The sequence below is a fragment of the Mustelus asterias genome, chromosome 11 (genome assembly GCF_964213995.1).
Source record: "Mustelus asterias chromosome 11, sMusAst1.hap1.1, whole genome shotgun sequence".
NCBI classification, from domain to species: Eukaryota; Metazoa; Chordata; class Chondrichthyes; order Carcharhiniformes; family Triakidae; genus Mustelus; species Mustelus asterias.
In genome coordinates this window covers 29523737-29665805 of record NC_135811.1, presented here as the reverse complement: position 1 = coordinate 29665805, position 142069 = coordinate 29523737, and the positions used below count along the sequence as shown (strand labels likewise).

At 44.0% G+C, this 142069-nt stretch overlaps 1 protein-coding gene across 5 annotated transcripts; it reads right to left on the bottom strand.

Moving 5' to 3' along the window:
• Positions 1-30498: 30498 nt before the first annotated feature.
• Positions 30499-99946, bottom strand: btbd16 (BTB (POZ) domain containing 16). 5 transcript variants are annotated; one of them, XM_078224365.1, is made up of 8 exons: positions 99800-99946; positions 97050-97169; positions 90680-90771; positions 77957-78039; positions 71226-71303; positions 48649-48750; positions 32208-32396; positions 30499-30720 (listed from the first exon to the last, which is right to left on the bottom strand). In XM_078224365.1, the coding sequence occupies exons 1-8, from the start codon at positions 99844-99846 to the stop codon at positions 30652-30654; spliced, it is 780 nt and encodes a 259-aa protein (XP_078080491.1). In that variant the 5' UTR covers positions 99847-99946; the 3' UTR covers positions 30499-30651. The 5 variants fall into 5 exon arrangements, with proteins under 5 accessions (XP_078080491.1, XP_078080492.1, XP_078080493.1 ...); XM_078224366.1 differs by having other exon boundaries at positions 30508-30720; positions 99806-99946; XM_078224367.1 differs by lacking the exon at positions 71226-71303 and having other exon boundaries at positions 30508-30720; positions 99806-99946.
• Between the last annotated feature and the right edge of the window lie 42123 nt (positions 99947-142069).

The following is a 142069-nucleotide window of genomic DNA, read 5'->3' as shown; positions in this document are numbered from 1 at the left end:
ATATATGGGGGTAGGGCCTGGGTGGGATTATGGTCGGTGCAGACTCGATGGGCCAAATGGCCTCTTTCTGTACTGTAGGGTTTCTATGATTTCTATGAATCATTCCACCTCGACCCTGACTCCGTAACCCCACGTATTTACCCCTGACACTAAGGGGCAATTTAGCATGGCCAATCCACCTAACCTGCAAATTTTTGGAATGTGAGAGAAAAACAGGGCATCCGGAGGAAGCCCATGCAGACATAAGGAGAATGTGCAGACTTCACAGACAGTCACCCAAGACCAAAATTGAACCAAATTCCTGGCGCTATGAGACAGCAGTGCTAACCACTGTGCCACCGTGCCCCCCCCCCCCCCCCACACTTTTAGGAAAGGAAATCTGCCCTACCCAATCTGGCCTACATTTTTAAAGTTTATTTATTAGTCACAAGTAAGACTTACATTACACTGCAATGAAGTTTCTGTGAAAATCCCCTAGTCGCCACACTCCGGCGCCTGTTCGGGTCAATGCACCTAACCATGTGACTCCAGACCACCATAGCAATGTGGATTACGCTCAAATGCTTTGAAATGGAGGGCAGTTAGGGATGGGCAATAAGCGCTGATCCAACCACCAATGCCCACATCCCGTGAATGAATAATAAAAAAAAACAAAGGGGCACTGAAAGCACTCAGGAGAAAGATCACCCCAGCAAAGTGCTTCTCAGGCAAAGAAGTAGTTTTAAAGTATTGGAATTTTTAAAAAATTGAAAATTCCATTCTTGGCATGAGTTAAATGTGTGTGTCTGTGTTCCAGTTCACTCAAGGAACCCACATCACGATAGCAACATGCACTTTTACATGCACATTGTAGTCTGGAACTATAGATAGTGATGGTAGATGATCCAATGTTCTTTCCATCACATATGTTGACCAGGAATTTCTCCCTCTTATCCTCTACCAATGGTGTGTGTTATTTGCAAGGATTTTCAAGTTGATACTCAACCTGTTTGACCCTGTTATGAACACCTCTTCTAGTCTTCAAATCCTGGGATTGGACTTGAACCTGGAGCTTCCGGCTCAGAGGTTGGGATGGATTGAACATACCCTAATGGAACAGGTCCAAAGCAATGCTCCCCTGAAGGTTTTGGGATCCAATCACACAGTCGACCTGGAAAACTAGGAAATGATGACTGCTCAAAAACAATACAGTAAAACAAAGGCAAAATACTAAAGATGTTGGAAATCTGAAATAAAAACAATGCTTTACACAACAGGTCAGGCAGCAATGGAAGAGAACAAAGGTAACATTCCAGGTTGACCTTTCAGCCTGTTCTTTTTTAACTCAAAAATAGCCCTGAATATCGTTGTATGACCTAAAAGCTGCTCTAAAATACAGTCAAGTTTGGCTTGTCACAACTTATGCTCCAGCTGGACCAAGCATTCCTTCACAGGTATTGTTGATCATGACAAAAATTGTGGGGCTTGTCCCTCATTTCTGAGGGAGAATATGGACTCCTGTGCATATGTATTGATATAGGGAATGTTAATGGGAGAACTGGGAAAATAGTGCCAACTTGAGATAAGGGTCAACAGGGAGAAGAGTTGTAAAGTGAACAAGTGCTGGGGGGGGGGGGGGGGGGTGGTGGGGGGGGGGGGGAGGAGGAGTCATAACTTTCATATTCTATACCCATCCAGTTAATAGAGGCAGTATCCCTTCTCAAAATGTTACTTTGGCTAGATTAATGGGATATTGAATCTGAGATTGTTGGTTCAAGCTCACTCAAGGATTTGATCACCTAATGTAGGATGATACATCAATGCAGTGTGCTGTGCTGCATTATTGCCAACTCTCTGATCAAATATTAAGCCATGGTGCCATCTGCTTGTTACAATAATTTAGGTGAGCATTCAAGATCCCATTGTACCAGTTAAAGAGGAGCAGCCAAATCTTCCAATATCCTTGTCAAAGTCCTGCCTCAAATCAGCGAAGCAAGACTAACTAGTTCTTCATTTCAAAGCTGTTGTCAGACTTGGCACTTTATGTCTACAGGACAGTGGCTGTACTTCAGACTAGTTCACTGATACACTTCCAAGAGGCATAGTAAGATGCATTCTAAACAACAACTTCCCAAAGTACATCACAGAGGCAATATAAAACAAAATGACACTGAGTAGGTCAGATGGTCAAAAGCCTGATGGCCAAAGAGGTGAGTTTTAAGGAGTATCCCGAATGATAAAAGAAAGATAGAGAGGCAAAAATATGTAGGGAAGACTTTCCGGAACTGAGGGCTTAGATAACTGAAGGTGTGAATACCAATGGTGCAGAGATTAAAATTGGGATGTTCAAGAGGCCAGAATAAAAGAAGTGCAGCTATGGATATGGGTCTGGCAGAGATGTTGGAGATAGGGAGGGGTGAGACCATGGAGAGTTTTGAAAACAGGGATGAAACATAGTTACTTCTAATCTGTCTGGATTCTATATATACCCAGAATAGGGGCGGCACGGTGGCACAGGGGCAGCAGAGTGGTTAGCACTGATGTCTCATAGCACCAGGGACCCGAGTTTGATCCCCAGCTTGGGTCTCTGTTTATGTGGATGAAACTGTTAAAAACAAGACCAGCAGCCAAATGTAGGCCAGCGAGGAGCACAGGGATGTAGGTAAATGGGACTAAATGCAAGTTAAAACATGGGCAGCAGAGTTTTGGACAACCTCAAATTTACTGTGGGTAGGATGCAGGAGAGCAACCAGGAATATACTGGAATAGTCAACAAAGTTATTTCTTTCAATCAGTTTCATACAGGTGTTCTTCATGTTCTTCATCTCTCCTACCCTGTTCGCACTGTCAATTCTTCTTGTCTTTCTTCCAACCTCTTCTTCACGCTAGTACTCCTCCAATTACCATTTAATACAAGATGCCACTTTTCTTCTGTGCCCACCCCCCCCCAACCACAGCCCATCTTCCACAATTGCATGTCAGCATTCTCTGTCCCTGCCCCATCACCTCAGTTCATGTGAGCACTCGTCCAACACCTCTTCTACCTCACATTGCCCCTCTTCCTTCCTCCTGTAGCAAAACCTCCAACTTACTGCGTGCATTGGATGGTAAAATCCCATGGAAATCAAAGTTGGGGTGTACAGTGCTGAAGGAGTTTGCGATGTTGATTTTCACCAAGTGAACAAGCATGAAAATTAAAGGTTAGAGTTTATTGTCACAAGTAGGCTTACATTCACACTGCAATGGAGTTACTCTGAAAATCCCTCAGTTGCCACACTCTGGCACCTGTGCGGGTACACTGAGGGAGAATTTAGCATGGCCATTGTACCGAATCTTTCAGACTGTGGGAGGAAACTGGAGCACTCGGAGGAAACCCACGCAGACATGGGGAAAACATGCAGACTCCGCACAAACAGTGACCCAAGCTGGGGATCGAACCCAGGTCCCTGATGCTATGAGGCATCAGTGCTAACCACTGTGCTGCCCCTGTGCCACCGTGCTGCCCCTATTCTGGGTATATATGGAATCCAGACAGATTAGAAGTAACTATGTTTCCCTGCTACAACTCTGTACTCGATGCTAACATTTGAGAGCCAATTTTACAAAGACAGTTCTGGCATGGAGCCTCATACACCAGTGGAGCATATTGGGAAATTGGACACAAGTTTGCTTGATTTTCAATAATGGAAAATTACTCACCATTTAGTACAAAAAGAAAGGATTTCCCACCAATGTTGTCTTTCACTGTGATCATGAAAATGTTTATGGTTTGAGAAATGTGTAAGATAATTTTAGAACTAAAGTAAGAAGTGCCAAATGGAAACGCTTATTGTTTATTAGTAAAAGACGATTGTTCACATGATATGTAAAGTTGAGGAAGTTCATTTGCTAAAGTCAGCTCCTCCATCCAGAAAGAAAAATCTGCAGTCGCTCTATCACAGCATCCATTTATGTCTTGCATGCTTATAAGATTCTTCACGATTCCCTGGAAAATCAATCCAAAATATTGAAACTATTTGCAATGAAGAAATTCTTCTTGACATTTCTAAATTCTCCTTTTATTATTTTGGACCTGTTACGGTTATGATTTATTTTGATGTACTCCCATGTATTTACTTTTTCTAGGTACATTTTAACATCTAATATATTTCTATGTGTTGACCTCTTCAATGGTGAACAGCCTAATTTTCTAGTTTTCACCGACACTCAGTCTTCTGATGTTGGGGATCAATTGATGACTTTTCTCTACACCAGCACCAAGTTTCCCTTTTGTCTTGGTGATAGAACATAGAACATAGAAAGCCACAGCACAAACAGGCCCTTCGGCCCACAAGTTGCGCCGATCACATCCCCACCTCTAGGCCTATCTATAGCCCTCAATCCCATTAAATCCCATGTACTCATCCAGAAGTCTCTTAAAAGACCCCAACGAGTTTGCCTCCACCACCACCGACGTCAGCCGATTCCACTCACCCACCACCCTCTGAGTGAAAAACTTACCCCTGACATCTCCTCTGTACCTACCCCCCAGCACCTTAAACCTGTGTCCTCTCGTAGCAACCATTTCAGCCCTTGGAAATAGCCTCTGAGAGTCTACCCTATCCAGACCTCTCAACATCTTGTAAACCTCTATCAGGTCACCTCTCATCCTTCGTCTCTCCAGGGAGAAGAGACCAAGCTCCCTCAACCTATCCTCATAAGGCATGCCCCCCAATCCAGGCAACATCCTTGTAAATCTCCTCTGCACCCTTTCAATGGCTTCAACATCTTTCCTGTAATGAGGTGACCAGAACTGCGCGCAGTACTCCAAGTGGGGTCTAACCAGGGTCCTATAAAGCTGCAGCATTATCTCCCGACTCCTAAACTCAATCCCTTGATTAATGAAGGCCAGTACGCCGTACGCCTTCTTGACCGCATCCTCCACCTGCGAGGCCGATTTAAGAGTCCTATGGACCCGGACCCCAAGGTCCTTCTGATCCGCTACACTGCTAAGAATGGTACCCTTCATATTATACTGCTGCTTCATCCCATTGGATCTGCCAAAATGGATCACCACACACTTATCCGGGTTGAAGTCCATCTGCCACTTCTCCGCCCAGTCTTGCATTCTATCTATGTCTCGCTGCAACTTCTGACATCCCTCCAAACTATCCACAACACCACCTACCTTGGTGTCGTCAGCAAACTTACCAACCCATCCCTCCACTTCCTCATCCAGGTCATTTATGAAAATGACAAACAGCAAGGGTCCCAGAACAGATCCCTGGGGCACTCCACTGGTCACTGACCTCCATGCAGAGAAAGACCCCTCCACAGCCACTCTCTGCCTTCTGCAGGCAAGCCAGTTCTGGATCCACAAGGCAACAGCCCCTTGGATCCCATGCCCTCTCACTTTCTCAAGAAGTCTTGCATGGGGGACCTTATCGAACGCCTTGCTGAAGTCCATATAGACCACATCCACCGCTCTTCCTTCGTCAATGTGTTTGGTCACATTTTCAAAGAACTCAACCAGGCTCGTAAGGCACGACCTGCCCTTGACAAAGCCGTGCTGACTACTTTTGATCATACTAAACTTCTCTAGATGATCATAAATCCTGTCTCTCAGGATCCTCTCCATCAACTTACCAACCACTGAGGTTAGACTCACCGGTCGGTAATTTCCCGGGCTGTCCCTGTTCCCTTTCTTGAATATAGGGACCACATCTGCAATCCTCCAATCCTCCGGAACCTCTCCCGTCTCCATCGACGATGCAAAGATCATCGCCAAAGGCTCCGCAATCTCCTCCCTCGCCTCCCACAGTAACCTGGGGTACATCCCATCCGGTCCCGGCGACTTACCAACCTTGATGCCATTCAATAGTTCCAACACATCCTCTTTCTTTATGTCCACATGCTCGATCCTTTCTGTCCACCGCAAACCAGCAGTACAACCACCCAGATCCCTTTCCACCGTGAATACCGAGGTAAAGGATTCATTAAGCAGCTCCGCCATTTCTAACGGTTCCGCACAAACTTTTCCCCCTTCACCTTTTAAGGGTCCTATGCCTTCACATCTCATCCTTTTACACTTGACATATTTGTAGAAAGCCCTGGGATTCTCCTTAATCTTACCCGCCAAGGCCTTCTCATGACCCCTTCTCGCTCTCCTAATTTCCTTCTTAAGCTCCTTCCTACATCCCGTATACTCCTCTAAATCCTTAACACCTCCTAGCTCTCTGAACCTTCTGTACGCCTCTCTTTTCTTATTCACCAGGTTCATCACAACCTTCGTGCACCATGGTTCCCGTACCCTACCAACACCCCCCTGTCTCATCGGAACGTTGTCATGCAGAGCTCCAGACAAACATTCCTTGAAAATCCTCCACTTTCCTTCGGTACTTTTCCCCAAGAATGCCTCCTTCCAATGTACCCATCTAATTTCCTCCCTGATGACACTGTATTTCCCTTTACTCCAGAGAAACACTTTCCTAGCATGCCTGATCCTATCTCTTTCCAATGCTATCGTGAAGGAGATAGAATTATGATCGCTATCCCCAAGATGCTCACCCACCGAGAGATCCTCCACCTGTCCAGGTTCATTAGCCAGCACCAGATCAAGTACAGCCTCTCCTCTAGTAGGCTTATCCACATACTGTGTCAGGAAACTCTCCTCGACACACCTAACAAACTCCTCTCCATCCAAACCCCTAGCCCTAGGGATATTCCAATCTATGTTTGGGAAATTAAAATCTCCCATCACGACAACTCTGTTATTCCTACATCTCTCCAGGATCTGTTTCCCCATCTGCTCCTCAACATCTCTGTTACTATTGGGCGGCCTATAGAAAACACCCAGCAACGTTACCGACCCCTTCCTGTCCCTGATGAAGGGAAGGCGGTGGATGTTGTCTACCTGGATTTCAGCAAGGCCTTTGACAAGGTCCCTCATGGGAGGTTAGTTAGGAAGGTTCAGTCGCTGGGTATACATGGGGAGGTAGTAAATTGGATAAGACACTGGCTCAATGGAAGAAGCCAGAGAGTGGTTGTGGAGGATTGCTTCTCTGAGTGGAGGCCTGTGACTAGTGGTGTGCCGCAGGGATCGGTGTTGGGTCCATTGTTGTTTGTCATCTATATCAATGATCTGGATGATAATGTGGTAAATTGGATCGGCAAGTTTGCTGATGATACAAAGATTGGAGGTGTAGTGGACAGTGAGGAAGGTTTTCAAAGCTTGCAGAGGGATTTGGACCAACTCGAAAAATGGGCTGAAAAATGGCAAATGGAATTTAACGCAGACAAGTGTGAGATATTGCACTTTGGAAGGACAAACCAAAGAAGAACGTACAGGGTAAATGGTAGGACTCTGAAGAGTGCAGTTGAACAGAGGGATCTGGGAATACAGGTACAGAATTCCCTAAAAGTGACGTCACAGGTGGATAGGGTCGTAAAGAGTGCCTTTGGTACATTGGCCTTTATAAATCGGAGTATCGAGTATAAAAGTTGGAGTGTTATGGTAAGGTTATATAAGGCATTGGTGAGACCGAATTTGGAGTATTGTGTACAGTTTTGGTCACCTAGTTACAGGAAGGATGTAAATAAGTTTGAAAGAGTGCAGAGAAGGTTCACAAGGATGTTGCCGGGACTTGAGAAGCTGAGTTACAGAGAGAGATTGAATAGGTTGGGACTTTATTCCCTGGAGCGTAGAAGATTGAGGGGAGATTTGATAGAGGTGTATAAGATTTTGATGGGTATAGATAGAGTGAATGCAAGCAGGCTTTTTCCGCTGAGGCTAGGGGAGAAAAAAACCAGAGGGCATGGGTTAAGGGTGAAAGGAGAAAAGTTTAAAGGGAATATTAGGTGGGGCTTCTTCATGCAGAGAGTGGTGGGAGTGTGGAATGAGCTGCCGGATAAAGTGGTAAATGCGGGGTCACTTTTAACATTTAAGAAAAACTTGGACGGGTTCATGGATGAGAGGGGTGTGGAGTGATGGTCCAAGTGCAGGTCAGTGGGACTAGGCATAAAATGGTTCGGCACAGACAAGAAGGGCCAAAAGGCCTGTTTCTGAGCTGTAATTTTCTATGGTTCTATGGTTCTAATACTTATGCAGTTTCAGCAGAACATCTTCTGACAGTCAGCGTTTTGTTTGCTTTATTCATTTCTGCTCTACATTGTATTAACGTGTTGAGACCCCCAAGTCCACCAGTAGCTCAAGTTGTCTGTTAACATCGCCTTCAGCTAGTTCTGCAATGTCCATACGATTTGTATTCCATCAATCATTCAATGTTCAGTTTTGACATATCTTTATTAAATTTCCACTACAATTGTTTTACCCAGTTACTGATTTTGTAACTTAATTGTAGGACTTCTTTACACTCAACTTCTTTCCCTTCTTCTTAGCTACTGATACAGTACCTGAGGCGAAGATGAGCTATAGGTCAGAATTCAGCATGGAGCAGAACTCAGTCATGCTCTTCTCTGTAAAGTCTCTGCTCCTTGGCACTGCTCCTGTTTACTCCTATGCCTGAAAATTCTCATGTTGAGCGATCATTGTGGGGGGTGGGGGAAGATATGTGCCTTTGGTGCTGTCTCCCCAGCCTGCTATCTCCCCATTATTTTCAAACAGCAAAGATGCAGAGGAATTTCCAAAGGGAAATCCAATGTGAACTGATGGGAGAAGCCTGACAACATCATAGTAAATGAAAAAAGGGCTACAGAAAAGAACTTTTAAAACCCACACCACCAATTATTTGTCAATGGCATGCTATGAAAGCTATTATAAGTTTTTTTTTCAATGCCTTTGTATCTTCTTCATAGCAATTGGCAACAAAGGGTTATGAGAGTGAGTAAAAATTAGTTAAAATGAAGCAAAGATTATGGCAAATGGGGCAGATAATCACAAAATGTAATTTGACTTATTGTGCTATGTTTCATTGTCAATTCTTCACTAGACACACCCACAGGAGGTTCAATGCTTTGTTTTTAATCTGTCTGCAGTTTTCCCTGTTTGCAGTTTTAAGGATATCTCACCTCTTTCTTGCTCCTCTTGGAAGACGCTTTTGCTATCGTGTTCAGCCTTTGTGGCTATTTTGTTTCCATGTTTCTATTCCTCACTGTTGTCATGACTACCATTTTAACATGTTCCTGAAGGATTCCATCCTCTTCTCATTGAATCTTTTCACTTTTCTCCTGCTAGCCTTTGTAAAGCTTATTATTCTCTCTTATTTTGAGGTTTGGGGGAATTTCTGTGGCATCTGAGTCATTGTCAGCCACATACCTCGGTTTTCAATGTGGGTAAGGTATTGGTGTCCACAATGTCCGCAGCTCTCACTTATGCCTCCAAGCAGCGGGTGATGCACACCACCAATCATAGCCCTGGTACCTTGCTTTGCTTATGAGCTGAACTAAGTGACATTAACGTGTTTATCTTAAATGGGTTAATTCCACCCCTCCCCCAAAACAATCATACAATTCGATAGTCCTTAAATCCAGGCCTGAGCATTGTTCACATTGACTGCAATCCAGGCAGCACATAAACTTCTTGAATGCCTCTTGTGTAGCGTAAAGGGTTAACTCTGATAAGAGCATATCGAGTCTCTACAAAAGAAGTTATGTTACAGTGAGAGCACTCACTGAGGGAGGATGTTTGAGCAGCATCTCAGCAAGCAGCTCTGGGATATGTTAGTCTTATTTAACATCAAAGACTATTTCCTCGGGTGGATGGAGCTATTACAAGGGGGCATAACTATAGGGTTCGTGGTGGGAGATACAGGAAGGATATCAGAGGTAGGTTCTTTACGCAGAGAGTGGTTGGGGTGTGGAATGGACTGCCTGCAGTGATAGTGGAGTCAGACACTTTAGGAACATTTAAGCGGTTATTGGATAGGCACATGGAGCACACCAGGATGATAGGGAGTGGGATAGCTTGATCTTGGTTTCAGATAAAGCTCGGCACAACATCGTGGGCCGAAGGGCCTGTTCTGTGCTGTACTGTTCTATGTTCTATGTTCTATGATCTTTATCTGCTCTAGATAGGGGATGTCATCCCTCTCTAGGTGCATGAAGTCTCGCACAATGGAAGAGTCAGTTATCCTACCAAAAGGGCAATGGTTCCGACGGCAGATGCCGTGAAGATGTATGACACATCCAGGACAGTCGCCAGACAAAGTGGACTTGTGGCCCTCAGAAAAGATTGGGACCCTACTGAGTATCATTCCATTGTTTTCGGTGAAATCTAGTCACACAAATGCTGTCGCTTACAGTAGAGAATGACTGATGCAACATTACATCCAACCCTTGGCAAGTGGAAAGAATCTGAACAAGACGAGGAATTTTACTTCAAATGGACTTATTTAGGCGATGCCTATTTAGCCTCTATTTACCAGTCTCAGATATATATTTGCCCTGGAAATTCTTCAAAATGTTTTTGAAGATATTATTTTGCCCTCAGCTGTCTTGTTAATAAACCATTTCCTCAAGTTAATATGTAATTCCTTCCTCATACTCTTGAAGTTTGGCTTGTGCAGTGAATCACGCTACAGTTTTCTTTCCATTATCGGATACTGACTGCAGATTCAGGTTGCATTTACATACAACAATTGCAGTGTCAGAGGGAAGCAAAAACCTCCGCACAGCTTTACAGCGAGTTATAAAGCGAATGCAACCTAAAACTGCACGATGAGTTGGTTGTTGGCCCTCAATAATGATGAATTTCAGTTCATATTAAACTTAATCATATTGTGGTCACGATCGCCCACACTGTGCAAAAACCACCATTCTCCGAATGATATCACGCTTGCCAATATCAAACTGAGAGTTGCTTCTTGGAGTTTCACTTCTGAATTGAGTTATTAAACAATCATGCATAAGATTTGCTAACTCAGACTCTTTGAGCATTGCAATTTATATTTGATTAGTTGCAATTCTCCATTAATCTAACTTTCATGTTTTTACATAAGTCCTTAATTTCCCCAAAGTATACAACACCCACCTTGTCCTGACTTGGTGATCTGAAACAATTCCAAATATAATTTATGCTCTCTTTGCAATATAATAGCTCTGCCTCATTTTCCATATGATTTACTTGATAACCTTTCATTTGACCCTGACACAAAGAAATTAAAATTGCTTTTAGATCCAATGACTTAATTCAACCCTGATTCGCTGATGTGGATCAGGATTCTCAGGATGGGACTGCTTACTCCAAGAAATGAACGCTGGCATTATGACCAGATAAATGCTCAATGCATTCATATGTCATTCCTGTTTGCCATTTTGATGTGACATTAACATGTTTATCTTAAATGGGTTAATTCCACCCCTCCCCCAAAACAATCATACAATTCGATAGTCCTTAAATCCAGGCCTGCGCATTGTTCACATTGACTGCAATCCAGGCAGCACATAAACTTCTTGAATGCCTCTTGTGTAGCGTAAAGGGTTAACTCTGATAACAGCATATCGAGTCTGTACAAAAGAAGTTATGTGACAGTGATAGCACTCACTGAGGGAGGATGTCTGAGCAGCATCTCAGCAAGCAGCTCTGGGATATGTTAGTCTTATTTAACATTTGTAAATAGTTAGCATGTAAATAAATGTTTTTGACCAAAGACCATTGACTCCAGTGAGATCTCTTTTAGAGTAAGAAACTAACGAATCCCAAGACAAACCCATCATAATAACCTATCAAATGCCATATCCGATCAATCACGCCACTCATCTCAGACACTCCTCAATTCGCCACACCCCAATCTCTCACCAACCAACAATCTCTATCATCAGGATTCATACTTCACATTCGTATGCCACACAGCACCATCAGCACAGCGTGGTTGCAACGAACACACCCATATTTCACAGCTTACACACACTGTGAACTATTCAACCATGACAACCACATCAGCCAAACAGATTGCACAACACTCACTAACACAGTTCTCTCTTTATTGTAGGACAAGGTGACATGTAACCAGTGACAGTAGGAGTTCACTGGTTAGAAATTCCATGTTAAATTGAATAATAGAAACTCAGCATAGAACGAGCAGCTCAAAATAGGCCATCCATGAAGCACTGCAAGCCAACAGCAGAGGTTGAATTGTACTTTACCACAATCTGTAACCTCAAGGCTTAGCATATTCTTCATTACCATTAAACCTGGTGACTGACTCTAGTTCAATCAACAGTGTAGAAGAACATGCCAGAAACAGCATCAGACATACCTAAAGCTGCTAAAGCTACAGAACATGACTGCATGCTGGTTAAACAGCGAAAGAAACATACTATAGACGGAGCTAAACATTGTTACCACACAAGTTTCAGGCAATGACAACCTCCAAAAAGAGAGAGCCTAATCACTTCCTGCTTTGTAAACTGTTTGTATCCCTCTTGAAACTTGCCTTTCCAACTATTTTTGTGTCGTCTGCAGTGCATTTGCTTTCTTCCTCCAAGTCATAAGGCCCAACGTTTACTGAATACACAATGCCATTTGAAGGCATTACCATCATCAGATTCCTCACCATCAACATCCTTGGAGTCACATTAACCAGACAAACAATTGGACAAGCAAATAAATATTGTGGCTACAAGAGCAGGTCAGAATCTTGATATCCTGTGATGTGTGATTCAGCTTCCTTCCACCATCAAGACAGAAGTTAGAAGTGTAATGGAATGCTTTTCACATACCTGGATGAATGCGGCTCCAACAACATTCAACAACACTGTAGTAACTCATCAATACTTCATCAAGAGCACCTCCCAAATTGGCTGCAAATTGCTACCATTTTTTTTACTCATTCTTGGGATGTGGGCTTCTCTGACTAGGCCAGCATTTATCGTCCATCCCAAATTGCCCTTGAGAAGGTACTGGTGGGTTACTTTCTAGTGCATGCAGTGTAGGGACACAAACAGTGCTGTTAGGAAGGGAGTTTCAGGATTTTGATCCAGGAGCAGTGAAGGAATGGCAATGTAGTTCTAGGTCAGGATGGTGAGGGCTTGGAGGGGAACTTCCAAATTGTCGTGCTCCCATGTGTCTTCTGCCCTTGTCTTTCTAGATGATAGTGTTCGTGGGTTTGGAAGGTGCTGCCTAAGGAGCCTTGGTGAGTTTCTGCAGTGCATCTTGCAGCTGGTACACACTGCTACTACTTTGTTTTGGTGGTGAAGGGATTGAATATTTGTGGAAAGGGTAACTAATCACGTGGTCTGTTCTATCCTGGATGGCATTGAGCTTCTTGAGTGTTGTTGGAGCTGCACTCATCCAGGGAAGTGGAGAGTACTTCACGCACTCCTGATTTGTGCCTTGTAGATTGTGGACAAGCTTTAGGGAGTCAGGAGGTGAGTTACTCATCGCAGGATTCCTAGCCTCTGACCTGCTCTTGTCGCCACAGTATTTGTATGCTTAGTTCAGTTCAGTTTCTGGTCAATGGTAACCCCCCAGGATATTGATAATGGGGGATTCTGTGATGATAATGCAATGAAATGTCAAGGGGAGGTGGTTAGATTCTCTCTTGAGATGGCCATTACCTGACACTTGTGTGGTGCGAATGATACTTGCCACTTGTCAGTCAAGCCTAGATATTGTCCAGTTCTTGCTGCATTTAGACTTGGGCTGCTTCAGCATCTGAGGAGTCATGAATGGTGCTAAACATTGTGCATTTAGTAAGCTTCTGACCTTATGACTTGGAGGAAGTGAATGTACTGTGGCCAAATTTGCAGATAACACAAAAGTAGGTGGAAAGGCAAGCTGCAAGAGGGATACAAACAGTTTACAAAGAGATATTGATAGATGAAGTAAGTGGGCAAAAAATTTGGTAAATAGAGTAATGTGGGAAAATGTGAAGTTGTTCATTTTGGAAGGGAGAGCAAAAGAACAAAGTATTATTTAAATTGAGAAAAACTACAGAGAATTGTAACACAAAGAGACTTGGAGGTACTTGTGCAGGTAATCAGAAAGACTAATGAATGTTGGCTCTTATTTTAAGGGGGTTGGAGTATTCAAGTATAGAAGTCTTGCTGCAACTATACGTCTGGAGTACTGTGAACAGTTTTGGCCCCCTTATTTAATGAAATATATTACTTCATTGGAGGTAGTTCAGAGAAGGTTCACTTGGATGATCCCGGTATGGAGGGATTGTCTATGAGAAAAAGTTAAACAGGTGGGACTCAGTGGAATTTAGAAGAATGAAAGATGATCTCATTGAAATATATAGGATTTTTAAGAAGCTTGATAGGGTAAATGCTGAGAGGATGTTTCCGCTCATGGGAGAGTCTAGGAGCAGAGGGCGTTGTCTCATAATACAGGGGCACCAATTTAAGGCTGAGATGAGGAGGAATTTCTCCTCTCAGAGGATTGTGAGTCTTTGAAACCTTGCCACAGAGAGCAGTGGGGGCAGAGTCCTTGTGTATATTCAAGGCTGAGATAGGCTTTGGAGCAGTATGGGAATCAAGGGTTACAGGGAAAAGGCAGGAAAGTGGACATAAGGAATGCTGGGTCAGCCATAATCCTATTGAATTGTGGAGCAGGCATAAGACCTACTCTTGTTCTTATTTCTTACAGTCTTATGGTCTTATGATGGAAGGGAGCTCATTGATGAAGCAGCTGAAGATAATTGGGCCTAGGGGCACTACCCTGAAGATCACCTGCAGTGATGTCCTGGAACAGTGATGATTGACCTCCAACAACCACAATTTGTGCCAGGTATCATTCCAACCCAGCGGAGAATGTTACCCCTGATTCCAATTGGCACAGTTTTGCTGCAGCTCGTTGATGCCTCATTTGATCAAATGCTGCCTTGTCAAGGGCAGTCACTCTCACCTCACCCCTGGGTTCAATCCTTTGTCCACATTTGAGCCAAGGCTGTAATGAGATCAGGAGCTGAGTGACCTTAGCAAACCCCAAACTGAGCATCCCTAAGCAGGCTACTGTTGAGTAAGTGCTGCTTGATAGACCCTTGATAACTGTTGATGACAACATCATTGTGGATGATCAAGAGTAGACTGACAAGGCAATAACTGACTGTGTTGGATTAGTCCTACTTTTCAAGCAAAAGACATGCGTGGGTAATTTTCCACTTTTCCTGGTAGATAACAATGTTGCAGCTGTACTGGAATAACTTGGCCAGGGACACAGTAAATTCTGGAGCATGTCTTCAGTACTATTGGCAGAATATTGTCAGGGCCCATAGCCTTTGCAGTATCCAGTGCCTTCAGCTGTTTCTTGCTGTCAAATGGAGTGAGTTAAATTGGCTGAGGACCTCCAGAGGAGGTCTCGATGGATCATCCATGTGGCACTTCTGGCTCAAGATTGTTGTTAATGCTTATGCCTTACCTTTTGCACTGATGCAATGGGTCCCCAATCATTGAGAATGGAGATTTTTGTGGAACCTCCTCCTCCTGTTAGTTGTTTAATTGTCCACCACCATTCACAACTGGAAGTGGCAGGACCGCAGATCTTAGATTTGGTCTGTCGGCTGTGGGAATGCTTAGCTCTGGCTTTTACTTGCTGCTTATGCTGTTTGGCACGTAATCCTGGAATGTAACTTCATCAGGTTAAGTATGCCTGGAACTGTTCCTGACAAGCCTTCCTGCACTCTTCATTGAACCAGGGTTGATCCCCTCGCTTAGTGGTAATGATAGAGTGGAGTAAATACCAGGTTCTGAGGTTACAGATTGTGGTTGGGCTGCTGCTGATGGCCCATAGTGCCTTATGGTTGTCCAATCTTGGGTTGCTAGATTTGTTCAAAATCTATCTATTTAGCACAGTGGTAGTGCCACACAACATGATGGGGGGTATCCTCAAGTGAGGATAGGACTTTGTCTCTACAAGGACCATGCGATGGTTACTCCTACTGATACTATCAGGGACAGATGCATCCACGGCAGGCAGATTGGTGAGAATGAAGTCAAACATTTTATTTCCTCTTGTTGGTTCCTTCATCATCCATCACGGAACCAGTAAAGCAGATATGTCCTTTAGGACTAGGCCAGCTTGGTCATTGGTCAGCCACTAGGTAATGGACATTGAAGTCCCCAGAGAGTAAATTCTGCACTCAGTGCTCGCTCCAAGTGTGTTCAACATGGAGGAGTGCTGATTCATCAGCTGAAGTCGGGGTGCGGGGAATGATGGGCTCAGCAGGGTAAATCAGAGGGAGGTTTTCTTGCCCATATTTGACCTGATGCTATGAGACTTCATGAAGTCCATATTTGATGTTGAGGATTCCTGGGGCAATTCCCTCCTGGCTGTATACCACTGTGCTGCCACTTCTACTGGACTTACCAGGGATGGTGATGGTGGCATCTGGGACATTATCTGTATGGTTCCTTGAGTATGACTATGTAAGGCTGTTGCTTGATTAGTCTGTGGGACAGCTCTCCCAATTCTGGTACAATCCCCCCAGATGTTAGTATGGAGGACTTTGCAGGGTCGACAAGGCTGAGTTTGCTGTTGTCATTTCCAGTGCCGAGGTTGATGCCGGGTAGCCCACTTGGTTTAATTCCTGAATGACTTTCTACAATTTGTTACAACTGAGTGGCTTTTCGGCCATTTTAGAGGGCATTTTATGAGTCAACCACATTGCTGTGGGTCTGGATTCCATGAAGGTCAGACCAGGTAGGGACGGCAGGTTTCCTTCCCTCAAGGATATTAGTGAGCCAGATGGGTTTTTACAACAATTGACAATGGTTTCATAGTCATAATTCGACTTTTAATTACAGTTTGCTATTGATTGAATTCAGATTTGAACCCAGGTCCCTAAAGCATTACCTTAGTTCTCTGGATTACTAGTCCAGTGACAATACCACTATGCCACCGCCTCCCCATTGGTAGGACAATGGGGTAGACACATGGGAACGCCACTACCTACATATCTTGGAAATATATCATCATTCCATCAGGTCAAATCCTGGAGCTCCTTCCTCAACAACATTCTGGGAGTACCTTCATTACTAGGACTGCAGTGGTTCAATGTGGCAGCTCATTACAGCCTTTCCAATGGTTAATTGAGGTCAGACAATAGATTTTAACCTTGAGAGCAACACCCACATCCGACGAACGGAAAAAAAGATAAAGGGACCAATTAGATTTGTGATGAAGGGCCTAATGCATCTATAGCAAGTAAGGAACACTGTCTCAACCAGAATATTAAGTTTTTAATCTTAAGGTTAGTTCATTACAGCCAATTTAGCTGAAAAATATGCCTAAAGTACCTCAGAACCCATTGTGAAACTTTGGAAATGGAAGCCTACTTTTAAGATTTTTGACCGAGAGGAATTTTTCAATGAGTGCAACAGTAAAAATCTACAAGAGCAAACAACAGTTGCTGGGAGAAAAGCATTCAACTTCTGTTCTTTGCAATAAAGCCTTCAGTTTCATTGCACAGACTGGTAATGGGGTAGGGGTAGAATTTTGTGTTGGGTATACAGCTCAAAACAAACATTCTCAAATTGGCAGCCCATCTCACCGCCAGTTTGATTTTCTTTACCCTTCAACCTTGATTCCAATATCCCATCTTCAACTCTCTTCTATCTATTCATTATACTTTAGAGTTTACTAATGGTGCTGCAATCCTTTCATTGTTGTAGACGTTTTTCTTTTCAAATGTTCATACCATTTATTTCCCTAACAAAGACTTTCTGTACGTCTTAGTAATGAGGGAAACAACACAATGGGCGGGATTTTCCCCTTCCTCTCGCAGCCAGTTTCAAAGCGGCAGAGGTGGTCCACCATTGGCTGACAGCAGGATCTTCTGGTCCCACTGCTGTCGACAGGTTTTCCCATTGTTCACACCCTCTGCCGTCAGTTGCTGCCTGCGAGACCAGTCGGAATTTTTCGGCCAAGTCCATCGTACAAGGAACTCCCAGCTCTGTCACGACACTACAGACTTCTTACAGAAACTCAGCACCCATGGATCAGTTGAACCAGGAACACTCCTTATCACAATGGGTGTCTCGGCACTCTACGCCAGCATCCCCCACGACAGCGGCATTGTTGCAACAGCCTCAATACTCAACACTGACAACTGCCAATCTCCAGACGCAATTTTACAATTTATCCGCTTCATCCTGGACCACAACAACTTCACCTTCGACAGCCAGTTCTTCATCCAGACACACGGAACAGCCATGGGGGCCAAATTCGCACCTCAATATGCCAACATCTTCATGCACAAGTTCGAGCAAGACCTTTTCACTGCACAGGACCTTCAACCAATGCTATACACCAGATACATCGAAAACATTTTCTTCCTTTGGACTCCCGGCAAAGAATCACTGAAAAGACGACATGATGACATCAACAAGTTCCATCCCACCATCAGACTCACCATGGACTACTCTCCAGAATCAGTTGCATTCTTGGCTACACGCATCTCCATCAAGGATAGTCACCTCAGCACTTCACTGGACCGCAAGCCCACGGATAACCTCACGATGCTCCACTTCTCCAGCTTCCACCCTAAACATGTTAAAGAAGCTATCCCTTACAGACATGCCCTCCATATACACAGGATCTGCTCAGATGAGGAGGAATGCAACAGACACCTACAGACGCTGAAAGATGCTTGACTCATCGATCGACAGTTCCAATGCGCCACAGCAAAAAAAGCACCAACCTCCTCAGAAGACAAACACAGGACATAACCGACAGAGTACCCTTTGTCGTCCAGTACTTCCCCGAAGCAGAGAAACTATGGCAGCTTCTTTGGAGCCTTCAACACGTCATGGATGAAAACGAACATCTCGCCAAGGCCATCCCCACACCCCCACTACTTGCCTCATTGTTCTCAGCAAATCACCCAGCCTTCAGGACAACAACGACCACGACACCACACAACCCTGCCACCGCAACCTCTGCAAGATGTGCCAGATCATCGACATGGATACCACCATCACACGTGAGAACACCACCCACCAGGTACATGTTCCATACTCATGCGACTCAGCCAACATTATCTACCTCATACGCTGCAGGAAAGGATGTCCCGAAATGTGGTACATTGGCGAGACCATGCAGATGCTACGACAATGGATGAACGTACACCGCGCAACAATCACTAGGCAGGAGTGTTTCCTTCCAGTCGGGGATCACTTCAGCAGTCAAGGGTATTCAGCCTCCAATCTTCAGGTAAGCGTTTTCCAAGGCGGCTTTCAAGACATGACAACACGGAATCACCAAACAGAAACTGATAGCCAAGTTCCGCACTCATGAGGACAGCCTCAACTGGGTTCATGTCACATTACTTGTAATCCCCACCATACTGCTTGGATTTGCAAAATCCTACTAACTGTCCTGGCTTGAGACAATTCACACCTAGAACAAAGAACAAAGAAAATTACAGCAGAGGGACAGGCCCTTCAGTCCTCCAAGCCTGCACCGACCATGCTACATGACTTAACTAAAACCCCATCCTTCTGGGGACCATATCCCTCTATTCCCATCCTATTCATGTATTTGTCCAGACGCCCCTTAAAACTCAGTATTGTATCTGCTTCCACTACCTCCCCCGGCAACAAGTTTCAGGCACCCACCACCCTCTGTGTAAAAAATCTGCCTTTTTAACCTGTGATTACCCCTCTCTCCAAGCACACTGTTTGTACCTGTAAAGACTTGGTTACCTGTAAAGACTCGCATTCCAATCATTCTTCACATTCCAATCTGTAATTATGTTGCAATTGTGTCTTTGTCTATATATGCCCTGTTTGTGAACCTACCTCCACTCACATAATGAAGGAGCAGTCCTCCAAAAGCTTGTGATTCCAAATAAACCTGTTGGACTTTAACATGGTGTTGTGAGACTTCTATCTGATAGATGGACCTTTTCTCTCCAAACCATCTCTCCTTATCACATAATTTCTTATCTTTCTTTATTTTATTGACATGACTATGACCTCTGAACATTCCTTGCTCAGCTGCAAAATATGTTGTCCTTCATGTTCTTCATCCTGCCTTTATCCTCACTCTGTTGAAATCTAGGTTCATTGTGCAATCTGTTACTCTAACTCATTCATTAGCAGTACTTAACTATAAAGCTCCCTACTCCCCTCGGTTTTTATTTCCCCCTTGCAAGACTCAAGCTTTTAAATCCCAACCTGGGCATCATATCTTCACAGTTTCTTGATATATCTTGCAGTATGAAGCTTGGTCTTTCATCTTGGTTTCCTACAGAAAAATGCAGCACCCATCCAATTCATTCAGGTCACTGAATTCAGCGTTTGATAAGGTCCCCCATGGTCGGCTTATGATGAAAGTGAGGAGGTGTGGGATAGAGGGAAAGTTGGCCGATTGGATAGGTAACTGGTTGTCTGATCGAAGTAAGAAGTCTCACAACACCAGGTTAAAGTCCAACAGGTTTATTTGGTAGCAAATACCATGAGCTTTCGGAGCAATGCTCCTTTGTCAGATGCAGTGGTCTCTGTTCTCAAACAGGGCACAGACACAGAAATCAAATTACAGAATACTAATTAGATACTAATCAGTATTCTGTAATTTGATTTCTGTGTCTGTGCCCTGTTTGAGAACAGAGACCACTCCATCTGACGAAGGAGCATTGCTCCGAAAGGTTATGGTATTTGCTACCAAATAAACCTGTTGGACTTTAACCTGGTGTTGTGAGACTTCTTACTGTGCTTACCCCAGTCCAACGCCGACATCTCCACATCATGTCTGATCGAAGACAGAGGGTGGTGGTGGATGGAAAATTTTCGGATTGGAGGCAGGTTGCTAGCGGAGTGCCACAGGGATCAGTGCTTGGTCCTCTGCTCTTTGTGATTTTTATTAATGACTTAGAGGAGGAGGCTGAAGGGTGGATCAGTAAATTTGCTGATGACACCAAGATTGATGGAGTAGTGGATGGGGTGGAGGGCTGTTGTAGGCTGCAAAGAGACATAGATAGGATGCAAAGCTGGGCTGAAAAATGGCAAATGGAGTTTAACCCTGATAAATGTGAGGTGATTCATTTTGGTAGGACTAATTTAAATGTGGATTACAGGGTCAAAGGTAGGGTTCTGAAGACTGTGGAGGAACAGAGAGATCTTGGGGTCCATATCCACAGATCTCTAAAGGTTGCCACTCAGAGCTGTGAAGAAGGCCTATAGTGTGTTAACTTTTATTAACAGGGGGTTGGAGTTTAAGAGCCGTGGGGTTATGCTGCAACTGTACAGGACCTTGGTGAGACCACATTTGGAATATTGTGTGCAGTTCTGGTCACCTCATTATAAGAAGGATGTGGAAGCGCTGGAAAGAGTGCAAAGGAGATTTACCAGGATGTTGCCTGGTTTGGAGGGTAGGTCATATGAGGAAAGGTTGAGGGAGCTAGGGCTGTTCTCTCTGGAGCGGAGGAGGCTGAGGGGAGACTTAATAGAGGTTTATAAAATGATGAAGGGGATAGATAGAGTGAACGTTCAAAGGCTATTTCCTCGGGTGGATGGAGCTATTACAAGGGGGCATAACTATAGGGTTCATGGTGGGAGATATAGGAAGGATATCAGAGGTAGTTTCTTTACGCAGAGAGTGGTTGGGGTGTGGAATGGACTGCCTGCAGTGATAGTGGAGTCAGACACTTTAGGAACATTTAAGCGGTTATTGGATAGGCACATGGAGCACACCAGGATGATAGAGAGTGGGATAGCTTGATCTTGGTTTCAGATAAAGCTCGGCACAACATCGTGGGCTGAAGGGCCTGTTCTGTGTTGTACTGTTCTATGTTCTATGTTCACTGTCTGATATCATTTGAGAGATCATACAGCAACTGGACATCTTCTTTACCTGGGGGTTCCTATCAGTTTCAGACAGAATCTGCCTTAAAAGGTGCATTGGAAATATTAATGTATGTGTATTCCAGAACAGAATACTTCAACAAAATTTAGGAATTATCATCTTCTCACAATCGAGATATGAACACATTTGTAAAGGTGCAATAATTTGGCATAAATTAGCAGTTTTGTTGCCAAAGAGCCATACAGCCAACAATGGTTGACACGTTAAATATATTGGAATTTAGTGGCACTGATTTCAAGCCAAGAGCAACAATAAAACAGTTTCAACAGCTTTTCAGTTCACTGACATGTCTTTCAAGTTTGAGTAACAAATTTGAGTTGCGTAACAGCTATTGAGTGCAGGGATACTTTTAAAGTACGTGTAGATAAGTGTGGTTCCTTTCCATTTATACAAAAGTTGGACTAAAACATTTACTGGGTTTGCCAAAAATCAATGGGTAATACAAAAAAGACAATCAAAATACTAAGCTCAATTGGTTATTAATTCTGCTATTTAAGTGCTGATTTTGGACGTATCAAAGATTCGCAATCAGTATTGTATTATTCAGGAAAAAAATTTAATATACACACACATCACACTTTGGTACCAAAAAACATACTAAAAGTTCGCTTCTGAGAAGCTGCACTGAATTTTCCGGCTCTCACTGCCAGCAGAATCTCACGGTGCCACCGATGGTAACCGTCACGGTGGATTTTCCGGCAGCAGGAAGTGCGAGCCATGCAAAATGGCGTGGACAATGGCAGGACCAGAAGCTCCTGCCAGTGACCAATGGTGAGCTCAGCCATTGGGAAACATGCCTGGGGGGGGGGGGGGGCGGGGCGGCAGGTGAGAATCCCATTCGTAATTTCCTTACCTTTAAGAATTGTTCACAACTGATCCAGGACCTGCCTTTGTATTGTTATTTTTTTCAAAATGTATATTATACACCATGCACTCTGTTTTGGATTTCTGTATCCATCACTTTTTTTCCTTTGTTGGTCTGTTTCTTAATTTGTTTCTTTTTTTAATCCTATCCCTTCCACCACTGATCCACCTCCCCCCCCCCCGCCCCCCCCCCCCCCCAACACCCCACTCCGTAATATATTCTATCTCTGCCACTGCAGTCATGATCTTTGTGCATGTGTGTTTCTCTTTGTAGCAGTTGGCATTTTTGCAAGAATTAGTTGAATCACGAGTAGTTAAAACTAATATCAACTTTTCAAGTGAAGCGAGATTAGAGATGTGGCCAATAATGGAATCAATGTGGGGGAAAGGAGACAGCTAAGAGGAAAGGGAAGAGAAGAGGAGAGAGGTGATAAGAAGATTGGAGGAGAGTGGATGATGGAGATGCGGAGGGAAAAGGGAGCTGGGGAAGGAGAGGGTACAGGAATGATGCAAGAAGACAGCGGAGGAAGAGAGTAAGGGCTGAGGAACTCCACTTGGGACCAGGGAGCGGCGCGGGGTTGGAGGGCCGAAGGGCCTGTTCCTGTGCTGTATTGTTCTTTGTTCTTTGAAGGGAACGGAGAAGTGTTTCAGCAGAGGGAAACAGAAGGAAGAGGTGGAGGGAGGAATGATTTGCTGAGGAAAGAAAATTGAGATTTGGGAGGAGGGTTTGTGGTATCCAATAGCTTTGAGCAGGAAAAATGCATCCATTGCAGGAAGGGGTGTTGTGTGAATGGGAAACACAATTGAAGGGTTCATGATCATTGCAGAAAGGATAGGGGTAGCCGATGAGAATTAACTGTAGCGGTGGATTGTCGGACAGGCGGGTTGGGGGGGGTGTGATTGGCAACCAGGGAATATCAAGATCGGGGATGGGATTGAAATCTAGTTCATCGTGGGGGCTTTGGCAAACATTACATGAGAATTTCTCATAAAGACTCTCTCTTTCAACCTTACTGGACCCTGACGGTGCATAGGTCAGACCGCCTTATCTGCACGTCGTTGGACTGTGGGAGGAAACCGGAGCACCTGGCAAAAATCCGCACAGACACGGGGAGAAGATGCTGACTCCACACAGACAGTGACCTAGGACCGGAATCAAACTCAGGTCCCTGGTGCTGAGGCAGCAGTGTTGACCACTGTGTCACCGTATTGCACTCCATTAAGACTAGCCAACTGAAAAGCAAACAGTCCTTAAAAAGCAATGATGCATATAAATGGGCTGAAAAATGTTCTACCTTATTATTAAATTATTCTCAGTGTTAATTATTAATATTTTCCCAGGAGCTTGAGGCTTATAAATAGTTCACTTTTCGAAAACTGAATAAAGAAACAAAATTTACTCTGACAGATCTTTTCTTTTAGTAATGTAATTTTACTACTGTAGAGGGCTGACTAGAAATATATTTTTCATTTCATCATTGTAGAGATGAAAGACTTAGGGCAGAATTTTACGAGATTGATTCCAAGTGTCCACCTAGCGTGAAACCGGGAGAGTTCCTGACCTGTTTCTTGGGTGATTTTTCACCACAATCTATGACTCATAAAACAGGATTGGCCTGGATGTCCACACAACTGGAAATTCATATGATTGTCATTGGTTCATGGGGAACTTCTGAAACTGCGCCACTTCTGGCTTTCCTTTGGTCACATCAGATGTTACAAGTTTGGTGTGAATGGTCTTTGAAACTTGCTGAACCTAATTTCAATGCTTGGCTGCATATGGGTCAGTCAGCTGCAATGTTTTCCCAAAACAGGTGATCTGGAATGCAGTTCAAATGCAGTATTAATGACTTTAAAGCTGTCAGTAATCTCTTTTAGGGGGCGGCACGGTGGCACAGTGGTTAGTAGTGCTGTCTCACAGCGCCAGGGACCCAGGTTTGATTTCTGGCTTGGGTCACTGTCTGTGTGGAGTTTGCACGTTCTCCCCGTGTCTGCATGGGTTTCCTCTGGGTGCTCCAGTTTCCTCCCGCAGTCTGAAAGATGTGCTGGTTAGATGCATTGACCCAAACAAGCACCGGAGTGTGGCGACTAGGAGAATTTCATAGTAACTTCAGTGTGCTATTAATGTAAGCCTTACTTGTGACTAATAAATAAATTTTAATTTTAACTTTAGTAGTTCTCCAAATCTGAGTGCAACTTCTAAAGTTTGCACTTGCCCAGTTAAACGTGGAACTCAATAAATTGCTTTCAGTGATGCTATGCTTCTCCAAAAAGTGCAATGTATAACAGGATAGGAATATTCCAGAATGGAAACTTGGTTCAAAAGATCATAACTTTTATTTTTTTAGAAAACGTGGAGGAACAGAGTGTCAGAAATGCCAATTAGCTTTTCACACCAAAAAAATAATTTATTAAACCTGATAAGTTTTATTATAATACAGTACTCCTTCATCCCTCCTTATCTTCACAAATATACACAGATTTCAATGATAACATCCACTCTAAAACTAAATGGCAGATGCCACACAATCAATCTTCAATGAATTTCTCCTCAAATTCACCCCAGATGATTGCCACACAAGTGTTTCCAAGCTCCACTCGCAAAAAGACATGCTTTAAAATCTTAGAATATAGAATCCCTACAGTGTAGAAGGAGGCCATTCGGCCCATCGAGTCTGCACCGACCACAATCCCACCCAGGCCCTACCCCCCTATCCCTACATATTTTACCCGCTAATCCCTCTAACCTACACATCTCAGGACACTAAGGGGCAATTTTAGCCGCACATCTATGGACTTTGGGAGGAAACCAGAGCACCCGGAGGACACCCACGCAGACACGAGGAGAATGTGCAAACTCCACACAGACAGTGACCCAAGCCGGGAATCGAACCCAGGTCCCTGGAGCTGTGAAGCAACAGTGCTAACCACTGTGCTACCGTGCCGCCCTTCTTTCAGACTTCCATCAACTGTTTTCGTCAAGAATCCACCTCCACGTTTTCCCATTCTCTTTTCAGTATTTGTTTTGAATGCTCCGAATTGTCTTGAAACTCCAAAATCTAGCCATCAATTGTTCCACAAACTGTAGTAAGGTGTCATAAACCTTAGATCCACTTCAGATAATCTTTCTGGCTTCTCACTGCTCTGTCTTCACTGAATGGGGCTCTGTTCTCATTCCAGATCCTCTTTGTTCCTTTAACTTCAGACTTCTTGAAAACTCCTCTGCATTTCTCTAGTTTCCTTGCTGTTTCAATTTCTGGTAGTTGCTTCCTTACCCCTTACTCGACTGTCTGGCTTTTCTTTTATCAGCTCTGAGAGATGTTCCTCTTTCCCTCTGAAGCTCCTACTCCTCTGGCTTCTAGTTTAAAACTAAACTCAAAAAGATATTTTCCCTAAACGTGCCCCTGGTTACTAAGCAACATCTCTTTCCTTCTCCAAGCTTTAATTTACCTTTCATATCATAAACATCGTGAAGCACAATAGACACAAACCTAAACCACCCATCCATACAATTTAACATGAATCTTTCTAGAGTTTTGCCCTTACCTGCACAAAACCAGTACATTAGACCACTTAAATGTACCCTTATTTCTAATATTTAACAATACAAATATTGCTAATCTATTCCTGACAGCATCATTAAAGTTCCCCAGTCTGCAATCAAATGGAAATCACTGAAAAGATGAGAACCTGCCTGGTTGTTCTATTAGGCTTGCTGTACAAATCCTTGACAAAGTTACATCTTGATGAATGAATTGTAACTGAATGTTTACTGGAGAACAAAGTTCATAATTACTGCTGAACAGCACCATTGGCCCTAACAAAATTAGTTTTATATTTGTGCAATGTCAAGTTTGTGATAAAACATGATTCAAAAATCACATTTTTAATAACTTATTTAAAAAGGTTGTTTGTCATGTTTCTGCCTTAATCCCATGTATTTATCTCAGTTATTTGTTGCGCTGTCTGTGAAGTTTAATTGAAAGTGCGATCATCAGTGCATTTTCCTTCCTGGCTGCTGTCTGTGAGAATACTTGTAGGTGATTGGCTGCTTAACCCATTTGATGACATCAGTGTTGCCAGACGCCTGACAATCCCCTCTGCTTGCAACTGGATTCAAACTAATATCAGATCAGGAAAACCCATGCTACAGAGAGTGTGAGTGAGAGTTTTGTGGATCATTGACTACGCTATCTGAGCCTTTGGCCAAAATCTTCTTGTCCCACCCACCACGGGAATCATCACAGATGGGACAGTAAATATGACAGACAAACCAAAGGTCCTGGACTTGCGGATAACGAAGAGCATTGTCGGGCAATACAGCAGGATATAGATAGGCTGGAAAATTGGGCGGAGAGGTGGCAGATGGAGTTTAATCCGGATAAATACGAAGTGATGCATTTTGGAAGAAATAATGTAGGGAGGAGTTATACAATAAATGGCAGAGTCATCAGGAGTATAGAAACACAGAGGGACCTAGGTGTGCAAGTCCACAAATCCTTGAAGGTGGCAACACAGGTGGAGAAGGTGGTGAAGAAGGCATATGGTATGCTTGCCTTTATAGGACGGGGTATAGAGTATAAAAGCTGGAGTCTGATGATGCAGCTGTATAGAACGCTGGTTAGGCCACATTTGGAGTACTGCGTCCAGTTCTGGTCGCCGCACTACCAGAAGGACGTGGAGGCGTTAGAGAGAGTGCAGAGAAGGTTTACCAGGATGTTGCCTGGTATGGAGGGTCTTAGCTATGAGGAGAGATTGGGTAAACTGGGGTTGTTCTCCCTGGAAAGACGGAGAATGAGGGGAGATCTAATAGAGGTGTACAAGATTATGAAGGGGATAGATAGGGTGAACGGTGGGAAGTTTTTTCCCAGATCAGAAGTGACGTTCACGAGGGGTCACGGGCTCAAGGTGAGAGGGGTGAAGTATAACTCAGATATTAGAGGGATGTTTTTTACACAGAGGGTGGTGGGGGCCTGGAATGCGCTGCCAAGTAGGGTGGTGGAGGCAGGCACGCTGACATCGTTTAAGACTTACCTGGATAGTCACATGAGCAGCCTGGGAATGGAGGGATACAAACGATTGGTCTAGTTGGACCAAGGAGCGGCACAGGCTTGGAGGGCCGAAGGGCCTGTTTCCTGTGCTGTACTGTTCTTTGTTCTTTGTCCATTTACCCGAGGTGGGAATATCTGGGTCCGGGGACAGGCTGGACCGGAAAATTCAATGTTTTTGTTGACACGTTTGAGATCCTTGATGTTTACCCTAAGGCCTGAATAGTGCTTGTCAAGTGAAACCACCACTTGAGGATAATCTTCAGAATTTATTGTCCAAACATTTGTAAGGTAGAACAAAAAATGGAATCCTCATGAATGCTGTGAATGCCTTGAAGCTATATAAAGGTGATGACTATTACTCACGGGATCCTGTTATTCAAAACAACGCAACTTGGAACTCATGGAGAGTGTTGACTCAAGACAGTGACTAGCACCATTTTGAAAAACTATTTAACACTGCTTTGCAAAGATTTAGCAAAATGCACCTTTAAAAGTGAAAAATTACTTTTCATCTTTATAAAAGCATGTTGTCGGGGAAAAGCCCTTGTGCAGGAAATTAGCACATTCAAAAGGAGGAAGCTAGATGTCAATGGAACTCACAGAGACCGACATCGATGTGTTTTGACATTGATTTAGTTTACCAGCGAAGGGGTGTATAAATGGAACCTTACAAGTAAATTTTTCTTATAGATTGCTGCTTTTCCAGTTTGTTAATTATTTCAAAAGGTCAGTTAAAAAATCTTCTGGAAAATACTCTGTATGAATCCATTTTCTTTCTTTACCAATTTGGGCAATTTGTCGTGAAAATACTGAAAGGCCGCTGATTTAAAAGAAAAATAAGCTTTTGTCAAGCTTTTGTTCCACAATCCAAGTCGAAGACCTTTAAACCACCCCCACATATTTCATTAGCAAGAACCATTGTGTTCTCAAACTTATAAACCAAGATAGAAGCTTCATTGTAAAGCTGGATCAGTTCACTTATTAAGAACTCAAAACTTCTTTTTGATATGAATACCAGAATAGTCTGCATTCAGAATAGTTCCAGTTGCTTTTATTACACAGAAGTCTAAAAGGATGCCTTGTTCGCTTCCTTATTCATATGAAAAATAGATGTGAAATTCTTCAGCTTTGAGCCTGATTAAGGACAATTTTCTAAAAACAATAAACAGCCTTGAAATATAATGTTAAGTAGAGTTCAGATTTGAAACTTAGGCTTCGGTTTGCTAATATGGATTCCTGGGTTTCTGATGCTTTGTACTTTGTTATTCAAACATCAAACCAACTGAGAAAAATAAGATTCAGATTTATATTTGACTGTGGACCATCTGATTTGCGCCCAAAGACATGGGGAAAAATCCCTGTGGACTATTCCCAATCAACCCCTATGTAGGCAGCTTTTGATATGACGATGCATGGAATTTTAGAAATGAAAGTGTTAGGCTGGTTACGAGATGTATTCCTGCCTCCTTGTTCCTGACGGCAGTAGCACATGTAGTAACATGCCTGACAGGAAATGTGGTAAGGCTGCTCTCTTCCATCTCCACTACCTTGCCGTTGAGTGTGGAAATCATGGAGAGACAAGTCTCTGATTGTCAACCTCCATAATGTTTCAGCTACCCCCTTGATGTTGATGGTGGCTCCAATGCGTTCCCTCCAGCCCTACTGCTTGGCCTCAGTAGCATTCACTGTGGTCACACGGTGTGGGCTGCCAGTCTCCTTCACAGTGAGCCATACTGTCCTGAGCTCCCATCTCGGGAATCCACCCAACATTCCTAATAAGACAGTGAATGTGGAAATGGAATAGTAACTGGCTACTGTCACATTAGATCAGAAGGCACACTACTGAAACACAAGGCTTGAGACTCAACATTAGCCCCGACTTCAGGTTACTGATGCCTGCAAGCAAATGCCTGGATCTCCCATTTTTTCAGTCACTTGCTTCTGGGTAGTTTAAAAGTCACTCTTACCAATTTAACATTATTTTACAATATAAATACAGGAAAGTTTAAGTTTTCTTCTCAGAAGTCCAAAGATGTGCGGGCTAGGTGGATTGGCCATGCTAAATTGCCCCTTAGTATCAAGGGGACTAGCTAGGGTAAATGCACGGGGTTATGGGATTCTGGTCGGTGCAGACTCAATGGGCCGAATAGCCTCCTTCTGCACTATAGATTCTATGATTCTAAGTTACCAAATATTTATCAGGACTGTCTCTGTTGGTTAATTCGCTGCCACTCAAATTCTCGACCTTTTGTAATCATACCAATCAACAAAATACACTCCATGAATGTGTGAGCTCCACACATGATCCTATTTATTTGTTCCACACACAACTGAGGAACAGTGGACTTTTCTGTTTAACCAAGGGGGAAGTGAGCATTTTCTGCTTTTCATTTTTGACAAAACTAAAATCCTGAACTGCTAAATGCAAGGCTCCATTTTCAAATACTCTTAAAGTTTAATGTCTATTTATTAGTGTCACAAGTAGGCTTAGATTAACACTGCAATGAAGTTATACCACAGTAATTGCTGGGGGGGGAGGGGGGGAGGGGGGGGACACAATGCAAAGGTCTGTTGTCCTCGGGTGGGATTTTCCGATCTCAGGGCAAACACAGTCGGAATTTTTTTAAAAAATCCCGCCCTTTATGTATCTTTCTGATAAAGCATCCACAACTGAAATAATGATTACTCTGCCCTCTTCACGGATGTCACCTGGCATGCTTTCTAGCATTTTCTATTTTTGTTGTTTAAGCTTTCCCATGTCCTCTAGCTGGCACTTTAGATCACGGTCTTCTGCAATGAAAAGGTTTCGCCATTCAAGTTTGGAGTCTTGGCAAAATAGAAAAGAGAGTTCACTACAGTTTTGCAGGTACACTTTTACTAACAGAAAACCCACAAAGGTAAAGTGTAAATGTCATCCTCTCTGGACTGAAATTTTCAAATCAAGTATTTATTAATTAATGGTGTTCCATTCGCTCACTACTCAACACACCGAGGTACTTTGCTTTCTGTTACTTTTCAAGATACAGGAAAAAGAAGAGCGAAGGTCACATAAACAGGCATTGTTAGTCCAGCCACCAACAGGACCTGAGGAAAACATAAGGAGCATTAATTTTCTTTGCCACAAACAAAATGATAAAAATAAGTCAATTTTAAGAGAACACGAAAAGCTGTTTTTATGTTGTGGCCTTTGTCTTGCAATCAGGCAGCAGTCTTGCTGCAGAGCATGCTGCATGTATGCACTGGCTGCCCTGACATTTTGACCAGTACAAATCATGATATTGTCGACTTTGTCCATCAGAACACACAGCAACATGTCACCAACTAATGCTGCAGCGGAGCACTTATTAGGCCATTAAGATGAGCAGAAAGATCCAGCGAGAGATAGATCCTCCTCGCCAATGGTTAAGAAATTGTCAGGTATGTGTCTGTTACAATGGTCCTTGCCACAGGTGTGAATGGTCAAGGAGAAACATAAAAAAAGCCTATGAATCTCCGCAAACCGTGCATTGAGCAATACGCCATACTTAGTAAATTAATAGGAAATTATTGTTACTATGCATGGGCCAGAATTTTATATCCCCGCCGCAATGTGCTTCCCCACTGCTGTCTGTTCCTCTCCCCCACCGGATGTGGAGGGTCATTTAAATCTCTGTCCAGTTTGGCGGGACTGTAATATCCCACCTGGCGGGAGGGGCTGTAAAATCATCACCTTGGTTTCACCATCATTTCCCCAATGCCCCTAATGGTATTTTTTTTATTCATTCATGGGATATGGGAGTTGCTGACTTGGCCAACATTTATTGTCCATCCCTAATTGCCCTTCAACTGAGTGGCTTTCTAGGCCATTTCAGAGGGCATTTAAGAGTCAACCACATTGTCATGGATCTGGAGTTACTTGCGGCATGGTGGCACAGTGGTTAGCAATGCTGCCTCACAGTGCCAGGGACCCAGGTTTGATTCCTGGCTTGGGTCACTATCTGTGTGGAGTTTACATGTTCTCCCCGTGTCTGCGTGGGTTTCCTCCGGCTGTTTCGGTTTCCTCCCACAGTCTGAAAGACGGGCTGGTTAGGTGCATTTACCTCAACAGGTGTCGGAGTGTGGCGACTAGGGGAATTTCACAGTAACTTCATTGCAGTGTTAATGTAAGCCTTACTTGTGACTAATAAACTTTTACTTTACTTTACTTTGTAGTCCAGACGAGGTAAAAATGGCAGATTTCCTCCCCTAAAGGACAGTCGTGAACCAGATAGGTTTATAATGACAATTGACAATGGTTTCATGGCCGTCATTAGACTTTTAATGCCATGTCTTTTTGGAATTCATATTGTACCATCAGCTGTGGTGGGATTCAAAACAGGACCTCCAGAGTATCACCCTGGGTCTTTAGATTACTAATCTAGTGAAAATACCACTGCACCACTGCCTTCCCCCATTGGCAATGACCGCATCCATTGTATCACAAAATGAAATATCACTTTGTTAATTCTCAACGGTTAGGTTACATGACTACAATTGTAATTTTAAAAAACCAATGGAAAATTATCAATTAAGACATGGAAATAGTAACTTACCTCACTGTGGCTGGATTTTTTGGTAACACCAAATTTCTGGCATATGTAACCAGTGCTAAAGACTTGCCATTTTTCATCTATCATTGCCTGCACTTGGATCTCATACTTCACTGTCCGTTCATGCCGTAAGCTGAAAGCATTGTGTTCAGTAATTCTAAAAGGTATACTTGAGTCTGCAGGATTTATTCTCTGGAATGAATGAATTTATTCATTTAATATAACAGATTAATTTCAAGACTCGTGGATTGTTTGAACACTGTTTTCAGTACTAAAAGTGAGGGAGCACGTGAGCAGAGGTTGTGGTATAGGGAGAAATCTGGGAATGCGGTGGTTTTGGCAGATTCAATGGCTGATCTTTATCATCATTTTTCAAAATTCCATTTTCTGCCGAGCAGCCAGCAATATTGGCAGACTGGGGGAATGACAAGAATCAGCAGGAACTATGAGGGATCGCACACAGCAATTGAAGAAAAACAGGATATGGATGGGGCTCTTGAGCATGATAATTGTGAGGAAAAGGGAGATTGTGGGCAGAAGGATAGGTGGGGACCAGTAAACAGAAGATAGGATTGCAAGCAAAAGGGGAAACTTAGAGCACTCTTGGGGCGGCACAGTGGCACAGTGGTTAGCACTGCTGCCTCACAGTGCCACAAACCTGGGTTCAATTCCAGCCTCAGGTGACTGTCTGTGTGGAGTTTGCACACTCTCCCCGTGTCTGCATGGGTTTCCTCCAGGTGCTTCAGTTTCCTCCCACAGTCCAAAGATGTTTAGGTTAGGTGGATTGGCTATGCTAAATTGTCCCTTAGTGTCCAACGGTGTATAGGTTATGGGATTAGTGGGGTGAATATGTGGGGATGACTGGGATCGGGCAGGGGGGTGGGCCTGGGTAAGATGTTCTGTCGGAGAATCGGTGCAGAGTCGATGGGCTGAATGGCCTCCTTCTGCACTGTAAGGATTCTGTGATTCTAATGGGAGAGGGGAATGTATTGGAGGTTGAAGGTTCAAGCTCAGCTCATTGCAGCAGTGAGGAAAGGTTACAATCAGCTGAAGGTTTGACTTGAGAGGTCAGGGAAAGAACTCCTGCTCCTTCAACGTCACATGCATTACTACAAAAGGTATTTATCTGCTCAATCTATCTTCTCTCATCAGCATTTAGCTGCCAGGTTTCTCAAGCCTCAGGAAAACAGGCCAGACAACATTAACTTTAAATCAGGTTCTCAGCCGGTTTCAATATTCTAATGAGGTATCGCGCCTCAAACATAGGACTTATACATGCCATGCAACCCACCTCCAAAACAATGGTAGTAGGTGAATATGTGACAGATTGAGGTCATATTACCTGATTCAAACTTTGCAATCCACTGTGCAGATTATGAGGGGAATAATGTTGGCACATTATTTCTGTAAAAAACAATATTCTCCTATTCTTCATGCAAAGATAAATAACATTTATATATGTATATATATATATATACGGTGAACTTCTACCACCCGTTCATGCCACGTTCCTGCTACAATGAAGTTGGAGACTTTGGCAATAAACCAAATCTCCGTTCGCTGCAGCGGGATAGGAAAATTCCACTGGCGTGAACGGTTGGAAAATTCCAGTCGAAGATATTGAATGAAATGAAACCAGAATATTATTCACAAATTTGTATAATGAATGTAAATATTGGGCATACCCAAAAATCCACACAAATCCATTAAAGGTCCCAGTTATAAATCTATTTGCTTCGATCTTTTCTCAATGTAATTCAACCAAGGTGCTCCAATTACATACAATGCTGGCCACTAACATTTTTCCCTCCCACTATATTGTCTTGTTTTTGCAAAAATCAAGAGCCTGCCCTTGACTTTTCAGATTTCGCTCTTCTTTAACTGCAAGCACTTGTGCCAAAATGAATGTTCAGTAGGGAAGGCAAAATACCTTTTGCATTGAGAACAAGTTGATATTACTCCCAGGCAAGCACAGTCCAACATCTCTGCACTCAGGAGGGTGTATAGTTGTCAGTCAAGGACATAATCTGTTGCTGTTTTCTCTGCTACGAAGGTTGAGACACAAGTTTCTCTACTCCATTTCAAAGGAGAAATTATTTATGAAAACATAGCTACATTGAACTGAAGTGTAATGTTACCAATTAGAGCTGTATGGATTCAGCCACATCAGCATGACATAGCAACAGTACAGACAAAGGCCTGGACCCATAGAAATGGAGGATCTGGCCTTGACGAATTCCACTGGGGATATCACATGTGAGTTACTTTGTTGATCTGTCTTTCTTTCTTGCACAGTGAATATGGTCTGGATTTTACAACCTCCCCCCCTACCCCCCGCCGACCCTGCCACTGGGTGTGTTTCCAGCAGGTGAAGGGGGGAGCCACTTAAGATATGATGGGAGGCCACCTCACTGCCATCCCATCCACTCTCAAACTGGTGCCCATAATACGATAGGCAGACAAGTGCCTGCCTGGCAGCCTGCCTGCCACTTTGAAAAAAAGAATGAACGGGCAATTGAACAAACCAATTGACCCGAATATGATGCTGCCCATGGCAAAATGCAATTGGTGTAGGCAGGTGTGCACCTCTTTGTGCCCCCCTGCCTGGCCTCCCAAACCCATTCTTCCCCCGTCCCCTCATGAAGGGTTCACCATCTCTCCCCTCCTCCCCCCACAGGGTGCCTGATTCCTTCCAGCCCAAACTCCCAAGACTTATCTTAGTTCAGGATTCATTCTGTGGTGTGCTTATAGTCCCTGCAGTACCCACTACTGAGTTCTGGCACTGCTGGGACTGTCTGAGCTGCCAGCAGTCTGTTATATCTGTGGGGCAGCCTTTTTTAAAGTTGGTCGGTTTGCCACCAAATTTACTAAAGGGGCTGGGGGGGGGGGGGTGAGTAATCCACCACTACCCTCCCCATAAAATTTACCCTGTATGTTTAAAGTAAATCCATTTTACTAAGTTTTTTTACACTTGTGGTAAATGTATTTAACTGCTGTGTCAGCCTTTTGTGCATGCCTCTGTGTTTCTTGTTGATGCGTACTATGCCAAGATTCGGTTAGCCGACAGAACAACACTGGTGTGTGGCTGCCTGCCATCTGTTGAGCTGCAGGGGGTTACAGATGTTCTTGTTCCATGTAACAGTAATGGATCCATATAATTCTGATGGATCTGCATTAGTGCTGGGGGTTTCCTTCTCACTGTGTGTCTCATAGTCCCAGCAATGCCAGAACTCAGTAGTGGGTGCTGTTGGAATTCCAAGCAGGCCCCAGGATGAAGAATAATGAATCTGAGATAAGACCTGGGCATTTGGCTTGTCAGGGATCAGGTACCCTGGGGCGGGGGAGCCTGTTGGGGGTGGGGGTTGTTGGTGGTGGTGGCGGACTTCATGGTCATTTGTACAGGGGTCTGTGATAACACGGAATCCGTGCCTGCACGATTGCCAGCTGGCTGCTTATGTGCTACACAATGCTATATGCACAACTGCACACTGCAGTAAAAACAACTATATGTCCATCCTAATCATAACATCTCCAGTGGTTACATTTATGGAGACAAGTCACACTTCAGGTACTGCATCCCCTCCATTGAAAAACAAAACCAGTGAAATTTCATTGAAATCCGGCATGGGTGCTGAGCATGATGGATCTTTCCCTGCCCCAGCTCAATGCATGTCAACCTATGGCAGTCCCTTATGAACTTGTAGCATACTCCCTACTTACCGCTGCACAATTATTCACCCTGCGATTTCTCCTCAACTTGACCATGTTTTTCACTTGTAATGCACATATCTGTGCTGTTACAAGTTGAAGTGATGAAGGTGATTGATGTTTAGCTTAGCAGTGCTTTTCAGGTGTATCTTAGGGACCACTGAGTTCACCTTGCTCTCTGTAGAAAGCAGATGGTACGCTGAATATGTAAGCATTTGTGCAATGTCACTGTATACCTTAATGTGCAGTTCTGCAGTGTGTATGAATAAATGGATTTAACATATCTTCTAAATCAAATTGATGATTCCATGCTAGAACTTCCGTGCACTGTTCAAATCTTCATAATCCAAACATCTTCTTGATTCTCCAATGATTCATCTGTTCTCATATATATTGAATTGTATGATCCACTATTCGTTCCGGGCAATACACTTGATGATGAGCCAGCTTTGCCTTGAAACTTAAGAGTTGTGGGGAATGAAACAGAGTGCAAATTGGACCATTGAAATTCCTTCATGTAGCACATTATCTTCCCCATCATAGCACATACAATTTCCTCTCCAACAACCTTACTTACCATTTCCTTATCCATATTGCTCAATTAGTTGTGGGTTTTTAAATATTCACCTTTAATCCTACTCTCTTTCTTCATGTGTGTATGTGGCCTGTGCTCATACCTTGTGATTTATGTGTGCCCACATTTTTCAAGCTTTCCCAGACCTCGAAACAAGTTCTCCAAGCTGACAGCAAATTCTGTCTTTCAGCGTTAACTGCCGTGCTAAACTGCCTGATTTGCATATTTTGAATGAGGGCTGCCAACACCCAAACCTGCTGATGTTACAGTGGTTAGGAACATAGGAACATAGGAGCAGAAATAGACAAATTCAGCCTTTCGAGCCCACTCCGCCATTCAATCAGATCATGGCTGAACTCTCCTTAGTTGCAAATTCACCTCCCCAACTATTCCCCATATCCCACCTTCCCTTTTTTTTAATCAGAAATATATCTATCTCCCTCTTGAAACCATTCAACAATTCAGACTTCACTGCGTTATGGGGCAGCAAGTTTCACAAATTCACCACCCTCTGCGAATAGTTCCTCCTCATCTCAGTTTTAAATCTACCACCTTGGAACCTACACCTTTGACCTCTGGTTCGAGATTGCCCCATAAGAGGAAACATTTGGTCTACATTTACTTCATCAATCCCTTTTAAAATTTTATACACCTCGATCATATCCCCTCGCATTCTTCTAAACACCAGTGAGTACAAGGCCAAACTGTTTAATCTCTCCTCAGGTGTCAACCCTTTCATTCCCAGAATCAATTTGGTGAACCTCTTCTGAACTGTTCCAATGCCATCACATTCTTCCTCAAATAAAGAGATAAAAAATAGACACAATACTCCAGATGTGGTCTCACCACACCCTATAAAATTGCAAAACACTTCTCTACCTTTATACTCCAATCCTTTTGCAATTAATGCTAACATTCTATTTGCCTTTAACACTATGTGCTGCACCTGCATACCGACTTTCTGTGATTCATGAACAAAGACACCCAGATCCCTCTGCCTGGACGCATTTTGAATCTGCTTTCCATTTAGGTAATAATTTGCCTTTCTATTTTTTCTGCCAAAATGGATAACCTCACACTAATCCACATTAAACTCCATCTGCCAAATTTTGGCCTATTCTCCTAGTCTATCTATATCTGTCTGTAGAATCTTTATATCCACTTCACTGCCTGCTTTCCCGCCTATTTTAGTATCATCCACAAGTTCTGCTATGTTGCATTCTGTCCCTGCTTGCAGTTCATTTATATAGATTGTAAACAAATTATATAGATTGTTTCAAAAACATCCTGTGCTTTCCCAAAACCTGAAAATTGACAAACTTTGCGACATATTTGATCTGTTGACTGCTTGAAAAACATTAAAAATCATAGAATCATAGAATGCTTACAGCACAGAAGGCAGCGATTTGGCCTGCTGTGTCCATGCCAGTTTTCTGCAAGAGGAACTCAGCTAGTCCTGCACGCTGTGCTTTAGCCCACTGCTCTGCAATCCTTTTCTCTTCAGCGATTAATCCAGTTCTGTTATGAAAACCACGATGGAATCCGCCTGCACCACATGCTCAGGCAGTGCATTCCAGCCCTTGTAACCACTCACTTCACAAAGAAGTTTTTCCTTATGTCACCTTTGATTGTTTGTCATTCCTGCTAACTCGGTGCCTCCTGGCTCTCGACCCATTTGCCAATGGGAACATTTCTCCTTATCTATCCTGTCCAATCATGATTTTAACACCTCAAACAAATCTCCTCTCAATCTTCTCTTCTATAAGGAGAACAGCTCCAGCTTCTCCAGTCTACAATTGTAACTGAAGGCCCTCATCCCTGGAACCTACCTTGTATATTTTACACTCTAATGGCTTCACACCCTTCCTAAAGTGTGGTTCCAATTCAGACCAAACTTGTGTTTTATAAAGGTCATCATAACTTCCTCTTTTTGTACTCTTTACCTCTATTTATAAATCCAAGAATCTAGTCTGCCTTATCTACCGCTTTCTCTTGTAGCCTGGTCCTCTTCAATGATTTGTGCACATATACACACAGATCTGTCTGCTCCTGCAACCCCTTTAGAATTGTACTCTATTTTACTTTGCCTCTCCTCACTTTTTCTACCAAAATGAATCCCTTCACACTTGAGTTACAGAGAGGCAAACTGAACTTCATTATTTTCCTTGCCATCTATTTGTAAGCAGGGATATTTTAATTTTTTAATAGGTTGTGGTGTTTTTCCCTAAACCCTATATTTGTGAAATCAATTTTAAAATGTCTTTCAGCAAACTCTCTTTCGGGTCAGATCAGAAATATTGTTTATTCATGCATTCAAACCTGGGGGATGGTTGTCGCAACTACTCGTATATGTACAAGCATACAAGGAGATAGGAAAGAAAATAATTTTACAACTAGGAATAACAAAACAAAAAAACTCATAGAAATGGATATTAATTCACATGAACTGTGGCAGCAAAAGAGACTCGAGGATGGTATGTTGCCTACCGGATGCCAGGGACCGTGTTTTCCGGATTCTTAAGGGGGAGGGGGAACAGTCATAAGTCGTGGTACACATTGGTACCAACGACATAGGTAAGAGAAGGGATGGGAATTTAAAACAGGAATTTCGGGAGCTGGGCTGGAAGCTGAGAGCCAAGACAAAACACGTGGTCATCTCTGGTACGTTACCGGTGCCACGTGATAGCGAGTTGAGGAACAGGGAGAGAGTGCAGTTAAACATGTGGTTGCAGGGATGGTGTAGGAGGGAGGGTTTCAGCTCTGTGGATAATTGGAACACATTCTGGGGAAGGTGGGACCTGTACAAACAGGACGGGGTGCACCTGAACCAGAGGGGCACCAATATCCTGGGAGGGAAATTTGATACGGCTCTTCAGCGGGGTTTAAACTAATTTGTCAGGGGAGTGGGAAAAGGAGTTGTAGTCCAGAAGTCAGTGTTGAGGGTGGTGAGGTATTGGGGAAGGTATCAAGGTCAAGGGTGGGTACCGGTACACAGGAAGGTGGGTTGAAGTGTGTCTACTTCAATGCAAGGAGCATCCGGAACAAGGTAGATGAACTTGGGGCGTGGATTGGTACTTGGGACTATGATGTTGTGGCCATTATAGAGACGTGCGTAGAACAAGGACAGGAATGGTTGTTGGATGTTCTGGGGTATAGATGTTTCAGTAAGTGTAGGGAAGCTGGTAAAAGAGGTGGAGGAGTGGCATTGTTAATCAAGGATAGTTTAACGGCTGCGGAAAGGCACTTCGAGGGGGATCTGCACACTGAGGTAATATGGGCTGAGGTTAGAAATAGGAAAGGAGCAGTCACATTGTTAGGAATTTACTATAGGCCCCCAAATAGTAATAGAGATGTGGAGGAAGAAATTGCTAAGCAGATTATGGGAATGTGTGGGGGGTCACAGGGTAGTTGTCATGGAGGACTTTAACTTTCCAAATATTGATTGGAACCGTTGTAGGTCAAATAGTTCGGATGGGGCAGTTTTTGTGCAGTGTGTGCAGGAGGGTTTCCTGACACAATATATGGATAGGCCGACAAGAGGTGAGGCCACATTGGATTTGGTACTGGGAAATGAACCGGGCCAAGTGTTAGATTTGGTGGTGGGAGAGCACTTTGGAGATAGTGACCACAATTCGGTGTCTTTTGTTATTGCAATGGAGAGGGATAGGGCCGTATGGTAGGGCAAGGTTTACAATTGGGGGAGAGGTAAGTATGATGTGATTAGGCAAGAATTAGGAGGCATAAGATGGGAACAGACACTGTCAGGGAAAGGCACTAATGAAAAGTGGAACTTTTTCAAGGAACAAATACTGGGTGTCCTTGATAGGTATGTCCCTGTCAGGCAGGGAGGAAATGGCCGAGTGAGGGAACCGTGGTTCACGAAAGAGGTGGAATGTCTTGTGAAAAGGAAGAGGGAAGCTTATGTAGGGATGAGGAAACAAGGTTCAGATAGCTCGATTGAGGGTTACAAGTTAGCAAGGAATGAGCTGAAAAAGGGGCTTAAGAGAGCTAGGAGGGGACATGAGAAGTCCTTGGCGGGTCAGATCAAGGAAAACCCCAAGGCTTTTTACTCTTATGTGAGGAATAAAAGAATGACCAGGGTGAGGTTAGGGCCGGTCAAGGACAGTAATGGGAACTTGTGTATGGAGTCAGTAGAGATAGGCGAGGTGATGAATGGATACTTTTCTTCAGTGTTCACCAAGGAGAGGGGCCATGTTTTTGAGGAAGAGAAGGTGTTACACGTTAATAGGCTGGAGGAAATAGATGTTCGGAGGGAGGATGTACTGGCAGTTTTGAATAAACTGAAGGTCGATAAGTCCCCTGGGCCTGATGAAATATATCCTAGGATTCTTTGGGAGGCAAGGGATGAGATTGCAGAGCCTTTGGCTTTGCTCTTTGGGTCCTCACTGTCCACGGGGATGGTGCCAGAGGACTGGAGAGTGGCGAATGTTGTTCCTCTGTTTAAGAAAGGGAATAGAAATGACCCTGGTAATTATAGACCAGTTAGTCTTACTTCGGTGGTTGGTAAATTGATGGAAAGGGTCCTTAAGGATGGGATTTACGACCATTTAGAAAGATGCGGATTAATCCAGGATAGGCAGCACGGATTCGTGAAGGGCAAGTCGTGCCTCACAAATTTGATAGAATTTTTTGAGGAGGTAACTAAGTGTGTTGATGAAGGTAGAGCAGTTGATGTCATATACATGGATTTTAGTAAGGCGTTTGATAAGGTCCCCCATGGTTGGCTTATGATGAAAGTGAGGAGGTGTGGGATAGAGGGAAAGTTGGCCGATTGGATAGGTAACTGGCTATCTGATTGAAGACAGAGGGTGGTGGTGGATGGAAAATTTTCGGACTGGAAGCAGGTTGCTAGCGGAGTGCCACAGGAATCAGTGCTTGGTCCACTGCTATTTGTGATTTTTATTAATGACTTAGAGGAGGGGGCTGAAGGGTGGATCAGTAAATTTGCTGATGACACCAAGATTGGTGGAGCAGTGGATGAGGTGGAGGGCTGTTGTAGGCTGCAAAGCGACATAGATAGGATGCAAAGCTGGGCTGAAAAATGGCAAATGGAGTTTAACTATGATGAATGTGAGGTGATTCATTTTGGTAGGACTAATTTAAATGTGGATTACAGGGTCAAAGGTAGGGTTCTGAAGACTGTGGAGGAACAGAGAGATCTTGGGGTCCATATCCACAGATCTCTAAAGATTGCCACTCAAGTGGATAGAGCTCTGAAGAAGGCCTATAGTGTGTTAGCTTTTATTAACAGGGGGTTGGAATTTAAGAGCCGTGGGGTTATACTGCAACTGTACATGACCTTGGTGAGACCACATTTGGAATATTGTGTGCAGTTCTGGTCACCTCACTATAAGAAGGATGTGGAAGCTCTGGAAAGAGTACAGAGGAGATTGATCAGGATGCTGCCTGGTTTGGAGGGTAGGTCTTATGAGGAAAGGTTGAGGGAGCTAGGGCTGTTCTCTCTGGAGCGGAGGAAGCTGAGGGGAGACTTAATAGAGGTTTATAAAATGATGAAGGGGATAGATAGAGTGAACGTTCAAAGACTATTTCCTCGGGTGGATGGAGCTATTACAAGGGGGCATAACTATAGGGTTCATGGTGGGAGATATAGGAAGGATATCAGAGGTAGGTTCTTTACGCAGAGAGTGGTTGGGGTGTGGAATGGACTGCCTGCAGTGATAGTGGAGTCAGACACTTTAGGAACATTTAAGCGGTTATTGGATAGGCACATGGAGCACACCAGGATGATAGGGAGTGGGATAGCTTGATCTTGGTTTCAGATAAAGCTCGGCACAACATCGTGGGCCGAAGGGCCTGTTCTGTGCTGTACTGTTCTATGTTCTATGAACCTCAGAGTCCAGTGAGGGTTCCTTCATGGGCAAGTTAAAGTTAAGACGGGTTCAGCTGGCTGAAAGCAGGAGTTGATGAATTCCTTCCTAGTTAGTGATGATGCCACAAGATGAGGCTGATGTACGGAGACTTAATCCACTCCCATTTTTTCACTTTTGGATTAATTGTTTCTGTCAATATTTCCCTTCAGTAATGTCGCTTTCTCCTGCTCTTCAAATAGCGCCAGACAAAGTGATCAGGCTCAAAGTAGTTGGAGGATTTTGAGGTGTTGCATGATTTGCATGTTCATGAGTTGGTAAACAAATGTTGGTATCTTGAAGGTGAAGCATCAAGAAAGACAGTCAGAGTTCTGCCACTTCATAGAAACATTGAAATAGAGAAGATAGGAGCCTGCTCTGCCATTCATCACAATCATGGCTGATCATCCAACTTAAAAGTCTAATCCTGCTTTCCCCCCATAACCTTTGATCCCATTCGTCCCAAGTGCTATATCTAGCCACCTCTTTAATACATTCAACGTTTTGGCACCAACTACTCCCTGTGGTAATGAATTCCACAGGCTCACCACTCTTTGGGTGAAGAAATGTCTCGTCATCTCCATCCTAAATGGTCTACCCCAAATCCTCAGACTGTGACCCCTGGTTCTGGACTCCCCCACCATCGGGAACATCCTCCCTGCATCTATCCTGTCTAGTCCAGTTAGAATTTTATAAGTCTCTATGAGAGCCCCCTCATTCATCTTAACTCCAGCAAAAACAATCCGCACCTAGTCAATCTCGCCTCATACATCAGCCCCACCATTCCCGGAATGAGCCTGGTAAATCTTCGCTGCACTCCCTCGAGAGCAAGAACATTCTTCCTCAGAAAAGGAGACCATTCGGCTGCATGATGACTTTTGGGCAAAATCCAAAACATGTAACATCTGTCTGAAAACTATGAAGGTGACCATAACTCTGGCCCAAATCTTTCGATCAGTGTAGAAACTGTTGCGTTTGATGCTGATCGGACAGACAACTGTCTACTTATCTGGTTACCATTAAAAAGACCAAACATACGATGCAGCATCTGGAAGAACTACCTTAGCATAGGAATCCACAAAGGAACCTGAGGGGAGGATCAGTGCGGAGCATGTGCCCACTCTTCAACTGTACTAGCTAGTTTATTCTGGTGAGTATTTAAAGGTCCGTGTTTTAATGAATGAGTGTGGGTTAGTGAATGGATGAGCGAGTGGGAGAGTGGATAAGTGAATGGATGGACAAATGAGTGAGTGAATGGGTAGGTGGGAGAGCTCTTTGGAGTTTTTCTCTGGTGATTTCCTTCTGCACCTTTGACTCTTCTGATTTTTCCTTCAGTTTTCTAGGATTCTAACTTTATTCTTCAGCCTTTGCGAGGTTTTAAGTTGTTTCATTCGCTGCCACCATGTTATAAGGTGTTGGACACAGTTCAGTACATCCTTTGAGGTATTCATAGTTTTAGGTAGTTCAACAGTAAATAACTATTAACTACTAGAAACTATATACATAGGTACAACAATGGTCCATGCTAGGAGTTGCCTCCATGCTTGCTTCTACATATAGCTCTATCCAACAGTACTTTGATTCCTCTGTGTGCATAATCTGTTCTCTTATATCACTGAATGGGTGGTACTTATTCAGTCCCATATTAACCTTTTATGTGCCAGACCCTTATACTTCACCTCCCCCCAAGTCTTCATCCAGTATATTTTAAAGGTACACCAGTTTATCCCATGTACTACATTGCACACAATGTAGTACAATAATCAACCTGTATCACAAATGCAATTTCCTTGGCCATCAAGTCCTTGAGTAGAACTTGAACCCAAAATTTCTGGCTTGAAGGTAGGTTCACTACCAATGCACCACAAGACCCCCTTTATGTTCTGCTATTTCCTGCTGAATAATGGGTTCTAGCATTTTCCCAATGACAGATGTCAAACCAACTGGTCTACAGTTTGTTGATTTCTGTCTCCCTCCTTTCTTGAATAGCAGTGTTCCTTTTGCAGTTTTCCATCCCACTTGGACTTCTTGAGAATCTAGGGTATTTTGGAAGATTATAACCTATGCATCTATTATGCCTCACAGCGCCAGGGACCCGGGTTCAATTCCCGGCTTGGGTCACTGTCTGTGTGGAGCCTGCACATTCTCCATGCTGGTTACGTGCATTGGCCATGCTAAATTCTCCCTCAGTGTTACCGATGCCAGAGTGTAGCGACAAGGGGATTTTCACAGTAACTTCATTACAGTGTTAATGTAAGCCTCCTTGTGACAATAATAAATTAAAACTTTAAAAAAACTTGACCAAGACCTTTGCTCCAGTCAACTGGTAGACACAGGAAGAACTTTCTCTTTAAATCAAATCATGTTTTTATGTGGAAAATGTAAAATAAAACCTTAAATACTATGACTGCTACAAGTCCTGTACTTACACTGTATTACAAGTAAATGCTTCTACTCCCCTATAAATCTATTATAATAAGTTTATAAGCATAGATTTTCAACTACTAATACTTATCTAATGGTCCTCTGGAGATGTCTCTACCCACTCATACTGACCGGGCGGAGTGGGGTCAGACTTCATCAAGCTTTGAGCTTGAGGTTTCCTTCTTCTTACTTCTGTGGTTCTCCTTCAAGTTCTGCTTCAAATTCAATATTTATCCTCTGACCCCAGCTGAAAAAAATGCATTCCCACACGTAGGCACTGGCCATGGATATATTGTTCAAATTTATTGCAGACTGCCTGACCTTAGGGCCAGTTGTCCTCAGCCATTCTGACTCCGTTTCATATCTGGCTCCTGTCCATATGGATGAGTCAGGATTAGGATGAGTTTATTATCAGGGATATGTGTTGTTTTCCATCCTGCTAATTCATCATGGTCAGCCTCCCCTTTGAAGATATCTATTGCCCAGTATCCTGCTGATTTTATATTGCCCATCGTAAAATCAAAGACATTTGTGGCAAGTAAACATAGGTCACTTCTTCTTGTGGCAAGTAAACATGCTCACCAGCCTGGAGTTAAAACCTCTTAGTTCTGAAGTTTGCCACATTTCCCATCAGGCCATAGTTGTGTTCTTTCTTTGCGTATCAAGCTGGTCGACTACACCATGATTATTTTAATTTCCTCCGTCCCTTTGCATACATCTACTCCAGGAAGTTCCAGAGCAAGATGTTTCTCTTGACTTAGGCCAACTGTCCTGGTGCCACAGATTCTCCTTCAAAGCTTTATTACAAGTCATTAACAATTCCACCTCTTTATCAATAATCATCCTCACTTCAAAACTCACCTTGCTTTTTGCAACCTTTACCTAGAAGTTTTTATTTTGCCGGGGTCAGCTCATAATGAATTTAATTTGTAAATGACACAAATAAGGGAAGAAACTAATACAAATTTATGCAACACACTATATCCAAAGTACTAACCCATTTTTGTTTACTTCAGAAAACATGGGAACAAGCCTTTCAGCCCATCAAGCCTGTTTCAGTCACCGAGACACTAGACATGCAATTCTTTAAAGGTACTCCTTAGCCCAGAAGTAGTCAAACAAAGCTCCAGAACATTTAAAGAACAAAGAACAAAGAAAATTACAGCACAGGAACAGGCCCTTCGGCTCTCCAAGCCTGCACCGACCACGCTGCCCAACTGAACTAAAATTCCCTACCCTTCCGGGGACCATATCCCTCCATATCCCTCGGAGACCATATCCCTCGGGACATAGATAAGCTGCAGAGCTGGGCTGAGAGGTGGCAAATGGAGTTTAATGCGGAAAAGTGTGAGGTGATTCACTTTGGAAGGAGTAACAGGAATACAGAGTACTGGGCTAATGGAAAGATACTTGGTAGTGTGGATGAACAGAGTGATCTGGGTGTCCATGTGCATAGATGCCTGAAAGTTGGCACCCAGGTTGATAGGGTTGTTAAGAAGGCATAAGGTGTGTTAGCTTTTATTGGTAGAGGGATTGAGTTTCGGAGCCATGAGGTCATGCTGCAACTGTACAAAACTCTGGTGCGGCTGCACTTGGAGTATTGCGTACAGTTCTGGTCGCCGCATTATAGGAAAGATGTGGAAGCGTTGGAAAGGATGCAGAGGAGATTTACCAGGATGTTGCCTGGTATGGTGGGAAGATCGTATGAGGAAAGGCTGAGGGACTTGAGGTTGTTTTCGTTAGAGAGAAGAAGGTTAAGAGGTGACTTAATAGAGGCATACAAGATGATCAGAGGATTAGATAGGGTGGATAGTGAGAGCCTTTTTCCTTGGATGGCGATGGCTAACACGAGGGGACATAGCTTTAAATTGAGGGGTGATAGATATAGGACAGATGTTAGAGGTAGGTTCTTTACTCAGAGAGTAGTAAGGGCGTGGAATGCCCTGCCTGCAGCAGTAGTGGACTCGTCAACATTAAGAGCATTCAAATGGTTATTGGATAAACATATGGATGATATTGGAATAGTGTAGATTAGAGGGGCTTTAGATTGGTTTCACTGGTCGGCGCAACATTGAGGGCCGAAGGGCCTGTACTGCACTGTAATGTTCTATGTTCTATGTTCCATACCCATCCTATTCATGTATATCTCAAGATGCCTCTTAAAAGTCACTATTGTATCTGCTTCCACTACCTCCCCCGGCAGCGAGTTCCAGGCACCCACCACCCTCTGTGTAAAACACTTGCCTCGTACATCTCCTTTAAACCTTGCCTCTCGCACCTTAAGCCTACGCCTCCTTGTAACTGACTCTTTCACCCTGGGAGAAAGCTTATCCAACCTTACAACCCACGTTATTAGCCTTGGATATATGCTGTCCACTGACATGACAGCTGTATGACCCCAGCAGCTTATGTTCAATATTTCATGTTCACTCCTCCACATAACCTTGAATTGTATCTCTAAACAGATATTTTTCCAACTCTAGAAATGAGTGAATAGCCACAAGATCAATTACTTTTGCTGGAAGTGTTCCATATATTCACTAAGGTCAGAGGATAAAAATTCTTCCACTGTCTAGCCTTGCCTAGCAGTGGATGATTTTGTATTATGTCTATTTCCATGCTCAGAGTTCACATTACGCACAGACTGTTGGTATTTACATTATCCCGTGCTCTCTGCTTATTAAAGACCAATAATGCTACACAGTAAGTATCAAATAAGGCATACTGTCTGGAACTTTCCCTTCAGTCGGATGAATAGTCATATTTCTAATCTGGGAACAAACACTGCAATATAACTGAGCAAGTTTCACCCTGGACCAGTGCCCAACTTGGAGCGACTATCTGGGGCTTCTCAGAGAGTGTACTACCAGTTCTTGTGAAAAATGCTCATTTCCTTTCAATGCACTGATGAGCAGACATTGAGCAAAATTGCATTTTAATTGCTTGTGAAACATGGCCGTACTGTGAAGTTGGGGATGGATAAAGACATGCTACGAGAGGACACAGGTTTAAGGTGCTGGGGAGTGGGTACAGAGGAGATGTCAGGGGTACGTTTTTCACTCAGAGGGTGGTGGGTGAGTGGAATCGGCTGCCGTCAATGGTGGTGGAGGCAAACTCGATAGGGTCTTTTAAGAGACTTCTGAATGAGTACATGGGACTTAATAGGATTGAGGGTTATAGGTAAGCCTATATATATAGGCCTAGGTAGGTAGGGACATGACCGGCGCAACTTGTGGGCCGAAGGGCCTGTTTGTGCTGTAGTTTTTCTATGTTCTATGTTCTATTAAGTTTATTTATTAGTGTCACAAGTAGGCTTACATTAACACTGCAATGAAGTTACTGTAAAAATCCCCTAGTCGCCACACTCCGGCGCTGGTTCGGGTACACTGAGGGAAAATTCAGCATGGCCAAAGTACCTAACCAGCATGTCTTTTGGACTGTGGGAAGAAACCGGAGCACTCAAAGGGAGCCCACACAGACACGGGGAGAACGTGCAGACTCCGCACACACAGTGATCCAAGCCGGGAATCTGGCGCTGTGAAGCAGCAGTGATAACCACTGTGCCACCGTGCCGCCAATTATGTACGTTTGCTGCACCTCTCTAAATCATTCCGGAAGGGAGTTGCGATAGAAATAATCTGATACTGCAAGTTGCAGTGGAAACATGATTCTTTTAAGTTTGTTTCACTACACGCAGAAGATGCCTCACAATAGAGTCATCTTTTCCAGCAGTTTCCATCAAGAATTTAATTTGAAAATAACCACAATGTTTTCAAATGAAAACTTTCCATAATGGACAAAGCACAATCGGGTGGCTTTGTGGGCCAAACTAATGAGATTGTTATCTTACCTGCATGAAAAAACCATAACTGGAACCTTTCTTTTCTTGAATCGCTTTGAGTTCAAAATAAAATCCACAGTGTGAAATCATTTCGGAATGGTACCATGGCTCCTGTTTACACATGAGAACCAAAACAAATTGACATTGAATATTAAAGCATCTGAGTTACGTCAAGTAGCAGCAAAGAAAGATGAAGAATAGTCAGTTTCAGCATACAACATTACACAGATATTCCTTGTCATTGCTGTTATCAAGATGCTGACATGATGAAGCCAGATTTCAACTCTTACATTCAGTTTGAGAGCCAAAAACTGAAATTCCAAGAAACAGCCTATTTCTAACATGGTTGCAAATGAGCCAAATGTTTGATTCCAAACCAATTTTTTTTTAAATATACTGGATGTGGGCTTCGCTGGCTGGGCCAACATCTATTGCCCATCCCTAATTGCCCTTGAGAAGATAGTGGTGAGCTGCTGTCTTGCACTGCTACAATCCCTCTGTAAGTAAACCCACAGTGCTGTTAGGGATGGAGTTCCAGGACTTGCAGAGTAAGAGCAGGCAGAGAGAGGCCACAGGACTTGGTGGGACTGGAGGTCTGGAATGCGTTTGCTTCAATGCACAAAGTCAATGCAAAGAAGACAGATGAACTGAGAGCCTGGATTACTGCATGGAATTATGATGTCATTGCAATTACGGATTCATGGTTAAAGAAGGGACAGAAGGGAAAACAAAAGGGGTGGGGGAGTTGCATTGTTGATTAGGGAGCACATCACAGCTGTGTTGAGGGAGGACACATTGGAGGGATCTTGTAGTGAAGCATTATGGATGGAGCTCAGTAATAGGAAGGGTGAAATCACAATGTTGGGAGTGTACTATAGACCTCCCAACAGCCCGCAGGAGACAGAGGAGCAGTTGTGTAGTCAGATACTGAAAAGGTGTGAAAAAAACAGGGTAGTTGTGGTGGCCGACTTTAACTTCTCCCATTTTGACTGGGACTCCCATACAGCCAGGGGCTTGGATGGAGAGAAATTTGTTAGATGTGTCCAGGAGGGCTGTTTGATACAGTATGTTGACAATCCAACCAGGGAGGCAGCCATACTAGACTTGGTATTAGTGAATGAGCCAGGCCAGGTGATTGATGTTTCAGTGAGGGTGCATTTTGGGCTTAGCGACCATAATTCTGTAAGATTTCGGATAGTCATGGATAAGGATAAGAGTGGCCCTCGGGTGAGGGTGCTTAATTGGGCGAGGGTCAAACACATCCAAATTAGAAAGGAACTGGGGAATGTGGATTGGGAGCGGCTATTTGAGGGTAAATCCACGTCTGGTATGTGGGAGGCTAAAAAAGTTGATTGAAGTGCAGGACAGGCATGTCCCTGCAAAAATTAAGGATAGAAATGGATTCAAGAAACATGGTGACAAGAGAAAATTGTAAGCTTAGTCAAAAGGAAAAAGGGAGCATATGATAGATCTACGCATCTAAAAAATGACAAAGTTCTTGAGGAATATAGAGAAAGTAGGAAGGAACTTAAACACAGAATTAGAAGAGCCAAAAGGGGCCATGAAATGTCTTTAGCAAGCAGGGTCAAGGGGAATCCCAAGGCTTTTTATGCATAGATTAGGAGCAAGAGGGTGGCAAGAGAAAGAGTAGGCCCACTCAAGAATAATAGAGGGAAGTTATGCATGGAGTCACAGGAAGTGGGTGAGATCCTTAAATGAGTACTTTGTATCGGTATTCACCAAGGAGAAAGACATGACAGATGTTGAGGTCAGGGAACGAGCTCTAGAGAATGTCAATATATTGAAGGAGGAAGTGTTGAGTATCCTAAATTGCATTAAGGTAGTCAAGTCCCCGGGGCAGGATGGGACCTACCCCAGGTTCCTGTGGGAGGCAAGGGAAGAACTAATTGGGGCCTTAACAGATATCTTCACATCCTCATTGACCACAAGTGAGGTTCCAGAGGACTGGAGATTAGCCAATGTTGTTCCCTTGTTTAAAAAAAGAAGCAGGGATAATCCAGGAAATTATAGGCCAGTGAGCCTGACGTCAGTGGTGGGGAAGCTTTTAGAGAAGATACTGAGGGGCAGGATATATGCACATTGGAAAGAGAATGGCTAGTTAGTGACTGGCAGCATGGTTTTGTACAGGGAAGGTCATGTCTCACCAACTTGACTGAGTTTTTTGAAGAGGTGACAAAGAAAATTGATGAGGGAAGGACTGTAGATGTAGTTTTTGGACTTTAGTAAGGCGTTTGACAAGGGTCCCACTTGGCAGACTGGTATAAGAACTAAAATCACATGGGATTCGGGGTGGGCTGGCTAGATGGATACAGAACTGGCTTGGTTATGGAAGACAAAGAGTAGCAGTGAGTGTTTTTTAGAATGGAGATCTGTAATTAGTGGTGTTCTGCAGGATCAGTGCTGGGATCTCTATTGTATATAGAATATATAAATGATCTGGAGGAAAATGTGCGGAGTCTGACACGAAGATTGGTGGAGTTGCTGATAGTGCCGGGGATTGTCAGAGGATTTGACAGGATATATGTAGTTGGATTGGAGACTTGGGCACAGAAATGGCAGATGGAGTTTAATCCGACAAATGCGAGGTGATGCATTTTGGAGGATCAAGTTTCGGTGTGAATTATACTGTAAATGGCAGAACCCTTAGGAACATTAACATACAGAGAGATCTGGGCATGCAGATCCACAGTTCCCTAAGAGTGGCAACAGAAGTAGCCAAGGCAATTAAGAAAGCATATGGCATGCTTGCCTTCATCAGCTGGGGCATTGAGTACAAAAGTTGGGAAATCATGTTGCAGCTATATAAAACCTTGGTTAGGCCGCATTTGGAGTTTTGCATGCAGTTCTGGTCACCACATTACCAGAAGGACGTGGAAGTTTTGGAGAGCATGGAAAGGAGGTTCACCAGAATGTGACCTGTTCTCAAGGGTGCTGGCTATGGGGAGAGGTTGAATAAACAAAGACTGTTTTCATTGGAAAGACAGAGGCTGAGGGGAGACCTGATAGAGGTCTACAAAATTATGAGAGGCATAGACAGGGTTGATAGTCAGAGGCTTTTTCCAAAGGTGGAAGTGTTAATTACAAGGAGGCACAATTCAAGGTGAAAGTTTAAGGGAGATGTGCGGGGTAAGTTTTTCACACAGAGAGTGGTGGATGCCTGGAACATGCTGCCAGAGGAGGTGGTGGAAGCAGGCACATTAGCAACATTTAAGAGGCATTTGGATGGGTACATGAACAGCGAGAGAATAGAGGGATATGGACTGAGTAAGGGCAGAAGGTTATTTTTTAGTTTAGGTAGGGCATCATGATCGGCACAGCCTTGGAGAGCTGAAGGGCCTGTTCGTGTGCTGTACTTTTCTTTCTTCTTTGTTCTTTGATTTTGACCCGGCGACAGTGAAGGAATGTCAATATATTTCCAAGTCAGGATGGTGAGTGACTTGGAAGAGAACTTCCATGTGGTGGTGTTCCTAGCTTACTGCTGCCTTAGGCCTTCTAGATGGTAGCTGTCGTGGATTTGAAAGGTGCCTCGGTGAGTTCCTGCAGTGTATCTTGTAGATGGTACATGCTGCTGCGAATGTGGTGGATGGAGTGAATGTTTGTGGAAGGGGTGCCAATCAAGCGGGGTTGCTTTGTCCTGGATGGTGTTGAGCTTCTTGAGTGTTGTTGGAGCTGCACTCATCCAGGCAAGTGGAGTGTATTCCATCACACTCCCGACTTGTGTCTTGTAAATAATGGACAAAATCTTAGTATCAATATCAATATTACTGATTAAATAATTTTTACTTTGAGTGGTCAATTTGTTCAGTATATGAACTAACCTGGGAGACAGGGTACTAGTGCAACATCCTATATTGTATTAACATCAAAGTTACAACACATTAAAGGTGCATTAATCTCTCTCAAATGGTACAAGCATCAAAATTGAGGCTGCAACGGAAATGCTGAAGTTTTCATTTTGTGGTGAGTTATTAGATTACTTTATCCATTCTTTCATATTATGGCTATTTTCCAGAAGCAACCAAAATGTGATTCCGCCCCAATGTCTGCTCGTCATCCTATTGAAAGAAAATGATTGCACCTTCAATGACCAATAGCAAGAAAAGGGCATCCATGATTTCAGGGGACATGAAGAGGATACCAACAAGTCCTGTCACTCTACTACCCAACTAGCTTCCTGCATCAGAAAATCATAATTCATCATCAAGAGTAGTAGCAAGGTGAAAGTATTAAAGATGGGAATTCCAGAAGGAAAAGCCCTGATGGCTGAAGGTTCTGTCACCAATGGTGGAGCAAATGGAGGCAGATTAGTACTGTAATCAAACTCAAACAAACGGAAAAGAATAGACCAAGATGTTTGTTACAGGCTTGTTTAAAGTAGGTAATGATGATTGGAATTGATGAGTATAGTGATGACAATGCTTAACTATAACTATTTAACTCTGCTTATGTGAGCACTTGATATTTGAATATTTCATAATTGGAAGAAGTTCTCCATTAAGATGTGTTATCATGATCATCTTTTCTCAAAATGTATTTTATCTAATTTATTTCTGTATATTTATATTCAATGATAAATACACAGCTCAAAATGTGGCACTTGGAGGGATATAGAGAGCAATTTAAAAAAAATTAATTTATGGGATGTGGGCCATCACTGACTAGACCAGAATTTATTGCCCATCCCTAGTTGCCCATTTCAGGTCGAGTCTCGGTCTCAGGTCGAGCAAGACCGTAAAACCCCGCCCATAGAGTCATAGAGCAACACAGCACAGAAACAGGCCCATAGGCCCAACCGATCCATGCCAACCCTGGTGCCCTCGCAGTTAGTCCCAATTGCCCACATTTAGCCCATATCCTTCTAATCCTTTCCCATCCATGTACTTATCCAAATGCTTTTTAATGTTGCTATTGAACCTGCCTCAACTACTTCCTCTGGCAGCTCATTCCATATGTGCACCACCCTCTTCTTGAAGAAGTTGCCCCTCAGGTTCTTTTTAAATCTTTCCCCTCTCACCTTAAACCTATGCCCTCTAGTTTTCAATTCCTCTATCCTGGGAAAAAGACTATGTGTGTTCATCCTATCTATGCCCCTCATGATTTTATACACCTCAATAAGGTCACCACTCATTCTCCTACGTTCCAAGGAATAAAGCCTTAGCCTGACCAACCTCTCCTTATAACTCAGTCCCACTAGTGTTGGCAACATTGCTGGCAACATCCTCGTAAATCTTCTCTGCACTCTTTTCAGTTTATCAATGTCTTTCCTATAACAGGGTGTCCAAAAGTGTACACAATACTCCAAATGCAGCCTCACCAATGATTTATACAACTGTAACATAATGTCCCAACTCCTATACTCAATGTCTTGACTGATGAAGGCCAGTGTGCTAAACGCCTTCTTCAGCACTTTGTCTGCCTGTGACACTGCTTTCAACAAACTATGTACTTGTACTCCGAGGTCCCTCTGTTCCTCAACACTCCCCAGGGCCCTACCATTCACTGTGTAAGTCCTACCTTGGTTTGACCTTCCAAAATGTAACACCTCACACTTATCTGTGTTGAAATCTATTTGCCAATTCTCGGCCCACTTCCCTAACTGATCAAGATCCCCCTGTAATTTTTGATAACCTTCTTCGCTATCAACGATACCTCCTAATTTAGTATCATATGCAAACTTATTAACATGCCTTGTACATTCACATCCAAATCATTTATATAAATAACGAATAACAAGGGTCAAAATATTGACCTCTGATGCACATCACAAGTCACAGTCCTCCAGTGCGAGAAACAACCTTCGACCATCACCCTCTGCTTCCTTCCACCAAGCCAATTTTGAATCCAATTTGCTGGCTGTCCCTGGATCCCATGCGACCTATCTTTCCAGACTAGCCTGCCATGCGGGACCTTGTCAAATACCTTGCTAAAGTCCACATAAACAACATCTACTGCCCTACCCTATCCATCCTCTTTGATTCGTCAGGCATGACTTCACACGCACAAAGCCGTGCTGACTATCCCTAATCAGAACTTGACTATCCAAATGTTGGTAGATCCTGTCCCTCAGAAATCCCTCCAGTAACTCACCCACCACTGATGTCAAGCTCACCAGCCTGTAATTCCCTGGCTTGTCGTTGCTACCCTTCTTAAACAACGGAACAACATTAGCTACGCTCCAGTCTTCCGGAACTTTGCCAGTGGAAAGAGATGAAGCAAATATCTCTGCAAGTGCCTCTGCAATTTCTTCTCTAGCCTCCCACAAGATCTGAGAATGCATTTGATCAGGCCCAGGGGATTTATCCACCTTAATGCGCTTTAAGGCTGCAGATACCTCCTTCCCTAATAATATGCATATGGTGCAGAACATCACCACTCGTTTCCTTATTTCTTTACCACCAATGATGTTCTCTGCAATGAACACCGAGGAGAAATATTCATTAAAAATCTCAGCCGTCTCCTGTGGATCCACACACAGATGGCCATGCTGATCTTTAAGGGGACCTATTCTCTTTCTAGCCACCCTATTAATATTAATATAGCTATAGAACTTCTTGGGATTTTCTTCAACCTTACTTGCCAGATCAATATCATATTTTCTTTTTGCCCTCCTGATTTCCCTCTTAGGTGTACTCTTACACTTTTTATAACCATCGAGGGATTCACTTGTCCCGAATGCCTAAACCCAATGTATACTTCCTTCTTTTTCCTGACCAGAGCTTTAATGTCCTTGGTCAGCCGGGGATCCCTAAACTTGCCAGCCTTTCCCATCATCCTAACAGGAATATACTACCCCTGGACTCTTGGGGTGGAATTTCACGACCTCATGGTGCCCATTTTGCGGCGGGAAAATTTCATAAAATTGGGCGTGATGCGGGGACGTTGCCCGTTTTCGTGCCTATTTCCATTTTACCAAAAAAAAATCAGGAGCCCACCCAAAACGGGCACCATGAGGTCGTAAAATTCCATTTGCATTTTTTTTGCATTCACCACAATGTCATTAGTGAGCTTCACTCCCAATCGTCCCAGCTCACCTGCCTTAATGATCTCACTCGCTGCAGGCGGATCGGTCAGGAAAATACCTCCTCTATAAAAGTCGGATTCAGGTGCTTGATCAGTGAGGGTGAGTGAGGAGGTAAGTCTCCGCATTCAAACTGCTCCGTGCTGCTCGGAGGGGTTGTTTTGTGGCAGCCATGTTGCGTTTCAGGTCGGGGGGCATGCAAGTGTGTGGGGGGGGTGGGGGGCTGTTGTTGCTCATGGGGTCCAACCTCGGACTCTCAGCACGGACCTGGCTCAGAGCGCTGACCTTGGGGCTTAGTGCTGACTCTGGGTCCTAGTGCAGGCAGCAACAAGAACTGTTGCTGGAGGGGGCTGGGCTGGAAACTCTCTGAAATGGCAGTGCTGCAGCCTCAGGATTTGTCAAGCAGCACGGTCTGTGGTCACTACTGCATGGTTTCTGGGTGTGTGTTTGTGAGTGGTGGAGGAATGGGGGGGGCTGTGTTGCCATTCTGGGATCTGTTGGGGGTATGGGGAGCGTGTGCTGCTGGGGGGCTATAAGGGGAGGGTATGGGGAGTGTACATTGCTGGAGGCCTGTTGGGGGTATGGGAAGTGTGTGTTACTGGGGGACTGTGGGGGGGTATGGGGAGTGTGTGTTGCTGGAGGTCTGGGGGGGTTATGGGTAGTGTGTGCTGCTGGCTTCGGGGTGAGTAGAGTTCTTTAACCTCTCCATCTGTCTCTCCCCTTCTCTAAATTTCCCCCCCCTTCAGATTGCCCAGATGGCTTTTGCAATGCAACCCATTGATCTTGCTGTTCTTTTGGTTGCTGCTATAACTGAGGTTGAGGCGCAGGAGGATGAATCATGGGCAGGGGAGGCCCAGGCCTTACCACTCACAGGGATAGAGGAAGATGGCCACCGGAGCCACCGGGCCACCATTCGCCCCAGGGGGGGCAGGAGAAGAAGGGAGCAGAGACCCCGCCAGTTCCGCTTGCGAGTGATCTTTGAGCAACTGTCAGACATCGTGTGCTGCTGATGGCTCCAGCTCTAAAAGGAGTTAGTGCCACACCTGTGCCATTTGTTGCAGGACCTGGCACTTGGAGCATGGGGGTCACCCACTCCCAGTGGCTGTGAAAGTGATGGCTGCCTTGAACTTTTACGCCCCCGGGTCCTTCCAGATCACCAGCGGAGACCTTTGTGGTATTTCCCAACCATCCATCCACAAGTGTGTCAAGGAGGTCACGGATGCCCTGTATGCCCGGGCTGGCCAGTATATTAAATTTGACCTGGACCAGGCCCAGCAGGAAGCCCGGGCTGCAGGATTATCCTACAATCTCCTGCAACATTGTAACACCAGAGTGGTGGGTCCGCGTACGTTGTGTTAGCTAGTTTCTGTGTCAGGCAGGAGAGTGATGATGACTCGCTAAGCGTCATTGTGATGATGTCCAAGTGTAAACTAGTCTGACACCTTCCTGAGCTCCTCATGCATGCTGGCACCTGGCCCATGTCTGGGTGGTGGGTAAAGGAGCTCTAAACGCCCATGCAGGGCCCCAGGTTGGGTGGGGTTGGGGGGCGTGGAGGGAATCTCTCGTGGGTTCTGGGAATACCATGGCAGATGTTGTAAGTCGCTGCCAATGCATGCCACCTGCTGTAGTCAGTGAATTATTTGAGCGTATTGATTTTCTCAGTCGCAGTGCATTGAGGGGCCTCCCCCACTGACATCACTGTGCAGAATCCCTCTGGTGACTGTGGTGGGATAAGGGGGTCGATAATGTCGGGTGGAGATCTTCAATATCAATGGTGAGGGGGAGGCTGTATCTGGCCCGTGGGGGTTCTGTCAGCAGAGCTAGGTTTTTTTCCACTTTTCCTGTACATGCGTGGTTTGGGGCTCCGATCTGAGCTTCTGGCTGTCTGGTGAATTAGGCCGCGCCCACTGCCTCTGGAGGCTAAAAACAGTCTCGCCCATATTTTCAAAGACTAAGTGCGTAAAATTGGGAGTGAAAACTCATCTGAAAAATGGATCAGCAACTTAAATCTCAGAAAATTCTGCCCTTGTTATCACACTTTTAAAACCCTCCCATTTGCCAATTGTTCCTTTCCCTTCAAACACTCACCCAATTGACCTCTGTTAGATGCTGCCTAATGCCCCAAAGATTGGCCATGCTCCAGTTTAGGACCTTAACCTGTGTAGCAGTGGGTTGACACCTCATTTTTAGGTATGCCAGGCTCCTGGCATGCCCTCCTGCATTTTTCATTGAAGCAGGGTTGATCCCCGGGCTTGGTGGTAATGGCACTGTGAGGGACATGCTGGGACATGAGGAGTATAATTCTGCTGCTGCTGATGGCCCACAATGTCTCAGGAATGTCCCGTCTTGAGTTGCTAGATCTGTTTGACGTCTATTCCTGCTAGCACGATGGTAGTGCCACTCAACACGATGGATGATATCCACAACACGATGGATGGATGACCCACACTTGTAGAAATTGTGCTTCATCACAGAGCTGCCTCTTTCGACAGTGAGTAGTGACAGTTGTGCCGTGCCCATATGTAATAGAGAAAGTCTGTTCCTTCGTGAATAATCCAAGCATACATATACTTGAACAAATAAGGATTTGAAAGCTCTGATGTTTCCAGTGGCCTACAAATTGATGCTCACAGAGGGTGAATAAGGAGGGAGGACCAGATCATATCCAACAGTATACCCCTCTGTTCAGAAACTCTTGAGCATTAGCTCTAAGGGAGGAGTGGAATTTGTGAAACAGCTGTGGAGTGCAGTAAGTTGAATGCTTTATCTTGAGCTAGCCCTTGTGCATTCTGATATAGGCGCTAGCTCTGAAGGTTTGCTCCAACATGTCTCCTGAGTCTCTTTCCCTTATCTAATGAACTTTTTCTCTCTTCCAAACCTCTTTCAGTTCTCAGCGTTGACATTTAACCTGGATGCAAGCATGGTAGAGAAAATATGATGAGTCCACAGGTTTCTGGTGGAGAAGCGAGATATAGGCTTGGTTCACATTGGAATTGTTCTTGTATTGTTGGGACTAGCAGAGGGTGATTACCATAATCTGAAACTAGTGGAAAGATAAGGTGGGTGAGCTACAACTCGTTTGTCAGTTATTGAAGGGCATTATTCAGTCCTTGTGAAGATGTTGCCTTAAGTTTGGTTGCGTCATTCTTGTGTCGAGTTGAGAATTAATTTGTGGCAAATGCATCTGGAAATTGACAATCTAGAATGGGTAAAGGACCACCAGGTCCTGAAGAGTTTTCAGGGGATGCACTAGATTTATTTATAAACAGTAAACATTGCTATTCCAGTGAGGTCCTTCTAGTAATCCGTTGATTGTTTCTGGTGATCTATGAAGGATTTGTAGGAGGATTGTCAGGAAAACTGTGGGTTTCAAAGTCATTGACAGGGTGTGGGGCAGTCCAGGTTCCAGGCTATTCCCTGAAATTTTCCTGGAATAACTGGGACCCTGACTAACAGCATCTGACCCAGATGAAAGAGATTAGGAGAAAAGTAGGCAGCACAGTGGCACAGTGATTAGCACTGCTGCCTCACAGCTTCAGGGATCTGGGTTCGATTCCCGGCTTGGGTCACTGTCTGTGTGGAGTTTGCGTGTTCTCCCCGTGTCTGCGTGGGTTTCCTCTGGGTGCTCCGGTTTCCTCCCATAGTCCAAAGATTTGCGGGTGAGGTGCATTGGCTATGCTAAATTGCCCCTTAGTGTCCCAGGATGCGTAGGTTAGAGGGATTAGCAGGGTAAATATGTGGGGTAACGGGATAGGGCTTAGGTGGGATTGTCATCGGTGCACACTGAATGGGTAGAATGGCCTCCTTCTGCATTGCAGGGATTCTATGATGCCTATACTGAAATTGCCTTTTCAGAAGATATGTAGGTAGTTTTTTTTGTGTTGTTTCAATCTTCCAGTTTGGCAAGCATATTGAGGAGAATGTTCATTTTTGTACAGATCAGTGAATTACTGTTATCCCTGAGTATCTGAAGCTTGATCAAATATTTGATCTGATGAGTCACCATCCCTATTTATAGCATCCTCTGGAAATCTGCTTTCCTGCTCATAGCACCTGATTCATTGGATTATTTTCAGCTGCGGGAAGCTTCCTGTCCTTTGTCTCAGAATATCACAAAGGAATTCACGACAGGTTAAAGAAAATGGGTTTCCTCAGTGGTCTGAGTCAGATTCAATCTGTTTCCAGACCAGCCGAGACACTGGTTGCTTCTTCAGCAAGTGGATTATATTAGCAGGTGGCACAGCTACTTGAATATGGTTCTGTTAATATTATTGGTGTAGAGATGTTCATGGCAGCCCATCGTGTCTTGTTCCTTGTCCTGTTTCTCAATCCTGGCCAAAGCTGAGGAAAATTCTCTTGGAACCTTCAAAATCAAGTTTGTCCCTGGACAGTAAATCCCACACATTCACTCTGTGCAAAGGAGTTTAATCTACACAACTATTCCAACTTCACTTTTCTCAGCTTGAATCAATGCCTTCTGGTTAGAGATTGATGATGTCGAAGAGTTTATTAAGAGTTTTATTTTTCATCTACTTTTAGTGCATATGCTCATTCTTTTATCATAGAATCCCTACAGTACAGAAAGAGGCCAATTGGCCCATCGAGTCTGTACCAACCACAATCCCACCCAGGCCCTATTCCCGTAACCTTCATTTATCCTGCTAATTCCCCTGACACTAGCGTTAATTTAGCATGGCCAATCAACCTAATCCACACATCTTTGGACTGTGAGAGGAAACCAGAGCACTCAGAGAAAACCCATGCAGACACGGGGAGGAAGTGCAAACTCCACACAGACAGTGACCCGTGGCTGGAATTGAACCCGGGTCCCTGGCACTGTGAGACAGCAGTGCTAACCACTGCGCCACCATGCCGCCCATCAGTTAGACATTTATGCTGCGTAAGCAAGAAAGCTAACTAAATTTCAATTTAGTGCATAGTTGCAATATACAATACTACACCGCATCTATTAAAATGAATAATAGTATATCTGCAACACGTTTCTCCTTGGAAAACAAGGGCCACGCCATTCGGTTCTGTAGCACGTGCTTTTTTGAGGGTTTTGCCTTCAGAATGGCATTCAAGCTGTGTGCACACGACAGTTGTGCCAGGTGCCATTTTGGCGAGGGCATTACCACATGTACAGTTGCATCCACTGGAAGTAGTCATAATAAGTAGATGATGATGCCAAGCAATGCTGATTTGATGTCAGTGCTGCCATTCTGGAGCTCAACACTCCAGCTGCTTAAAGAACATCAGTTAAACAAGCACAGCTGAACTCACATTCTGTAGCAACTCCCCCCATCCTTCCCCCTCAATCTTCCCTCACTCCTCCCCTGCACCGCTTCCTCCATCCCAACCACCAGTGTTATTAAGGGGATTCTCAACTACTTTCAGATTACTTGTTGATTGATTTCTACTGTATTTTACTGTGTGTGTAGAAGTTTCCAGAGTGATTTAAAATCCCTGAAGTCTACAGAGAGTAGTGTGGCACATGCAGAAGGACTTTGTCCTAAATTCAGGGATTCCACACACATCACTTGCTCCTAGACATGGGTGTAAGTAGTTAGCATCCCCATTGGATTAGAACAGTTGCTAAAGAGGGAAGGGGGGATGGGGAGAAGGGTTTTCAGCAGGATCCTCAAACACCCAGCGTATTCAGGAAACAGTTTTCCGATTCCAAATTCAGCAAGAAGGAATCTATCAGATCCTTTCAGTTCACTAAGGAGATCCTGACTGAAATCTGCCACCTACTACAGCCACAACTGGAGCCTCAGAAGAGGACGAGACCAGTATTGCCTCTGGCTGTGAAGGTGACTGGGGAATGAACTTCTATGCATCTGGCTTCTTCCAGGCTGGCGCAGACAATTTTTGCAAGATCCTCCAGTTCGCTGTCCGCTTTGCCTTAGGGAGCTCACTGAATTTTTTCAATGTGTAAAAGCTACGTACGTTTTCATTCTCCCTGGCCAGAAACAGGCAGGTGGAGCGTTCACTTCTCTTCAAAGCTGGGGAAGATGGACTCCATGTTCTGTTCTCCTGTGGCAACTTGGTGCCAGGCTCCTTCATTCTCCTTGATTGGCAGGCTTGCCAATACACCAAGCACTTCAGTATACTTACTTATTCGCCTTCTTCTATAAACTCCCTTATTGAATTCCTCTGACTTCTTATTAATAGAACCTGTGTGTGACCTCTTCCTCCAGTTTCTCAACTTGCGCAGACCCTGTCACCAACTATTCTCTAAGGTACGAGCAAGGTCAGTCTCTGAGTTGGTGACTGCGACCCGGAGAGCAAATATCGGTGTTTCTTTTTCATCTTCCAGCTCCTTCACCACTGCCCTGAAGCTCCAAGGTAGCTGAAAGGAGGGACAAGGTTAAAGTTGTGATGAGGGCAAGGGCAAAGAGCAAATGGTGCATGCTTACCACCTGCAGTTTATAAATCAAAAGAGATGGTAGGATGTGGGGGAAAAGGGATATAAGAAGGAAGAATAGATATGAGTATATCGTCATTTTGATGGTTTCAGGTTGCTCCAACGATCGTATCTTGGTCTCCTCATGGGGTTGAGGATATGCAGCTGTGCCTGTCCTGTTCTGGGGAGGTGCTGCTGCCATCTTGACCTGCAAGAGATAGGGAAGTGCGCCAGTGAGAGTGGTGCAATATGTTCAGGTGATGTGGTTGTTAGGGTTGAAGGCTGGCAGCTCCAGCCAGAATGCACCTCCCTTTAAAAGATGGAGGCCATTGATCAAACTTGGGTCCCCTACAAAGGAATCCAGCCACTCAGCAGTGCATTTAGCGCTGGCTGCCTACAGTTATCATGCAAACCAGCAAGCAGCACCAAGTTTGTGTGCTGCCAACATTGTAGGCAATGGGCACAGGTTGATTGTGAAGTATTAAACTGATGCCCATTTTAGGGTCCTGTCCAATGGCTGGAATTCCTTGGTGGAAGCAGAGCTGTGTGATGTGGGTGTGAGACTTATAGCAATGCTAGGTGTGTAAGAGTGAAGTGAAGCTATAAATGCTAAATCTGAGTTGTGATTGATGGAGATTTGTGGTGGTTGAGCAATGGGGGATGTGGTCCTCTGAGCAGTGTGTAAGGCTAGTTGGTGGAATGTAAAATTTGAAGATTCATTCACTCACCTTGACCACTCGTGTGAGGTGATTGATCTGCTGTTACTGTATTCAGGTCCAGGGGGTTAGTCCTGGCATTGAGTAGCACAGTTATCTAATCTCACTCCCAGCTTTTCTGGAAAGCCCGCAGGCAGGCCTCCTGTGGATAAAAAATCCCTGTCTCCCTGCCTACCTCCACCACCAAGACAGTGTAAGGGAACATTACAGCATTCTCTCTTCCCTGTTACACCATGATTCAATGATCTTCCTGCTTATACTCTTTTGTGCAACCAATTCCCAACCAGCTCCAGCCAGAATGCACCTCCCTTTAAAAGATGGAGGCCATTGATCAAACTTGGGTCCCCTACAAAGGAATCCAGCCACTCAGCAGTGCATTTAGCGCTGGCTGCCTACAGTTATCATGCAAACCAGCAAGCAGCACCAAGTTTGTGTGCTGCCAACATTGTAGGCAATGGGCACAGGTTGATTGTGAAGTATTAAACTGATGCCCATTTTAGGGTCCTGTCCAATGGCTGGAATTCCTTGGTGGAAGCAGAGCTAGCAACACTGGGACTGCACCAGGAGGATGATGGTGCATTGATGGCTATGCACCCTCAAACTGAGGTAAGCAGGACGCTGCAGGCCCAGAAAAGAGGGTGACGGAGAACATGCAGCACTGTTACAGCATGGGCAGCCATTTCCACCTGGGTGCCCTCCACAGACTAAATGTAGGCCCCCATCATTACCTGGAGCCTGCTGGGGGCCACCAAGTTTCAATGGGTGGTCTCCCCACACAGTGATGGGCCACTTTAACGCAGGCAAAATGCCAGTGGAGGTGGGAAGATGCCCCTAACTGATCACTTAAGTGGCTCAACTGGCCTCCAGGCTGGCAGGTGGTTTACCAGCTTTCCTGCCATTGGCAACATGGCATGGCAGCAGAAAAATGTTGGGCATGCCCTCCAAGCTTTCCCACACCATTTTGACATATATTCCACCTCTTAGCCTTACCCCAAAAGGGCTGGTAAAATTCAACCTTGTGACTTCAATGATAAAAAAGAGTCAGGTTGTCATAGTAACATGATATACTCAGCAACCTTTTCACCCCAGTACTTCACTCAAGATTAACTTCACTCAATTGACTGAAAGGAAAGAAGCAGAGAGGTCAGGACAAGTTTAAGCAGAGTGCCTTGGCAACTGATGCTCGAGGTTTCCTGCTCCGAAACTACATTTTCTTCATTCTTTATGGGGTGTGAGCATCACTGGCAAGACCAATTTTTGTTTCCCATAGCGGAGTGCCCTTGAGAAGGCAGTGGTAAGCAGCCTTCTTGAACTGCTGCAGTCCAAGCGGCAATGACTTGCATTCTGAATCTCAACAGCGGAGACGTTCAACTTGCCATGCGTTTCGGGCATAAATGTGGCATTGTGGGTTGGCTGCCATTATGGAAACCACTTGATTTTTGTTTCCATTGACTTAAGTGAAAATAAGACTGTTTTCTGTGTCAGATTGTCAAATGTAAAGTGATCCAATTCATAATGATTAATGATAATAAAGGCGGGAGGGGGGCGGGGGGAGGGGGCGTAGAGGGCAAAAAAGGAATTAAGTGAAAAGAAGGATAATTTAGTACTGATACCAGAAAAAGACTTGTTACGTTATGATCCACATTTAAAATGGTTTGACAGAGAGGTTAGTGAAGATGAGAACTTTTTAGATCTATTCAAAATGCAATCAGGTGATCTGATGAGGTGCCTGCACATTTTATTTTTATTTGCAATAGATGCATTAACATAGTTTCCTTCATGTCTATTAATCTTATGAGTTTGTGATCTTGAGCACAGCATTTAATTGGTAGCTAGATCTGCCCACAGGTCAATTGAATGTCAGACTTGATTCTTGTATTATAAATAATATCGCTATGTATCATATAGAAATAAGAGTGATTACAATAAAAATATTATCTTGGATTCAGATAACAATAAAGCACTCAAGCCTCACTTTTCCAGTTTATGATATCGGCGGAACTGTTCAGACAGCTTTTTGCAATTGTTTCCATCTACCAATTATTTTCCATATAATAGTCCCAAAAAATTAATGAAGTTAATGAAACATTTAATGAAAACGACCAAACTTTCATTTTGAAATGCTCATCACATGGAGCTGTTATAACAATTCTCTGCCCCTGAGTAGTTACTGGGTCAAATTTCCAGAAAGTGAGTTGCTTGGTTCTGCTACAACAAATGATGCAGTTGATGTTTAAATTATACAAAGAGGGCAACATTGGTGACTTTGTTTGTTCACATCACTGTTAAATGGGACGCACATCTCTATGCATATGTGGGGCACTGATTACTACCTTCTGGCTGAGAATGAAAGAAAGACCTGTGTTTATATAGCGCCTATTATGATTACAGGATGTCCCACAGTGTTTGGCAGCCAATTAAGTATTTTATTGTTGTAATGTAGGAAACTTGACAGTGAATTTGCACACAGCAAGCTCACTCAAACAGCAATGTGGTAATGACAAAATAATCAATTTTATCTCTGCAGCCTATCGAGCCTGCATCGACAACAACCCTACCCAAACCCTATCCCCGTAACCCCACATATTTACCCTGCTAATCCCCCTGACACCAAGGGGAAATTTAGCATGGCCAATCAGACTAACCCGCACATCTTTGGAGTGTGGGAGGAAACCGGAGCACCTGGAGAAAACAGTCGCTGACATGGGGGCCTTAACTTAACATCTCATCTGATAGTCGGCACTTGCACCAGTTTAGCCCTCCCTCAGGACTGTGCTGAATGTTAGCCTAGAATTTGTGCAGAAATCCTGAAGAGGGAGTTGAACACACAACCTTCTGACTCAACAGTGAGAATGCTGTCAACTGAATCAGGGCTGCCACTGCTAAGTAAAAGTCCAATGATTGGAAAGAGCTAATGTGATCTAAGCTCTGGAACAGTGAAATTAAACTTTTTTTAATGTACATTCACAGACTGTGGACATTGCTGGTAAGCATTTATTCTTCATCCCCGCGTTGCCCTTTACTCTTATTAGGCTATTCCAGGGGTACTAAGAGTCAACGAGATTGCAAAGGGCCAGGCTAGATAAAGATGACAAGATTTTTCTTTCTTAACAGATATTAATGAACCAGCTTTTACAACAATCTAGTAGTTGCATCATCACCATTAGCTTTTCATTCCAGATTTATTTATTACTGAATATAATGGGCGGCATGGTGGATGGGCGGCACAGCAGTTAGCACTACTGCCTCACATCTCCAGGGGCACAGGTTCGATTCCTGGCGTGAGTCACTGTCTGTGTGGAGTTTGCACGTTCTCTCCGTGTCTGTGTGGATTTCCTCCAGGTGCTCTGGTTTCCTCTCACAGTCCAAAGATATGCAGATTAGATTGATTAGCCATGCTAAATTGCCCCTTCAGTGTCCCAGGATGCATATGCTAGAGGGATTAACAGGATAAATAAGTGGGGTTTTGGGGATAGGATCTGGTGGGATTGTTGTCGGTACAGACTCGATCGGCCAAATGGCCTCCTTCTGCATTGTAGGGATTGCATGTATGATAAAATCCTCTCTTAACATGGTGGGATTTAAACCCATGTCACCAAATCATTAGTCTTAGTCTCTGGATTAATAGGGCAATAACATAACCACACCCTTCACCTATTATATACCGGCTATAGTAATACAACAGCCATTCTTTAACAATAACAAAAGACCGTCTCTCCCAGGCGGACTCAGTACTAATGTTATATGCTCGATAAGTACAAAATCCCAGTATTATACTTTATGCTAGGTATCAATGTGAAAGCAACGTTGCAATATAGATCTACTATTATAATCTATAGGCCTGAAAAAGAAAAGCAAAACTATAAGAAAATAACACACTTGTTTCATCAACTTTAATCATTTTCCACAATGATGACATTAATAATGATATATGAATGGGGAAAATTGCGAGAAAGCTGTCTGAGAGTTTCAGATAATATTTTCATTTTGGCCCTGCATATTGCTGCAGCAAAGAAGACAATCCCTTGAGGGTTTCAGAGCATTGTTTATCCCAGTTGGAACCCTGAGTGTAAAGCCCTCTTTCAACAATACCAACAAACAGGAGACCCAGCAGCAGCCACGACAATAACTGAATCTTTGGACAACCGTGGACAACAAAGCTGGCTTGACTGTGTGAAATGCATGGACTTCATGCAATCAAGTCATTGGGTCTAAGTCCTCCTGAGGAAACTTGATGCATCAAATCCAGCAGAGGTCGCTAACCCACAAGCCAGTGCGATTGCTGTTGCTGCCAAACTCATGGCCTACTCAAAGGGATCACCTATAAACAACACAAACAGGAGGTCAAGGAAAAACTCAGAGAAGCAATGGTGACTTGTTCAGTGTCTTCCACGTTGCCAAACGACTTTAGCCTCATAAAATTCGATGCTGGCCCAGTAACCACAAAAAAGAAAAAAGCTCTCGAGAAAGATGGCGTCCCACCAGACCTCCTGTATCATCTTTTGTACTGGCACAACAATGGCTATGGCATTCTTCTCAACTTTTATGGAGAATGGCCACATTCCCCAAATCTGGCATGAGGTGATGGTAATAGGCGGTCAAAACCAGAAAAGCCAGCAGATGACCCTGGGAGCTACAGTTTCACTGCTCCGTACATCCGATAAGCCCCTGGAGCAGCGCATTCTTGTAAGAATTAGCCTCACTACCAACTTCCCGTTTCTCCAACAACAAGCTGGCGTTCGGCCCCAGTACAATTGGTGTGAGGAAGTCCTTGAGGCTGGTTTTCATCATAACTTCAAGACTGGAGCCCTTTCATAGATCTTTCCTCAGCCTATAATGCAGTGTAGAAACATGGACTGATGTTCAAACTGTCCCTGCTGCTGCCACGTATCGAATTACTCGAGCTGCTGTGAATAGTTCTGAGAAACAGCAGGCCGAAGATCTACCTACAAGGCAAGCTCAGCACACCAAGAACACTCAACAACATTCTCCCACAGGGCAGTGTCCTGACACTGACAATTTTTAACATCTACATAAGCGACAAACCTATCACATCATATTAATTAATTAATTTATATCAACGAAATTGTATTAGTAACTCAGGCACTTTTTTTTCCAGATATGGAAGCCTCACTAAACTCTAACCTGAATATTTCTACAAGTGGAGACTGCAACCAAACCCAGCAAAGTCATTGGGCAGAATTTTATGACCTCATTGCGCCCATTTTGCAACAGGAAAATGTCGTAAAATCGGGTGCGATGTGATTAGGGAACTGGCGCCCTTTTTCGCGGTCATTCCTATTTTACCAAAAAAAATCAGCATGATCGGAACCCTGCCCAAAACGGGTGAAACGTCCATTTGCATTTTTATGCATTCATCACAATGTCATTAGTGAGTTTCACTCCCAATCGTCCCAGCTCACCTGCCTTAATGATCTCACTCACTGCAGCCAGATTGGTCAGGAAAACACCTCCTCTATAAAAGTCGGATTCAGGCACTTGATCAGTGAGGGTGAGTGAGGAGGTAAGTCTCAGTATTCAAACTGCTCTGTGCTACTCAGGGGGGTTGGCAGGGGGGTTGTTTTGTGGTGGCCATGTTGCATTTCGGGTCGGGGGGCCTGCGAGTGTGTGGGGGGCTGTTGTTCCTCCGTGATCCAACTTCGGACTCTCAGCACAGACCCGGCTCAGAACGCTGACCTCGGGCCTTAGCGCTGACTCTGGGTCCTAGTGCAGGCAGCAGCAAGCACTGTTGCAGGTGGGGGCTGGGCTGGAAACTCTCTGAAGTGGCAGTGCTGCAGCCTCAGGACTAGTCAAGCAGCACGGTCTGTGGTCACCACTGCATGGGTTCTTGTTGTGTGTTTGTGAATGGTGGGGGAATGGGGGGGCTGTGTTGCCCCGAGGATCTGTGGGGGAGTATGGGGAGTGTGTGGTGTTGGGGGGTATGGGGAGTGTCAGTTGCTGGGGGGCTGTGGTGGGTATGTGGAGTGTGTGTTGCTGTAGGGTGGGTATGTGGAGTGTGTGTTGCTGTGGGGGCGAGGGGGGGTATGGGGAGTGTGTGTTGCTTGGGTCTATGGGGGGTATGGGGAGAGTGTGTTGCTGGCCTGAGGGTGACCAGAGTTCTTTAATTTCTCCATCGGTCTCTCTGCTTCCCCGGATTCCCCCCACGCCCCCTTCAGATTGATGAGATGTTTTTGCAATGCAACCCATTGATCTTACTGCTCTTTTGGTTGCTGCTGGAGTTGAGGAGGAAGTGCAGGAAAATGAATTGTGGGCACAGGAGGCCAGGCCTTACCACTCACAGGAGGAGAGGGAGTTGGCCACTGGAGGCAGGATGCGGCCACTATTTGCCGCGAAGGAGGGAGTAGAGAACCACGCAGTTCCGCATGCGAGTGTCCTTTGAGCAACTGTTGGACATCGTGTGCCACTGACGGCTCCGGCTCTGAAAGGAGGCAGTGCGCCACCTGTGCAGTACCTGGCACCTTGGAGCATGGTATGAAAGTGATGGTCACCTTAAACTTTTATGCCACTGGTCCTTCCAGATGACCAGTGGGGACCTTTGTGGCATTTCCCAACCATCCGTCCACAAGTATGTCAAGAAGCTCACGGATGCCCTGTATGCCGGGCTGGCCAGTATATTAAATTTGACCTGGACCAGGCCCAGTAGGAAGACCAGGCTGCAGGATTCGCGGCCATCGCAGGGATGCCAAATGTGCAGGAGGCTAGAGACTGCACCCACGTCGCCCTCAAGGCCCCGATCAAAAATCCAGGAAGATTCATGAACAGAAAGGGCTTCCATTCAATAATGTGCAATTGGTGTGTGACCATCAGCTGAATATCTGCACCAGCAGCATGCATGACAGCCTTGCATTGAGGAGTTCTGATGTCCTGGAGGTCTTTGATGAGGAGCCCAGGGTGCAGGGATGGCTCATGGGGCACATGGGGTACCTGCTTTGGACTGTCCCACATTGTGGTGGTGTGCTGTGCCCTACACAACCTGGCACAGCAGTGAGGAGACCTTTTGGAGAAGGAAGAGGACGTGGAGGCCAACCACCCGAGGAGGCTGCCCAGTAGGAGGAGGAGGAAGAGGACGTCGAGCAACGCCACCCAGGCGCTGGAGGGTTGGCGGCAGCAAAGATCAGGCACGCGAGGGCAGCGAGGGAGACCCTGATCACCAAGCACTGATCACCAGCACAGGGCCTGTGTTGCCGCATGTGGGTTCCCATCCTGTCCCCCGTGCCTTCCTTGGAATCCTACTATCTCCTGCAACATTGTAACAGAGTGGTGGGCCTGTGTACACGGTGTTATCGAGTTTCTGTGGCAGGCAGGGGATTGATGATGACTCGCTATGCGCCACTGTGATGATGCCATGGTGCAGACTAGTCTGATTCCTACCTGAGCTCCGCATGCACACTGGCAACTGGGCCCATGGCTGGGTGGTGGGTAAGGGAGCACTGAAACCCCATTCAGGGTCCTGGGGTGAGTGGGAGGCAATCCCTCGTGGGTTCTGGGGATGCCATGGCCAATGCATGCCACCCGCTGTAGCCTCCTTTTGCACTGTAGGGATTCTCGACCCGAACCAACAATCCCCTCCCAAAGCCCAACCCAGCTGACTCAACAGAACACCCCAGTTCCTGAAGATTGACCCAACCTGAACATCACACACCTCCCAAGGCCCAATCCAACCCAACCGACCCAAGGCCTGACCGGATTAGAGGTCCAACCCCTCCTTTCACTACCCATTCACCCCAACCCAATCCCCCATGTCCCCACCCCAAAATCCTGCCCATTTACTTTATACACTTAACCAAGGCCCAACCAAACTGACCCAAGGCCCAACCCAACACTGGCCCCACCCCAGCGTACCTCCCACCCCACCATCCCACTGATCCCCACCCGAATGTCCACTTCTAAATTCTACCCATTTATCTTCTCCCTGGCTTATCAAAGACTTTGGCTGGACCTTTAACTTGCCTGGTTTACGGCAGCTAGCGTCATAAAAAAGGGGGCATGACCTCTTCACACCTGATAGAGTTGGCCTTTGATGCCAGGTCACGGGAACATTCTGCACTTCCCTGATCTCGCCCGTCCTGAGTTGAAAGGTCAGGCGAGACAGGATGGAAAAAAATTAAGGTAGAGAACTAGGAGTAGTATTGTAACCAGACTCTGGTTGCCACTCTGAGGAATTTCAGGCCTGACATTAAAACTATGATGACAGCTTGTGCTCATGAAGCCATATGAAAAAAGTAGAAGATATTTAAAACCGTAGGGAACAGTAGGAACAAGGCGTAAGCTTTTAATGTTATCTGAGCCCAAGATGGTATTTTTATTGTAAAATTTAAGAAACGAAATTACAGGAAAAAATGACTAGAATTTTAGGAAATACATAATCTTAGATAAACGTGTCTGTTGTAACTATTCTTTATACCTCTGTAATGATGAAGCCAAACCTGACTGCTTTAGAAGGAAAGTACTTCAGACATGGCACATCCCCACCATGTTGTAGCTGCAACATAAATGAAAACATTCAGTCCTTGCAATATGGTCCTTCATATCATCAGAGCATCATAGAATCATAAAATGGTTACAACACAAAAGGAGGCCATTCAGCCTGTCGATCCCATGTCAACTCTCCATAAGAGAATTTTAGCTTGTCCCACTACCCTGCACTTTGTCCATAGCGCTGCAATGTTTCCTCTTCAGGAGTTTATATAATTCTCTTTTGAAAGTTCTGACTGCTAGACTTTATAAGATGAGTATGTTTTAATCTGCCTTTGTAAATTTAAGGTAACACAGAATTCATTGGAATGGAGGATGCTGGAATGGGGGATGTTGAGAATTGTACTGAACTCTGCCTGGTTGCAGACCCACGTGATCTGGTTGCCACTGTTATAAAGGCCCAGGTCAAACCCACTTGATTGTCAAGTACCAACCTTCACACCTCTACACTAAGGGAGAAACAGCTGGCCTGGCTACATGCAGACTTACAGACTCTGGGAGGCAGTCAGTCCAAACGCAGGTGCTGCTATGCCCAGCAGATGAAAAGGACAGCTTTTGGGTTAATCACCACAGGTGTACTAGTAAGAACAGGACACCTCTTCAAAGGAACAAAGCTTATTGTAGAGAGTTGAAGACCAACAATTCACTTAGTTGTGCCTGGCTGCTGAAAGTCCATTCACATGTTTTATTTTATTCTTTCATGGGATATGGGCATCATTGGCAAGGCCAGAATTTGTTGCCAATCTCTAATTGCCCTTCAATTAAGTGACAGTTAAGAGTCAACCACTGCTGTGGATCTGGAATCATATGTAGGCCAGACCAGGTAAGGATGGCAGATTTCCTTCCCTAAAGGACATTAGTGAACCAGATGGGTTTTCTTTTACAACAATCGACAATGGTCATCATTAGACACTTAATTCCAGATTTTTATTGAATTCAAATTTCGTCATCTGCAGTGGTAGGATTTGAACACAGGACCCCAGAGCAGTACCCTGGGCTTTGGATGAATAGTCCAGTCACAATACCACTACACCACCATATGCTCTGCATATGGAATGAAGAGGAATTTGTTTAATTTGTTTAGAAGTGCAATGAACAATTCACCCTGATGGGACAGAGGAAAGCTGCTGAGAGTATGTTGTAACATATAAACACAGCGTGGGGTTTCCGGTTGAGTTAAGAAGGTAATAAGGAATGTCTTTTTTGTAGTTTAGTGTATTCGTTGATTATGTAATAATGTTTAATCAATGTTGCTTTTATTTTGTTTGTTACGGTAAAACCTAAAAAACATGAAAATGTGTAGTCTGACCCTTTTCATGTCATTTTAATTCATACCAGTTTTAAAAGGTTATCAGTTTCTGTGAGGTTCATAACAAAGCCCTGACTGAATTTGTCTCCACCACACTCTCTGTCAGTGATTTCCAGATTGTAGCCACTTGCTGCACAATGAAGGTTTTTCTCATGTTGCCAATGGTTCTTTTGCCAATCACCTTGTACTAGTGTCCTCCAGTTCTCAACCCTTCCACCTGTGGGGACCCTTTCCTCTACCTGCTATAATCCAGATCCCTCATGATTTTGAAAAGTTCCATCAAATCCCATCTCAACATTCTCTTCTCCAAAGGAAACAATCCCAGCTTCTCTGATCTCTCTGTGGAACTGAAATCCCTCAACCCTGGAACCATGTTTGTAAATTTTCCTCAGGCCTTCTTGAAAACCTTCACCTCTTACCTACAGCGCAGTGTCTAGAAATTAACATATTACCAAGCCAGAGTTTTATAAAAAATCATCATAATTTCCTTGCCTTTGTACTCTATGCCACTATTTTTAAAGTCCAGGATCCTGTACGCTGTTATAAACACTTCCTCAAGTACCCTGCCCACTGTCAATTATTTCTGCACATGTAGCACTATATCCCTTTGTTCCTGTACCCGCTTTATTTTATATTATTGCCTTTCCTCGTTTTTTGTACCAAATGTGTCACTTCACACTTTTCCATTTTAAACTTTATCTGCTACCTGTCCACCAATTCCACCAGCCTGTTTATGTACTCTTTAAATCTACCACTTCTTCTCCCAGTTCACAAAACTTCCAAGTTATGTGTCAGCTGCAAATGATGAAATTGTGCCTTTCATTCCCATGTCTGTGTCATAAATAAAAATCAAGGAAAGCAGTGTGTCCTAGTACCAACCCTGTGGAATCCACAACATACCTCCCTCCCTCCAATCTATTAAACAATTGTTCCTTATGTTACCAATAATTTCCTCATTTTTCACCCTACCAGCCTCCACATTCAAAGGGTTATCCTCCACCATTTCCATCAACTCCAGCACGATGCCATTACAAAACCCTCATCCCCATCCCACCCACCCTCCCAGTCAGCATTCCAAAGGGACCACTCCCGCTGTTACATCCTGGTCCACTCCTCCATCATCCCCAACCATTCATCCTCTTCCCATGACACCTTCCCACGCAATCGCAGGAAGTGCAACACCTGTCCCTTTACCTCCTCACTGTCCAAAGCCACAAAGACTCTTGTCAAGTAAAGCAGCATTTCAATTGTACCTCGTTCAATTTGGTCTATTGTATTCACTGCTCCCAATGCGATCTCCTCTACATTGGACTCCTTCGCTCAGTGCATAAGCATGAACCCAACCTTCCCGTTGCATGCCATTTCAATTCATCGTTTTGTTCCAATGTCCACATGTCTGTCCTTGGTCTGCTGCAATGTTCTAGTAAAGCCCAACACAAACTGGAGGAACAACACTTAGGTTTCTGATTCGGCACATTACAATCTTCTGGGCTTAACAGTGAGTTCAACAATTTTAGGTTGTGACCCTCCTCCTCCATCTTGACCCTTTTTTTGTTTGTGCACCACAAAACCCCTATTGCCCCCCCCCCCCCCAACAGGGCCATCTGTCACTTGTTCTTTAGTTCTGCTTCACTGAGCACTGACCTTTGTTCTCCTATTAACATGATGTGGAGATGCCGGCGTTGGACTGGGGTGGGCACAGTAAGAAGTCTCACAACACCAGGTTAAAGTCCAACAGGTTTATTTGGAATCACGAGCTTTTGGAGTGCTGCACCTTCATCAGGTGAGTCATTAATACATTCAGCTCTCTTACCTTTATGGCCCTCTCAACACCTTCTTTAAACTTTAACACTAACATTAACAGTCTCTTTGTCTTGTGTCTATGACATTTTTGTCAATCTCTCCTTATCTCCCACCTTTTCCTGATCTTCAATTCTGCTCCACCTTCTCCACCCCCTCTCTAACTGTATAATCCATCCCATTTCTACCCAAATTCAGCTCTGAAGAAGAGTCATATGTGAAACATTAACTTTCTCCACAGATGCTGCCAGACCTGTTGAGTTTATCCAGCATTTTCTGTCTTGATTATGTCAACTCCTCTCTCCTTCCTGCCACTTGGCCAACTTCATATCCCTGTTGCCACTGTCCCTTCTGTTCCATTGGTTTCAACTTTGCTGGCAAGCCTATCACAATGGTACTTGATCATAGAATCCCAACAGTACAGAAGGAGGCCATTCGGCCCATTGAGTCTGCACCGACCACAATCCCACCCAGGCCCTATTCCCGCAACGCACACATTTACCCTGCTAATCCCCCTGACACTAGGGTCAATTTAGCATGGCCAATCAACCTAACCCACACATCTTTGGACTGTGGGAGGAAACCGGAGCACCCAGGGAAAACCGACGCAGACACGGGGAGAATGTACAAATTCCACACAGACAGTGACCCGAGGCCGGAATTGAACCCGGGTCCCTGGCGCCGAGCGGCAGCAGTGCTAACCACTGTGCCACCGTGCCATCTCTGCACAAAGAAGAAACCAACAGTAAGGAGAACTGATCAAGTATCTTTGGAAATCCATAGAGACTACATCAACTGCATTATCCTCATCAATTCTCTCTGTTCACTCATAGAATCATAGAATCATAGAAACCCTACAGTACAGAAAGAGGCCATCTGGCCCATCGAGTCTGCACCGACCACAATCCCACCCAGGCCCTACCCCCATATCCCTACACATTTACCCGCTAATCCCTCTAACCTACGCATCTCAGGACACTAAGGGGCAATTTTAGCATGGTCAATCAACCTAACCCGCACATCTTTGGACTGTGGGAGGAAACTGGAGCACCCGGAGGAAACCCACGCAGACACGAGGAGAATGTGCAAACTCCACACAGGCAGTGACCCAAGCCGGGAATCGGACCCAGGTCATGAAAATCTCAAACAAGTTAGGTCAACACAATCTGCCTTTAACACATGCATGCTGGTTTTCCTGAATTAATTAACATGTCCAGGTTACTGTTAATTTTGTCCTGGATTATCATTTTTATAAGATTTCTCACCACTGAGGTTAGACTGGCTGCCCTGTGGGCACTGGCTTCATCCTTACACCCTTTTTTGAACAAGGTTTGCAAGATCCCATCTCATTATTCAAAATGCCAAAATTTATAGAGCCAATAAATTCATTCTCTCACCATAGAACAATCATCTCATCCCAGGAATTATACAAACTCTTGACAATCGTTTCAGCCACACTTCCATTGTTCTGAGATAATTTATCACAAATATTGGGGGCGATTCTCCCAGCCCACTGCATTGCTCTAGCATTGCATTGAGACGGGAGACTCAAGTGGAGGCCATTTAGCGGGCTCCTCACTGGGTGCCATGATCTCTGTGAGTCTCCGGGTGCCAGATTTCCAGTGCCATCAGCTGCGTGCCAGAAATCGGAGCTGTATAATTTATTCAAATTTGAATTTGTATGTAATTAGCGGGTTCAGGACTGAAGTCTCCGGGCCCACCAGAGTTTCCCCCTCCACTGCCAAGTGTGTTTCACTCCAGCGGGGTTTACAATAGCTCCCCATTTGCGGGGAGCTGGTGGCCATTACCCCACTGGAGTGAAGGGGGGGCCATCGAGGCCCCCCAAGGGTCAGGCCCCCCCTGGGGGTGTCCCTTGGGCATTGCCAGTTTATCAGTGCCAGCCTGGCCCCCTGGCAGTACCCAAGAGGCAAAGGGGCATTGCCTGGGGCACCTTACCACTGCCCACTGGGTAGGGCCAAGGGGGGCAGTGCCGGGGGAGGGAACTTGGAGGGGGTGAGATCACGCAGGTGGGGGGGGTCCTGCTGCCACTCTGCACTCAGTGGTGACAGAGGGGCCATCAGGGTGGGGTGAGGGCGGCGGGGAGGGGGGGGGGGGGGGGGGGGCGAGGGGGATCGGCCCGGTGCGGGGGTGGGGGGGAGTGGAGATCTTGACAGCCGGCAGGTGGGGATGGCAGGTAGATCAAAGTGGGCAGCGGGGAGGGAGGTCGAGGCTGGCCCGGACACGTCTGGGGAGCCAGCAGTCGGGTGGTGGGGGGGTCCCAAGGCCAGGTTGGGGGGGGGGGGGGGGGGTCCCAAGGCCAGTGATACGGGTTCATGGGGATGGCAGCGATCGGGAGGCCGGCAGCATGGGGCCACTGCGCATGCGCCAATTTCGGTGCTAACAGATAGGCACATGTGCAGTGCCCGCTCAGCGCTATGCTGCCGGCCTCTCCAGCGGGAATAGCTTTTCGCATGATTCAAGTGTACTCTACAGAGCACAGAGTGTGGGAGATTCATTTTGAAAATCCCACTGAAAAACCAATGGAATTTACTCCAATTTTTATGCTGATTCGACACTTAAAATCTTTTTGGGAAAATCCCACCCGTTATGTTGAACTCGGGCAGCAGCTAAATAATTGGTATTTCCAGCAATACAATTGGAAAGTTGTTTGAGATTCATTCTGATTGTTCTTTAGTCATTAAATGCAGTAAATATTTTATTTTTAAGAAAAAATATGACAGCTTCGCTGTGTTACAGATACTTTATAGGTTATTGCACCCAACCCTTTGCATGAAAATGTTCTTGATTTCAGTCCTGAGGACAACATGGTAGCAATCCTGATGCTGTGAGGCACTGCTGCCTCACAGCACCAGGGACCCGGGTTCGATTCCCGGCTAGGGCTACTGTCTGTGTGGAGTTTGCGTGTTCTCTTTGGGTCTGCGTGGGTTTCCTCCGGGTGCTCCGGTTTCCTCCCACAATCCGAAAGACATGCTGGTTAGGTGCATTGGCCATGCTAAATTCTCCCTCACTGTACACAATGAGGCGCCCAAGTGTCCCATTTAGGAGATTTTCACAGTAACTTCATTGTAGTGTTAATGTAAGCCTACTTGTGACACTAATAAATATACTTTAATGGTTAAAAACTGGGCGGCATGGCCACGTTGGGCTGAAGGACCTGTTTCCATGCTGTAAACCTGTATGACTCTAAGACTATGTACTCCCTTTTTAGTTCCTCCTTGTTGAACTCCAATCCATTAGGGACATAGACCAACATTCCATTAACCTTTCTGATTACTTTTTGTACTTGTGTATTCAACTGTGTACCTGGGCACCTAAATCCTTTTGCTCTCTGCAGTTCCTGGTCTCCCACCTCTGAGACTATATTCCAATGTGCCTTTCTCCGATCCAAAGTCAATGACACTCGGTGATTGATTCCTGAAATGAACTTGCCACCTCTAATAATCACAAAAGGATCAGTAGTCTAAATCTTTTAATGACTTCTGACTGTTATTAGAGTTTCAAGACTCACTAATTAGAGGACCAAGACTCACAGCATAGTAGTTATGGGTGACAAGGTACAACAGCCAGTCTCGTGGTAACAAATCAATCTGCTGGAGCTCCTCGATCTGTCGAGCTAATAAAAGGATGAAAAAGAAATCAGTCTTTAGAACATGTTCAATAATCAGATATGTACTTCATGCTAAGTTTGAACATCCATGAATATGAATCATTTCCTGAATGAAATTTCTAGGTCACTTATAGATATTGCAATATGTGGTAATAGGTCAATTAATGACATTTTGTGGCTAAATTAATAGTTTGACAGGCAGGAAATATGCAATTATCGTACTTTGCACTCTGAATAGTTTGTGAATTGCTATTAAATTTTCTTTTGTAATACATTGAAATGCAAATAGAAATAACCTGAAACAAATTTTGATGAAAAATAAGGCATCTGAATAATGCTCACCATTATTAATGGACAATCAGGCAGCAGCTTCTTGTGGGAAAGCAATTGTCTGTGAGCTGTGCATCTACGTAAGTTTCTGACCAATTTGCTGCACTCCACAATTAGCGTCATGAAAATGGCACCTTGTGCTTTACTTCCTAGCAATTTTCATGAAGTTGCGTTTGCAAATTAATTGCCCATGAAACTAGCCCCAGAAAGTTAAAGCTTATAATCAGCAATGCAAGTACCTTTCGTCTTTTTTCTCTCTCCTAATCCAATATTTTGTGACTTCTCTTTCTTTCTCTTCCTGCAACTGATTTGTCATTGAATTCAATCATTCCATTTCAGCCTCCTACTCATTCCTTCCTCTGTTTCCCACCCAATCACTCACACGCATTGGTTTTCCACTATTTCATCAAGATCCCAGATGCCTCCTTTCAATCACTGATCATACTTTCAACAACTTTGTGGGCAAACATTTTGTGTGGAATTTTCCCATCCTGCAAGGGAATCGTAGCGAGTGGGGCAAAGGTCTGTTGACCTCAGGAGGATTTTCCGGTCTTTGGACAAGCACAGCTGGAAAATCCCACCCTTTATGTCTAACCCAACAGGGCATGAAATGAGACGACCCCCTCCAGCAAAATCTGGTCTTCTCCCTGGATATTCAGAGTTGCATAGTTGATTCTCAAAGAGATCAGATGTTTTTGCTTTAACATGGCATCCAATTGCACGTGCCATCAGTCAGTCTTGCCCCAGTACCTTTTAGCTCAAAAAGACCTGTTGCCCACAAAGTTGTTGAGAGTGCAAGCTGAAAACGATGCAGCAAGTTAAACAGAAAACCTGGGACCTAATAAAAAGGGCAACCAATAGGCTATTTCTTAACGAGGATCGCATCAGAAAATGAGATATAGATCTAGGAAATTGCTACTTGTGCTGCAGACTCCAGTAACCTTACTCATTCCACAGGGAAACAGTCACATGAAACAATAGGTTAGGAATTAGTCAGTGTGCATGGTTCATCAGCCTTACTTTAGGAAAACGCCCTATCTGTCATGCATGACGTACTCGGTGAATAAATTGGTTACACTGTATTGGAACATATCCAAAGACTTTGTTTCTGATTGTGCAGAATAAGGTAGCAGCACTGAAAAGAACAGACTTATTGTAGATGCATATTGTATTGCTGAAGATGTTCACAGAATTGTTATGGTGCAGAAGGAGGCCATTTGGTCCATTGTGTCCGAACCAGCTCTCCAAAAGACCATTATGACTTAGTGCCTTTTCCCTGCCTTTTTCCTATACCCATAAACATTGCTTCCATTCAAGTAATCATCTAATGCTGTCTTGAATGCCTCATTTGAACCTGCCTCCACCATTCTTCCAGGCAGTACATTCCAGACCTGAACTGCATGCTGTGTGAAAAAGATTTTTCTCACATCGCATTTGCTTCTTTTGCAAATCACTTCGCCTGGACAATTTTACCAGGCACATATCAACAGGGATTTCTTAAAGTGGCATTGCAGACACTTAATGTTCTTGTGCAAACACCTGCTAGCTATCTGTTTTTCTGGCTGCCCTGGCTATGTAAGCTACATCAAATTCTAGACTTAAATGTAAGACTTACCTACCTCAACTAAAAGATAGTGCAACAATATTTTTCACAATTGATTCTAAACATATATAAATATAGTGTGTATATTTGCTTATAATATATTCTATTCTCAAGGTAAGAATGAAACACCCTGAAACTTCAGTCACTTCTCTGATCTCCATCCTAATCCTGCAGCACATTCTCAGTCACCAACACCAGATAGTGCAGCAATCATCGAATCATAGATTCCCTACAGTGCAGAATGAAGCCATTCGGCCCATCGAGTCTGCACCGACGACAATCCCACCCAGGCCCTATCCCCATAATTACCCTGCTAATCTCCTAAGGAGAAATTTACCATTGCCAATCAACTTAACCCGCACATCTTTGGACTATGTGAGGGAACCAGAGCATCTGGAGAAAACCCACGCAGACACGGGGAGAACATGCAAACTCCACACAGACGGTGACCCGAGGCCGGAATTGAACCCAGGCCCCTGGCGCTCTGAGACAGTAAGAGTTTTAACAACACCAGGTTAAAGTCCAACAGGTTTATTTGGTAGCAAATACCATTAGCTTTCGGAGCACTGGTCCTTCGTCAGATGGAGTGGAAATGTGCTCTCAAACAGTGCACAGAGACACAAAATCAAGTTACAGAATACTGATTAGAATGCGAATCCCTACAACCAACCAGATCTTAAAGATACAGACAATGTGGGTGGGGGGAGCATTAAGCACAGGTTAAAGAGATGTGTATTGTCTCCAGACAGGACAGCCTGTAAGTCCAGGGGGCAAGCTGTGGGGGTTACTGATAATGTGACATAAATCCAACATCCCGGTTTAGGCCATCCTCATGTGTGCGGAACTTGGCTATCATATCATGCTGTGAGACAGCAGAGCTAACCACCATGCCACCGATGGTTGAACCTGTCATCAGGTTTGACTTAAATACTTTTCAAACACATCTGAAATCCACTTGAACTGCATGATAACAGTTTTAGAACAGATTTTAAATCCAAAACAATCCTAGAAGCTGAAACAGAATGTAAAATGAATTTGAAAAAAAAACATTGTTGAATGCTTTAAAAGGAAACAAAGGAGTTTAATGAGGAAGCAGATGCATGCGGTTATAAACAGGACGTATTTGCTGAAAATATCTAAGTGTATATATACTTCATATTGCCAGAACCGCAGTATTTCTTTCCTTTGATAAACTAAAATTTCAATCATTGTTTGAATCTCTGATTATTTTTCAACAAGAGTTTGAAGAAAATTATTGACTGGGTGAGCTGGCAGATGGTAAGTTCTCAACGGGGACATTAAGTAGAAATGGCAAACAGAGATCCCACGGCAAGTAAGGAAAATCAAACTCAGAATCACTGGCACACATGCTAGAATCTAAGTTATTAGGTATAGTAAACCAAAATCAGGAGAGAAATCACACCTGAAGGGGAAAATATGAGGAACAAAACAACATGGTTTTTAAAAGTGGGTAATTATACATGTAGTGGTAGTGTCAGTGAACTAGTAATCCAGAGACCCAGGCTAATCATAGAATCCCTACAGTGCAGAAGGAGGCCATTCGGCCCATCAAGTCTGCACCGACCACAATCCCACCCAGGCCCTCTTCCCGTAACCCCGCATATTTATCCTGCTAATCCCCCTGACACTAGGGTCAATTTAGCATAAGCAATCAATCTAACCTGCACATCTTTGGACTGTGGGAGGAAACCGGAGCACCCGGAGGAAACCCACGCAGATACGGGGAGAACGTGCAAACTCCACACAGACAGTGACCCGAGGCCAGAATTGAACCCGGGTCCCCGACGCTGCGAGGCAGCAGTGCTAACCACTGTGCCACTCCACCGACATCTGATTCCCTCTAACCCCTCCCCGATATCTGACCCCTCCACAACCTTGGGGTCCAATACCTCCCCCCCAACCGCATAATATCTGACTCCCCCCCACCCAAATCCTATGCATTTACCTTAGAAACTTACCTACTCCTGGGTCTGCCATTTTCAATGGGATCTTTAAACTTACCTGGTTTACAGCAGCTAGTGGTGTAAATAAGGGGATGTGTCCTCCTTCACTCCAACTCTGTTAGACCTTGCACTAGGCCCTGGTGATAGCTGTGTTACCTGGATCTCACCCGGCCTGAGTCAGGAAGATTGGGTGAGACAGGCATGGAAGAGGTTTGGCACAGATAAGTGGGTACGGAGTGGCAATCTGGCTCTGATTATCACTCCTCTTGCTTGCTTATTGTTTATTAAGGCATAAATCCTCTGTTATCCTCTGCTATCTATTTGGTATGGCCGACATCAGATTTGTTCTGTTGACGCTATTAATGGCGGGGATATGCCACACATGAAGAGATAGATGAAGCACCTTAATAACACAAGTCTGCAGTTGCCTACAGCAGTAACTTCAGGATGATTTTCACTTCATTCAGAAAGAGCCAAATCATGTGGCACGCAAATGGATGCTCATTCCTTTTGTTTGCAGAAGTAACAGCATTTTTAGGCTGAGGACATAGCTGCCAACTTCAACGTAAAACCTCAGGTCCCTGCAAAAAAGTACCAGGACACAGTGTACTCAATACCGAATGTCATTCTTGTGGAGAGAATATTTAAACTTTTGAAAATGTACTTTGTCTGCTGAGACAAATCAAATGTAAGTATTTCCCCTCGGGAGGTTTGCTGCATTGTCACGACAAATATAGCCTCATCCATAATATTGCCATAGGCTGCAGGATGGTGGCTGACTTAATATGAAAGAGATTAATGCCTCAGCACTGAAACATCCATCAGAGCAGCCCCTGAAAAAGCCAAAGCAAGGAGCTGAACTCAATAAAGCACCACTTAACTCTAAGTAACGGCACTTCGACAATATTTACAACCTAATCATGCTGCAAATCAACATTCTATGGGCATAATTAGTTTAAATTGTCCCCAGGCATCTGTGTATATATGCTGTGTATATATCCAAGATGCAATTGTCACTACCAGGTGCATTGACTAAATTAATATGCTGGTTAGGAATGATGAGTCAGCAAAATCATTCAGCGATGATGTCGGCATATTTAGAATAACAAATACAAAGAACGACTTGTGTTGAAGCCAAACAAGACTCGACTGATCTTTGTTCAACTGTTGTGGAAAGAGGTTTGCATTTCCATTTATGTTCTTTTGTGGCCTCAGCTTTTTTTGCTGGTTAGAACTGCTTTGTTCTTGCTGCAGGCTGGCATGCTGCAATCAAGGAACTATTCACTAATTTATTGTTGCAATGTATAGAGCATTGTGCTTTCTTAAATATGCTAACTGGTGCTAGGACTTTCTGAGCCAGCCTGATGTAACAATGTCCATGCATGCTGAGCTGCCAAACGTCCGGAGAGGTATCCCGAACAAAATCAACAGAGAGGTTTGAAGGACAGAGCCTGTCCATTCACTAAGATAGTGTAAAAATTGTAATCGAAAAGGAATGGAATGATGGCCTTCATCTGAAGCTGGCTAAATCATACAATCCCTACAGTGCAAAAAATCAAGAAAATAAGATTAGATCTTTGTGCAAGACTTCAAGGCAGGTTGGCTGATCACTGAGTAGCATCCAGTGTAATATAGAACCATAGAATTTCTACACTGCAGAAGGAGGCCATCCAGTCTACACTGACTCTCCAAAAGAGCATCCCATCCAGGCCCTCCCCTTCACCCAATCCACGTAACCCCGCACATTTACCATGGCTATTCCACTTAACCTTCACATCTTTGGACACTAAGGGGCAATTTAGCATGGCCAATCCACCTAACCTATACATCTTTGGACTGCAGGAGGAACCAGAGCACTCAGAGGAAACCCATACAGACACGGGGAGAATGTGCAAACTCCACACAGACAGTCACCCAAGGCTGGAATCGAACCCGGGTCCCTGGTGCTGTGAGGGAGCAATGCTAACTACCTCGGCCACCATGCTACCCATTTTTTCATATTTTGTGCAAATATGCATGTCACAACATCACCCCTGAACATTTCTTCTAACTGTTCATACCACAATTCTCTCATTTTGTGGCCATGGTTTAACTTGAAATAATGAATTGGATTAACCTTTTAATTCAGTTTGGTACCTTGTACGCCTCTGTAAGGTTCAGTCTCATTTGCTTCCTTTTAAGACTGAAGAGTCCAAGCTTCTCTAAAATTCCCATGACACAATCTTCTGGCTTCAGTAGAAAGGGAAATTGGATGATTTGTATGTATTGCCTATTGCAAAAGTTAACATTTTAAGTTTAGATTTACAAATTCAAAACTAAAGTTAAAATTGAGTGCAGAAGGTTTGAGCTGCCCAGAGTACTACACAGCTTCAGAGGGAAATACAAAACTAAAACTACCAATTTGACAATATTGCTGATCATTTTGTTCCCCTTGTCAATTCCATAATGGTCCGAATTAAGTCTACTGCCAATATTAAAAATTTTCACCTCTCCATTCGACACCATTCATTAAGTTGGTTCGGTTGTTTCCCCATTTTTATTCAAGCGCATAGGATTTTGTGCTTTTCTATAATGTATTTCATTCTGCTCACATGCATAACTTATCTAAGCCATTCTGTGATTGTTTGGCTGCTTAATTAGCCTCTGCCACCCTGTCCAGTTCGCTACCACTGAGAATTTGACCAATTTCTATGAGATTTAGAACTCGGGTTAGTTTTACTTAAATCTGAAATGGTAATCACCCCATCTTTAATCATATCAGTATGTCTTCACATCATTCCACTAACTTGTAACTTGCTTTCTTAAAATCTTTTATAGCCAATTCATTACTCACCTGCAAGTATATTGTGGCCATCTACTGCTTAACTTGTGTTGTAGCATTTCATGTGCAACTTAAATTTGAGGACTAACATCTGAGAGTATGCTCCATTTTCAAACCAGAAGAGGGAACACAGAACTTTGAGTAACATAGAAACTGGAAGCAGGATTCAGCAATTCGGCCCTTTAAGCCTGCTCCATCCTTCATTATGATCATGGCTGATCATCGAATTCAATCTCCTGATTCCCATTTCCCTCCATAATCCCTTGCTCCCTTTCAGTCACAAGAGTTATATCTGTTTCTTTTTGAAATCACACAATGTTTTGGCCTCAACTACTTTCTTGCTGGAATTTTACCGCCTTGCCTGCCCCAGGCGTGTAAGATCCCGCTCAAGGACATTGGAGAATGCCGTTCTGCGAGCCTCGCCTGTCCCGATTCTGGGGCGGGCATGCCAGTAAAATTCCGGCCTCTGTGGTAGTGAATTCCACAGACTCACTAGTCTCTGAGTGAAAAAAATTCCTCCTCACCTCAGTTCTAAAAGGTTTACCCCCTTATCCTCAAACTATGACCCTCCCTAGTTCTGGACTCCCCCACCATCGAGAACATTCTTTCTGAATCTACCCTGTCTAATCCTGTTAGAATTTTATAAGTTTCTATGAGGTTTACTGGAACTATAAGCAGTGATAATCACCTTGCGAAAGATGGGAGATGTTTCGTAAAAACAATCGCATTAAATGCAGGTAGGCAAGATTGAAATGCCATTCTCTGTATCAAAAAAATGAAATGCTATGCACATGGGAGAGATGTCTCATTCTTTTGGCTGATGAGTCAGAATTCAGTCGTCTTTCCTGCTCCACAGCAGTTTCAACATGAGTTTTACGGTTCATGCTTTTTTTGATGAACAAGTTATTGTGGTCTGCATTTTACAGATAATAAGACTGAAAATTGCTCAACATTTCTTCATCAATGAACAAAAGCCTAATCTGGCATTTGGATTCTAAAAATATGATATAATTACAAATGATTGGACCGAGGCAGCTAGATGAGTCACCACACTGTATTACCAGTGCAATGTGCAAGAGAGTGCAAGGTCAGGGTGTCATATCCACAATCCTTCACATTCGGAATTCTCCGTTTTCCCATCATGGGATTGTGGTAAGGGGATGCCCATGAACATAATCACAGGAAAAGAGGACAATTCACAGGGAGAGACACTGCAGATTTCCTTTTTGCCAGTTTTACATCAACATTATTACAAACTTGGAAGGAAGACAATTGCTTGATCATTTAATGGCTTTGTATATACTGTAAAATTACAGGGCAGGATTCTCCAGTAACCCCCACCCCGGGTGCTTTTTTCCCACAGTGGAGGAGGCTCTTCCAATCAGGTCAGCAATTTTTAAGTATTAGGATCTTAAACAACCCTAACTACGAAACCGTGACTAGAAAGGAGAAAGTTAAACTCAAAGTGCAAGCAATTTGACAGCAGCATAGTCAAAGAGTAAAGTATACTTCTTTCTGATACATGCACAGCATGATACATGATTGATTTACTGTTTCATTCAAACTGTCAACATTTTCTCATTCTTTACAGCGCGCTGCAGAAGTTTAAAGATTTTAAAAGCATTTTTCTATCAGTTGTTTTGCAGGTAAAGTTGCCATAGTCCTAGATGACCAGAGGCTGCTCTGCCCTTTGAGGGAGAGAGCTGACTGGTGGTGATTTAACCTGAGGATCACCACACCTCAGGTAAGGGGAAAGGCTGAGGAGGCAGGGCCTTCATGAATAACCTCAGCCGATACGGGAATTGAACCCACGCTGTTGGTATCACTTTGTATCACTAACCAGCTATCCAACCTACTGAGCTAAACCAACCCAGGTATCACAGATATATGGACTATGTAAAAATGTAGATCAAATGGCACTTCAGTGTAGAGCACTAACCAGCTATAACTCTGCTTCCTCAGCAACAGGTTACCAGGAAATGAATTATTACAGTCTTTAACACAGCTGTACCAAAGTTGTAATTTTTCAAACACTGGTCATTTTTGGAATTCACCATGCATCAATTTTAACTGAGTAAAATTAAAAAATAATTAACCTGGACAATTCAGTTAGGACCGTGTGGCCCCTGACTAGTTATCCCCTGCACACCAGTCTATTCCTGCACTCCGAGTGAGCCTTGACCCCACCCGACCGAGCTTGACCCAACCTGCTCATGGCCCACACTGCCCAACCCAATGTCCGGCAAGATCTGTAATCTAGATGATGGTGATTGTGCGTTTGGAAAGTGCTGCCTAAGTAACCTTGGTGAGTTCCTGCAGTCCATCTTGATGGTACACACGACTGCCATTGTTCATCAGTGGTGGAGGGATTGATTTTTGTGGAAGGGATAGCAATCAAGCGGGCTGCTTTGCCCTGGATGGTGTCGAGCTTCTTAAGTATTGTTGCAGCTGCACTCATCTGGGCAAGTGGAGAGTATTCCAATACACTCCTTACCTGTGCCTTATGGATGGTTGACGGCTTTGGGGAGTCAGGAGGTGAGTCACTCGCCACAGGATTCCTAGCCCTTGACCTGCTCTGGTAGCTATAGTACTTATATGACTAGTCCAATTGAATGTCTGGTCAATGGTAACCTCCATGATGTTGAGAGTGGAGGATTCAGCAATGGAAATGACATCGAACATCAAGGGCCAGTTATAAGTACAAAAAGAGATTGATACTGATTCAAACTTTTGGCTAGAGTAAATATATAATTTTGAAAATGGCGGCACGGTGTCACAGTGGTTAGCACTGCTACCGCATAGCACCAGGGACAAGGGTTCGATTCCAGCATTGGATGACTGCTTGCCTGTGTGGAGTTTGCACATTCTCCCCATGTCTGCGTGGGTTTCCTCCGGGTGCTCCGGTTTCCTCCCATACTCCAAAGATGTGCAGGTTCGGTGGATTGGCTATGATAATTGTCCCTTAAGTCCAAAGATGTGTCGGCTAGGGGGATTAGCAGGGTAAATATGTGGGGTCGTGGGGATAGAGCCTGGTTAAGATGTTGGACAGTCAGTAAAGACTCGGTGGGCCAACTGATCTGCTTTTGTTCTGTACGGATTCTATGATTTGAAATGCACTGAAAGCAATAGAACAAAGAAGCAGTGACTAAACAACTACAGATATGTCAAAATACATTCACATCAATAAAAGTTGATGAGTCACCAGAAAAAAAGACTTGCATCTTTATAGCACTTTTCACAATCACCAAAGGCCACAAAGCACCTTACAGCTAATGAAGTACTTTTTGCAGAGTAGTCACTATTGCAGTATAGGAACCCACTGTGACACCCAGCTTGCACACAGCAAACTCCCACAAAGAGAAATGTGATAATGACCAGATAATCTGTATTTTCAGACACTGACTGAGGAACAGATATCGGGCAGGACACCAGGGATAACTCGACTCTTCCTCCCAATACTGCAATCGGATCTTTTACATCCACTCAAGCAGGTACATGGGGCCTCAGTTTCACATCACATCGGAAAGGTACTCTCTCAGTGATGGACTGGAGTGTCAGCCTTGATTGCTGTGCTCAAGTCTTAGAGTGAAGCTCAAACCCAAAGCCCTGTGACTAAAGAGATGAGAGTGCTACCTAGAGACCCACAGCAGAAAAGACTGGGACAATGCATACAGGACTCTAAATGGTATTGCAATCTCACTCTCAAACACAGACAAGCCACACTGCAAAGGGTGAACGTGAAATACAGGATTCGAGGGAGTATTAAATTAACTTTGCTTGAACAGAGTAACTATTAAAAGTATACAAGTAGGACATTGTCTTTCATTGTGGCTAGAACTTAAGTGATGTGTAATGTTCAGGGTTTTGAAAGTTATGGAAAAATAGTACAATTTTCCATAAATGGAAACAATGCTATAAAATTTCATAGTAAGAAGTCTCACAACACCAGGTTAAAGTCCAACAGGTTTATTTGGTATCACGAGCTTTCAGAGCACTGCTCCTTCCTCAGACTCACCTGATGAAGGAGCAGCGTTCCAAAAGCTCGTGATTCCAAAAAAACCTGTTGGACTTTAACCTGGTGTTGTGAGATTTCTTACTGTGCCCATCCCAGTCCAACACCGGCATCTCCACATCGTAAAATTTCATATTTTGGCCAAAATGTCTCATTTCACCGATGTTACAGAGTTATGTAAAAGTAAGCTGTTCACAGATAGCAGCACCTTGCAGCAGATTGTAACTTAGTTTAAAATTTTGAAGAACACTATAAAGTACTTCACATCCATCTGTCTTATTTTTAGAAACACTCGTTTGAATAACGGGTCAATACGACTGGGCAAGTTGTTGGTCGGTCATTAAACCTGAACACTGATTGGTCATTGGTACATTTTTCTGATTAGTACACTTAGCAGGGACCAATCGGATGTAACAAGCAATATCTCTATGAACATCGATAGGCCACAAATCTGTCCACCGTGCGCTGCTCTGCTCCAATGGTCAACTCTGCTGGCTCATCTTGAACGTGCCCAGATCAATTCAAAGTGCCCTGCTATTTTGTCTCATCTGTAGCCTCCCTGTTCCTGCACACTTGTGCTCAATACTCCCTGATTCTGATTCATACATCGAGTCTTCAGCTAAATCATTTAATTTTTTTCAATAAAAAGAGACTTTGCATAGGATTTAAAGAGTACCACAGATGAGAAGCAGATGCACAGGGGTAAGTGGCAGGACACCTGAGGAAAACCGGTTGCCCTTTCAGGTGACATGATCACAGGTAAGTGGCAACAGGAGAAAAATTCCATGGCCTCTCCGTAAGCACTTTACAATCAACGAAGCACTTCTGAAGCACAAGTGTAGGAGGCACGAAGAAAGGAAAATGAAAGGAATGCAAATAAAGAACAAGGGCGGGATTTTCCCCTCTTGCCGCTGGTGAGATCTTCCGATCCCACCAAAGGAGACCCCCCACGCAGCAGGCCCCCCAGCAGCGCTGGCCAGTGGCCTCGGCAGGGCTGGAAGATCCTGCTGCCGGCCAATGAGGAAGGTGCTGCCACTATCGCTGGCAAACCCGTCACAAGAGAGAAGACAATCCCGGCCCAAGAACCTTGGAAGGATGAAGGCAATTATTAAGGAAGAAGGAAAATGGCTGCAAAAAAAGGTAAAGGAATACTTTTCAGGATCATGGAATGAGTAATTAAAAAAAGATAAATGAAACCGAGAGTTGGAAATTCTCTGAATCTGGTCACGAAAAAAGTGCAAGTGGATACCAAAGTGAAATATATGATGGTATTTGACAGTACTGGCCTAATTTGTGTGAGGATTCAATTTATTATATTCATTAGATAGGTTTCTGGGAATTGCCAAAGTTACATGAGTCCAAATATTATTTGCACTATGCCCAGGGCCTATGGCTGGAGGTGAGGGTGCATTATTAACCATAAGTGGAATTGCTTTTTTGTCTTATTCTAAACAGCATTGCTTACAATAAGCATTTTAAAGATAGTGCTTTATGTATCATTCTATTTATTACTATTACGACACATTTCTGAATAAAAATTATCTTTATATTCAAGATCAGTTGAGTTAATGCCATCAGAAGAATTCAGCATAATTTTAATATCATTAGCATGCTGGGGCAGACATATGGGGAGATCCACAAGTTATTCTGCAGTTTTTCTCCAAAGCCGTATAAAACAATTAACACTGTTGTCAAACGGGGCAGCGGAACAAGCCAATTCACAGTAGTGTATGGAAATATGGAAATGGAAATAAGGTCAGCATGTTTGAATAATCGAGATTCTGAAATATTCTTGCTGGGCGTTGCTGTCAGTATTTCCATCATCTGGTTTTGGTTTGAAGTATATGACATTCCACAGTAATGAACATAACAGCACTGTTTGACATTTAAAACAGCAATTTAAAGAACTTGCTTACTTTCAGTTATTCCGTGCAACCGGACAGCCTGAAATAGTCCAAGGTACTTCTGTCGAATCTCCTTTTCCAGGTAGACAATCATCTTATGTAAACTGTGGAGGAAAAGAGTCACTTAAAGCAATGTGATTAGATTTTCTATTCATGGCCCAAGCGAACTTTATTTAATGGGTTAATATAGGCTTAACTGGAAGAACATTATAAGATCAAAACAAGAACCCTTTGAAACTCCATTGCTAACTTCTACTGGTTTCGAGTTTTAGCAAAATGTCTAGTTATATGTAAACAGTGGAACAGTACAAGGAGAAAGTGATCATCCAGGAGCAATGCACTAATCTGCAGATTTCCCCAACCCAAAAATGCACTGAAGTAAAACAAAAGGTTTAAAAGGAACTGTTAACTTGCCAAGGCTTTAGTAAATGTCAATCATCAAAACCTTGCATACAATTAATATGGATGGGTTGGGGTTTGGGAAGAAATCATTACTTTCTAATCCATTTTTGGGATCTAAACATCCCTGGTAAGGCCAGCATTCATTGTCCATCCTGAATTGTCTTTGAGAAGGTGATGGCGAACTATCTTCCTCAACCACCGCAGTCCATGCAATGTAGTCACCCACACAACGTTGTCAGGGAGACAGGCCTTTGAATGAAGGAATGACAGTATCAGGAAAAATCAGGCAAATCAGGCAAACTGTTGAATCAAATTGCCTGAACACAGGGATCTGTGATGGTGGGGACCTCAGGAGGGGGCCAAGACGGATAATTCACTTCTTACTTCTGTATATGGTTGGGTGCAAACGTTTCAGCCTTGTCCTTTGTATTGACGCGCTGAGTTCTAATTGTAGATGGTTGATTGAGGATGGGGATATTTTTGCAGCTTCCTTCTCAAGTTGGTTCTTTAATTGTCCACTACCATTCATGACTGGAAACGGCAGGACTGTAGAGTTTGGATCTGAATTGTTGGTTGTAGGATCGCTTCACATGGTCTACAGCATGCTGCTTCTACTGTTCAGCATGCCTGTAGTCCTGTGTTGCTGCTTCACGAGGTTGGCACCTTGTTTTTAGGTATGTCTTATGTTTCTCCTGGCATCGTCTCCTACACTTCTCAATGAACCATGGTTGGTCTCCTGTCTTATTGGTAATGGTAGAGGAAGGGATATGGTTTGCCCATGAGGTTGCAGGTTGAATACAATTCTGCGACTCCTATAGGCCCACAGCATCTCATGGGTGCACATTTTAGAGCTGTTGTTCTGAGTCTCTCATTTAGCACAATGGTGGTGACGCATACATGGTAAAAGGTATCTTCAGTGTGAAGAGAGGACTTCATCTTCACAAGTATTGTGCAGTGGTCACTCTTCCTAACATGGTCAGAGACCACTGAAACTATGAGAAATAGATTGGAGAGGATGAGTTCAAGCAGTTTTTTACCTCTTGTTGGTTCTGTTCCACCTGTCACAGACTCAGTCTGATATGTCATAGAATCATTGAGACTGTAATCATAAGAGGCCTTTTGGCCCATCTAATGTATGTCAGCTCTCCAAACGACAACCCAATCTGTCCTATTCCCCTGCTCTATCTCTGTAGCCATGAAAGTTTACTTCCTCTGAGGGATTATCCAATTTCCTTCAGAAATCATTCTTTGTCTTTGCTTCTATCACCCTCTTGGGAAGCAAATTGCACACCATTCCCACTTGCTGCTTTAAAAAAGGTTTTCCTCATCTCTCCTCTGCATCTCTTGCCCAAAACCTTGAATCTGTAGCCCTTGGGCCTTGTGCCATCAACTAACAGGAACAAATTTTCTTTGCCCATTATATCTAAACCTGTCATAATCCTGTACACCTGCATCAAATCTCCCCTCCATTTCCTTTGCTCCAACAGGAACAGCCCCATTTTCTCCAACCTAACCTTGTAGCTAAAATCCATCATCCCTGGAACCATTTTGGTAAACCTTCCCTGCACCCTCACACCCTTCCGAAAATATGGTGACCAGAACTGGAAATAATACTAAGCTGTTGCCCAAGGTCCTATAGGCTTTGCTAATTATTTTGTCAGTGTGTCCTGTCACCTTTAAGGATCTGTGCACATGAACCCCTAGGTCCCTGCACACTCTTTGGATCAGTGCCATTAAATTTATCTTGCCTCTCCCTCTATCCCTTCCGTCAAAATGCATCACCTCACACTTCTCTCTGTTAAATTCTATCTGCCCTTTGTCTTCCCAAATCATACTGGCTTACATCCTATTTCATCTGATTAGTATCATCGCCACTGTCTGCCACACCTCCAAGTTTGGTATCATCTACAAATTTTGATATTTTATCCTGTATTTCAAAATGCAGAGGACCCAGCTTGACCCTTGGGGTACAGCTCTGCCTATTATTCTCCAGTCTGAAAAAAAACTATTTACCACTACTTACCATTTTCTCACCTTAAGCCAAGCAGACACTGACCCCCCCATCCCGCGAGCCTCAATTTTGTCAATCACCTTTTAATGTAGTTCTTTGCCACCTCCTCACAATCCATATAGACAACATCCATTGCTTTCCCTCCATCAACCTTCACTGTTACTTCATCAAAAAATTCTAATCGATTAGTCAAGCACAACATATCTTTTAAAATTCCAAGCCGACTCTCCTTAATTAACTCAAACCACTCCAAGTGCCTGTTGGGTTCCCCCCCCACCCACCGATAATTGTTCCTACAACCCTATCCACCACTGACTTGTCTGTAGTTACTAGATTGTCCTTATACCCCTTCTTGAACAAGGGTGTCACATTGCCATTCTTCAATCCACTGGTATCTCCCCCATATCATAGGGAAGATTACGGAAGACCCTTCTACTATCGCCACTCCAACTTCCTTTAGCAACCTGAGATGCAAGCTGTCTGAACCAGGTGGCCTGTCCAGTTTAAGCAAGGCCATCCTGTCCAGTACATTTTTTAATCCCAATCCATCACCTCCTCCATTTTTGACCCTACTGATACTTTTTTAGTATCCTTGTCCTTAATGGAAAGTACTCACTCACTACATACTCAATCAATGAACATAAATGAGTGAAAATTTTATGGAAATAAAACTGGATGGTGGGTAAATTCAAAGTCAAATCAAATACAAAAAGAAAAAGAGAGAAAAAAGACTGGATTAAGAAATAAAAAAGGAGACAGAAAATTAAAGGAAGAAAAAAAATAAGATTCAACATCTCCTAAAACAATTCACAACCTGAAGGCATAAGATTCCACACTGATTTACCTGCTGGGCAAGAGAGGTTGATTGACAATTGTTAAGTTATTAAAAGAGCATTCACACTGATAATTATCAGACTTAATTTTCCAGACAACTTTAATGGGAAATTAATGTGCAACTGCAGCAACTTTATGAAAATCACAGCCTGTTTTCGTGCAGCTTAGGGAAATCGGCCAGCAATTTTTGTGACGATTTGTATTTCACAGCGAATCTCTTCCTTGCTGTGGAGGGAAAGAGAGTTTCACGGTGCTTGGACTCAAGTTAAACTCATGTTGTTGGGATGAGGATCTCCTGTCCACTGATTATAATAGTCCTACATGAAGTAGCTTGAGCAGTCTTCATGCATTTCTTAGTGTGTTCAAATCCAATGTACAGAAGCACCAGCAATTCAGCCAGATTTCACGCAAATTGACACTGTCGCTGAAAATGGTCAAGTCGATAAAAGAAATAGTAAAATGATAAATAGTTGGGGAAAAGGTATTCTTCTGAGGATGGAGCCAAGGTAGATTGGAGTCCAAGTGTTCAGGATCTCAATTTTACAACTGTTGTACTTGATGATTCTGTGTGGAAAAGTGTCCCCCAAAGGAATGGCTGATCGTGCAGGAATATGTCAATGGGGAGCATGAGTTCCAGCAGAGCCTGAAGGATTTCCGATGTGGCCACAGAGATTCTGGTGAAGCATGTGAACAAAATGAAGGAATTGACCTTGGGTGATAGATGGTTAATGCAATGTGAATCGGTGAAAGGACGCTGTGAGAGTGGCACAACACATGAATGCCAGCAGTACTTTTGCCAGAACCTGATTACAGTGCTAGAGGGAATTTAATAATTTGATCACGACTACCAAGGTAAAACCACCCTTCAAATCTCTCATCCCTTTCGCTCTGAACATTGACTTCAAGTATGCACTTTAATTAAGATAATGGAAAAGCTCATACCATCAGCTTAGCCCTCTATCTGTTTAGGGTATGTGGTTATCAGGAAGCACCATAGAATTTCCACAGGAACTGAAAACTTCCTTGAGAGTTCATGCAGATATACTTCTTCGCTTTTGACTGCTTATGTAAAGGATGTGATGAAGTTATGTGTCATTGCTATTTAATTTATTCTGAAGTGTAACATAACATTACTCTTATTTTATTCTTTAACAAGTACACGGGAATCTGAAGTTAACAAGCAATATTGCACCATCAAAGACTTTCAAAACTTGAATGTCGTTGGACCTCAAAACAATACTTTATGGAAAATGTAATCCCATTTCCTAAGTAACCTTCTTAGGAGAGGCAGGTGGCGTCTCTTTTTAAGTAGAGTTTAGCAATTATAAATAGCCTACCTTCATTTCTGTATCAAAGGACAAAGATATTCTTGTTGTAGTGTACAGAAACATATTACAACATTAATAGAAAAGTGTGTGAAATAACAACATGAGACCACAGAATAGTGAATGCTAGTTACATACATCATGGGAGATTGTATGGCTAAACCTAATTTTGATATTATTTACCTAGATATCATAGATAGACATAAAGGGCTCAAAACCAGTAACCCCACACACAGAATAAGGATGAAGCCTGCGAAGTGCTGACAGTCACCCTGAAGTCAATAAATACCGGCCAAGACTTTTTCGACAAGTTAGACTTTTTGTCCACAAAAAGAAATAAAATAAACTCAGGTAACAGGTGATCCACTCATCTCAAAACCAGTGACCAGCAAAATAATGGCAATGGTCAAGAAAGTTAAGAATTAGACCATGAAAATAACCTAATAAGTGTCAGCCAATATTTTCAGAAAGAACAGAAACCCTGCCTGGCCAACATTCTAAATGTTTTTTTAGCAAGTGGCATTCAAAATGGACGTTTAAAATCCCAACGATATAGTGGGGGAAAATTCTACACCCCGTTACAGGCTTCCAACAAGAGCAAAAATGATGAAGAGCAATGATCTGCACCGTGAGCATTAGAACAACCGCAACGTTGTATCAGGGTCTTTATTTTTTAAGTAGCCCTAAGACCCAACTTGAAATGGGCACAGGTGCTATTCCAATACTGACATGTGGGTCCTGTATCTGTTTGGGGCCCTATTGGATAGATTTGTTGAAGCTATGCAGAAAGGGAGCTCTGATTCTACAGCAGCTGAAGCAACCACCCTTTTAGAGATGGGAGGCCTCAGTGTTTTAAGCCTTAATTTGGAGCCAGCCCTTCCTGACTCAGATTAATACTGTGGTCTGCAGTTGGCGTGCGCCCTCTGTCACTCTCTCGGCCTCCGTGTGGCTTGACTCAGCATCCAAGCCAGCCAAAGCCCAAAGTGTTCAGGCCGGTGAGCTGCATCGGGTTGCCTCATTGGCATCCGTTGTTTACCTGGCGTATTTCACCGAGTCCCAAGGACAAATTTAGAATGGCTCTTGTGCTTCTCTGTTCATGAGAATACAACAGTATTGGGCATTTTCAAATTCATGCTCTCGTATAACTAGCAACCGAGGAAATCCAGGAAGAACGTTCCACACCAAATGCTGCTACACACATGGTTATTGCAGGTAACACCAGCAACAAGAGAAGGAACTGGCTGAGAGAGAGGGAAGTAGTGGGTGCTTTCTTGGAAAATGATGCTGAATTTGGGTGATACACCCAAGGCGCTTTTACTATTCTTTGGAGGGAGTTGGTTAGCTCAGTTGGCTGGTTCATGATGCTAAGTGATGCCAACAACGTGGGTTCAGTTCCTGTACCGGCTGAGGTTATTTATGAAGGCCCACCTTCTCAAACACATCCCTCACCTGAGCTGTGGTGATGCTCAGGATTAAACCACCAACGGTCAGCTTATGGTCATCTGGGACTATGGGGACTTTTGCCTTTACTATTCACAGGAGTTACATGGATTCAGAACCACTTGATAAACTGAGTATCCAGGAGATTACAGAAGGGTCGAATGGCAGACTGGGGAAAAAATATCACCATCTAATAATTATTTATATCCGTTTCACTGGCAAAATATCGATTTCAGATTTCCCAGTGTTTGGTGTGAGAATGCTGAACATTTCCTTTGTGTGATTTACTAAATTGAAGACAAATAGTCACTTTCCAGCCTATTCATTTAAACTTTACAATGAGTAAAGGTAAGCATAATAAGGTAGTCACCTGATAAAATAAGCTATGATAGTGCTGTGGGGGGGCATTAGCCGGGCCTCAGTATTCACCTGAAGGAATATCCAGCAGAGGATAGTTTGCAGCACATGATATTCCGAAAAAGTAAACAATCTGTAATCACAGAACATCACAATGTAAATGTCAGAGTGTCACATCACCGTAAAGGGGAACTGTCATCATTGTGAATTGCCACATCAGCCTCAAAAATAAACACAATTCCATTACTGAGTCATCCCCTTTGCTGCTTTAAGCACTGATCAAATTGCTACTCAATCATCCCTTCAGTGACACACAAATGAAGAATATCAGCCTGTCAGCCTCATTTTTCTCTCTCTAGCAGTCCCTCGAAATGGGAAGGATGCTGGCCGTAAAGTACATCCTGAGGCAAGAACCTGCGTGTGGATTCTTAATTTAACATGGGGAGGCTATTGTGCTGAAGCTGCCGCACAGTTCAGGCTGACCAGGCCCTTCCTGCCTTGTTGTAGGCACACTGGAAGGATTTGCAGGTTGATAATCTATCTGTTTTGCCACGTTATGAATGCTCCTTGCGTGGCAATCATGTCCCAGAGTGGGACCTGAACCCAGAGCTTCTGGCACAGAGGTAGGTACGCTATTACCTGGGCAGCACAGTGACACAGTGGTTAGCACAGCTGCCTCACAGCAGCAGGGACCCGGCTCCAATTCCGACCTCGGGTCACTGTCTGTGTGGAGTTTGCACTTTCTCCCCGTGTCTGCGTGGGTTTCCTCCGGGTGCTCCAGTTTCCTCCCACAGTCCAAAGATGTGCAGGTTCGGTGCACTGGCCATGCTAAATTGCCCCTAGTGTCAGTGGGATTAGCAGGATAAATATGTGGGGTTATGGGAATAGGGCCTGGGTGGGATTGTGGTTGGTGCAGACACAATGGACCAGATGGCCTCCTTCAGCACTGTAGGAATTCATAGATTCTACGATTGTACTACTTTGTAAATAAACTCCATTTAAATTAAACTTAACAATGTCACTGAATGGAGGACAAAATCCATACATGCCATACATGTCAGCATTTTACGCTCTGTGATTTGAAGTGTCTGATTAACCAGGAACAAAAATAAAATGTTGGCCCTGGTTCAGACCTGATGATGCAGTGGCACCAGGGGTGAAACTCCTCTGCAATTTATGGGCAAAAGTTCTCAATCGAGTTTTGTGATGAAACTTCCTGCCCACAGCATGCAGCTGAAATCAAGACAGGAGCTGCAAAGGGCAGTGCTCACAGTAAGAAGTCTCACAACACCAGGTTAAAGTTCAACAGGTTTATTTGAAATCACGAGCTTTTGGAGCACTGCTCCTTCATCAGGTGAGTGCTACACTCACCTGATGAAGGAGCAGTGCTACACTCATCTGATGAAGGAGCAGTGTTCTGAAAGCTCATGAGTCCAAAGATGTGCGGGTTAGGTTGATTGGCCATGCTAAAAATTGCCCCTTAGAGTCCTGAGATGTGTAGGTTAGAGGGATTAGCGGGTAAATATGTGGGGGTAGGGCCTGGGTGGGATTGTGGTCGGTGCAGACTCGATGGGCCGAATGGCCTCCTTCTGCACTGTAGGGTTTCTATGATTTCTTTCTATGATTTCAAATAAACCTGTTGGATTTTAATCTGGTGTTGTGAGACTTCTTACTGTGCCCACCCCAGTCCAACATCGGCATCTCCACATCATGGGCAGTGAAGGAAGAGAAGGGTACAGGAATGGATCAGGGAAGAGGAAGGAGAAAGATGTTCCTAATGTGGAAAGCGGGTAAGTGAAAAGAGTGCCAGTATAATATGAGTGAGGGACGAAGGCAGACTAGACTGCCAGAATGAGCTTGGGGAGTGCCAGTGTGACTGAAAGGTCGAGAGGCATAAAGCACCTCGACATGACACAGACAACTGCGTAAACAATCTAACAATCGCAAAGATGGCATCAAAATAACCCATAATCTCTCCATAAAAATATGTAAGGAAAGTCCTGCAACTGTTATCATGTGTGAACAAATGATGGAATGTTGAATCACCCTGCACGCTAAGTTATAACAAGCCCAGGCCCCCCTCTGCATGTTCAGTAACTGCATGCCGATATTCTAAATTGTTTATGTGTTGCCAGCTTTTGCGAAGCCATGCCAGCCTTTTGGAAACTGTTGGTCAGGCGTTGTTAGTTTTCCACGTTGGCATGTATGTGGAATTCTACATAAAATGGTGGTTCCCAGGGTAGCTCTGAGTAAAACAGAAAAGCAAAGGGGGATTTAAAGTATAGAGGTATCTCAGCTGCTTAAGATTAATAAGTGACTCAAGTGAATCCTCTTTCAGAAACAAATGCCAACTTGAAATTGTATTCCACTTCTAATCAATCATACGGAAATAATTTCACACAATTATTGAATGTGTTTCCTTTATATTTATAACACGTTTGTCAGCAGTAATTATAAACCAGATTGCCAACCAAGCATTTGCTTAATTTCTTCCAGATCACGCTGTTAATGACTCCTTCCAACCTTGAAATATGATCATAATTATAATTCTGTCTTTAAGCATGATTCAATGTTTAAGATTTTTCCTTTAATATGCATTTTCCAGCGAACAGCATTGACAAAATATTTAATGGAAAAAATAACTCAATGTCCAAGACACTCAAGTGTCTTGCAAACTGCCAATACCTATACGTCGAACATTGTTAACATTTAGGACATGGATTATATAGCAAAACAAATACATTTCCCCCCACTCCCCCTTACTTTAACGATTCATGCTGGGATGCAGTTCCACAATCACCAGCGGCCATTATTGAGTTCACCCTTTCTGTTTGTGAATTTAACTAGTGTTTGCTGGCAGGCTATTTGACTATGGAGAACCTCACAACTGAGCTCAATCCTGATATGCATGCAGAAACACGCAGCATGAGTCATTGGATTAGAATCAGAAAGAACCTGGAACAATTTTATCCTCCTGAGGTCGACTGTCCCGCCCACTTGATATGGTGCAATGTGTGCCTGCTGGCAGCAGCAAAATATTTACCTTCGCTGCAGAGAAGAGTTACCCCTGGAAGAAATACCCCTGGGAGGACGATATAGACAATTGGACCTGACCCAGGAAAATGGGTTGGGTTTACCAGGGATTTGTGTGTTGTCAGGTGCAAGGCCTGCCCCACACAGCTTTCAGCCTGTCAGAAGCAGAAAAGCCCAGGCTTTTAAACTTGTTATTATCACCAGTTGAAATGTACAGGCCTTGACATTTTTCAGGATGCAATATTGTTGCACTCACTGTGATTCCACTGGGACTGCAGTTGCCATTGTCCTTGAATGCTGACCACAGGAATGTTAGTCCTCAAATGTTTGCAAGGACTGTTGGGAAGGGACCTGGGGGGTGGCGGGGGTGGGGGGGGGTTCAATAAGGGTAGATTTCCCATCCCCATGTGGCCAGAAACCACGATAGAAATTGACGCAGTTATATTCAATATAGCCATGATGTGGAGATGCCAGCGATTAAGAAGTCTCACAACACCAGGCTAAAGTCCAACAGGTTTATTTGGTATCACGAGCTTTTGGAGTGATGCTCCTTCCTCAGGTGAGTCATCACCCGATGAAGGAGCAGCGCTTCAAAAGCTCGTGATACCAAATAAACCTGTTGGACTTTAACCTGGTGTTGTGAGACTTTTTACTATATTCAATATAACAAGGGGAATTGTGTGTGGTGTGTGATTACATTATAGCAACCTGGCATGCGGTGGGAAGAGTTTACTATTTGATCCCAGGATTCACAATTTATATTGGGCAGGTTCCAATTGATGGGGCATTTGAGGTTCATTTACAGGGATAATCTGTGATTCCCAAATCTGTAATGAATATCCAGGATAAGATCAAAACTACTCATGAGACCTGTGTTTCAACAGAGTATTAGTTCATAATGGTTATTATCATAGAATCCCTACAATGCAGAAGGAGGTCATTTGGCCCATCGAGTCTGCACTGACTCTCCGACACAGCATCTTACCCAGGCCCCATAATCCCACATATTTATCCTGCTAATTCCCCTAACCTACACACCTTGGACACTAAGGGGCAATTTAGCATGGCCAATCAACCTAACCTGCACATCTTTGGACTGTGGGAGGAAACCGCAGCATCCGGGGGAAACCCACACAGACACATGGAGAACGTGCAAACTCCACACAGTCACCTGAGGCTATAGTTGAAGCCGGGTCCCTGATGATGTGAGGCAGCAGTGCTAACCACTGTGCCACCGTGCCACCTGTAGATATATATCATATATATTGTGCTTAGAGAGGAACTTGTATGCCAATGATTTTGTAACAAAGCTAAATCAGGAACGGTTTATTAAAGGTCGGTTGTTACTTGACAAGTCACTGAACAAATCTTGTACAGTCACATGGGTTACCTACCTAGGTGATAATAAAATCTTTTGCAAGACCTCTCTTTGCAGATCTCGAAAACTGGTGTCATATCTGAGATGCACAATAAGATTTAACTCCAACCATCTCTCACAAGCCTGTAGCAACTTCTCCTGGTTATACTGCATCAGAAACAGCAAATCAACAGATCATCCAAAAAAGTCCAGTGAGCAACAGCTCCATCTGGTGTCCTGAGAGCAATTCACAGCCATAGGTAAAAAATGAGGAAGAAACTCAAACGTAATTAATTTCTTGTAAACAGATTTATATTTGTATAGCATATAACACATAGAATGTTTTCTTAACTTGATGCACCTCAGAGCTCAGAGATAGGCACCCCACATGACTTAGACGTTAGAACAATGGGATGCATTGGGCAAGAACCAGGGCTGCAGAGGAGCTCAGAGGGCCATTCTTCAGAAGACTGATGGGTTTTTAAAAAGTGCTTGGCGCAATTGTCTGTCTTAAATGTGGAGGCTTTGGAGAGGGTACAGAAAAGATTTACCAGGATGCTGCCTGGTATGGAGGGCATCAGCTATGAAGAGAGGTTGGAGAAACTTGGTTTGTTCTCACTGGAGCGATGGAGGTTGACGGGCGACCTGATAGAAGTCTACAAGATTATGAGAGGCATGGACAGAGTGGATAGTCAGAAGCTTTTTCCCAGGGTGGAAGAGTCAATTACTAGGGGGCACAGGTTTAAGGTGCGAGGGGCAAGGTTTAAAGGAGATGTACGAGGCAGATTTTTTACACAGAAAGTAGTGGGTGCCTGGAACTCGTTGCCGGGGGCAGGTAGTGGAAGCGGATACGGTAGTGACGTTCAAGGGGCATCTTGACAAATACATGAATAGGATGGGAATAGAGGGATATGGTCCCCGGAAGGGTAGGGGGTTTTAGTTCAGTCGGGCAGTATGGTCGGTGCAGGCTTGGAGGGCCGAAGGGCCTGTTTCCTGTGCTGTAATTTTCTTTAAAGCTGATGAACCATGACAAAGGAGATGGGGGATATCTGCCTCCAGCTTCTTTATGGTTTGATGCAGAGCCTGGCTCTAGTTGTGGAAAGGCAGGCTAACTCTATCCGGTAATATGTGGAATTCAACATCATGCAACATTTAGAATCATAGAATGTCTACAGTGCAGAAGGAGGCCATTTGGCCCATCGAGTCTGCACCAACAACAATCCCACCCAGGTCCTATCCCTGTAACCCCACATATTTACCCTGCAAATCCCCCTGACACTAACGGGCAGCTCTGATGAAGGGTCATCCAGACTCGAAACGTTGGCTCTATTCTCTCTCCACAGATGATGTCAGACCTGCTGAGTTTCTCCAGCATTTTCTGTTTTGGTGCAAAATGCAGGCCTTTTGTTTGTCTGAGGTTGTTCAAACTCCAGATTCAACCAGATACATTTTTGCTTTGTGGCGCATCAAATTATATTTGATTAAAACATTAATGGATGTGAGCCATGTGGAAATATCTCCTTGTTGAGCAGTTCTCTACACAGTATTAGGTCTCTGAACCTGATTGCTCTTCATTCAGAGATGTTTGTTATTTCCCTTAATATCCTTGCTTCATTATACTTAGAAAGTTGAACTCCTTGAGATCAAAGTATAAATCACATTGCTCAAATGTTATAATGCATCAGGGGTTGTATGAACACGATTTGACGTGTTAGCGGACTGTACAAGAAATACAATCTAAAGAAAGCATTGGTGGATCGATTTTCCAAGGTCTCGTCTACAACTGGTACAAACCAGAAATTGGTGGTACTGCACTTGTGATTTTCCCATGTATTGGTAACAGGTGAGATGAAGTAATGACACATCCAAAGTTGCCAACACAATATCATTCTGCAGTATAATAGATCATTATAGTTACTTACCTTTGATGAAGCTCTATGGAAATAACATACCGTGGTAACATTTATGTTATCCAGCATAACAGATACGCACCTGCAATAAAAACATATCATTCAAATTGAATTACTACTCCTAGCAAGGTTTTGGATCCTTCTACATCATAGCATTTAATGAAACCTTGAGAAATATCTCTTTATTACAACTTGTCAATTACAGCTTCATGTGCCCAACAACATAATGGAAACAGAACTCTGAATGCCATTTATTTTTTGTCATCTTCACACAGAAATGTTGCTTATATCCAAAATAGAATCATAGAATCATACAGCGCAGAAAGAGGCCATTCGGCCCATCAAGTCTGCACCGACCACAATCCCACCCAGACCCTATCCTCATAACCCCATGCATTTACCCTAGCTAATCCCCCTGACACTAAGGGGCAATTTAGCATGGCCAATCCACCTAACCCACACATCCTTGGACTGTGGGAGGAAACTGGAGCACCCGGAGGAAACACACACAGACATGGGGAGAACGTGCAAACTCCACACAGACAGTGACCGAAGCCGGGAATCGAACCCAGTTACCTAGCACTGTGAGGCAGCAGTGCTAATCACTGGGCCACTATAGATCAGAATGCATCCGATCTATAGTAAAATTGAAGATGTGGGAGATAAAATTCATAATGCTAAAGTGCAAAGGGACTTGGGAGTCCTAGTCCAGGATTCTCTAAAGGTAAACTTGCAGGTTGAGTCCGTAATTAAGAAAGCAAATGTAATGTTGTCATTTATCTCAAGAGGCTTGGAATACAAAAGCAGGGATGTACTTCTGAGGCTTTATAAAGCACTGGTTAGGCCCCATTTGGAGTACTGTGAGCAATTTTGGGCCCCACACCTCAGGAAGGACATACTGGCACTGGAGCGGGTCCAGCGGAGATTCACACGGATGATCCCGGGAATGGTAGGCCTGACATACGATGAACGTCTGAGGATCGTGGGATTGTATTCATTGGAGTTTAGGAGGTTGAGGGGAGATCTAATAGAAACTTACAAGATAATGAACGGCTTAGATAGGATGGACGTAGGGAAGTTGTTTCCATTAGCAGGGGAGACTAGGACGCGGGGGCACAGCCTTAGAATAAAAGGGAGTCACTTTAGAACAGAGGTGAGGAGAAATTTCTTCAGCCAGAGAGTGGTACGTCTGTGGAATTCATTGCCACAGAGGGCTGTGGAGGCCGAGACGTTAAGCGTCTTCAAGACAGAAATTGATAAATTCTTGATTTCTCGAGGAATTAAGGGCTATGGGGAGAGAGCGGGTAAATGGAGTTGAAATCAACCATGATTGAATGGTGGAGTGGACTCGATGGGCCGAATGGCCTTACTTCCGCTCCTATGTCTTATGGTCTTATGGTCTTATAATTATGGAAATACAGACAGGAGGGGAAAGTTGGCAAACATTTACAAGGGCAAATATTATATTTGGCAAGTGCAACTGTGGGGTGGGGGGAGGCCATTGCATTGAGACAATAAATACACAGGACGTTTTTAAAAAAGAGTTTAAGATGGAGGAGAAAGGTCACATTCTAAAGGTGTTGAACTCAATGTTGAATCTTGAGGGTTGTAACGTGTCTAATTGGAAGATGAGATGCTGCTTGTGTTGGGCTTCACTGGAGCATTGCAGCAGGCCAAGGGTGGACATGTGGACATGAGCGCAAGGTGTTGAGTTAAAATGGCAAGCAACAGGAAGGTTGGGGTCATGCTTATGGACTGAGCGAAGGTGTTCAGTAAAGCAGTAACCCAGTCTGCGCTTAATCTCGCCAATGTAGGGAGCCTGCATTGGGAGTGGTGAATACAGTAAACCAAAGTGAAGGAAGTGCAAATGAAACACGGCTTGAGAATCTATCTACTCTGTCCTAAAAATATTCAGTGACCTTGCGTCCAATGCTCTGTGAGGCAAAGAGCTCCAAAGTCCAACATCATTGCATAAATCAAAGATTTTCCCCCCTTCAAATAGTGTTGCAAAAAGGCCTTTGTGATTAAGAGCTATTGCCATGCATGTCAGAATGATTCAAGCCAAAGTATTAGGCTTTAATGTTCAGTCTAGTATCAGAAAATATGGGCCACAGGACTGAATTTTCTCAATCTTATTTAAGCCAAAATTTATGCTGGGTTTCTACGTTGATATTGCCAGTACAATGTCAAGTCACAATTTCTTTAGAATGTCTTCAAAATATCCTGGAAGATAAAATTTGGCGTAAACAAGTAGAAATTGATGTGCACAATTGGGGCTTAAGGAAGGAACAATAAAATTCCAACAATGTGAAAAAAAACAAAAAAAAACATAGTAGAAGAAGAAGAAGAACAGTACAGCACCACGATGTTGTGCCGAGCTTTATCTGAAACCAAGATCAAGCTATCCCACTCCCTATCATCCTGGTGTGCTCCATGTGCCTATCCAATAACCGCTTAAATGTTCTTAAAGTGTCTGACTCCACTATCACTGCAGGCAGTCCATTCCACACCCCAACCACTCTCTGCATAAAGAACCTATCTCTGATATCCTTCCTGTATCTCCCACCACGAACCCTATAGTTATGCCCTCTTGTAATAGCTCCATCCACCCGAGGAAATAGTCTTTGAACGTTCACTCTATCTATCCCCTTCATCATTTTATAAACCTCTATTAAATTGATCCACTGGAGCAAGCTGAGAGGGGTGATTGAAGGCAGTAGTGCTGGTGAGAGATTAATTGGATTAATTGAATTGTTTATTTATTTAATTAGTCAGCTAGTGTGTGTATTTTTTTGGCCTTTACTTTAACAGCAGTTTTTCAAGTTTAAAGTGAAAACTAGAAGTGGGCAGCAAAGGAGTCTGGGAAGGGTTTTTAAGCGCGTGAAGTATAAAAGGTAGGCTGCAGTATACAGCGGGCAGCGTCGGGAGCGGGCAGCATAGTGTGTGGGAAGCAGAGTGTGAGCTATAAGACTTTGGCTCACAGGGCTTAGGCTGAAAGGGCGAGCAGGGGTGAGTTGAATTCATTTTTGCACTTTCTACCTGGTACTGGCAAGGTATCTAGAGGGGATGGGTGTGCAGGCAGTGCAATGTTCCTCTTGCACTATGTTTGAGGTGAGGGACGACGACAGTGTCCCTACTGATTACACCTGTGGGAAGTGCACCCATCTGCAGCTCCTCCAAAACCGTGTTAGGGAACTGGAGCTGGAGTTGGATGAACTTAGGATCATCAGGGACGCAGAGATGGCCATAGACACAAGCTTTAGGAATACAGTTACTCCGAGGATTGAAAACAGATGGGTGACGGTGAGAGGGGCTGGGAGGAAGCAGTCCGTGCAGGGATCCCCGGTGGTCGTTCCCCTTAGCAACAAGTATTCCGCTTTGGATACGGTTGAGGGGGATGACATACCAGTGGGGAGCCGCAGTGAGAGGATCTCCAGCACTGTGTCCGTCTCTGTGGCTCGGGAGGGAAAGGGGGAGAGCGGGAGGGCGATAGTTATTGGGGACTCGTTAGTTAGAGGGATAGATAGGAGGTTCTGTGGCAGCAAAAGAGACTCACGGATGGTATGTTGCCTACCGGATGCCAAGGTCCGTGATGTCTCGGACCGTGTTTTCCAGATTCTGAAGGGGGAGGGGAAACAGTCACAAGTCGTGGTGCACATTGGTACCAATGACATAGGTAAGAGAAGGGACGGGGATTTAAAGCAGGAATTTCTGGAGCTGGGCTGGAAGCTGAGAGCCAAGACGAAACATGTGGTCATCTCTGGTACGTTGCCGGTACCACGTGATAGCGAGTTGAGGAACAGGGAGAGAGTGCAGTTAAATATGTGGTTGCAGGGATGGTGTAGGAGGGAGGGTTTCAGATACGTGGATAATTGGAACACGTTCTGGGGAAGGTGGGACCTGTACAAACAGGACGGGGTGCACCTGAACCAGAGGGGCACCAATATCCTCGGAGGGAAATTTGTTACGGCTCTTCAGGGGGGTTTAAACTAATTTGTCAGGGGAGTGGGAAAGGGAGTTGTAGTCCAGAAGTCAGTGAGGGTGGTGAGGTATTGGGGAAGGTATCAGGGTCAAGGGTGGGTACTGGTAGACAGGAAGGTGGGTTGAAGTGTGTCTACTTCAATGCAAGGAGCATCCGGAACAAGGTAGATGAACTTGGGGCGTGGATTGGTACTTGGGACTACGATGTTGTGGCCATTACGGAGACGTGGGTAGAACAAGGACAGGAATGGTTGTTGGACGTTCCGGGGTATAGATGTTTCACTAAGTGTAGGGAAGCTGGTAAAAGAGGTGGAGGAGTGGCATTGTTAATCAAGGATAGTTTAACGGCTGCGGAAAGGCACTTCGTGGGGGATCTGCACACTGAGGTAATATGGGCTGAAGTTAGAAATAGGAAAGGAGCGGTCACGTTGCTAGGAGTTTACTATAGGCCCCCAAATAGTAATAGAGATGTGGAGGAAGAAATTGCTAAGCAGATTATGGATATGTGTGGGGGTCACAGGGTAGTTGTCATGGGGGACTTTAACTTTCCAAATATTGATTGGAACCTTTGTAGGTCAAATAGTTTGGATGGGGCAGTTTTTGTGCAGTGTGTGCGGGAGGGTTTCCTGACACAATATGTGGATGGGCCGACTAGAGGTGAGGCCACATTGGATTTGGTACTGGGAAATGAACCGGGCCAAGTGTTAGATTTGGTTGTGGGAGAGCAATTTGGAGATAGTGACCACAATTCGGTGTCTTTTGTTATTGCAATGGAGAGGGATAGGGCCGTACGGCAGGGCAAGGTTTACAATTGGGGGAGGGGTAATTATGATGCGATTAGGCAAGAATTAGGGGGCATAAGTTGGGAACAGAAACTGTCAGAGAAAGGAACTAATGAAAAGTGGAACTTTTTCAAGGAACAAATACTGGATGTCCTTGATAGGTATGTTCCTGTCAGGCAGGGAGGAAATGGCCGAGTGAGGGAACCATGGTTCACAAAAGAGGTGGAATGTCTTGTGAAAAGGAAGAGGGAAGCTTATGTAGGGATGAGGAAACAAGGTTCAGATGGCTCGATTGAGGGTTACATGTTAGCAAGGAATGAGCTGAAAAAGGGGCTTAGGAGAGCTAGGAGGGGACATGAGAAGTCCTTGGCGGGTCGGATCAAGGAAAACCCCAAGGCTTTTTACTCTTATGTGAGGAATAAAAGAATGACCAGGGTGAGGTTAGGGCCGGTCAAGGACAGTAGTGGGAACTTGTGTATGGAGTCAGTAGAGATAGGCGAGGTGATGAATGAATACTTTTCTTCAGTGTTCACCAAGGAGAGGGGCCATGTTTTTGAGGAAGAGAAGGTGTTACAGGCTAATAGGCTGGAGGAAATAGATGTTCGGAGGGAGGATGTCTTGGCAGTTTTGAATAAACTGAAGGTCGATAAGTCCCCTGGGCCTGATGAAATGTATCCTAGGATTCTGTGGGAGGCAAGGGATGAGATTGCAGAGCCTTTGGCGTTGATCTTTGGGTCCTCACTGTCCACGGGGATGGTGCCAGAGGACTGGAGAATGGCGAATGTTGTTCCTCTGTTTAAGAAAGGGAATAGAAATGACCCTGGTAATTATAGACCGGTTAGTCTTACTTCGGTGGTTGGTAAATTGATGGAAAGGGTCCTTAGGGATGGGATTTACGACCATTTAGAAAGATGCGGATTAATCCGAGATAGTCAGCACGGATTCGTGAAGGGCAAGTCATGCCTCACAAATTTGATAGAATTTTTTGAGGAGGTAACTAAGTGTGTTGATGAAGGTAGGGCAGTTGATGTCATATACATGGATTTTAGTAAGGCGTTTGATAAGGTCCCCCATGGTCGGCTTATGATGAAAGTGAGGAGGTGTGGGATAGAGGGAAATTTGGCCGATTGGATAGGTAACTGGCTGTCTGACTGAAGACAGAGGGTGGTGGTCGATGGAAAATTTTCGGATTGGAGGCAGGTTGCTAGCGGTGTGCCGCAGGGATCAGTGCTTGGTCCTCTGCTCTTTGTGATTTTTATTAATGACTTAGAGGAGGGGGCTGAAGGGTGGATCAGTAAATTTGCTGATGACACCAAGATTGGTGGAGTAGTGGATGAGGTGGAGGGCTGTTGTAGGCTGCAAAGAGACATAGATAGGATGCAAAGCTGGGCTGAAAAATGGCAAATGGAGTTTAACCCTGATAAATGTGAGGTGATTCATTTTGGTAGGACAAATTTAAATGTGGATTACAGGGTCAAAGGTAGGGTTCTGAAGACTGTGGAGGAACAGAGAGATCTTGGGGTCCATATCCACAGATCTCTAAAGGTTGCCACTCAAGTGGATAGAGCTGTGAAGAAGGCCTATAGTGTGTTAGCTTTTATTAACAGGGGGTTGGAGTTTAAGAGCCGTGGGGTTATGCTGCAACTGTACAGGACCTTGGTGAGACCACATTTGGAATATTGTGTGCAGTTCTGGTCACCTCACTATAAGAAGGATGTGGAAGCCCTGGAAAGAGTGCAGAGGAGATTTACCAGGATGCTGCCTGGTTTGGAGGGTAGGTCATATGAGGAAAGGTTGAGGGAGCTAGGGTTGTTCTCTCTGGACCGGAGGAGGCTGAGGGGAGACTTAATAGAGGTGTATAAAATGATGAAGGGGATAGATAGAGTGAACGTTCAAAGACTATTTCCTCGGGTGGATGGAGCTATTACAAGGGGGCATAACTATAGGGTTCGTGGTGGGAGATACAGGACGGATATCAGAGGTAGGTTCTTTACGCAGAGAGTGGTTGGGGTGTGGAATGGACTGCCTGCAGTGATAGTGGAGTCAGACACTTTAGAAACATTTAAGCGGTTATTGGATAGGCACATGGAGCACACCAGGATGATAGGGAGTGGGATAGCTTGATCTTGGTTTCAGATAAAGCTCGGCACAACATCGTGGGCCGAAGGGCCTGTCCTGTGCTGTACTGTTCTATGTTCTATGTTCTATGTAAGTCTCCCCTCAGCCTCCTCCGCTCCAGAGAGAACAGCCCCAGCTCCCTCAACCTTTCCTCATAAGACCTACCCTCCAAACCAGGCAGCATCCTGGTAAATCTCCTCTGCACTCTTTCCAGCGCTTCCACATCCTTCTTATAGTGAGGTGACCAGAACTGCACACAATATTCCAAATGTGGTCTCACCAAGGTCCTGTACAGTTGCAGCATAACCCCACGGCTCTTAAACTTCAACCCCCTGTTAATAAAAGCTAACACACTATAGGCCTTCTTCACAGCTCTATCCACTTGAGTGGCAACCTTTAGAGATCTGTGGATATGAACCCCAAGATCTCTCTGTTCCTCCACAGTCTTCAGAACCCTACCTTTGACCCTGTAATCCACATTTAAATTAGTCCTACCAAAATGAATCACCTCACATTTATCAGGGTTAAACTCCATTTGCCATTTTTCAGCCCAGCTTTGCATCCTATCTATGTCTCTTTGCAGCCTACAACAGCCCTCCACCTCATCCACTACTCCACCAATCTTGGTGTCATCAGCAAATTTACTGATCCACCCTTCAGCCCCCTCCTCTAAGTCATTAATAAAAATCACAAAGAGCAGAGGACCAAGCACTGATCCCTGCGGCACTCCGCTAGCAACCTGCCTCCAATCCGAAAATTTTCCATCAACCACCACCCTCTGTCTTCAATCAGACAGCCAGTTACCTATCCAATCGGCCAACTTTCCCTCTATCCCACACCTCCTCACTTTCATCATAAGCCGACCATGGGGGACCTTATCAAACGCCTTACTAAAATCCATGTATATGACATCAACTGCCCTACCTTCATCAACACACTTAGTTACCTCCTCAAAAAATTCTATCAAATTTGTGAGGCACGACTTGCCCTTCACGAATCTGTGCTGACTATCCCGGATTCATCCGCATCTTTCTAAATGGTAACTAAGTGTGTTACCTTCACTACCTTTCAAAGATTAAAGCAAAGAATCTTTCAAATATTTAGTAATAGTACGTGATGTTTCAGGATAAATCAGTTATTTCCTCAGTGCTATGATCTGGATGGGAGGAGTATGCAGTTTATCTAGTCCCAGTACTCCACAGGTCTCACCATCAATTTAAAAGCTTATTTCCCCTTTTCAAAATGGCTCAGAATAAAAGAGATGTTAACCAGGTTTCTTTCAATAAATTCAGAATGGTTGATTTATTATAAACAATATTTGTTTTTTTTAAAACAAGTTGCAAGAATTGGTTGACACACAATTGTAAAGCGGAAGTATAACTATCTATCCCCTTTTACACCAACAAAGGACAAACAGAAAGAGGCCTCTGCAGAAGTGAGCAATTGAAGAGGTGATTTTCAAAATAAAGGATAACGTTTTGACATTGTTGATCTGGAACATCCTCGTGTGAAGGCAGGTTGTTAGTCCCAATAGAGGCCTGGAGGTTCTCACCAATGGATCTTCAGCATTGAAGAAAATAGGGCGCAATTAATCCTTCTCATCTCAGCCTCTTGGGTTTCCAAAGACAGACAAGTTCTACTGAGCTGAGGATTCCGGGCTGGATACTGACAATCATATGTTTTCCAGTCAGGCAAAGAGACTGAGAGCTGAGCAGCTTTTCACTTTCTCAATTCAGTCCCAAATGAATTCAAAAACAAGTTCAAAACTTAAAGCTCATCCCTAGCATGTGCTTTCCAGTACGTCACTAGTCTTTGCCTTTAAACCAGTTTTTTCCCCATCATTTAAAGTAATTGCAGTGCAAACAAACAAACAGCTCGCCCCCTTCAAGTGCAATGCTGGTCAGCTGATTTATTGGAAACAGCATGTTTGCTCCCAGTCCAAAGGTGACCTTTTAAAAAAAAATCCTCCAAGTGTCCAAATAATGCAATATCCCTCCAACTTTTAAATAAGAATGCATTTCTTGAATAGTTTTTCCAACATTCAGAAAGTAACAATGTAACTTCACTTTTGTACAGGAGTTATCCCTCGATTTTTCAGGGAATGTTGGCCCATTGTAATCAAGGGCGGAGTTCTCTGTTTTAGAGACGGGTGGTGGAGGGCAGCTTTGGGGGTGCCTTTTCGGCTAGCCAAAATGACAGGATCCTGCACCAGATTCTGCAGTTAGAACTTCATTAATTATGCACAGGCGAGTTCCCGTACGAATTACCTTACGGGCAGGTAGCTGATTCGACTGCCTGCTGTCAGCTGGCGGGTTCAAAGGCCCAATGCCATATTTAAACACCAGTCCAGCACACTCCCATCCCTCTCTCCAGCCCACCTGTCTTCACCAGACTGTGCAGGGTGTCAGCAACCCAGAGGCAAAAGGCCAGCAGCCTCAAGAAGTAGTCTGTTCCTCAATTCAATCACCCTCCCCCTGAGCCCATCACCTACAAACCACCCATACCCATCGCACTGGAGTCTTTGTGCATCCCCTTCCAATAAATAATGTGATAGTCCTTTTAACGCCCTTACTTGTGAGCTTTCCACGCAGCCTCATCAGGGTCCCGCTTCAAACCCCTTGGTCCTCCCTCTGCCTTCCATTGTTCTTCTTCATCCACTTCCTTCTCCCTTTGTGTGCCATCGTGAGCGCTCACCCACCTCCCCTCTCCCCCTTGCACAGCCCTCCTTCCACATTGCCCCCTTGTCTTTTTCAGGCCAAACCCCCACCGGCCTCACCTCACACTCCACCCCGGTTGAACTTTGGATCTTTGTTGCAGAGGTTGCAGAACAGTGCTGTCCCGATAGACACTGGTGAGTGGCACTGAGGGGAAGGAGACCCTGTACTCCCAATCCCAGGTGCAATGCTGATCTGATTCGGTGATACAAGAGGGTCCATGGATCCAGCAGCATGGTGCTGAACATAAAGACCAGCTCGGCATGGAGATGGAGCGCAGGAACCGGTCTGCCCCAGCAGAGTGGTGAACAGTACATTAGGAGCAGTGCAGCACTATGGCAGAAAGGTTTTGTTGCACTCACTTTGAAGTCTGTGGTGAACTGAGGAGCATCTTGCGCGTGTCACTGTTTAACAATCGAGTTTCAAACCATGGCGATTTCACGCTGGCATGACACAAGATCGAAAGGCCTGATTGGACACCAGGTGTTTTAATGAGCACTCATGAGATAAAATTAATGTAAATGGAATTCATGCCATCAGGCAATGGGAAGATCGAACCACCGTTAACCTGCCATCTCTTAAAGCTAACGTGCAGGTTCAGTCGGCAGTTAGGAAGGCAAATGCAATGTTCGCGTTCATGTCGAGAGGGCTAGAATACAAGAGCAGGGATGTACTTCTGAGGCTGTATAAGGCTCTGGTCAGACCCCATTTGGAGTACTGTGAGCAGTTTTGGGTCCCATATCTAAGGAAGGATGTGCTGGCCTTGGAAAGGGTCCAGAGGAGGTTCACAAGAACGATCCCTGGAATGAAGAGCTTGTCGCATGAGGAACGGTTGAGGACTCTGGGTCTGTACTCGTTGGGAGTTTAGAAGAAAGAGGGGGGATCTTATTGAAACTTACAGGATATTGCAAGGCCTGGATAGAGTGGACGTGGAGAGGATGTTTCCACTAGTAGGAAAAACCAGAACCAGAGGGCACAACCTCAGACTAAAGGGACAATCCTTTAAAACAGATGATGGAGGAATTTCTTCAGCCAGAGAGTGGTGAATCTGTGGAACTCTTTGCCACAGAAGGCTGTGGAGACCAGATCATTGAGTGTCTTTAAGACAGAGATGGATAGGTTCTTGATTAATAAGGGAATCAGGGGTTATGGGGAAATAGCAGGAGAATGGGGATGAGAAAATATCAGCCATGATTGAATGGCGGAACAGACTCGATGGGCCAAGTGGCCTAATTCTGCTCCAATGTCTTATGGTCTTATGAGAGAATTGCAACTTGATTTTATACCGACGTGTTTCTGACTATTTTGGTTCCTGCTAGATTCTCCACTCCCATCTGCCACCAAACCTGCTGTGGGTAGGATGGGAGAATTCTTATCGAGTAGGGTTCTATATCAGAAAAGTAAAAGTCAAATGCTAAGCTTGGATTCATTTTCAGAAGTCAGAGTGACTTTTATCTACAACCACAAACCCACCACAATTTTAGGGAAGCACCACCTCAAGAATTGCTTTTGCTACTACCAGAACTATAACCAGATCTTCAAAATCCTACATGTAATAGAATTATACATACTTGTGAAACAAGGTCATGAATTTCAGAACGGAAGCAGCAGCAACGACACCCAGAATATATTCCGATTCCACGTATGGTTCATCATAATATAGGTTTCCTAGTGCAGCTGCAAAACCTGTACCGATAAAATATGAAGTGCCAAAACAGAAGATTCATTATATTGTACAATATTTCAGTTACATGCTTGGTAACTGAACCTTCCTGCTCAGGCCTGCCTATAAGGCTTGCCAAGAATAATAATTGATTTCATATTTTATCTTATAGTATCAAATAGATTAGTTCAACCAAGAATAAGTCATAATACAATCTCCCTACAATAGAAACCCCTCAGTTTCTTGTATTCTTTTTGTTAGATTGGTGAGTACATACTTTTTACATTAGATTTTATGCGCATTATGTAGATAACCCTTAAAAAGGACAAATTAATGTGGGGCTCCCTAAAGACCCATTATAAATGAGAATAGAATGTTGTTTTGTCCATGATAGCATCGGTAGGAGTGACTGTCGCACAGTCCTTGTGGAGATGAAGTCCAGTCTTCACATTGAGGGTATCCTCCATCATGTTATGTGGCACTACAACCATGCTAAATGGGAGAGACTTCAGACAGATCCAGCAACTAAAACTTAACATCCATGACTTTTTGTGGACCACCAGCAGCAACAGAACTGTATACAACTACAACTACAATATGGCCCGGCATATCACCCACTCGACCATGACCACCAAGGTTCAACCCTGGTTCAATGAAGAGTGCAAGAGGGATGGCCAGGAGCAGTACCAGGCATACCTGCTATTAGCACCAATGCTTTCCCTCAACTGACAAATCCGCACACCTCCACATTGCACTTGGAAGAAGTAATGAGGGTAGCAAGCACACAGAATGTACTCTGGGTGGAGGACTTCAATGTTCATTGCCAAAAGTGGCTTGCAGTAGCACCAACGTTTGCCAAGTTAGCCAAGTCCTGAAGAACATAACTGCCAGACAAGTCTTGGGGCAGATGGTGAGAAAACTAGCATGAGATGTGTAACCTACTTCACCTCGTCTTCACCAATCTACCTGTCACAAATGCATCTGCTTCTGAGGATATCGGTAGGTGTGACCAGCACACAGGTGCTTTGAAGACAAAGTATCTTCACATTGAGGATACCTTCTGTCAAGTTGCCTGACATGACTACTGTGCTAAACAAAGTAGATTGACAGCAGATCTGGAAGCTTAAAACTGGGCACCCATGGGGAGCTGCGAGCCATCAGGAGAAGTATTCAATATTCAATCACAACCTGTAACCTCGTGGTCCAGCCTATGCCTCACTCTACTATTAAGCCAGGGGTCAACTGGGGTTCAATGATGAGTGCAGAAGGGAATGCCAGAAACAACACTAGGCACATCTAAAAATGAGGTGGCAACCTGGTGAAGCATGTTAAACAATGGAAAGAGCCTGTTATTTACAGGGTTAAGTGATTCCACAACCAATAGATCAGATCAAAGCACGGTCTTTTGGCTGAGATCAAGCGTCAGATCAAGCCCAAGGTGGGTTCAATGCCCTTTAAAATAAATAAAAGTCCGATCAAAGCTCTGTCATCCTACCACATCCAGGTATGGATGGTAATGGACAACTAAACAACTAGTTAGAGGAGGAGGCTCCAGTAATTTTCCCACCCTGAATGATGGTGGAGTCTAACACCTGAGTGCAGAAGACAGCACTGAAGCATTTGCAACCACTTTCAGCCAACTGTGCCGAATGGATGATCAAACTCAACGTCTTCCTGATGTTCCCACTCTCACAGAAGCCTGTCTTCAGCTAATTTGATTCGACAGCCCAGACAAAATTGTGGCTGAAGTGCTGAAGATTTGCACTCCAGAACTAACTGTATCTCTTGCCTATATGTTCCAGTACAGCTCCAACACTGGCATCTACCACCAACAAGGTGGAATATTTCCCATGTATGTCCTGTCCACAAAAGGACAAATCAAATTGACCAATTATCATCCATCAGACACAGGGATGCATAATTTACCATTGGGATATAAATTGACAGAGAACATCAAAATTTTACTATATTCATTCTAACTGTTGATTAGATGTTCATAGAAACATGGAAAATAGAAGGAGGAGCAGGCCATTCAGTCCATCGATTCTGCTCTGCTATGCAATGTGACTATGGTTGATCCTCCATCTCAACGGCATACTCCCACTTTCTTCCCATAACCTTTGATTCCTACAGAGTCTAGAAATATATCTATTTCTTCCTTAAGTACTTTCACCCAGAAGGAAAAAAAGTCAAATGGGGAAATGAGAATACTGGTCCAAACTATTTTTTTCCTATTGGGCAGCGACTTGGTCTCCACAGTCTTCTGTGGTAGAGAATTCCACAGGTTCACCGCCCTCTGAGTGAAGAAGTTTCTCCTCATCCTCAGTCCTAAATGACCTAACCCGTATCTGTGACCCATTGTTCTAGATTCTTCAGCCAGAGGACACATGAGGACACAGGAAGGCCATGGCCTAGTGGTATTATCGTGTGACTATTAATCCAGAAACTTAGCTAATGTCCTAGGGACCCAGGTTCGAATCCCGCCATGGCAGGTGGTGGAATTTGAATTCAATAAAAAAGAAATCTGGAATTAAGAATCTATTGATGACCATGAAACCATTATCAGACAAACCCATCTGGTTCACTAATGTCCTTTAGGGAAGGAAATCTGCCATCCTTACCCGATCTGGCCTACAATGTGGTTGACTCTCAACTGCCCTTGGGCAATTAGGGATGGACAATAAATGCTGGCCAGCCAGCGACATCCACGAATGAATAATTTTTTTTAAAAATCCTGAGTCCAGCCCTGTCAGAATTTTATATGTTTCACTGAAATCCCCTCTCATTCTTCTAAACTCTAGTGAATGCAACCCAATACCCCTCATGCACTACAAAGCACAAAATACATTAAACACAAGGTCCCAAAGGTCGTTAATACTTATAATTACCTCTTTGAGTAACAAGTGGGTCTTTTACATCAAGCTTCAAACTGATTATTCTCTTCAGATTTCTACTATCCGGTGGTGCCCAATGGTTCTCCTTATTATGCGTGCTGCACAAGTTGCAGCTTTTTAATTTCTGAAGTTGGGATTCACAACATTCATCCTCACGCCCACAGTAATATAAGCTACCTAGAAATAAATTACTGCAACAGTTAATACTACAGTCAATGAAACATTGAGGATCCAATCTATGTGAGATAAACATCTTCTTAACCAGCAGGCGAAACAAAATTTTCTAAATTTAATGAAAAATGTTAGTATTAAATGGATGTTAAAGATTTTCCAAAAGGAAAGAATGAAACTGGCTCTCAAAATATGAAGAGCTGGGAATATTTTCCATTGAACAATAAGTGATTTGTTGCCTCTCTTCCTGGAATATAAAATACTGCCTTTGGTTTCAGATTTGCCACATTTGCAGTGGTTTGTTACTTTTGCTTTTGCCAAAAATGACAATTGCAGTGAAGAAAGGTAAAGGAAAGTAAACTACATTTGTTGGTGCTCTCACCTCCTTGACAGCTGCCTGATGCTTCTTTGGACCTGTTCCTGCAATAATCTGACTGATTTGTTGCAATTAGCAGTTCATGCAACACTTCTGATTTTGATAGAAATTGACTGTGTAACTCCCACAAAGTATTCATACTCTCCAATATCACATCTGGCAAAATAAAGTCATCATTAGTATGAAGAAAGCACTCATCACAACAAAGAGGCTACGAATTGGTGTCCTAAATTATGGGCGGGATTTTATGGCCTCGCTCATCCAGGAACCGTAAAATCCCACCCGGGTTCATGCTCCACCCCTCGCCTGCTCCAATTCCCCTGGTGGGTGGGCTGGTAAAATTCCGGCCTATGTTAGAAAACTATGCTATAAGAATTACTGAAATTCTTGAAGACGTCAGTTACAGATTACAAATAGACAAATCTTATTTTCAACTGTTATAAACAAAATGGCATCGTAATATTCTCCGTCTATAAACTATATCAACCTAATTTTGGTATAATTAAATTCAAACTGGCTGGTATTCGTGGCACCAGTACAAAGCCTGGCCAAAAGATTGGATGGGTGAAAATCACACATAAATCACCCATCTATTTTGTCAATAGCTTTTCTCAGTATATCTTGTTCTGCCTGATTGGAAAGCTAACACCGTGATTTTCGATGTTAACTACTCTTAAAATTGTGGGGATTAGTCTGCAAACCGATGTGAGAAAAAGCACAAGTAAATCACCCTTGACTGAAACCATTCTAACATTTTAAATATAAACTTGAAATATTCTAATGATAGATATAACTGCAGTGGTAATAAAATCAACCTGTGGGCATGCTATCCCTCAGCTTCCTCGAATAGCAACATGAGAATTCCTTGGTTTTAATTGCTTCAGGCAACCTAAAGATAAGCAAGAAACAAACAGAAGTTATCAAGAACCTTGATTTTTACCTATAAAACTGTGCCATTAAAATATACTCGGTACTGTAGTCATCATATTAAGGTGAATTTTATGGACCATGTGTGTGACATCTATTTAATTAGGAAATATCCTAGAAAACAGGAAGATGTGGAAAAGATTTGAAGGGTGCAGAGGCGATTTACAAGGATGTTGCCTGGATTGAGTGGCATGCCTTATGAGGATAGGCTGAGGGAGCTCGGTCTTTTCTCCTTGGAGAGACATAGGATGAGAGGAGACCTAATAGAGGTATATAAGATGTTGAGAGGCATAGATCGGGTGGACTCTCAGAGGTTTTTTCCCAGGGTGGAAATGGCTGCTACGAGAGGACACAGGTTTAAGGTGCTGAGGGGTAGGTACGGGGGAAATGTTAGGGGGAAGTTTTTCACAAAGAGCGTGGTGGGCGAGTGGAATCGGCTGCCGTCAGTGGTGGTGGAGGCAAACTCAATAGGGTCTTTTAAGAGACTCCTGGATGAGTACATGGGACTTAATAGGATGGAGGGTTATAGGTAGGCCTAAAAGGTAGGGATATGTTCGGCACAACTTGTGGGGCCGAAGGGCCTGTTTTGTGCTGTAGTTTTTCTATGTTTCTATGTTTCTAAAACCAATCTCTTTCAGGCACTTCTGACAAGAGGCAAGGTGGCAAAGATGTGACAACAGAAACGTGCGCAGCACAGTGGCACAGTGGGTAGCACTGCTGCCTCACAGCGCCAGAGATCCAGGTTCAATTCTGGCCTCGGGTGACTGTGTGGAGTTTGCACATTCTCCCCGTGTCTGCGTGGGTTTCCTCCGGGCGCTCCAGTTTCCTCCCACAGTTCAAATATGTGAGGGTTAGGTTGATTGACCATGATAAATTGCCCCTTAATGTCAGGGAGATTGGGAGGGTAAATACGTGGGGACCTGGGTGGGATTGTTGTCAGTGCATGCTTGATGGGCCAAATGGCCTCCTTCTACTCTGTAGATTCTATGGTCATACTTCAGAATATTTCCCCCCAAAGAAGCTTGCTTTAAGAAAACATAAACTCATCCAATATCTCTGTCAGTCGTAAACTCTCCAGTGTGGTTGGCAGGGAAAATAACTAGGAATGAGAATCAGCTAAAGTAATATTTGTGAATTTTTGTAGATTTTAAAAATAAATTTGCTGCCTCACAGCACCAGGATCCTGGGTTCAATTCCAGCCTTGGGTCACTGTCTGTGTGGAGTTTGCACTTCCTCCCCATGTCTGCGTGGGTTTCCTCCGGGTGCTCCGGTTTCCTCCCACACTCCAAAGATGTGAAGGTTAGGTGGATCGGCCATGCAAAATTCCCCCTTAGTGCCCAAAGATGTGTAGGGGATTGTAGTCACATCGGGCGGGACAGGATTTTCCAACTGCGCTCGCCAAAAAACCGGACAATCCCATCTAAGGCCAACTGACATTTATATGGTCCATTCCCTGCCCACTACCATTCCCATGGTGGGCGGGACGGGAAAATTCCAGTCATGGTCTTGGAATATATCAAATTGTACTAAGTTAGCTTACCTTAATCAGAACTATGGTACATGGAATTGGTGTTGGTACCTCTGCATTAGCAAGTGCAAAGGTCAGTGGAAGTTCTCATCCTTGATTAATTTGATATATGTGACACTTGCTGGAAATAGGAATATATGGACAGTGGGTCAGGACAGGATTGGGTTGAGCTACTTTGTTCTCCCATGGCCAAATAGCCTAGCAATACTTAATGGTCAAATCACCAATGAATACTGGCCACTTGCATTAAAAGAGGACATTAGTGAGAAGAAACCCAATATTTTATGTGTACAGAGAGAATGTCCCTGTTCATCTTACACAACTTCACAATGCGTTTCACAGCCAATGAACAATTCTTGAAGTCTCGTCACTGTGGTAAGGTCGTGAGTTGGTGGCCTGGAAAGGCTGAAGACAGAGGGACAAAATTGTGCAGAGTTGGCAGCTGCAAGGCTCATATGTAGAGACCTCCTCACCTGTGGGCTTTTCATGCTTTGTTCATCCCATCAAAATGAGGTCCAAGACCAAACATCTGAAGAGTCCTAAGCCTTACCATTCAGATGCAAGGGAGCAAACTATATCTCCCTGCATGTCTAGAAATGGTTGTGACTCAATGTGTCGGCAATTTGTTTTTCAAAAAGTAGCCCTAGTACAAGATTCTTACCCCCTTTTATAGTAGACTGGCTTCACTGACCCAGCTCTAGAAACAGAAGAATACTTTGGAAGATAGGACATACAACTGGAAACTTGAGTTGGAGAAGAACAGAGATCATTTTCTTCAATTGTCCAAATGGTAGCAGGAACATCAGCTAAAGAGGCAAAAGAATCATTTCTATTACAATTTTCAGATGGACTGAGACATTTTCTAAAGAGTGTGGTGGCATATTTTGCATGAAGAAGCGAGTTTTAAAAAGGAAGGATTATGTGAACATGCAATTCTATTTTACTATCTTTTTATAATGTCCAATTTTTCACAAATATACATAAGATATGTCGATTACCATGTGATTCAATTCATAAGCACATCACTTCACCTAATAGTAATTTCCATGTCTCAGTCGCCTTTAAAGAAGCCTGATTATCACATGTATTATTTATTCCACTATTCAATATAGGAGTTGTCGTTTTCACTGCTGAATTCAGAATGGATGTTTGTGGTTCAGGGAGTGTATATTGTGAACTTAGAGATGTTGCATTAGTTTTACCAGCTGGCAGTTTTGGAGATTTAGGGATGAATTTTACATAAACAGTACAAGTCCCACTGTAAGGGTGCAACCATGTTTGGATGTGTGGTGGGGCCGGGGCCACATGTTGCCAGTGGCAGCCTATTACATGACTGTCAGTGGGACTGCCATGGCTATTAAAGGTGTCAGCCCACCCCCAAGAGTTGCTGGCCTAACCTGAGTCCCAGCCGCAGACATCACAGGGCCAGCCACCATGGATCAAAGAGCGCCCAAAAAGGAATCCTTGGCAACACTATTTGGGCATACATAGTGTCAATAAAGCTGAGGTGCTAAATTCATAACTTCAAATAATACAGGTTCAGAAAATGCCGCACATCTGGATTGCCATGTTATAGTGACATGAAGCAAAGACTTATGGCTTGTTAGTGAATAGGTTCTCATTGTTGAATGAGCTCATAGACTCAACATTGCTGTTGACATTCAGGTTGTGTATTGTCTTCACAAAAATGAAAGAATCCTTTACCGTGTCGATGGAATACTCACTCACAATTGGTTGCAGCAGCTCACTTCATCATTTGGTGAATTCATGTTGTGCAGAAACCATCATAGATGCACTGCTATGTTCTGAATCTGCATTAAGTACTCAAACTCAATACTGCCAAGCAACTGTCTCTCATTTAAAAGTACAAAGAAGTTTCTCACTCCAGCGCTGTCTCACCTGTCAATATTTTTTGTAATGTCTCATTGAAGCAGACTTGAACTGCCCTTGAAGCCTGTGCTCTTCCCAATAAATCAGAGCCCAAATGCTTTGTGCTCTGACAACGATTAGTGATGCCAGCTTGTGTACGTACTTTTTCAGGTAGTGAAACCTGTATAGCAAGGGGAAAGTATTCAGCAGGATGCTATCTGAACACAAAATTGCAAAATAATTCTACTCGCATTGTACATGATTGGAACTAACAAATTCTACTTGATGTGGAGTTGCTGGCATTGGACTGGGGTGGGCACAGTGAGTAGTCTCACAACACCTGTTAAAGTCCAACAGGTTTATTTGGTAGCATGAGCTTTCGGAGCGTTGCCCCTTCATCAGGTGAATGAAGAGTTTGGTTCACAAACAGGGCATATATAGACACAAACTCAATTTACAAGATAATGGTTGGAATGCGAGTGTTAACAGGTAATCAAGTCTTTACAGGTGCAGACAATGTGACTGGAGAGAGGGTAAAGCACAGGTTAAAGAGATGTGAATTGTCTCCAGCCAGGACAGTTAGTGAGATTTTGCAAGCCCAGGAGAGTCATGGGGGTTACAGATAATGTGACATGAACCCAAGATCCCGGTTGAGGCCGTCCTCATGTGTGCAGAATTTGGCTATCAGTTTCTGCTCAGCGATTCTGCATTGTTGTGAGTCGTGAAGGCCGCCTTGGAGAATGCTTACCCGAAGATCAGAGGCTGAATGCCCTTGACTGCTGAAGTGTTCCCCAACAGAAAGGGAACACTCCTGCCTGGTGATTGTCGAGCGTCTGCATGGTCTCGCCAATGTACCATGCCTCGGGACATCCTTTCCTGCAGCGTATCAGGTAGACAACGTTGGCCGAGTCGCAAGAGTATATACTGTGTACCTGGTGGAAGGTGTTCTCACATGAGATGATGGCATCTGTGTCGATGATCCGGCATGTCTTGCAGAGGATCCGTACAAAGAACCTCCAGCTTCTGTCGCGACACTATGGACCACTTACAGACACTCAGCACCCATGGAGCAGTTGAACCAGGAACACTCCTCATCACAATGGATGTCTCGGCACTCTACACCAGCATCCCCCACAACAACGGCATTGCTGAAACTGCCTCAGTACTCAACGCCGACAACTGCCAATCTCCAGATGCAATTCTACAACTCATTCGCTTCATCTTGGACCACAATGTCTTCACCTTCAACAGCCAGTTCTTCATCCAGACACACGGAACAGCCATGGGGACCAAATTCGCACCACACTTCTTCACCACACAGGACCTTCAACCGACACTATACACTAGATACATCGATGACATTTTCTTCCTTTGGATTCATGGCAAACAATCATTGAAACAACTATATGATGACATCAACAAGTTCCTTCCCATCATCAGACTCACCATGGACTACTCTCCAGAATTGGTTGCATTCTTGGACACACGCATCTCCATCAAGGACGGTCACCTCAGCACTTCACTGTACCGCAAGCCCATGGATAACCTCACGATGCTCCATTTCTCCAGCTTCCATCCTAAACACGTTAAAGAAGCCATCCCCTACAGACAAGCCCTCCATGTACACAGGATCTGCTCAGATGAGAAGGATCGCAACAGACACCTACAGTCGCTGAAAGACGCCCTCGTAAGAACAGGATATAGCACTCAACTCATCGATCGACAGTTCCGACATGCCACAGTGAAAAAACCGCACAGACCTCCTCAGAAGACAAACACGGGACACGGCGGACAGAGTACCCTTTGTCGTCCAGTACTTCCCCGAAGCAGAGAAGCTACGACATCTTCCCTGGACCCTTCAACATGTCATCGATGAAGACGAACATCTCGCCAAGGCCATCCCCACACCTCCACTACTTGCACTCAAACAATCTCAAACAGATCATTGTACGCAGCAAACTACCCAGCCTTCAGGAGAACAGTGACCACGACACCACACAACCCTGCCACAGCAACCTCGACAAGACGCGCTGGATCATCAACACGGATGCTGTTATCTCACGTGAGAATACCATCCACCAGGTACACGGTACATATTCTTGTGACTTGGCCAACATTGTCTACCTGATACGCTGCAGGAAAGGATGTCCCGAGGCATCGTACATTGGCGAGACTATGCAAGACTTTACGACAATGGATGAATGGACACCGCTCGACAATCACCAGGCAGGAGTGTTCCTTTCCTGTTGGGGAATACGTCAGCAGTCAAGGGCATTCAGCCTCTGATCTTCGGGTAAGCGTTCTCCAAGGCGGCCTTCACGACACACGACAATGCAGAATTGCTGAGCAGAAACTGATAGCCAAGTTCTGCACACATGAGGACAGCCTCAACCGGGATCTTGGGTTCATGTCACACTATCTGTAACCCCCAAGACTTGCCTGGGCTTGCAAAATCTCACTAACTGTTCTGGCTGGAGACAATTCACATCTCTTTAACCTGTGCTTAACCCTCTCTCAACTCACATTGTTTGCATCTGTAAAGACTTGATTACCTATTAAGACTCGCATTCCAACCATTATCTTGTAATTGAGTTTGTGTCTATATATGCCCTGTTTGTGAACCGAACTCTTCACTCACCTGATGAAGGGGCAACGCTCCGAAAGCTCGTACTACCAAATAAACCTGTTGGACTTTAACCTGGCGTTGTGAGACGACTTACAAATTCTACTTGGTTAGGAGAGAAAACAAAATTTGAATGTTTTGCTTTATAGATTAATATTTTATGCCAACAATTCACAAGTTTTGCTAACAACATGTGCCAAAAAGGAATTGGATCCCATTGTGGCTCAGGGAATACCTGGAGTGGTACAGAGCCATACCGACCAGGAATATTCCCTGTTTCTTGATCAATGTTGAATGAGTTGACCTCAGCTGTGCCTGCATTTGGAGTAATGTATCTGGTATTAGTGTTCCTACGTGAAAAAGAGAAAGATTTTGGGTTCTTGCTACGAATGACAATCAAATGGCCCTTCCTGAAAAATGCACTTCTGTAGATTTCCAATAAGCATGGATTGGCTGTGGTGCTTCTCATGACTGAACAAACTGCTGTCACTTCCTGGACAGTTATACATAAGGAATGGTCTTTTACAAGAAGGCTGCCAGCAACTATTAAATAAGGTTTCCAAGATTTAGGATGCAAGGTTGCTATATGTCATTTGGAGCAGAGGTGGGCCATTTGGCCCATCAAGTCTGCTCCACCTTTCATTGAGATCATGACTGATCTGATATAATAATTCTCAACTCCACATTCCCATTTTACCCCTATAACCCCTGATTCCCTGACTGATTAAAAATCTGTCTATCTCAGCCTTGAACATACTTAATAACTCAGCCTCTACAGCCGTCTGCGGTAAAGAATTCCACAGGTTCACCAACCTCTGAGAGAAGAAATTCCTCCTCATCTTTGTCTTAAATGGGTGACCCCTTAGTCTGACATTATGCCCTCTTGTCCGAGACTTTCCCACATTGGGAAATAATGACTGAGATCTTGCTGCCATTCACACTGGCGGGATCTTATGGTCCTGCCGATGGTACCTCCCCGCCACTGGTTTCCCAGTGGCGAGGTGTGCGATCAATGGGAAAACCCATTGAGAATGGTGGAACCGTACGATCCTGCCACCAGCAAGCATACAATGCCTCCCGCCATGGAGTGGAGAAAAATCCCATCCCACCTCTTAGCATCTACAGGGTCAAGCTCCCAAAGAATCCTATATGTCTCAATAAGGATGCCTCTCATTCTTCTAAACTCCAATGAGTACAGGTCCAACATACTCGACCTCTCCTCATAAGAGGAGGAGAAGTGTAATTTGATCCCCTCCTTACCTGGGATCAACTCAGTGAATCTTCTCTGGACTGTCTCCAATGCCAGTATATTTTTCCTTAGATAAGGGGCCCAATCCATTCACAGCATTCCAGGTGTGGTCTTACTCATTGCTTGCATAGTTTTAGCAAGACACAAGGAAGTTCTGTGGAACAAAGGGACCTTTGCGTGTTTGTCCACAGATCTTGAAGGCAGAAGTTCATGTTAGTAGGGTGGTGAAAAAGGCTTATGGGACACTTGTCTTTATCAATCGAGGCATAGATTACAAAAGCAGAGAAGTCATGTTGAAGTTGTATAGAACTTTGGTGAGGCCACAGCTGGAGTATTGTGTGCAAATCCTTCACATTATCGGAAGGATTTGATTGCACTGGAGGGGATGCAGAGAAGATTCACCAGATGCTGTCTGGGATGGAAAATTTAAGTTATGAAGAGAGGTGGGGTAAACTTGGGTTGTTTTTGTTGGAGCAGAGAAGACTGAGGGGTGGCCTGGTCGAGGTGTACAAGATTATGAAACTCATGGATAGAGTGGATAAGAAACAGCTGTTCCTCTTAGTTGAAAGATCAGTCACAAGGGGACATAGGTTCAAGGTGAGGGGCAGGAGGTTTAGGAGGGATGTGAGGAAAAACATTTTTACTCAGAGGGTGGTGAGTCTGGAATGCACTGCGTGGGAGGGTGGTGGAGGCGGGTTGCCTCACATCCTTTGAAAAGTATCTGGATGAGCACTTGGCACATTCAGGGCTATGGGCCAACTGCTGGCAGATGGGAGTCGGTGGGAATTCAGGTGTTTCTAATGTATCGGTGCGGACTTGATAGGCCAAAGGGCCTCTGCTGTGCTGTATATTTCTATGATTCCAGGGAAATTTCACAGTAACTTCATTGCAGTGTTAAGGTAAGCCTTACTTGTGACTACTAAATAAACTTAATTTAACTTCTATGATTCTATGAAGACTTCCCTATTTTTATATTCCATTTTCTTTGGAATAAAGGCCAACATTCTATTTGCTTTCCCAATTACTAGCTAAACTTGCACAAGGATCCCCAAATCCCTCTGTGCTGCAGCTTTCTGCAGTCTTTCTCCATTTAAATGATATTCAGCTCCTTTATTCTTCAAACCAAAGTGCATAACTTCTCATTTTCCTACATTATATTCCATCTGCCAAGTTTTTGCCCACTCACTTAACCTGTCTCTATCGCTCTGTATGCTCTTTCAGACCCTATGGGTTCTAAATTGGGATCTCATTCTTCACTACTGCTTTCCCCTGAAAGGATATTCTCCACCTGACTGTCTGTATTCCCATCCCTAGCTATAACGAAGTTCAATTTTCTGTCTGAGCTGTGGCTGAGCTGGTAGCTCTCTCGCTTCTGAGTGCAAGGCCCACTCCAAGATTCGAGCATAAAAATCAAGGCCAATTTTCCAGAGCCACACTGAGGATATGATGCACTACAGGCGGTGCTGTATTTCAGATGAGATGTTAATCCAAGACCCCATCTGTCTGCTTAGGTAGATGTAAAATAGTTTGGAAGTTGAGTAGGGGAGCTATCCCTGGTGTCCTGCCTGATATTCATCACATAGTCAACATAACAAAAGGAGATTATCTGGTCGTTATCATGTTGATGTTTGTGGGAGGTTAACGTGTGCAAATTGCTTGCAGCGTTTTCTGTATCAGCGACTACAATTCAAAATAAATAGCCTCATAGACTGTAAAATGCTTTGAGAGGTCCAGTGGCTGTGAAAAGCACTACATAAATGCAAGTCTTTTCTTCCTCTGTTGGAACTTTTTACTTTCACTTTGATCCATTGTAACTTGTTCCCATATTGATCAGGAAAATACTTACATGTTGCTGAATGGCTTCTGCCTGCATCATCCGCTCTGCAGTGGTCTACTTTCTTCAAGGGGCTGCAGCAGTGAACTGTACCAGCTTCTCAAATTTTTGCTGCTGTGCCTGGTTTTGTGTGCTTCTCACATCTGTCCAGTTGTTCCCTTGATTAGTTCCCATGCCAGCACTAATGTGCATTTACCCTTCACCCTGCCTTCACTCCCTGGATTTAACCGCATTTGTTCCAGTTTTTCACACCCACTGTTCCTTGTTCCTATGCTGGTGCACACTGGTAACAACAGGTTCAACATTATGAATCTCTGGTGGATTTCTGGATTAATGGCCGTGACTGGTTCATTTTGGAAACTCCACTCTTCTTTCACCTTCTGATGAAAAGTACAGTGCTCCACTGGATAATGTGCAGCGCACCTATTAGTACTCTACCCTCTATAACTCCTGGATTCACTCCCATTCCACAACTGCTTTTAAACCTGGACAAATTTGTGAATGCTCCATTCTGACTCCATGATAATGAATTTGTCCCAACCCATCGAAGGACCTTCATCTTGAAATTTGAACGCTCATTATTTTATCTCCTTCCTGCCCTCTATTTATCACCAGGAAATGTCTCTTCTAAATTTCTGCTATGTCTATGTAAGCTAAAATCCCTTTGGCCATTTGCAAGTGCACTTTACCTGCCACACTAGACCCAAATCGATGATTCTATTTTATATTTTTGGCTCCTCTCAGACCCATTTCACATTGGTCTCCTTCCCTTTCTGTTTCTGGGGGTTCTCTTCCCCCAGTCGTGTCTCATTTAATTTCTGTGCTTTAAGGAATTTGGGACCAAACCCCACACTGACCCCTCCACAAACTGCTCATTACCCCACTCTTTTCCTACTCTCTAGCTGACATTCCAGGTTTGAATCTCCTTTACATAAGCTCAAGGTTTCTCTTAGCATTCTCTGAAGGGTCCCCCTCTGGTTCTTTACCTTCTGGTTTCTGGGGAAACTACCCCATCCTCCTCCTCCCCAACTTGCTGTATGGCCACTCGAAACCAATGAAACTAATCTTCTTTGCACCTGCTAAGTATGTCCACCACTGTTCCACTGAACTGTGGCCATGGATCAACAATCAATGCTTCTCTCTATGTTTCATTCCCAAGGATCTCTTCACTCACAAATAAGGCTTTTTTTTTAAAATAGGCAAACCATTATGGCAAATTGCATTGACATCCTAGCTTTGAGTGAAGGCTGAATGCTGACATCTGATCTCCAAATGAAGCCTCCTTGTCCCACCCAAATTACCATGGTGGCGAAGTGGCCTTCTTGTTTCAGGAATATATTTATAATAGTCTGACATCTGGTGGAATTAACTGTAACTTGTTCAATTTAGAGCATGAGGTCTAATATTTTTATCCAATGAAATTAAATGACATAAATATAACTGTTAGATAAACTTTTTTCTGTAACATGTAAATTACATACCTTATTCAGAATTTGGTATGGATTCTTCAGCATGTAATCTGATAGTGCTATATAGGGGGCTTTCAATAAGGCACTGTAACAACAAGAAGAGTAACACGTAATTTTTGGAAGGTAAACAATGTATATTGAAGTCTGTCTACTTAAAAAGACAGAGGATATAGTGAATTATCAAAACTCCACCGAGTCAGAATTATTACAGTGCTGTTCTGCCCATCGTGTCTGCACCAGCTCTCCGAAGGAGAATTTCACTTAGTGCCATTTCCTTGCTTTCTCTCCATAATTCTGCACAAGCTTCCACTTCAGATAAAAAGTCTAATTCCTTTTGACTACTTTGTGTGAACCTACCACCAGCTAACTCTCAGGCAGTGCATTTCATACCTTAATCACTCGCTGCATGCAAAAGCTGTTCCTCGTATCATTTTTGGTTTTTTGCCAGTTAATCTGTTTCTTCTCATTCACAATCCTTTCACAAGTGGAAACAATTTCTCCCTTTCTACTCAGTCTAGACCCCTCATGATTTTGAATACTTTTATCAGATCTCTCCTCAGCCTTATCTTCTCCGTGGAAAAGAGTCTTAACTTCTCCAGTCCATCTTCATAACTGAAGTTCCTCATCCCTGGAACCAGTCTCCTTTCAGAATCTTTACTTCACTCTCTACAATACCTTCACATCCTTCATAAAGTTTAGCGCCCAAAACTGGATGCAATATTCCAAGCAAGTGTCCAAACTAGTATCTTATACAAATTCAAGAGAAGCTCCTTGCTCTTGTACACTATGCCCCTATTGATGTATGCTTTATTTACTGCCCTCTCAATCTGTCCTGCCACCTTTAAAGACATACGCACATATGTACTTGTGTCCCTCTGCTCCTACACCCCGTTAAGAGTTGTACTCTTATTTTATATTACCTAAATATAAAATATACAAAATCCAGATCATTAATAATCTACAATGGGCTTCAGTATAAATACATTGGGGGGAATTTTCCTGTCCTGCCCATCACGGGAATCATAGTGGGCGGGAGAGGAGCATGCAAAGGTCTGTTGACCTTAGGCAGGGTTTTCCGGTCTTGGGGCAAGCACGGCCGGAAAATCCCACCCATTATCTTTATGTTAAACCTTTTTACTGATGACGGTGACAGATCCATTCTTAAATAAGGGAATGATACATTATTTGTGTTTTGAGGCCCTGACAGGAGTAACCAAACGCTCACAATATCAGTATAGCAGAGGCAGGAATGAATCAAGGCTTCTTTAACTCTGTCCCTCCATACCCTGCATGGGGTTACGGGGATAAAGCGGGCAGAGGAGAGGGGTGAGCCTGGGTAAGATGACCTTTCAGAGCGCCAGTGCAGACTTGAAGGGCCAAGTGGCCTCCATCTACACTGAAGGGAATCGATGACTCTCTGATACCCCTGCCTTTACGTGCTGTCCCTCCTCCTGAAAAGCACCACCTTACATTTTCCCATTTCTCATCTTCAGTAAGTTTTCTGGGATTCAATCTGATGTAAGATCACAAACATGACTTTGAGCACGAACCTACAATGAACTGTATCGAATCTGCAAATCTATTATCAACAGCTAGAGGATTCTCTTTGCTACCAAACAGAAATAAGACCTGGTATGAGAGGTTCCCAGAGGTATTGGATCACAAAAAAGTAAAGTTAGAAAATACATAACTAAGGTACTTATAAACATGTAACCAAACAAAAAGCAGGGGTAGGAGCACAATAATCAGTTGCACACAGCTTTGGTGAGACTACACCTGGAATATTGTGTGCCATATTCAAGGAAATTAAATATTTCAGGTCTCCATATTTAAGGAAGGATTTGCTTCCATTGGAAGCATTACAGTGAAAGTTTACTAGATTGGTCCCTGGGATGAGAGGGTTGTTTTATGATAAGAGCCTGAGTAAATTGGGTCCATTTTCAAAGTTGAGAAAAATAGGTGATTTAATCAAAATATACAAGACTGGACACTACGTGATGATGCTGTACTATTGATATACCTTATATTTCTGCAGAATGTTTAAAGTTCATTTTTGTTCTATACAGGTAGTCGGTATGTCTGGGAGGAATACAGCTCAGACGCTGGGAGACCAAGATAATTACTCACTTTAGCCATGAAGTGTTTACTGAGATAAGGCTAATGGCCTGTTGTTTATCAGTGGAGATTTCCCTGTTTTTTTTATTTGTGGGGATGGAACGTTTTGTTTAGGTATACAGAGTCAGGTGATTATATGGTTCATGGGATAATAGCAATGTTTGTAGCAAAGAAACAGCTTTCTGATTTCAGTTTGTTGTTCAGTTACTGGCTGGAGTTGTTTAAAGATAGAAGTCTGCATTGCTGCTCTCTCTGCAAAGTCTCTCTGACAGCTCCAAGATTTTCTACACTCATTTATTTATAGCAAGTATGCCTGAGTTTGCTAACTATGTTTAAAGTGTGTGTTAAGTCTATAGGAAGAATGTTGCTTATTTGGAAATAAAATAGTGATAAGTGTTTCTTTTCATGTTTAAAGATTGTTCAATTGTTAATGTTAGGCTGTTTCATTTTGTTAGAGTTATGCATAAGTTAGCAACCATACCTCAGTCCCTTCATCCACATATTTTATATAAATTGTAAGCAGTTGAGGCCCCAGAACTGATCCCTGTGACATAACACTCGTCAACCAGAAAATGCCCCATTCATGCCTACTCTCTGTTTTCTATTAGCTAGTCAATTTTCTCTCCATGTCAATATGTTAACCCCCTACACCATGAGCTTTTATTTTCTGCAATAATGCTTGATGTGGCACGTTATCAAAGCACAATGCATCCACCAGTTCCCCTTTATCCACAGCACATGTAGCTTCTTCAAAGAACTCCAATAAATTGGTTAAAGCTGATTTCCCTCTCACAAAACCATGTTGACTCTGCCCGATTACCCTGAATTTATCAAAGTGCCCTGGTAGAATTTATGTAATAATAGCTTCTAACATTTTTCCTGTCACAGTTGTTAAGCTCATGAGTAGCCTCCAAAATGAGTGCACAATCAAGAGCTGTTTGTTCCAGCTTTTTCGTTGTCCACTCAGCAAAATTGAACGTTTCTACTATAGATCAATGATGAGTGCCATTTGCTCAACCTTCAGGTGACAGAAACAACTGATGTTTTCCTTTAGACACTCACTGATCAGTAAATCATCCAACAGTTGCTCCATCAGCAATTGGGTTTCTTGTGAATGATCAGGATCATTGCTTGGTTCTCTAACAGCTCCATTTCAGCATTAATTTCCTTCATAGACAGAATCCGGCAACACCTTAGCACAGTGGTTAGCACCGCTGTCTCACAGCGCCAGGGACCTGGGCTTGATTCCTGGCTTAGGTCACTGTCTGTGCGGAGTCTATACGTTCTCCATGTGTCTGCGTGGGATTCCTCCGGGTGCTCCAGTTTCTTCCCACAGTCTGAAAGACGTGCTGGTTAGGTGCATTGGCCATGTTAAATTCTCCCTCAGTGTACCCGAACAGGTGCTGGAGTGTGGCAACTGGGGGATTTTCACAGTAACTTCATTGCAGTGTTACTGTAAGCCTACTTGTAATGCTAATTCAAAGAACAAAGAACAATACAACACAGGAACAGGCCCTTCGGCCCTCCAAGCCCATGCCACTCCCTGGTCTAAACTAGACCATTCTTTTGTATCCCTCCATTCCCACTCCGTTCATGTGGCTATCTAGATAAGTCTTAAACATTCCCAGTGTGCCTGCCTCCACCACCTTGCCCGGCAGCGCATTCCAGGCCCCCACCACCCTCTGTGTAAAATACGTCCTTCTGATATCTGTGTTAAACCTCCCCCCCCTCACCTTGAACCTACGACCCCTCGTGAACGTCACCACCGACCTGGGAAAAAGCTTCCCACCGTTCACCCTATCTATGCCTTTCATAATTTTATACATTTTATTCATTTTATTTCATTTTCCTTCAGGCCTGTACAATCCTTGCTTCTGGACATAAGATCTGGCATTTTAAGGTTAATAATTTTAGTGAGTCTCAAAAATTTTATTTTTAAGCCTTAAGGAAGTTTGACACATTTGGCAGGTCATAAAATTATTTACCAGAGAATATTAGGGTTGCATGGAAAAACTTTCCATCTCCTGGGCAAAATTTAAAAAGCAGGTAATGTCATAAACTCTGAAGATGAAAAATGTAACTTTACTTCAAATGCTTTCCTAAAACTTAATTACAAAAAGACAAAACAGCACACTGTTGGAATTTTCATTACTACAACATTTCACAATGCATCTGATCTGGCAGGTGGATTAAAAGAATGCGAGACAACATAGCCAATGAACAGTCCTGGATAAATGAGAGAAGTATGATACCAGGCCTCAAATCTTGTAAAGTAACAGGTATTCTTGATTTTCTCAGTGATGTATCACGACTCTTCCATTGTATATGGGTGTAAAGAATCATGACATGTACTTGTTTTCCAGTCCTTTGTTGATTGTGTGCTCATTGAAACTTGGATTGCAGCTTTGTTGAAGTGTGATGTGTGGTGCTTCCCTGTTTTTCACTGTCTAAAACCTGGGAGACATGAGTCTTTCCTTTCAATATTTTCTAATCAAGACAAGAGTTGTTTTCCAACAGTATTGTGGATTTCAGCTTTATAACTTCACCTGCAACAATATTTATTACGACAATACTCAGTTGCAGTTGAACATCAACACAGCATTTCTAGAATTGCACAGCAGCATCTCTGCTTTCACAAATATTATGAAATTACATTAATTCAATTGATTATTATCTGTAAGTGTTAAGATAATTTTAAACAACTTTGCTAAAATTTGTTTTTTTTAAGTATGGAACAAATAACTACACTGGAGGGAACAAAATATTTGGAGGAGTTGTGTCATTGCCACTGAATGGGTAAGATTCTCTTTTCCTACATGGAATAAAAGATTCTCGAGCACATAGGGTGGCATGGTGGCACAATGGTTAGTACTGCTGCCTCACAGTGCCAGGGACCTGGGTTCGATTCCCAGCCTTGGGTCACTGTCTGTGTGGAGTTTGCACGTTCTCCCCGTGGGTTTCCTTTGGGTGCTCTGGCTTCTTCTCACAATCCAAAGATGTGTGGGTTAGGTAGATTGGCCATGCTAAATTGACCCTAGTGTCAGGGGGACTAGTTAGGGTAAATGCATGGGATATAGGGATAGGACCTGGGTGGGATTATGTTCATTGCAGACTCGATGGGCCGAATGGCATCCTTCTATGATTCATAACACCCATTGAAATTGATAGCAGAAATTATATAAGAAATGCAGAAAATTAGAGATCAATTTACTTATTATTTTAAAATGATAGTGCATAGTTACTTGGTGAGATCGGATACGATATCAAAATTTAGTTGTATTTTACAAACTTCTTGTCTTTTATTTATTTAATCATACCAGAAAATTCAAAAACACAACTGCAATGCCCGATTAGTAAAACACAGTTGAACACTGAAGTACTTGATGTTACAAATGTTATTACAAACTCTGAATGACTGGTAAAGCAGCCACTTAATATTTGCTTCGCTAAACTTTGAGAGTGTTTATTCCTGCCTATGATGGATCTACCATCAAAAGGCAAGCAATTGTAACAAGCAATTTGAGTTCAATGTAACTAATTTGACCAGCAGTCCATGTGCCTGACATTGAGACCATATAAAACGTAGGATCCCTACAGTACAGAAGGAGGCCATTAGGCCCATAACAACAATCCCACACAGGCGGTAGCCCCGTAATCCCACATATTTGCCCTGCTAATCCCCATCACACGAAGGGGCAATTTAGCATGGCCAATCCACCTAACCTGGACTGTAGAAGGGAGCACAGTAAGCACAGTAAGCACAGTCCAACGCCAGCATCTCCATACTGTGGAAGGAAACCAGAGCACCCAGAGAAATCCCACGCAAACACGGGGAGAATGTGCAAACTCCACACAGTCACCCAAGGCTGGAATTGAACCTGTGTCCCTGGCGCTGTGAGGCAGCAGTGCTAACCACTGTGCTACCGTGCTGCCCTAACATGGGATGAAAGTTCTTGAAGGGGACTAAACCTTGGGAGAGGTTGCTCTCTAAAGAATGGGTGGTTGGATTCTCTTGCAAATTCCAGATTTTTTCCAAGACAATTTATAACCACATATTTTCTCAGTGTTGTTGGGAGTTGATGCTAGAAACTTCATCTGGAAATTACAACATTTAAGTTTTGTGCAGAGTAAATGTTAACCCATCTTTGTAGCATTAAAATTCATAAACATTGGTTATAAAATAGTTTGCATGAAGCTATGGACACATTGCACTGATGGCAGATACATTTATTAATCCCTTCAGTGTTTCCAATTATATCACCAGGAGGAATATTGGTAATTGTTGCTCTAAATGGGATTTTGTGGAGTGGAAGTCAGTTACTTGAATTTAATTCATTAATTGTAAGTTGATCAAAGAGGCTCAATATTTTCACAGCAATTTTATCATGTGCAATGAAAGTTAGTTTCAGTTTTTTCTAAAAGAGCAAAGAATAATCTCCAATTGCACATTATATTTCAGCAAAGAACAAATTAATTATTCACTTCTAAGGGTACAACTTAGGCGGCGCGGTGGCACAGTGGTTAGCACTGCTACCTCACAGTGTTAGGGACCCGGGTTCAATTCCCGGCTTGGGTCACGTCTGTGTGGAGTTTGCACGTTCACCCCGTGTCTGCGTGGGTTTCTTCCGGGTGCTTCGGTTTCCTCCCACAGTCTGAAACATGTGCAGGTTTGATGCATTGGCCGTGCTAAATTCTCCCTCAGAACAGGCGCCGGAGTGTGGTGATTAGGGGATTTTCACAGTAACTTCATTGCAGTGTTAATGTAAGACTACTGGTGACACTAATAAAAAGATTATGGAAATCAGTGTATAAAACTGACAGTGGCAGGAATAAAAATCCTGACAGATACACTTTGAAGTCCTTAATTGCTATGTAAATTTTGTTGGGTAATCACGTTGGAATAATCCCATCACCAACTACAGAGTTTAATGCTTCCGGACTTCTAATTTAAAATGATAAAGGGGCAGAATCTTAATGCAAAATGCCTTAAAATAGTGGCTATAATCTGATGGAAAATATCCTAATGTTGCTGCTGCAAACTATTGACCAGGGAACATAACGTTCAGGTCGGTAAATATGAGTAAAATCTGGTCTATTACTGGGGTCACTGTTCCTGGGGGCTTGAGGCAGCTGCTGGAACTGAACCACTGGATTGCCACAAGAGATTTGCTTCACTTACGCTGAGCGCCGGATGCCATTGTTGCGGAATCTGGGTGGAAGCAGGGGGTGATAGCTCAGCTGAGGGTCCGAGATATAGCGCTCCAGCTCGGTACATGTTTCACTGGAGGCCCGGGCTCTGGATCCCATGCTGCTGCCGCGGGATGTAACTCCCTCTACCCCCTCACTGTGAGTAACTGGAAAGGCCGGAGCATCACCAGCACTGGCACTCGGGAAACTGGTCCGCTTCACCCCGCTCCCTGAGCCCATCTGAAACAGCCTCCTGCATACTGGTTCCCATGGAGACAAGAGACGCGGTCACCATGGTAACTGAAGGATACCTCTGGACAGCTCTGAGGGTCGCTGCGCCTCAGGCTGTGTTCACCAGGTACAGATCCCAGGCTACGTACACAAGGGTACACACCCCAGGGTATGCACACACAGGTGCACGGCCCAAGGTATGAACTCCAGGTACTCAGCCCAGAGTATGTACACCAGGTATACAGCCCAGGATATGTAGACCAGGTATACACCCCAGGATATGTACATACAGGTACAAAGCCCAGGATATGTACACACAGATACAAACTCCAGGATATGTACGCACAGGTACACATCCCAGGGGTATGTACACACAGGTACACATCCCAGGGGTATGTACACACAGGTACACAGCCCAGGGAATGTACACACAGGTACACAGCCCAGGGAATGTACACACAGGTACACAGCCCAGGGAATGTACACACAGGTACACAGCCTAGGGTATGTACACACAGGTAAAAAGCCCAGGGTATGTACACACAGGTACACAACCCAGGGTACGTACTCCAGGTACACAGCCCAAGGTATGTACACCAGGTGTACACCCAGGGTATGTACACAGTTACACACCCCAGGGTATGTGCACACAGGTACACAGCCCAGGATATATAGACCAGGTATACACCCCAGGGTATGTACATACAGGTACAAAGCACAGGGTATGTAAACACAGGTACAAAGCCCAGGATATGTACACACAGGTACAAACTCCAGGGTATTTTGATTTGATTTATTATTGTCACATGTATTAGTATACAGTAAAAAATATTGTTTCTTGTGTGCTATACAGACAAAGCATACCGTACATAGAGAAGGAAAGGAGAGGGTGCAGAATGTAGTGTTACAGTCATAGTTGGACAAAGATCAATTTCATATGATGTAGGTCTGTTCAAAAGTTTGATGGCAGCAGGGAAGAAGCTGTTCTTGAGTCAGTTGGTAAGTGACCTCAAACTTTTCTATCCTTTCCCCAACAGAAGAAAGTGGAAGAGATTATGTCCCAAGTGCATGGGGTCCTTGATTATGTTGGCTCCTTTTCCGAGGCAGGGGGAAGTGCAGACCGAGTCAATGGATGGGAGGCTGGTTTGCGTGATGGACTGAACTTCATTCGCAACTCTTTGTAGTTTCTTGTGGTCTTGGACAGAGCAGGAGCCACACCAAGCTGTGATACAACCACAAAGAATGCCTTCTATGGTGCATCTGTAAAAGTTGGTGAAAGTTGTAGCAGACATCCCAAATTTCCTTCACCTCCTGAAGAAGTATAAGTGTTGGTGGGCTTTCTTAACAATAGCATCAGTGTGGCGGGACCAGGACAGGTTGTTGATGATCTGGACACCAGAAACTTGAAGCTCTCAACCATTTCCACTTCATTCCCACTGCTGTAGACAGGGGCATGTCCACTACGCTTCCTGGAGCTGATGATTACTCCTTCATTTTGCTGACATTGAGGAGGAGATTATTGTCATCGCACCAGTGTTGAGGATGATCGTGGAGGAGGTGTTGTTACCTACCCTTACTGATTGCAGCTTGTGGGTGAGGAAATCTAGGGTCCAGTCGCAGACGGAGGAGCGGAGCCCTAGGCCACCGAGTTTAGAGATGAATTTTGTAGGAATAATTGTGTTGAAGGTTGAGCTGTAGTCAATAAATAGGAGTCTGACAGAGGTGTCTTTGTTATCCAAGTGTTCTAGGGTTGAGTAGAAGGCCAGGATGATGGCGCCTGCTGTTGACCTGTTGCGGCAATAGTTGAACTGCAGTGGATCCAGGCAATCTTGGAGGCTGGAATTGATTAATGCCATGACTAACCTTTCGAAACACTCCATAATGATGGAGGTCAGAGGCACCGGGCAAGAGTCGTTAAGGCACGTTGCCTGGATTTTCTTTGGTACAAGGATGATGGTCATCTTCTTGAAGCAGATAAGGTCCTCAGATTGGTGTAAAGAGAGTTTGAAGATGTCTGCGAATACCCCAGCCAACTGGACCACACAGGATCTGAGCACTCATCCGTGTATCCCATCCAGGCCAGTTGAGTTGACTTTTGAGAAGGCTCATCTGATGTTTGCGATGTATGTACACACAGGTACAGAAACCAGGGTATGTAGACACAGGTACAAACCCCAGGGTCTGTCCACACAGGTACAGAAACCAGGATATGTACACACAGGTACAAACCCCAGGGTCTGTACACACAGGTACAGAAACCAGGATATGTACACACAGGTACAAACCCCGGGTACGTACACACAGGTACAGAAACCAGGATATGTACACACAGGTACAAACCCCGGGTACGTACACACAGATACAGAAACCAGGATATGTACCCACAGGTACAAACCCCGGGGTACGTACAGACAGGTACAAACCCCGGGGTCGGTACACACAGGTACACTCAAGACTGAGATCAATAGATTTTTGGACTCTGGGAATAAGGAATAATGGATGAAATGGAGATCAGAGAGAAGATGGGTCTTTCTGAATGATAGGGTCCCTGGCCTTGTGAAGCAGCAGTGCTAACCACTGTGCTACCGTGCTGTTTGGAGGGGAACTTGCAGCTAGTGATGTTCCCTTGCTGCTATTGTCATTCTAGGTAGCAGACATTGGATTTGTGAGGGAGCGTCAAAGAATTCTTGGTAAATTGGTGCAGTGCATCTTGTCGATTGTACACCTTGCTGCCATTGTGCTCCAGTGCTGGAGGGGGTGAATGTTTCGGGTGGTGGATGGGCTGCCAGTCAGGCAGACTGCATTGTCCTGGATGGTGTTGAGCTTCTTAAATGTTGTTGGAGCTGCACTCATCCAGACAAATAGAGTATTTAATCACTCTCCCGATTTGTGCCTTATGGATAGGTCAGGAGGTGAGCCACTTGACACAGAACATTGGGCGGGATTCTCTCGCCTTCCCAGTAGTTCCAAGTAATTCTGAGTCAGCATGGTGCATGGCTTAGAATCATAGAAGAATCATAGCATCCCTACAGTGCAGAAGGTGCCTGCACCGATAACAATCCCACCCAAGTCCGTGCTGCCCATTCTTCTGAACAATATCCTGGTCTCTGTTCTCTTGACCTCAGTCATTTTAAAATATTCTGACAATTCCCTGGCTATCTGGACAGTACTGGATCTTTGGGAAGCCTGCCTCTTTGCAGCTCCAGTCCTGTACAATCTTTCTTCTGGCAGAGTTGAGAGATCTTCACTCGCCAGTGTACTGTCTCCAACTGCTCTGGCTGCCAGTTAGAACTAAGAGCGAAGGCAATTCCTTCCCTCAAGAAAGTGGCCCCCTGTTGCTAAGTAATGACTTATCCTTCTCTAGGGTTTTCCTTACTCTTCACACTGCAACCCTCTCTAAGCACTAAAGAATAACAGCTGGAATTGAAACCAACCCCCACACATATAAACACCTTCATCCAGCATGAACTGAACTATAGGTTCCCTTCCTTCCACAGAAACCCACTTAAAACCATACCTTATTCCTAATCTTTACCAGCAAAAATAAATCCCTTAAAATTACCTTTATTTTTCTAATACTGGTCTTCCGGTTATTATTCCTCCTCCTCCTCCAAAGAGGTAGAATATTTGACGTTCAGAACCACTCCCATTCTGGAAGCCCGGATAGGTGCATATCGAATAATAGATCTGTCTAGGCTTTGGAATCTCATCCTCCAGATTGCTTGCTCAGTTACAACTCCTATACACATGTGCCTTCACTTATACCTTTATTGATTGTCAATGTTTGTGAACCTCATGGGTATCACCAGTCAGGACTTCAAAGAATCGCCCTCCTCCACGGATCCACCCACTAACTCTGCTTTGAGGTGTGAATATATGTGGAAGACTTCACTAGCGCAGGATGAACCCATCATGACAGCTCCCTTGAAATCTTCTACAACATGCAGGACAATCTTTCAATGGTTGCAGAACAGCTGAACATTGACCAGGTGGAATCTCTGTCGATTGAAAATGCTCGTTAGAATCATAAAATCCTACAGTGCAGAAGGGGGCCATTCGGCCCATCAAGTCTGCACCGACCACAATCCCACCCAGACCCTATCCCCATAACCCCATGCATTTACCCTAGCTAGTCCCCCTGACACTAAGGGGCAATTTAGCATAGCCAATCCACCTAACCTGCACATCTTTGGTGTGTGGGAGGAAACTGGAGTACCCGGAGGAAACCCACACAGACATGGGAGAACATGCAAACTCCACACAGACAGTGACCCAAGCCAGGAATCAAATCGGGGTCCCTGGCGCTGTGAGGCAGTAGTGCTAACTACTGTACCACCATGCCGCTCTTGGGCAATGGTTCATTGCTATCTTTTGAGATCCTTTGAAACACAGGATTGACTGTAAGCAACATGGTAGTTATGCTGGGTTTAATCAGCGTTTAAGACAGAATATAACACACGAGTTATACAAAGAAAATACAACTGCGACAACCGTGACAAGTGGTGAATACCAATCCAGATCAGCCAAATTAGCCAGCATGTGCCATTCTTCCCTTTAATTTTTCCACACCCTTACAGAGCCTTGTTTCTTCCTGAAGACCTGTGGAACTACCCATCAGTATTAGACGGAAAACAACTTGGACCCACTCGACTTCTTCAATGCACCACCTACTGCACTGGTGCCCTTCCAAACGTTAGTCTTTATCCCCTTTTCCAGGGGTTGGAGCTGATGTTCCATATTGACAAGTGTCCTATTGAGGTTTCCCTTTAATACAATATGCCAGTAGTAAATCAGACCCTTTGTTTAAACCATAGAGAGAAGCTCACTTTTGTCATACTCTTGAAGCATGCTAAGGATTGTTACTTCATGATCATTTTTGTGCTACTTCCCTGGGTTTCCTCATTCTTTAGTGACACAGTGGTCGGAACTTTACAAGCCCACCCGCTGAAAGATCGCACCCGAGGCCAACGGAGAATGCCGTTCTGTGAGCCTCGGGGCAGGC

Coding starts and splice junctions, on each gene's coding strand:
- btbd16 (XM_078224365.1), bottom strand. CDS start 99,846: ATGGCCGCTGGTGATTGTGGAACTGCATCCCAGCATGAATCGTTAAA. Junction 78,040..90,679: donor GTTGCACGGAATAACTGAAA/GTAAGCAAGTTC, acceptor TCCTTTTATTAG/CTCGACAGATCGAGGAGCTC. Junction 48,751..71,225: donor TTGGCTTCATCATTACAGAG/GTATAAAGAATA, acceptor ATGTGTAAACAG/GAGCCATGGTACCATTCCGA.